Source organism: Loxodonta africana, chromosome 2, assembly GCF_030014295.1.
Source record: "Loxodonta africana isolate mLoxAfr1 chromosome 2, mLoxAfr1.hap2, whole genome shotgun sequence".
NCBI classification, from domain to species: Eukaryota; Metazoa; Chordata; class Mammalia; order Proboscidea; family Elephantidae; genus Loxodonta; species Loxodonta africana.
Window position 1 is genome coordinate 43,938,470 of NC_087343.1, and position 116,447 is coordinate 44,054,916.

Sequence of the window (116,447 nt, forward strand, 5' to 3'; positions counted from 1 at the left end):
CTTTTTTTGTTGGAGTGAGATGATATCTCATTGTAGTTTTGATTTTCATTTCTCTAAAGGCTAATAATGATCGTGAGCATTTCCTCATGTACCTGGTAGCCACCTGAGTCTTTTTAGGTGAAGTGCCTGTTCATATCCTTTGCCCATTTTTTAATTGGGTTATTTGTCTTTTTGTTGTTGAGATTTGCAGTATCTTGTAGATTTTAGAGATTAGATGCTGATTGAATTTGTCATAGCCAAAATTTTTTTCCCAGCCTGTAGGTTGTCTTTTTACTCTTTTGATGAAGTCTTTTGATGAGCATAAGTGTTTGATTTTTAGAAGCTCCCAGTTGTCTAGTTTCTCTTCTGGTATTTGTGCATTGTTAGTAAAATTTTGTAATTCTGTTTACATCACGTATTAGGGCTCCTAGCGTTATCCCTGTTATTTCTTCCATGATCTTTATCATTTTAGATTTTATATTTAGGGCTTTGATCCATTTTGAGTTTGTTGTTGTGCATGGTGTGAGGTATGGGTCTTGTTTCATTTTTTTGCAGATGGATATCCAGTTATGCCAGCACCATTTGTTAAAGAGACTGTCTTTTCCCCATTTAACTGACTTTGGGCCTTTGTCAAATATCAGCTGCTCATTGTTGTTGTTGTTAGGTGCCATTGAGTCAGTTCCGACTCATAGCAACCCTCTGCACAACAGAACTAAACACTGCCTGGTCCTGTGCCATCCTTACAATCGTTGTCATGCTTGAACTCACTGTTGCAGCCACTGTGTTGATCCACCTTGTTGAGGGTCTTCCTCTTTTCCACTGACCCTGTACTCTGCCAAGCATGATGTCCTTCTCCAGGGACTGATCTCTCCTGATAACATGTCCAAAGTATGTAAGACACAGTCTCGCCATCCTTGCCTCTAAGGAGCATTCTGGCTGCACTTCGTCCAAGACAGATTTGTTTGTTCTTTTGGCAGTCCGTGGTATAGTCAATATTCTTCACCAACACCACAATTCAAAGGCGTCAACACTTCTTTGGTCTTCCTTATTCATTGTCCAGCTTTCACATGCATATGACGTGATTGAAAATACCATGGTTTGGGTCAGGGGCATCTGACCCAAGCCAGTTGCTCATAGGTGGATGAATTTATGTCTGGATTCTCAATTCTGTTCCATTGGTCTATGTATCTGTTTTTGTACCAGTACCAGGCTGTCATGACTACTATGGCAGTATAATAGGTTCTAAAATCAGGTAGAGTGAGGCCTCCCACTTTGTTCTTCTTCTTTAGTAATGCTTTACTTTTCCGGGGCCTCTTCCCTTCTCATATGAAATTGGTCATTTGTTTCTCCATCCCATTAAAAAATGCCATTGGAATTTGGATTGAGATTGCATTGTATCTGTATATCTCTTTGGGTAGAATCGACATTTTCACAATGTTGAGCCTTCCTATCCATGAGCAAGGTATGTTTTTCCACTTACGTAGGTCTCTTTTGGTTTCTTGCAGTAGTGTCTTGTAGTTTTCTTTGTATAGGTCTTTTACATCTTTGGTTAGATTTATTCATAAGCCTTTTATCTTCTTGCAGGCTATTGTAAATGGTATTGGTTTGTGATTTCCTCTTTGAAGTTCTCTTTGTTGGCATAGAGGAATCCAGCTGATTTTTGTATTTTTATCTTTTATCCTGATACTTTGCTGAACTCTTCTATTAGTTCCAGTACTTCTCTTGTGGATTCTTTTGAGTTTTCTGTGTGTAAGATCATACCATCTGCAAATAGAGATACTTTTACTTCTCCCTTACCAATTTGGATGCCTTTTATTTCTTTTTCTAGCCTGATTTTGCTCTGGTTAGGACCTCCAGCACAGTGTTGAATAAGAGTGGTGATAAAGGGCGTACTTGTCTGGTTCCTTTTCTCGAGGGAAATGCTTTCAGACACTCTTCGTTTAGGATGATGTTCGCTGTTAGTTTTGTGTAAATGCCCTTTATTATGTTGAGGAATTTCCCTTCTATTCCTTTTTTCCTGAGAGTTTTTATCATGAATCGGTGTTGAACTTTGTCAAATGCCTTTTCTGCATCAATTGATAAGAGCATATGGTTCTTGTCTTTTGTTTTATTTATGTGACGGATTACATTGATGGTTTTTCTAATGTTGAACCATCCCTGCATACCTGGTATGAATCTCACTTGGTCATGGTGAGTTATTTTTTTGATGTGTTGTTGAATTCTATTGGCTAGAATATTGTTGAGGATTTTTGCATCGAAGTTCATGAGGGATATTGGTCTGTAATTTTATTTTTTTATGGTGTTTTTACTGGTTTTGGTATCAGGATTATGCTGGCTTCATCAAATGAGTTTCAGAGTATTCCATCATTTTCTATGCTCTGAAATACCTTTAGTAGTAGTGGTGTTAACTCTTCTTTGAAAGTTTGGTAGAATTCTCCAGTGAAACCATCAGCCCCTGGGCTTTCTTGTGTTGGGAGTTTTTTAATTACCTTTTCAATCTCTTTGTTTGTTGTAGGTTTATTTAGTTGTCCTACTTCTGTTTATGTTAGTTTAGGTAGGTAGTGTGTTTCTAGAAATTTGTCCATTTCCTCTAGGTTTTCAAATTTGTCAGAGTACAATTTTTCATAGTATTCTGTTATGATTCTTTTAATTTCAGTTGGGTCTGTTTTGATATCGCCCATCTCACTTCTTATTTGGGTTATTTGCTTCTTCTGTTTTTCTTTTGTCAGTTTGGCTAATGATTTATCAATTTGGTTTATCTTTTCAAAGAACCAGCTTTTTGTCTTATTGATTCTTTCAGTTGTTTTTCTGTTTTCTATTTCATTTACTTCTGCTCTAATTTTTGTTATTTGCTTTCTTCTGGTGCCTGAGGGCTTCTTTTGCTGTTCTCTTTCTATTTGTTTGAGTTGTACTGTTAATGTTTTGATTTTGGCCTTTTCTTCTTTTTGTATGTGTGCATTTATTCCTATAAATTGGCCTCTGAGCACTGCTTTTGCTGTGTCCCAAATGTTCTGGCAGGATGTGTTTTCATTCTCCTTTGATTCTGTGGATTTCTTTATTCCATCCTTAATTTCTTCTATAACTCAGTAGTTTTTGAGCAAGGTGTTGTTCAGTCCCCCCACCCCCTTTTTCTGTTATTGATTTCTACTTTTATGGCTTTATGGTCAGAAAAAATGCTTTATAATATTTCAATGCTTTGGATCCTGTTAATGCTTGCTTTATGGCCTAATATGTGATCTATTCTGGAGAATGTTCCATGTGCATTGGAAAAGAAGGTATACTTGGTTGCTGCTGGGTGGAATGTTCTGTTTATGTCTATGAGGTCAAGTTGGTTGATTGTAGCATTTAGATCTTCTGTGTCTTTATTGAGCTTTCTGAATGGTCTGTCCTTCGCTGAAAGTGGTGTGTTGAAGCCCCCTACTATTATCGTGGAGCTATCTATCTCACTTTTCAATGCTGTTAGAGTTTGTTTATTTTGGAGCCCTGTCATTGGGTACATAAATATTTATTATAATTATGTCCTCCTGGTGTAACCGACCCTTTAATCATTATATAGTGTCCTTCCTTATCCTTTGCGGTAGATTTTACCTTAGTCTATTTTCAGTTTGTTTGTGTCTTTAAGTCTAAGGTATGTCTCTTGTAGGCAGCATATAGAAGGATCTTTTTTTTTTTTTTTTAATCTGTTCTGCCACTCTCTGTCTCTTTTTTCGTTCATTTAGCCAATTTACATTCAGTGTAATTATGGATAGGTATGAGTTTAGTGCTGTCATTTTGTGTGTGTGTTGTTGATGGTTTCTTTGTTCCACTTAATTTTCTGGGCTGAGTCATTTTTCTTCATGTATTTTCTTTTTATCTTTTTCATTGTTGCTGATTTTGTATTTGCTGAGTCTTTATGTTTTTCTTGTTTTTATTTTGATGTGTAGGATTGTTAGTTTCCTTTGTGTTTACCTTAATATTTACCCCTATTTTTCTAAGTTTAAAACAATCTTTTGTTTCTTTATATTACGTTGACTTCCTCTACATATGAAAGATCTGTGATTACATTTTTTAGTCCCTGTTTTTTGTCTTAATGTTGTTATCTATTACTTATTGACTTGTCTGTTTCCCTATTTTCAGCTTTTTGGCTTTGATGTATTTTTGTGACTTCCCTATCTGAATTTATATCTGGTTGCTGTGTCCTGTGTTCTAGTCTTGGATTATCTGATATTATTGATTTTTCTAACCGGAGGACTTCCTTAACTTTTCTTGTAATTTTGGTTTGGCTTTTGCAAATTCCCTAAATTTCTGTTTATCTGGAAATGCCCTAATTTCACCTTCATATTTGAGAGACATATGCTGGATATATGATTCTTGCCTGACAATTTTTTTCCTTCAAGGCTTTATATATGTCATCCATGGCCTTCTTGCCTGCATGGTTTCTGCTGAGTAGTCTGAGCTTACTCGTATTGACTGTCCTTTGTAGGTGACTTTTCATTTATCCCTAGCTGCTCTTAAAATTCTCTCTTTATCTTTGGTTTTAGCAAGTTTGATTATAATATATCTGGTGGTTTTCTTTTGGGATCTACCTTATGAGGGGTTCAACAAGCATCTTAGATAGATATCTTCTCATCTTTCACAATATTAGGGAAGTTTTCTGCCAACAAAACTTGAACAATTCTCTTTGTATTTTCTGTTCTTCCTCCTGTTTCTGGTACTCCAATCACTCATAAGTTATTTCTCTTGATAGAGTCCCATGTGGTTCTTAGGGTTTCTTCATTTTTTTAAGTTCGTTTATCTGATTTTCCTTTGAATATGTTGGTGCCAAGTGTTTTATCTTCAGTCTCACTAATTCTGACTTCCATTGGCTCAACTCTGCTCATATGACTTTCTACTGAGTTGTCTAATTCTGAAATTTTATTATTAATCTTCTGGATTTCTGTTTGCTGTCTCTCTAGGATTCTTGTAGCCTGTTAAATTTCTCATTTTGCTCTTCTATAATCTTCTTAAGTTCCTCTATTGCATTGTCTTTGTGTTCCTTGGCTTGTTCTGCATTTTGCCTAATCTCCTTCCTGATTTCTCAAAGAGTTCTGTATATTAATCTTTTGTATTCTACCCTGGTAATTCCAGGAAGTTCTCTTCCTCTAGAATATTTCTTGATTCTTTGTTTTGGGAGCTTGCTGAAGCCATCATGGCCTGCCTCTTTATGTGATTTGATATTGACTGTTGTCTCCGAGCCATCAATAAATTATCATATTTATTTATTTTATGTTTGCTTACTGTGTCCTAGCTTCTTGTTTTGATATGCCCAAATAGGCTGCTTGTGTGGGCTACTTTGATTATTGGCACCTTTGAAGCTCTAGTGTCCTGTTACCAGATGGTTAGATTTGTTACTAGGTATGTGAGCCCAGGAGTCCATTCACTTTTCTTGTATGGATTCAGCTCAGGTGTCCAGATAGTCAGTCACCGAGTGTGTGGTGCAGGCTCTTACCTACAGTCCTAGACAGACAGGGGTGATTGGAGTAGCCACAGATATCTGGCTGCAGTAGGGTTTCATGCACTGAGCAAGACAGGGGGCTGATGCTTGTCCCTGAGTATCTGGGGGGAAGTGTACACCTGTTCCCTAGAGTGTGTAGGAGGGTAGGTTTTGCGGCCAGACTATGGGCACCCAACTCTGTTGGCTATAAGGACTGGGAGGCACCACTTATTCTTGGACCTTTGTTGCAGGTGGCTAGGTGGCATGGGTGGAGCCACCAGTCCTCAGGTCCCTGATGTGGGTAGTTGAGGACCCTGCTTAATGGGCCGAGTGGTGTCAAATGTCACAAACCTGCCACTCCACCATATAACTGATATAGTGAAGTTAGGCTTCAGGTATATATCCTGTTGTACTGTGCAGATGAGGGCCTACATTGTTGAAATGAGTCCACACAGGTCTATGCATAAAATAGGTGAAAGGTATTCAACCTCTGTGGACCCCTTATGCCTGTTCCTAGGCAAAGGAGCTGTACCTGCCCTGAGTTCCCAGCTTAGGGGAGCTGGCAGATTATTTTTTCCTGTTTGTTAATTTGTTCCCTCTCCAAGGCTGGGAGAATGGCTCAGAGTGCATGAGGGGCCCTACTTCCAGGCCAGGGAAAGTGAGAATCAACAACCCGTGAAGCCAGCCTAGGTCCTGGAGCAGAGTGGGGAGGGAACAGGGAGGGAGAGAGGTTCTTCTCAAATGGGGTGTTTTTTTGATTCGTGTGGTAGGTTAGACATATGTACTTATCTTTTGTCAATTGAGGAATTATTCTCATTGGTTCTGGAGGATTGAGCAGACTGTCTTTAGGGATTACATAGGGAGGTTTGAGAGGTGTTTGGTTTGGGTTTTTACCAAGCTCTTCACCCCACAATCCCTTTTCTTCAACAGCTTCAGAGACTTCCTTTGCCAGTGAGTTGAGACATACCCACCTTGGCTCAAATTAATCAAATGTCTACAATAAACCTGATTTTATGCTGCCCTCCCTCCTGCACTTTTCTTCTCTCCTCCTTCTTGTTTTCTGAGACATTACTCTGCACAGCTGCTGTTGGTTGGACCCTTGGTTACTCAAGTATCTGTGTGTGAATCTCACTTTTACCCAGTGTTGCTCTGCAGTTTGGGGCCTTATTTTTAATTGCCTGATTGTCTCCCCAGAGACCAGACACATATTTAGCCACAATATAGGCTTTCTTAATCCCCAGTTGCTGGTAAGGGCTCCTATTTGGTAGCCAGACCTGAACCCACTATCGTCAAGTCAATTCTGACTCATAGTGACCCTGTGTGACAGAGTAGAGCTGCCCCATGGGGTTTCCAAGAAGTGACTGGTGGATTCAAACTGTTGACCTTTTGGTTAACAGATATAGCACTTAACCACTGTGCCACCAGGAGGGTAGGCCTATAGATGAGCAAGCTGCACAGATTTGTGAATCTTTAGAATGTAAGAAGGGAAAGGAAACAGGAGGAAGAACAAATCATTTCTTTCACTCTCAGCCTAGACAAGCCTACATTTTAAGTGTACAGTTTGTGCATAAACATAACTTCAAATGCGATTTTACATTCAGGGTGCCCTCTGCGTGTAATCGCTCTATTGATTTGCTAATGCCAGGATGCATGTAAATCTAAGCAACGCTCCTTTGCACAACTTTATCAGCTCTAAAGGGGATGACTCACTTTGCTGTTTAAATACCTGCTACCTATTAATTGCTCTTCTGAGGCCTTGGTACATTCTCTATTACCATACATTTACTTATAATCAGTACACCAGTATTTCCACCCCCTCTGGCTAGATAGAGAAGAAAGACTAAGGCAAATGATGAGAAAATATGATTTTCCAAAGAAAAGGAACTTGGAGTGCTCTATTTTCACTCATAGCATCTGTTCAGTCAGTCAGCTGGTATTTGGAGTACAGCGTGTGAACCAGCAACCAGATACTATTTGATCCACTCTGCGCAATGAGTTGTTAAACATTAAAATATTGAGGTAATATTAGAATATTCTTAAATATTTTCCCTTTTGTTTTTTTCTATTTACCTTAGTATCCATTTTGGTCTATTTTCTTTATACTCATTGTTTCAGGATTAATCTTTCCCTCTCATCCCTTTGGAGCACTGCTTGCTTTTACACAATTCTCTATTTGGAGCCCTGGTAGCGCAGTGGTTAAGAGCTGTGCTGCCAACTGTATGGTCAGCAGTTCAGTTCCACCAGCCGCTCTTTGAAAACCCTATGGAGCAGTTCTACTCTGTCCTATAGGGTCACTATGAGTTGGAATTGACTCAAAGGCAATGGGTCTTTTGGGATTGTTTCTTAGCATCTAAATTCCTGAATCACTTAGGTTCTTTGATGAGAGAGAAGGGCCCCAATCATGGCTTAGCACAAAGAGAGCAGGTATCTGAAATCAGTTTAACACAGTGACGGACACATAGAAGGAGCAGTGCTTGCTAGCAGAGTGTGATGGACTCCATCACATCATAGAGCCAAGCAGGAAGCAAAGATGCACAGACCATACCAAATGAGAAGCACGTGCAGGAGAAAAGCTGAATTTCCTAATGATCTCGGGTGTGCTCAGGCTCTCAGCAGGAAACACAGGCACATGCATTGGGTAATTTGAAGCAACTTTAATGAAGGGACTTTTTGCAAAAGTTAGGGTAGGTGTAAGGACACCATCTATCTCCTGTCTGTCAGTTTGTCATACTATGGGAGTTTGTGTGTTGCTGTAATGCTGGAAGCTATACCACTGGTATTTCAAATACCAGCAGGACCACCTATGATGGGTGGGTCTCAGCAGACCTTCCAGACTAGGGCAGACTAGGAAGAAAGTCCTGGCAATCTACTTCCAAAAAATCAACCAACGAAAACCCCATGGATCACAACAGATCACAACAGAACGTCATCCAATATAGTACTAGAAATGAACCCTCTAAGAGGGAAGGCACTTCACTATAGCCAAAAAACTGAACCCAAACTACAATCCTGAAGATGGCACAGGGCTGGTCGTGGTTGTGTTTTGTTGTACGTGGGGTCTCTGTGAGTCCTAGCCAACTCCACAGCAACTAACGACAACAAGGAAACTGTGAGGGAGCAGTGACCAGCATCTGGAGACAGAGAAGGCTGTCTGTGGGCCTTCAGGACATGAGTCCCATGACAACCTCGTAGGGTGGAATCTGGGGGAATAAATACCCTGACTCCTTTCCTTCCTTCCTTCCACTCTCCTGCTGGTGCTTCCCAATGGGCAGAACACAACTAGAACGAAACCGGTTAGCACAGAGAGAGTGGACAAGGGTGAAGGGTGAAGTGGAGGGACCGAAAGAGGGAATCCACCGCAATAGGAAATAGTAAAATAAAGAAAGAATTGTGCCTTTACGTGGTCTCCTAAAGTGTGGAGGATTTTTGGTCTTTTGCTCTTTATAGATTTAGGGCACAAACCTTATCTTATTCATCTTTGTGTCTCCTACATAGTATTTAGCATATTTCCTTGAACACTGGAGGTAATCAAGTACATGTTTCTTGACTAAGGACCTAAGGGGAAAAAAAAAAAAAAAACCGCTGCCATTAAGTCAATTCCAACTCATCACAGTGACCATATAGGACAGAGTAGAACTGCCCTGTAGAATTTCCGAGGAACAGCTGTGGATTTGAACTGCCAACCTTTTGGTTAGCAGCAGAGCTCTTAACCACTGTGCTACCAGGGCTGGCTCCTAGGAAAGAACCCACTCCGTCCTTGTGCACATGAGGAAACTGAGGCCCAGAATAACTCAGTAACTTCTCAAGGCCACTTAGTGGAGATCCTGGACAAGAACCTAGTTTAGTGATTACTCTCCTTACACGTGATTCCTAAAGTGAGTGAGATTCTGTTTTTCTAAAGAATCCGTTCCCTAAGTTATTTTACGATATATCTTTATTCATTCAAAGAAATATTTAGTGCCCACTGTGTCACAGGAGGAAACCCTGGTGGCTTAGTGGTTAAGAGCTACGGCTACCAAAAGGTTGGCAGTTTGAGTCCACCAGGTACTCCTTGGAAACCCTGTAAGACAGTTCTACTCTGTCCTATAGGGTCGCTGTCAGTTGGAATCGACTCGACGACAACTGTTTTTTTTTTGTTTATGTCACAGGAGGAGCCCTGGTGATGCAGTGGTTAACTGTTTGGCTGCTAACCCAAAGGTCAGCAGTTTGAATCCTAGTAGAGCCCTCATGGCACAGAGGTTAAGAGCTCTGGTGCTAACCAAAAGGTCAGCAGTTTGAATCCACAGCTGCTCCTTGAAAACCCTATGGAGCAGTTCTACTCTGTAGTAGAGGGTCACTATGAGTCAAAATGGATGCCTGGCAATTTTTTTTTTTTTTTTTTAATGCCACAGGCACTGTTCTAGATGGTGGGAATTCAGCAGTGAACAAAACAGACAGACAACAAACAAATAAATAACAGAGATAGCATGTCAGATGAGGATAGATGCTGTGGAGGAAAATAGAACAGGGAAGCAATGGGCAGCCAGGGGAAGCCTCCTGAGGTGACACTTGAGTAAGAAGGGGGTGAGCTCTGTGGATGTCTACTAGCTGGGGGAAGAGTGTTCCAGGCAAACGCTAAGGCTTCAATGCAGAATCATGCCTGGGGCATTCAGGAAGAGCAAGGCCAGCGTGGCTGGAGCAGAGGGGCCTGGGGGCTGGGGAGGGGAGAAGAGGGAGAGGAAATGCAGTCTGAGAGAGAGAGAAGGCACAGATGATGGAGGCTGATTAGGGCCTTGGAGGCCATTGGAGGTCACTGGACTTTGCTTTGACTCAGAAAGAGATGGGAAAACTGACTGAGTGGAGGGTAGGAAGTTACCCAGAGGAGTGACAAAGCCTCACTTAGGTTTTAACAAGATCACTGGCTGTGATGTGAAGGAAAGACTAGGTCAGGGAGTCCAGTTAAGGAAACTGTTGCAATGATCCCAGAACAGAAATAGCTTTTCTGTTGTATATAAATATAAAAAGTAATTCATATTTATTAGAAAAAAAAATCAGAAAATATACAAAATCAAAATGAAAATTATCACTAATCTCAGCATCCTGACATAACCACTATTAACATTTTGGTATATAATCTTCCAGAATTTTTTGTTTTTTCCCAGTGATGAGATCACAGTAAATATACCTTTTCTGTACAACAAAATACTGTAGACATCTTTAAATGTAAATGGATATAGAACCACATCGTTAATTTTAATAACCACAGTGTATTCCACTGTAAAACTCTACCATATTTATTTAACGAATTCCTGACTGATGGACATTTAGGTAGTTTCACTATTATATCCTCTTCATAGTGCCCTTGTTCATCTTTTGTCTTGTCCAAGTTCATGTTTACCTTCTGACAGCTCTGTGAAGCAGGTTGGGCCAGGGCCATTATCTCTACTTTATGTTTACAGGTGGACAGACAAATGGGCACAGTTGGTCAGTAATATGGATGGTGTTTGGAATCCATTTCTCTTGCCTGTTAGTTCACTATTCTACACATTAACACACAATGTGATAGATAATCTCCATATTAAAGCATAATGTTCATATAAGCCTTTTGAGACAAAAATTTTAGTTTCAAAAGAAAAAAGTTGCCTGCTGTAAGGATGAAACCTTTTACCTTTTAAACTCACATTGAGACTTTTTGTTGTCCCAGCTTCCCGTTATCACTGGTACGGAGAGCCAGAGGCTGTCATAGAACATGATTAGTGCTGCTGTTGAACTCCAGGAAACCCTGGTGGCCTAGTGGTTAAGTGCTACAGCTGCCAACCAAGAGGTTGGTAGTTCAAATCTGCCAGATGCTCCTTGGAAACTCTATGGGGCAGTTCTATTCTGTCCTATAGGGTCGCTATGAGTCGGAATCAACTCGACGGCAGTGGGTTTTGGGTGGGTAGTGAACTTCAACCCTAGCACCTACCATCTTTAAAAAATGTAACTTGTGTTTGCATTCTGACCCAGTGGAAAATTGCTCATATCGCTGGTTTTGATCACATGATCACATGGGAATTCCAGAGGCCAACAGAGATTTCAAGGTTCAAAAACATAATCAGCTCTTGATTAGAGTCTCTTGGTGGTGTAAATGGTTAAGTGCTCAACTACTAGCCAAAAGGTTGGTAGTTCGAACCCACCCATATGCACTTCGGAAGACAGGCCTGGAGATCTGCTTCGAAAAGGTCACAGCCTTGAAAACCCTATGGGACAGTTCTACTCTGCATGCATGGGGCTGCTGTGAGTTGGAATCGACTTAACAATCAACAACAAAACAAAGTGGTGGACGTGGGAATGTAAAATTATACACCCTCTGTGGAAAACAACATGGTGCCTCTTTAAAAAGCTAGAAGTAGAAATACCATATGATCCAGCAATCCCATTCCTAGGAATATATCCTAGAGAGGTAAGAGCCATCTCACAGGTAGACATATGCTCACCCATGTTCACTGCAGCACAATTCGCAATTGCAAAAAGTTGGAAACAACCTAAGTGCCCATCAACAGATGAGTGGATAAATTATGGTACATTCACACAATGGAATAGTACACAATGATAAAGATCAGTGATGAATCTGTGAAACATCTTACAACATGGATGAATCTGGAGGGCATTATGTTGAGTGAAATAAGTCCATCACAAAAGGACAAATATCGTATGAGATCTCTATTACAAGAACTCAAGAAAAGGTTTACACACAAAAAAAACATTCTTTGATGGTTATGAGGGTGGGGAGGGATGGGAAGGGGAAATCACTACCTAGATGGTAGACAACTGTCAACTTTGGTGAAGGGAAAGACAACACACGATATAGGGGAAGTCAGCACAACTTGACCAAGGCAAAGTTGTAAAAGTTTCCTAGACACATCCAAACTCCTTGTGGGACTGAGTTTCTGGGGCTGAGGGCTGGGGACCCTAGTCTCGGGGAAATTCAGATCAATTGGCATAACATAGTTCATAAAGAAGATGTTCTACATACTACTCTGGTGAGTAGCATCTGGGGTCCCGAAAGCTTACAAGCAGCCATCTAAGATACATCTATTGGTCCCATCATATCCAGAGCAAAGGACAACAAAGACAGCCAAAGACACAAGGAAAATATTAGCCCAAAGGACTAAAGGACCACATGAACCAGAGCCTCCATCAGCCCGAGCCCAGAACTAGATGGTACCCATCTACCACAGAGAGTCCAGGACAGAGCAGGAGAAACATGTAGAACAAAATTCAAATTCGTGAAAAAAGACCAGACTTACTGGTCTGACAGAGACTGGAGGAACCCCCAAGACTACGGCCCCTGGACACTCTGCTAACTCAGAACTAACACCACTCCCAAAGCTCACTTTTCAAAGATGAGACAGGCCTATAAAACAAACAGTAACACACGTGAGGAACGTGCTTCTTAGTTCAATCAAATGTACGAGACCAAATGGGCAACTCTTGCCCAAGAGCAAGACGAGAAGGCACGAAGGGACAGGACCTGGGTGAATGGGCACAGGGAGCCTAGGGTGGAAAAGGAGAGAGTGCTGTCACATTGTGGGGATTGCAACCAATGTGACAAAACAATATGTGTATAATTTTTTTAACGAGAAAATAGCTTGAGCTATAAACTTTCACCTAAAGCACAATTAAAAAAAAAGTGGCGCAAACAGTTAACATGCTCTGCTGCTAACTGAAAAGATGTTTGTTAAGAGTCCATCTAGAGGTACCTCAGAAGAAAGGCCTGGAGATCTACTTCTGAAAGACCAGTCATTAAAAACCCTATGGAGTGCAGTTCTACTCTGACACACATGGAGCCACCATGAGTCCAAATCAGTTCAACTCCATGGTAACTGGTTTTCTAAGAGGAAGAGGTAGAAGGAGCCCTGGTGGTACAGAGGTTAGGTGCTTGACTGCTAACTGAAAGGTCAGCCTTCTGTGGGAGAAAGATGTGGCAGTCTGCTTCTGTAAAGATTACAGCCTTGAAAACCCTATGGGGCAGCTCTACTCTGTCATATAGGGGTCACAATCGACTCCATGGCAACTGGCTTGGATTGGATGACGAGCCATGCAGCAGATGGCGATAGTTCATAAGTCAACCAGCAGATGGCGATAGTTCACAGACTTTCAGAGCCAGAAACCTAATAGACTGACCCAGTGTTGGAGTCCGTTGTAGTGGTAGAGACAAGGGCAAAATAAAGAAACTGCGTGTTATCTCAGATGTTTGACTTCTTTCACGGTTAACTAAGGCCAACCAAAACGGGAAAGGGCAACTTATTGTAGTTTTTAGGCTTTTCGTTACAAAGAAAAATTTTCAAACATTTCTTAAGTGATCTGGGATCTTTATAACATCTTATTTGTAATCAATACTGCGTCTTAATGATACAAAGAGCTGACACAATACAGTTTGTTCTAAGAGAAAATGAAAGAAAGGGTCGTCAAATTCAGTAAGAATTAGCACAACGAGTATTAGAAGAGTAAGATATGAAAGCTACAGCAACTTTGAAGTTAGATCAGACTTTTTGCTTTGCTTTTCTTTTTTTTGCTTCACATGTCACCACTGATAATTATTTAAATTAATCTGAAGAATGTCTTGGTGATACTCAAGAAGGTAAAGAATCTAGGTTCTGAGTCTACAGTGTTTATTTCACTTGTTTAAACATTCATTCACCAATTCACTTAAAATATGTGTGTTTAATGCCAGGCAGCTTCTTGGTGCTGGGGTTTCTTCTTGGTGCTGGGGTTTTAGTAGTAAACAGGGTAAACGATGTCCCTGCCCCATGGAGTTTACATATGGGAGAGTCACTCTCAATCAGTAAGTAAATAATAAATCGACATTTTATTGTTGTTAGATGCCCTTGAGTCGGCTCCAACTCATAGCGACCCTGTGTACAACAGAACGAAACACTACCTGGTCCTGCACCGTCCTCGTGATCGTTGCTATGCTTGAGCCCATTGTTGCAGCCACTGCGTCAATCCATCTTGTTATCTTCCTCTTTTTTGCTGACCCTCTATTTTTCCAAGCATGATGTCCTTCTCCAGGGACTGATCCCTCCTGATAACATGTCCAAAGTATGTGAGGCGAAGTCTTGCCATCCTTGCTTCTAAAGAGCATTCTGGCTGTATTTCTTCCAAGACAGATTTGTTCGTTCTTCTGGCAGTCCATGGTGTATTCAGTAGTCTTCCCCAACAGCATAATTCAAAGGCATCAATTCTTCTTCTGTCTTCCTCATTCATTGTCCCGCTTTCGCATGCATATGACGTGATTGAAAACACATGGTGTAGGTCAGGGGCACCTTAGCCCTTAAAGAGACGTCTTTGCTTTCTAGCACTTTGAAGAGGTCTTTTGCAGCAGATTTGCCCAGTTTAAATAACGTTGCTTGATTCTTTGACTGCTGCTTCCATGGGTGTTGATTGTGGATCCAAATAAATGAAATCATTCTCAACTTCAATCTTTTCTCCATTTATCATGATGTTGATTATTGGCCTAGTTGTAAGGACTTTTGTTTTCTTTATGTTGAGGTGTAATCCATACTGAAGGCTGCGGTCTTCGATCTTCATCAGGAAGTGTTCAAGTCTTCATCACTTTGAGCAAGCAAGGTTGTGTCAAGTGCATAGTGAAGGTTGTTAATGAGTTTTCCTCCGATCCTGAAGCTGTGTTCTTCTTTATATAGTCCAGCTTCTTGGATTATTTTCTCAGCATACAGATTATTTATGGTGAAAGGATACAAGCCTGATGCACACTTTTTTTCTTAATTTTTATTGTGCTTTAAGTGAAAGTTTACAAATCAAGTCAAAATCTCATACAAAAATTTTATAAACACCTTGCTATATACTCCTAATTGCTCTCCCCCTAATAAGAGAGCACGCTCATTCCCCCTACTCTCTCTTTTTGTGTCCACTCAGCCAGCTTCTGACCCTCTGTACCCTCTCATCTCCCCTTCAGACAGGAGATGCCAGCATAGTTTCATGTGTCTACACGATCCAAGAAGCTCATTCTTCACCAGTGTCATTATCTATCCCATAGTCCATTCCAACCCCTGTCTGAAGAGTTGGCTTTGAAAATGGTTCCTGTCTTGGGCTAACAGAAGGTCTGGGGACCATGACCTCCGGGTCCTTCTAGTCTCAGTCAGACCCTTAAGCCTGGTCTGTTTATGAGAATTTGAAGTCTGCATCCCACTGGTCTCCTGCTCCCTCAGGAGTCCTTTGTTCTGTTCCCTGTCGGGACAGTCATCGGTTGTAGCTGAGCACCATCTAGTTCTTCTGGACTCAAGCTGATGTAGTCTCTGGTTTATGGGGCCCTTTCTGTCTCTTGGGCTTATAATTATCCTGTGTCTTTTGTGTTCTTCATTCTCCTTTGCTCCAGGTGGGTTGAGACCAATTGATGCATCTTAGATGGCCTCTTGCTAGCATTTAAGACCTCAGACACCACACTCCAAAGTGGGATGCAGAATGTTTTCTTAATAGATTTTATTATGCCAGTTGACTTAGATGTCTCATGAAACTATGGTTCCCAAACCCCTACCGCTGCTACGCTGGCCTTTGAAGCATTCAGTTTATTCAGGAAACTTCTTTGCTTTTGGTTTAGTCCAATTGTGCTGAACTCCCCTGTACTGTGTATTGTCTTTCCCTTCACCTAAAATATATCTTATCTACTATCTAATTAGTGAAAACCCCTCTGCTTTCCTCCCTCCGTCCCTCCCCCTTCTCGTAACCATAAAAGAATATTCTCTTCTCTGTTTAAACTATTTCTCAAGTTCTTATAATAGTGGTCTTATACAATATTTATCCTTTTGCAGGTGACTAATTTCACTCACCATAATGCCTTCCAGATTCCTCCATGATATAAAATGTTTCATGGATTCAACATTGTTCTTTATTGATGCGTAGTATTCCTTTGTGTGAATATACCATTGTTTATCCATTCATCCATTGATGGGTACCTTGGTTGCTTCCAACTTTTTGCTATTGTAAACAGTGCTGCCATGAACATGGGTGTACATATATCTGCTGGTGTAAAGTCTCTTATTTCTCTAGGATATATTCCAAGGAGTGGGCTTGCTGGATCCTATGGTAGTTCTAGTTCTAGTTTTTAAAGGAAGTGGCAAATCGATTTCCAAAGCGGTTGTACCATTTTACATTCCCATCAGCAGTGTAGAAGTGTTCCAATCTCTCCACAACCTCTCCAACATTTATTATTTTGTGTTTTTTGGATTAATGCCAGCCTGGTTGGAGTGAGATGGAATCTCATTGATTTGCATTTCTCTAATGGCTAGTGATCGAGAGCATTTCCTCACGTATCTGTTAGCCATCTGAATGTCTTCTTTACTGAACTGTCTGTTCATTTCCTTTGCCTCTTTTTTAATTGGGTTATTTGTCTTTTTGTAGTTGAGTTTTTGCAGTATCATGTAGATTTTAGAGAGTAGGTGCTGATCGGAAATGTCATAGCTGAAAACTTTTTCCCAGTCTGTAGGTAGTCTTTTTACTCTTTTGGTGAAGTCTTTGGATGAGCACAGGTGTTTGATTTTTAGGAGCTCCCAGTTATCTAGTTTTTCTTCTGCATTATTAGTAATGTTTTATATACTGTTCATGCCATGTATTAGGGCTCCTAGCATTGTCCCTATTTTTTTTCCATGATCTTTAACGTTTTAGATTTTATGTTTAAGTCTTTGATCCATTTTGAGTTCATTGTTGTGCATGGTGTGAGGTATGGGTCTTGTTTCATTTTTTTGCAGATGGATATCCAGTTATGCCAGCACCATCTGTTAAAAAGACTGTCTTTCCCCCATTTATCTGACTTTGGGCCTTTGTCAAATATCAACTGCTCATATGTGGATGGATTTATGTCTGGATTCTCAATTCTGTTCCATTGGTCTATGTATCTGTTTTTGTACCAGTGCCAGACTGTTTTGACTACTATGGCAGCATAATAGGTTCTAAAATCAGGTAGAGTGAGGCCTCCCACTTTGTTCTTCTTTTTCATTAATGCATTTCTTAACTAACCGGGAATTCTTTCCCTTCCAGATGTAGTTGGTGATTTGTTTCTCCATCTCATTAAAGAATGTTGTTGGAATTTGAATCGGGATTGTATTTTATCTATAGATCGCTTTTGGTAGAATAGATATTTTTACAATGTTAAGTCTTCCTATCTGTGAGCAAGGTGTCTTTTGACTTATGTAGGTCTCTTTTGGTTTCTTGCAGTAGTGTCCTGTAGTTTTCTGTGCATAGGTCTTTTACATCTCTGGTAAGATTTATTCCTAAGTATTTTATCTTCTTCGGGGCTACTGTAAATGGTATTGATTTGGTGATTTCCTCTTCGATTTTGTTTTTGTTGGTGTAGAGGAATCCAACTGATTTTTGTATGTTTGTCTTGTATCCTGATACTCTGCTGAACTCTTCTATTAGTATCTCTATTTGCAGATGACATTATCTTATACACAAGAAACCCTAAAGAATCCAGTAGTTTTCTTGAGGATTCTTTAGGGTTTCTTGTGTATGAGATAATGTCATTTACACATAGAGATGCTTCTACTTCTTCCTTACCAATCTTGATGCCCTTTATTTCTTTATCTAGACTAATTGCTCTGGCTAGGACCTCCAGCACAATGTTGAATAAGAGTGGTGATAAAGGGCATCCTTGTCTGGTTTCCGTTCTCAAGGAGAATGCTTTCAGAATCTCTCCATTTAGGATGATGTTGGCTGTTGGCTTTGTATAAATGCCCTTTATTATGTTGAGGAATTTTCCTTCTATTTGTATTTCCCCGAGAGTTTTTATCATAAATGGGTGTCAAACTTTGTCAAATGCCTTTTCTGCATCGATTGATAAAATCATGTGGTTCTTGTCTTTTATTTATATGATGGATTACATGATTGTTTTTCAAATGTCGAACCATACCTGGTGTGAATCCCACTTGATCATGGTGAATTATTTTTTTGATATGTTATTGAATTCTATTGGCCAGAATTTTGTTGAGGATTGTTGCATCTAAGGTCATAAGGGATATAGGTCTGTAATTTTCTTTTTTTTTATGGTGTCTTTACTTGGTTTTGGTATCAGGGATATGCTGGATTCATAAAATGAGTTTGGGAGTATTCTATCCCTTTCTACGCTCTGAAATTCCTTTAGTAGCAGTGGTGTTAATTCTTCCCTGAACGTTTGGTAGAACTCTGCAGTGAAGCCGTCTGGGCCAGGGCTTTTTATTGTTGGGAGTTTTTCGTTTACCTTTTCAATCTCTTCTTTTGTTAAGGGTCTATTTAGTTGTTCTGCCTCTGTTTGTGTTAGTTTAAGTAGGTAGTGTGTTTCTTGGAATTCATGCATTTCTTCTAGGTTTTCAAATTTGTTAGTGTACAACTTTTCGTAGTCATCTGATATGATTCTTTTAATTTCAGTTGGGTCTGTTGTAGTATCACCCATCTCATTTCTTATTCAGGTTATTTGCTTCCTCTCCTGTTTTTCTTTTGTGAGTTTGGCCAGTGGTTTATCAATTTTGGAAATTTTTTCAAAGAACCAGCTTTTGGTCTTGTTTACTTTCAATTGTTTTTCTATTTCATTTAGTTCCACTCTAATTTTTATTATTTGCTTTCTTCTGGTGACTGAAGGTTTCTTTTCTTGCTCTCTTTCTATTTGTTCAAGTTGTAAGGATAATTCTTTGATTTTGGCCCTTTCTTCTTTTTGTATGTATGCATTTATTGATATAAATTAACTTCTAAGCACTGCTTTCATTGTGTCCCAAAGGTTATGATAGGAAGTGTTTTCATTCTCATTGGATTCTATGAATGTCTTTATTCCATCCTTAATGTCTTCTATAACCCAGGCTTTTTTGAGCAGGGTATTGTTCAGTTTCCAAGTGTTTGATTTCATTTCCTTGCTTTTTCTGTTATTGATTTCTACTTCCATGGCCTTAGGGTCAGAGAAGATGCTTTGTAAGATTTCGATGTTTTGGATTCTGCTAAGGGTTGCTTTATGGCCTAATATGTGGTCTATTCTAGAGAATATTCCATGTGCACTAGAAAAGAAAGTATACTTGGCTGCTGTTGGGTGGAGTGTTCTATATATGTCTATAAGGTCAAGTTGATTGATTGTGGCATTTAGATCTTCTGTGTCTTTATCGAGCTTCTTTCTGGATGTCCTGTCCTTCAGCAAAAGTGGTGTGTTGAAGTCTCCTACTATTATTATGGAGCTGTCTATCTCACGTTTCAGTGCTGATAGAATTTGTTTTATGTATCTTGCGGCCCTGTCATTGGGTGCATAAATATTTAATATGGTTATATCTTCTTGGTATATTGTCCCTTTCATCATTGTATAGTGTCCTTCCTTATCCTTCATGATGGATTTAACTTTAAAGTCTATTTTGTCAGAAATTAATATTGCCACTTCTGCTCTTTTTTGATTGTTGTTTGCTTGATGTATCTTTTGCCATCCTTTGAGTTTTAGTTTGTTTGTGTTTTTGAGTCTAAGGTATGTCTCTTGTAGGCAGCATATAGATGGATCATGTTTTTTTATGCATTCTTCCACTCTGTTTCTCTTTATCTGTGCATTTAGTCAGTTAACATTCACTGTAATTATGGGTAAGTATCTGTCATTTTGATGTTGTTTTTGTATGTGTTGTTGACAGTTTCTTTTTCCCACTTAATTTTTTGTGCTGAGTAGTTTATCTTTATATATTGTCTTTTCCTCTTATTCATTATTGTTGATTTTGTTTCTGCTGAGTCTCTATTTTTTTCTTGCATTTTATTTTGATGAGTAAGATAGTTAGTCTCCTTTGTGGTTACCTTAATATTTACCCCTATTTTTCTAAGTTTAAACCTAACTTCTTTTTCTTTTTAACACCTTGTCTTCTTCTCCATATGAAAGATCTATGACTACATTTCTTAGTCCCTCTTTATTATTTTAATGTGGCCTTCTTTTACGTAATCACGTTGCTGTTTCCCTGTTTTGAGCGTTTTTTTTATCTTGATTTATTTTTGTGATTTCCCTGACGTCTGATTGCCCTATCCAGTGTTCTAATCTTAAGTTGATACCTGATATTACTGATTTTCTAACCAAAGAACTCCCTTTAGTATTTCTTCTAATTTTGGTTTGGTTTTTACGAAATTCCTAAACTTCTGTTTATCTGGAAATGTCTTAATTTCACCTTCATATTTGAGAGACAGTTTTGCTGGATATATGATTCTTGCCTGGCAATTTTTTTGTTTCAATGCTTTATATAAGTCATCCCATTGCCTTCTTGCCTGCATGGTTTCTGCTGAATAGTCCAAGTTTATTCTTATTGACTGTCCTTTGTGGGTGACTTTTTGTTTATCCCTAGCTACTCTTAAAATTCTATCTTTATCTTTGGTTTTAGCAAGTTTGATTATAATATGCCTTGGTGACTTTCTCTTAAAATCTATGTTATGTGGAGTTTGATGAGCATCTTGGATTGATATCTTCTCATCTTTCACTATATCAGGGAAGTTTTCTGCCAGCAGATCTTCAACAATTCTCTCTGTATTTTCTGTTATCCCTCCCCGCTCTGGTACTCCAGTCACTTATAGGTTATTTCTCTTGATAGAGTCTCACATGATTCCTAAGTTTTCTTAATTTCTTTTAATTCTTTTATCTGATTTTTCTTCAAATATATTGGTACCAAGTGCTTTATCTTCAAGGTCACCAATTCTGCCTTCCACTTGCTTGATTTTGCTCCTCTAACTTCCTATTCAGTTGTCTAATTCTGTAATTTTATTGTTAATCTGAATTTCTGATTGCCTTCTCTTAATGGATTATTGCAGCTTATTAAATTTTTCATTATGTTCTTGAAGAACCTTTTTAATTTCTTCAACTGTTTTATCTGTATGTCCTTGGCTAGTTCTGCGTATTGCCTGATCTCTTTCCTTATGTCTTGAAGAGTGCTGTATATTAATCTTTTGAATTCTGCATCCGGTAATTCCAGGAAGGCATTTTCATCCAGAAGGTCCTTTGATTCTCTGTTTTGAGAGCTTGGTGAAGTGATCATGGTCTGTTTCTTTATGTGGTTTGATATTGACTGTTGTTTCCGAGCCATCTATATGTTACTGTATTAGTTTATTTTATGTTTGCTTATTGTATCCTAGTTGCTTGCATTGTTTTGTTTTGATATGCCCAGATGTGTTGCTTGAGTGAGCTAGCTTGATTATTTTCACCTTTGGGGCTCTGACGTCCTGTCACCAGATGGCCAGAGCTGTTATCATGTACACGAGCTTATGAGTCCATTCACTTTGCTTGTGTGGATTCAGCTCATGTGTCCAGGTAGCCGGTCATCAAGCATGTGGTACAGGCTCTGTCCTACAGTCTTAGAGGGGCAGGGGTGATTGGTGTAGTTACCAATATCTGGTTGCAGCAGGGGGTCATGCTCTGAACAAAGCAGGGGGCTGAGAACTGTCCCCTGAGTGACTCTGAGGAAAGCACATCCCTGTTCCCTAGACTGTATAGATGGGTGGGTTCTGCAGCCAGACCATGGGCACCCAATGCTTTTGGTTGTAAGGACTGGGAGGTGTCACTTATCCTTAGACCCCTGTTGTGGGTGGCTGGGTGACCTGGGTGGAGCCAACAGTCCTTAAGCCCCTGATGTGGGTAGATGAGGACCCTGTTTAGTAGGCAAAGCTGTGTCAAGTGTCAAACACCCATCTCTCCACCACACAGCTTACACAGTTGCAGTCTGCCAGCAAGGGCCTATTCTACTAGAATAGGCCCACACAGGTCCATGCAGGGGAGAAAGGTATTCGAAGTGCACGGACCGTTTATGTCTGGACAGGATCCGCTTCTGCCCCGAGCTCCCCAGGTTAGTGGAGCTGGCAAATTATCTTTTCCCCCTCTTGTAATTTTATTCCTTCTCCAAGTCCAGGAGCATGGCTCAGGGCACTCAAATAGGCCTATCTCAGGCCCAGGGAAATTAACAGCCACTGAAGCTGGCTTGGGGGCAGGGGGCATGGTAAAATATATGCAAGTACTTAGCTTTTGCCAAGAGTGCCTTTCTTCTCTGGTTCCGGAGGTGTGAGAAGGCTATGCAGTTGGTTGCTTCTCCCTGAGAAAACTGCCGCTGAACGCTACCACCAGCCCACCACAGCTGCTTTAGGGAATGGTGCCTGAGGGATCCCAGTGATTCAGGTCCAGTAACTCGTCTCCACTTCTGAATGGCCTCTCTCTCCCCCTACCACTCGGTCCATTTTCTAACTTTGCCTTTGATGTTCAGGGCTCTTAGCTTGTCATACATATAATCGTTTCACTTGATTTTGGGGGTCTTTGATGCCAGAAGCATCTGGCTATTCCACCAACTTGCCCCTGCTCGACCCACATACTTTTCTTGACTTTAAACCACACAGTATTCTCTTGTTCTGTTCGAATGACTGCCTCTTGATCTATGTACAGGTTCCCAATGAGCACAATTAAGTGTTCTGGAATTCCCATTCTTCACAATGTTAACCATAATTTGTTATAATCCACACAGTTGAAAGCTTTTGCAAAGTCAATAAAATACAGGTAAACATCTTTCTGGTATTCTCTGCTTTCAGCCAAGATCCATCTGGCATTAGCAATGATATCCCTAGTCCCACATCCTCTTCTGAATCCAGCTTGAATTTCTAGCAGTTCCCTGTTGATGTACTGTTGCAACCATTTTTGAATGATCTTCTACATTTTATTAGTTATTATTTATTTATAAAATAGTGTATATTACATTATTTTACATAAATACTATGATATCTGTAAGTATAAGTGCTAGAAGGAAAAGCAAAGGTGTAAGAGGGCAGAGAGGATGGTGGAAGCTGCTGTTTGGATAGGCTGTCAAGGAAGGCTTCTCTTCAAAAGAGAGACTTGAGCAGAGTCCCTCTTCATGGAGGGAGCAGCAAGTGCAAAGATCCTGGGGCGAGAGCAGGCTTGGGTGTTCTAGGAACTTCAGGGAGGCTTATGTGGCAGAGACATAGTAAATGAAAAGAAGAATGGTAGGAAATGAAGTTGGAAAAGTAGCCAAGGGCCAGATCATGTCGAATCTTGCAGGTCATTATGAAGACTTTGGATTTTAGCGTAAGTTAGATGCAAAGACTTTGAAGGGTTTTCACAGCAGAATGACGTGATCTGAGCTAATAGTTTAAATAGTATTATTGTGGCTATGGTGTGAAATTTCTTTTGCTTTTCTGGTGCCTCCAAAAGTACCTCCTGATCCTGAACGCCTAATGTGTCTCCCTCACACCTCCTAACCACATCAGTGGAAATCCTGTGGTTAGACAAGAGATCTTCTGTGCAATTGGACAGTGGCCCATAGGTGCCTGGTTGTTAACCACAGACCTTAAAAAACTTTGGGGATCAGTATGCCCAGCTATTCTGTTGCAGTAGGTTCCCTTGGGGTCTTAGCTTTAGATCTGTCTTATGCATTTTCTCGAGGTTTGGGCACCGTAGGGCAATGGTTCACAACCAGCGATCTTGCCCTCTGGGAATACTTGACAACATCTGGAGATATTTTTGGTCATCACATCTGGGAGGGGCAGTGCTATTGGCATCTAGTGGGTAGAGACCAGGGATGCTGCTAAACATCCTACAATGCACAGGACAGCCGCTCACAACAAAGAATTATCAGCCCAAAATGTCAATAGTGCTGAGGTTGGAAACACTAAATAAAAAACACTACTATAAGACAAAGATTAAATTCGAAAATCTGACCCCTACTCAAAATAACATGACAGTCAGGATGGAAAAATAACAGACATCCAAGAAACAACTAGAATGAAGTTTTTCCCCAATGTTTTTGAACTGCAACCACAGTGAGAAAATACAATTTATACTGCAACCAAGAACACACAAATGTATAGAAAAATACGCAAGTGTATGCAAATGTTTCACAGAACGGTACCTTCTATAAGTGCAGTGCTCTATAATATTTTTATATCATTTGGTTCCATTTTTTTTAAATGTGGTCATGGCTCACTGAATTATTATTACCAACCACTAATGGGTTTGAAATCTACAATTTGAATAATACTGAATTGAGTGCATATAGACATTAAATATTATTGTTATTGTTAGGTGCCCTCCAGTTGGTTCTAACTCATAGCAATCCTATGTACAACAAAATGAAACACTGCCTGGTCCTGTGCCATCCTCACAATCATTGCTATAGTTTCAGCCCATTGTTATAGCCACTGTGTCAATCCATTTCACCAAGGGCCTTCCTCTTTTTTGCTGACCCTCTGCTATACCAAGCGTGATGTCTTTCTCCAGGGACTGATTCCTCCTGATCACATGTCCAGAGTACTTGAGAAAAAGTCTTGCCATCCTCGATTCCAAGGAGCACCATGGCTGTGCTTCTTGCAAGACAGACTTATTCATTCTTCTGGCAGTCCATGGTAGAATCAATATTCTTCACCAGCGCCATAGCTCAAAGGCATCACTTCTTTTTCTGTCTTCCTTATTCATTGTCCAGCTTTTCGCATGCATATGAGGTGATTGAAAACACCATGGCTTGGATCAGGCATACCTTAGTCCTCAGAGTGACATCTTTGCCTTTCAACACTTTAAAGAGGTCTTTGGCAGCACAAGAAATTGTATATAGTTTCGTATAAATTATATATAGGCATTAAAGGGCATAAAGTAAGGATGTTTTAAGTATCCCACTAGAGTCACTAAAAGGATCAGCCATTAATTTCAGGAATATTTATTTTGCCAATCACTTTTCAAGGAGAACTGAAACAGACCTTGACCTCCCAGGCTTCACAATCCAGTCCAGTGAGAAGACGCGGGGACAACTGACCATACAGTGATGTACAGGATGGAGAATGTGCTCTGTAGCACGGAGCAGAAGGGTGATGGATGGTGTGTTGGGGGGAGCTGGGAGGTGGGTTGGCAAAGGTTTCATGGCAGAGGTGACCCTGGGGATGGCTGTTAAAAGTTGAGTGGGGTTTCCCCAAAGGGGTAGGGGAAAGGAGAACAGAAGAATCCAGGCAGAAGATTGTCCAGGCTGAGCATTAAGGGAGTTTTTCGAGCATGTACAGAAGTGTTGTTCAGAGGCCAAAGGGTATAGGAGCACAGAGTCAGAAAGTAGAAACCCACTTACACCCATTGTGGGACTAATGTAAAACCACTCCTTTAGTAAGTTGCTTTCTTCTCCCTGCTCACAGGAGGAAGGCCACACTCCTTAGCCTGACATTCAAAATCTTACACATTCTAGCCCCAGCCAACCTCTGTTGCCTTATTGCTCCTGGCTTCAGAGTATGAACCCTCCACCCCAGCAGATGATATACCAGATGTTCCAACTGTCCCCAGAAGTCTTTGTGTATATTTGTATCTCCTTACCTTTCCCTACTTAGCAAATTCCAGCTGATGGTATTTTCTTAAGTCGTAGGTTTCAAACCACTGCAGAAATTCTTCTGTTAGAAAGCAACCCATAGTGAGCCCACAGAATGAACAATCCCACTAGTTATTCAGACAACAGAGTTTCAGAATTAGCATTTCATGGTTTTCTCTCCAACGGAGAATGGTTTTGAGATGCTTGGATGCTTGGAAACTCTCGGCTGTACCCCTGGCTCCTCCTCTATCTCTGTCTTGGTTTAATCAATATGCCAATACTTATTTGAAAATGAGAACAGACTGCTCTTGTTCCTATTTATCTGAAAAGATTTCTTGCCCACAACTTAGTCTCATGACCCAAAGAGAAGCTGGCTTGCACCTGCCAGGGATTCTCAATGGGACTTCAATTAAGTATTGGGCAGGATTGTGGGTCAGAGTGAGGGCTTAAGCCAGACTTCCTTCTTTTGACCGAAGTCGGGCTCTTTTCCCATAATGATCTATACCAAGGAAGAGTTGTGTTCATCGCTGTGGAGCTCTGAGAGACCCTTCCTAGCTTAGTTATCACTGATCTCACCTACAGTATGGCTGCTGTCTCCCAGAACCTTGCAGGTTTTTTAAATATAAGCTTGCCCAAGATATTTTAATGTATTTTAAAATTATTTATATTTCAAATGTGTGCAAAAATTATTTGAGGCCGTTTACACAAACATTTAAGGAGTCCCTGGGTGGTACAAACAGTTAAGTGGTTGACTAGTAGCTCAAGAGTTGGCAGTTGGAATCCATCCAGAGGCACCTTGGAAGACAGGCCTGGCAATCTGTTTCCGAAGGTCACAGCCTTGAAAACCTCATGGAGCAGTTTTACTCTGAAACACAGAGTCGCCATGAGTCGTAATCGACTTGACAGCCACTAACAACAACACTCAAACACCTTAATTGATAAGAAGTATGATAAGATGACCAGAAACCAAATAGAGGTAAGGGATACAACTGTATCAAAACTAGAGATGGGAAAATCACTTAAGTCCTGGTTATCACTGAATGCTGAGCTTCCTATTAGCAAAGACAAGAAAGAAATCAACGTGTTATAAAGCTCTCAATGGTTGACCGAAGGATGCAAACCAATTTTTCAGTGGAAAATTTTTTTCTGGATACATTTATAGGAAGAAATTACCAAAGGAATCATTATATAATGAACAATGTGGCATAGTGGTTAAGAGCTACGGCTGCTAACTAAAAGGTCATCATTTCAAATCCACTCCTTGGAAACCCTATGGGGCAGTTCTACTCTGTCCTCTAGGGTCACTATGATTCGGAATCGACTAGACAGCAACTAGTTTGGTTTTGGGTTTGTTTTGTTTCATTTTCAGTATATAATGAACAATGGGCATTATAAGGCATAGTGACTTTAATAGTGAGTTTTTCAGTGAGGAAAAAATGTTTGTGTGTGCCTGTATTTTTCATGATCTCCATTAAAATTAAGGGTGTCAATATGAATTGTAGTTGAGTAATGGCATTTCTGCAGAGATGATCAGATCTGACAAAAGGAACAACAGTAGCACTGAAGCCTAATATCCCCTTCGAATTACCCAACAAACTCATTGTGTGTATTTTTAGAGACCAATGCCTAATACACATGCTACTATTGACTATCAGAGGTTTTCTTTCAAATTGCATTGCAAAGTGTTGTTTCAAAGGTATTCTAATTCTTTTTGGTTCAGACACATTTTCTGAAGGTAGTTGAACTTCCCATGTCTTTCTAATTTGTCCTTACTAAGTCAGGTACAAGCTAGATAAAATATCTCCTGGACTTTATATTTCAACAGCAAGTATTGTTTGACTTGACCAACCCCTAGGTTACACAGAAATCACAATGTTGACTCCCAAACTTTTTCTTCGTATTGCAAAAATTTTGCAACTGTCTCTTTGGGTGTAGGTCTCTTCATTTTAGCTAACACATTAGCCTGTTCAAACTGTTTTCTCAGGCTGGTTCTTTTTTTTTTTCTCCCCCTAGTTCCGGCAAGTTTTATTTCTATGCTTTTGATAAATGGTTCTGATTTCCATTATTGTGATAAACATGCAGGGCTGCCATAGCAAATTACTATAAAGTGAATGGCTTAAAACAACAGGAATTTATTTTCTTACAGTTCTGGAGGACAGAATTTCAGAAGTCAAGGTGTCAGCAGGGCCATATTCTCTTTCTGAAGACTCTAGGGGAAGATCCTGCGTTGTCTCTGCCAGCTTCTAGTAACACCAGGCATTCCTTGGCTTGTGACAGCGTACCTCCAATCTCTGCCTTTATTGTCACATGGCAGTATTCCCTGCGTGTCTCTTTGTCTTTCTTTTCTTCTTATAAGGACAACAGTCATATCAGATTAGGGCCCACCTCACTCCAGTATGATGTGATGTTAATTCGTTATATCTGCAAAGACCGTGTTTCCAAATAAAGCCACATTCACAGGTACCAAGAGTAAGGACTTCAACACATATTCTGGGGGGACTCAGTACAACCTCTATCAGTCTGTTAGTGACAGACTCTGTGGTTTTGTGATCATGTCTTTGTTTCAATCATTTAATGTTAAACAATCATTTGATGAACATAGAATTTTGTGTTGACGTGTATTTTCTCATGGTGTTTTGTCTTAAAGGGGTGAGGAAGGATGAGCAGGGATTGGTGTCTCTGGTTTGAACCATTTGTGGGTTTGAAAACCTAAAAACATACCCAAACCACTGTTGGTGCCCAAATGTGAAGCCATTTTAAGGACACGGAAAATCTACAGGGGCCCTGTGCTCACCGGCGTCACGACTGCGATCTCCCCACCCTGTCGGTGTAGGTGTACATGTCTCCCTCCCCACTGAACTAGGAGCCGTTGATAAGCTGCATTTCCCCTCTTTCTCATCTCCATCTCCTTGTTCAAGATCCTGGTTCCCAAATGTAAGATGTGAACTGAGCCTTCTTTTGTACCAGGCCAATTGGAGACCAGTACGGTCTATTGTCTATGTCTACTAATTTTGTATTAGTTACCTTCTCTCTCTCCCACACCATCCAACTTTCACTCTCTGCCTTTCTACTAGATTGTTCCCATCAGCATGCAAACATGCATTCCCCGCACACAGAAAACCCCCTTGCCCCCCAACCCCTCCATCTACCACCCTATCCCGAGGCTTTCCTTTAAGCTCAAGTCACTTTGCTATCTATATTCATCGTACCCACCTTTTATTTATTAACCGTGGTGGAGTAATGGTTAAGTGCTGTGACTGCTAACCAAAAGTTCAGCAGTTCGAATCCACCAGGCTCTCCTTGGAAACTCTGTGGGGCAGTTCTACTCTGTCCTATAGGGTTGCCAAGAGTCGGAATCCACTTGACGGATTTTTTAATTTACTTTTCAACCAACTCCAGTGTCCTTTATTCCACTAGTCTTGTGAAAATCACCAGTGCCCTCAATTTTCTAAACACAAAATCACACCATGAACATAGCCCATCTCATTAAACGTCTTAAAAAATGTTAAATGCTTATGAACGTTTTTATACACTTCAATATCTTCTTAGGATTAATTCCTAATAGTAGAGCCGCACAATCAAATAACTCAAACATTTAAAATGTACTGGCAAATTGTCTTACAGAAAGACTGTGTGAGTGTGTGTATACACATGTGTATGTGTGTGTGTGGAGAGAGAGAGAAAGTTCATTTTTCTAGGCCACATCCTCCCAACACTATCAGCAACTGACAATCGCTACCACGCTCCCAGTGAAAATGACTGATCTGCTAAGCACTTAGAGCATCTCCTGTGTTAAAGACTGTATGTCTTTCAATGAGTATTTATTTTGCATTGACCATACGCAGAGCACCCTGGGAGAAGATCTGGCTCATTTACTCACTTACCTAACACATACATATTGAGTGCCTGCTGTATACATAATGCTGACTTCCTAATGTCAGCCACTATTTTGGTGGTTTAGAAATGTTTTAATTGTCTGTTCAAATCATGCCTCCAGTCCTGAGGTTTTAGTGCTGCAAAATGTTGTAAGTAAATTATTATTCATTATTCTCCAAAGCTACAAGGATTCTAAGCCTGAAATTCCCACACACCATGATAAAAATAGAGCCTTAAGTTGTCCTGCTATGTTCACAGTCACATCTCTCATTAGGCTTTACCTGTGTATCTCCTCAATCTGCAGGTAGCAGAGAAGCAGGTGCATCACACCTTGGTTTCTGGCCATCTGCTTTACTTCCAACATCCCCATTATCTTTAGAAAGGGAGGCTCTGAGGGAGAAACACACAATGGCTTGTGTGCTGTTGGGGCTGGTTTATGTTCTTCAATTTTCTATAGGGGTTATGGAGAGTTAGTGCTTCCTTTGTGTATCTGTGCATACAGATAAAGGAGTCAGAAAGGCTTTGAGATGAAGTCCCTAGAAATCACTTGTTGCCTGGGGTGCCGTTCTTGGGCTCTGGTGAAATAAGAGATTCACGAAGTATTATGAGCAGACAAGAACAAAAATATCTGACCATGGCCAGGGAGCCCTTCTCCCCCAGCAACCCTACCTCTAAAAAAAAAAAACGTACCTCTGGATTAGTTAGGTTCATTCAGGTGGAAAGAAAAAGGCACAGGCAGATTCTTTGGTGGAAAGGGTTGAGCAAAGGAACCCACCCAGCATCCTTGCTAGTCCTCTGAGTCCCCGTGCTGGAAAGGCTGATGCTGAGCAGGTCTCATGCAGAACCAGAAGCCTCGCCTAGTGGTCTTCAGGATTGCAGCATGCACCCAGTTAGTGTATTTCCCGAGAGAGAGTCTGATCGAGTTGTTCAATCCCGTCTGTTTCAATTAGGAATGCATTCAGCTGCTGCAGATGCAGCCATCACAATCACCTTCACTGTCAAAGATAATATAGTAGGAAGGTGTTACGGATTGAATTGTGTCCTCTCCCCCCAAAAAATAGGTGTTGAAATCCTAAACCTTGTATCTGTAAATATGACCCTTTTTGGAAATAGTTTTTTTTTTTTTTTCTGTTAATGAGGTCATACCAGTGTAGGGTGGATCCTAAATCTAATCACTTCTGAGTTATAAAAAGTACAGAAGAGACACAGAGACATACACAGGAGAAGAGGAAGACAGACAACAGAGACAGATGCATCTACAAGCCCAGGAAAGCCAAGAATTGCTGGCAATTGCTAGAAGCTGAAATAGACAAGGAAGGACCTCCCCCTAGAGCCACACTCTGGATTTGGACTTCTAGCCTCCTGAACTGTGAAACAATACATTTCTGTTCTTTAAAATAACACTTGTGGTATTTTTGTTACAGCAGCAGTAGGTAACTAAGACATAAGTGATGTTCCAACAGACTTCCGCTTGTATCTTATTAACCCAAACTATCATATGGCCATCCGTAGATGAAATGAAGCCTGAGAAATCCAGTATTTAGCTTCTATAATATCTACAGCAGAAGCAGGTAAGGGAGGAGGGGTTGGGGCTGGAATATCTGAATTCCCTCTAGTATGAAGCATCTCTTTTGGTAGACTTTCACACCAGCATTGGTTGGTCTAGGTGTGATTATCATAAGCCTGGGCTTGGATCCTGGTTCAGTCAACTTTGACCAGGGTGCCAGGGCTGACTTCGCTTAAAGCATATAGCCCAAGTCAAAGTGATGCAATGCAGAGAGAGTCACTTGGAACCTCAACTCCATCAGGGCTCTGAATAGGGATTCTTTTCCAGGAAAACTATGCAAAATAATTCTTTTAAGATCCTGGAAGTGATTATTAATAGCTTTCAAACTCTTTGTGCAGCTCTTCTTTTGCTGTTAAGAACTCAGATGAGGAGGGCACTGTCATGTATTTTTATTATGCCTAAACTATTTGAAAAGTTCACTCTTTATTTCCCATATATTCTGTAAGTTCCTACAATGTGCCAGTGAGTGAGGTGTGTTCCACTGTGGCATGATAGAAACCAAAATAGACAGTGTTGCCATTGTTAAGGAGCTGAGAATCTGGTGGGTAAGTCACATTTATGAAACCATTCCGCTGACATAAATTTCCTTAAACTAAGAAAGGATATAAGAGAGGAGAGAACTATGAGAACATACAAGGGAACCTGACCTCATCTTGGGTACAAATCACTAAGAAAGTGATTTTGATTGGAAATAGAAAAGAACTAAAAAGGCAAAGGCATGAGGAGTGAAAGATAAGATTTTAAAGCATAAGGAATGGCATGTGAAAAGGCCCTAAGGCAGGAGAAAACATGGCATGTGTAGGAAATTGAAAGATGAACCAACATGCCTGAAGTAGGATGAGAAGGAATAAATTCATGTGAGAAAAGGCTGGAGTTGGGCCAACTCACACAAGGTCTTGGGAAGACTTTAAAGGGACTCAGGTCACAGGTATAATGTGTCATTATTCCATCCAATTTGCCAAGACTCAGTTTCAGACCTTGACCCATCTACTTCCTCATGGGCAACCCTTGCTCTGTAGCCATTCTTGTTCTGATGAGTGTTGAGGTTTTGAGGAGATCCAGTTAACAGCACCTTTCCTCTTTGCCTGTTTCTTGAATTAATGAGATGTAAGATAATGTTCAACAGATGAAGAACCAAGTGTCATCTTTATTGCTGATAAAGGCTGGGTCAGAAAATATACTATGGGACAGCCCACTTGAGGGAAACTTTGGGTTTGTAGAACAGTCATACCATCCCAGGTCACTGCCTCTCACTGATCTGGGAGGGAAGGAGAAAGGGGAAAGGACCAGATTTCCCCAATTTCCGCCTCTATCCCCCAGGTCTTTTGATAGATACCAACAAAAACAAACTAGTTGCAGTGGAATCAGTTCTGACTCATGGCAACCCCATGTGTATCAGAGCAGAACTGCGCTTCATAGGGTTTCCAATGACTGATATTTTGGAAGTAGATCACTAGGCCTTTCTTCCAAGGTGCCTCTGAGTGGACTCAAACAGCCAACCTTTTGGTTAGCAGCCACGTGCTTAACTGTGCTACCTAGGGACTCCTTTCATGGATTAGCTTCACTCAGCTCGGAAATGTGGGCCAAGGGCTTTCACTCAGTAACTGAGTTGCTGTCTTCACTTCTGTGCGGAGAAAAGATAGGGCTAGAATCCCACAGCATTTCGGGAAAATCTCTTCCCATGCATATTACCTCAGGAGGGGGAATAAGCATTCCTTCCTCTATCATGAGCTACTAAGAGAAAGGAACTCAAAATAAAACATAGGCTTTTGAATGGAGATGGTTCCTGATAAATAGTGATAGATCACATCTTCTAAAAAAAGAAACCCATTGCGGTCAAGTAGATTCCAACTCATAGCAACCCTATAGGAGTGTTTATAATATGGAACACACAGCTACAATCCCCAAAGCACCGAATTCCCATGCTGAACTACTTCATTTTTCTTTTTCATTCACGTAAGGAAAAAAAGTAGAATTTCCTGGTTGTTTCTTTTTCAAACCATATTTGATTTGTAATAGGCAGCTGTAATACATCTAAGTCATAAGTGTGGATTCAGGTCACAGAATGTTAGTATTGGAAAGGACCTCACAGGTCATCATCAAATCTAGTCCCACTCATTATTTTATTGGAAAATACCAAACCCGGAGAGGTCAAGTGACTTGCCTAAGGTCACACAGCTATTTGTGTTCCTCTTCCCATCATTTGGGTTCCATGACTAGAGATATTTCCAACTATACCATGTCAGTATGGTAGAGAAACTCATTACTGATAGAAAACCAGTGACACCTTTACAAAAACAGACAAGGCTCTTATAAAATGAAAGTCACCCCTTAATTTATTAATAGAAATTTTATTTTGTGTATTAATTTTTCTTGTTGTAGAATTACCCCTGAACCTGTTTTGCATTCAGTCAATGGATTGACTGTTCTGGGTATAATTAATGTCTCCTTTTTAATGTTCCCTTTTTCTAATTAACAAAGTGCCAAGTAAAAAGAGATAAGTTATACACTTTAATTACAATAACCCCAGGCTCCCGGGATAATTCTTATCAGTGGCTTGGACTGTACCTTCTGTGCTGACTTAGAAAGCACATTGGTGACAATGTCTTGTAAGCTGTGGACTCGAGATCTGAGGTGCTGGGGCTGTCAGGAAACAAGGGACATGAGCTTTAATTCCAGGTTTCTTTGGGTCATGCTGTGCCTGGACCTCCCTGTGCTCACTGTTTCCTATGAAAAATGAGAAATGACTATTAGCCTGGTTATTATGACAGATAAGGAGACGGTTAGGGTTGGCCAGTTGCATGCTTTTCAATTTTAGGTAAATCACTTAACCTCCCTTAGCTTCAGTTTACCGATCTGTACAATGGAATTAATCATACTTACCTTACAGGATTATTGTAAGGCTTAGAAATACGTTCAGCAGCCAACAGTACCTATTAGGTAGGGAGGCAGCAGTAAGCTTCAATAAATATGGTGATGGGGGAAAGAAGGAGGAAAAAGAGGAGTTGCTGTCATTGAGATCCTTGAATTCTGGACCAAGGACCCTAGAATTTATATTCTAGGCAGTGGGGGGACAGTGAAAGTTTTTTTTTTTTTTCCATTAAAGATAACAAAAGATGAAAACATATTTTTGGAAGAGAATCTTGACTTTGGTGACAGTATGTGTAAGAATGGCAAGAATGTGCACAGGGCAAGGGAGAACATGGAGGTAGAGAGACCAGCCTACTGAAGATGGAAACCATCTTTCTTCGTGTATGTTATAGCATCCTTTCATTGCCATATGGATTCTTTCCTCTGAAATCCAACACTCTGATTATACGAGACAGAGAGATAAATGAAGAGACATACAGAGACAGAGAGAAGAAAGAAACCTAGAGACAGTGAGAGAAAAAATTTTTTTTCGAGAGAGAGGCAGGGAGAAAGACAGAGATGAAGAGAGACAAGAGAGGAGGAAGCTATTTTCAAAGGGCTGTCTGGCTTTTGCGTGAAAACATCTGGCATACAGCTGTGCTGGCTAGATGCAGGTGGCTTAAAAGAATACCCATACAGATGTAATTCTGGTATCAACAGCCTTTAATTTTGAAGACAGGTGGACTATTTTAAATCAAATTGTGAAGAATTGGTACGGAGGTGGTGAGAATGCCAGCTTCCCTGTGTTATCTCACCTCCACCTCTCTAGATGTGCCTGAACACCTGAGAACAGCTCCCTGCGCCCTGTCTCCCCCTCACCTGCCAGCCATTTCTCTCTTACTGCTTTAGGAGGAGATTTCTGGTCGGCAAGGCAAGGAGCAGCCCCCTGCCTCTGAGACTACTTCCCACAACTGCCTTTCTGTCATTTTCTTCAGCTCCATTATTCAATCAGCTTGCTATTTGGCTTAGAGAAAGGAGAGAGTGCATTTGTGAGAGAACTGTTTGGCTTAGCTTACTCTGAAAGCAGGATACCTTTAAGTTCAGTTTATATTTTAACGTCATTTTCCTTTTCTTTTCACCAATGATCCAAACACAGGCTGCTTCATAAGTAGTGGGCATCAGTAACCTACAAAAGTCGGTTTCCTTTGCCAGAGTTGATACTGCCCTAAAGGCTGGTGCCTGGTGTGCCCCATTTAGAGGAGGCAGCTAGTATCTGTGCCTGCCCAAACCCCCTAAGAGGAAATGGGGGCGCTACAGAGCAGCACTTTGAAAGGCTGCCACCTCCTGTGGAGTACTTCCTGTGCCAAGCCTAAATCAGAGCTGTTGTGGATCAGTGGCTTTTGTGGATGACAACTGAATAAAAATGCCAACCTGACTGTCTCCCAAAGGCAAATGTCCTGTGTTTTTCTTTGAAAAGAAGTGTTTCTCAGTCCACCTTCCGGTTCTGAAAGATTCCATTGTCCAGCTGAGATGGGTGGAAATGGTTCTCTATAAGATAAGATTTCATATAGGGCCCCTTTTTTTCTGGAGGAGTCCCTAGGTGGTACAAAGAGTTATTGTGCTTGGCTGCTAACCGAAAGGTTGGAGGTTCGAGTCCACCCATAAAAAAAAACCACCCATAGTCACCTTAAAAGAAAGGCCTGGCCATCTACTTCCAAAAAATCAGCCATTGAAAACCTATGGAGCACAGTTCTACTCTGACACACATGGGGTCACCATGAGTTGGAATCGACTAGATGGCAACTGGTTTAGTATTTTTTTCTGCACACGGGAGTATTTGCTGTATTATAATGTCCTTTCTTTGTTTTTTTTAAAAAACCCTTTAATGAAATATTTCATGCATCTAAAGTATATACATATACATATATATGTATACCTCTGCCGTTGAGTCGATTCCGACTGATAGCAACCCTATAAGACAAAGTAGAACTGCCCCATAGAGTTTCCAAGGAGCGCCTGGTGGATTTGAACTGCTGACCTCTTGGTTAGCAGCCGTAGCACTTAACCACTACGTCACTAGGGTTTCCATATATATATATGACATGGATGAACCTAGAAAACATTATGCTTTGTGAAGCAAATCAGTTACAAAAGGACAGATACTATATGACCTCAAGCAAATAATAGAAAGCAAAAGTTACTAGTGATTACCAGGGGTAGGAAGAGGGGAGGGGGAAAGAAGGAGTTTTTGCTTAGGGTATATTGAATGTATGTTCTTGGTGGCAGGATAATTTGGAAAAAGATACTGAGGATGGTTGCACAACTTAAAGAATGTAATCGGTGTCACTGAATTGTACATGTGGAAATTGTTGAATAGCTGTATGTTTTGTTGTGTATATTTCTACCACACACACAAAAATAAAAAAGTATATATATAAAATATATTTTAAAAATAATATGAACACTCACATGTACGCTTGAAGGCCCCTGTGTATCACATCCCATTCACATTCTTCCCCCAGATATTTTTCTGATTGCCTTTTCCTACTTTCCTTAATAGTTTAAGTTTTATATATATATATATATATATATATATATATATATATCCCTAAGGAGTAGGATAGAGATTGGCTGGTGACAAAAAAGTCAGCAATTTGAATCTACCAGCCACTCCTTGGAAACCCTATGGGGCAGTTCTACTCTGTCTTATAGGGTCACTATGAGTCGGAATTGACTTGATGACAACAGGTTTGGTTTTTTGGTTTATATATTCCTAAATAATATAGTTTTCCTTGCTGTTGTTTTTATATACATGATATCAAACTAGATGTGTTCTTTTGCAACTTGCATTTTTTGCATATCATATGCATTAATCCATGTTGATGCGTTAAAATCTCGTTCATTGACTTCCCATGCTGTATGGTACTATGTAGATACACTATAATTCACTTCTCCATTCTGTTGTTGACGGGCATTCAGGATGTTATTTGCTACTACAGATAGCAAATTTGAGATGTTTTTCCTATTACAAATGCTGAAGCCGTGAACGTGTTTTGCACAGGTTCCTGCTACATGTGTGCTAGGGTTTCTCCAGGTTTTTTAAGTTGGGGTGGGATTGCTGGGTCAAAAGATAGAAACGTTTTTCTACTTTATTAAACATTTCCAAGTATTTTGCTAGGTATCAGCTTTCATATTTAATAGTGGTACATAAGGGTTTCCATTGATCCCATCCTTGGTAATCTTTTTTATTGCTTAACTTCACATTTTTGCCAGTCTTGTCAGTCTAAAATGGCAGCTCCTTATGGTTTTCATTGGCATTTCCTCCATTACTTATGAGATTAAACATTTTTTCATATTTTGTGGCCGTTTATGCTTCCTCTCCTGTGTTGCATTCCTAGTGTATTCCCAATACATTTGGACCCAATCAGCACAGCTCTGTATATGGCTGAGTTAGGGTAGAAAATGGAGAGAAGGCAGACATTGACAGATGTGTGCTGGTTTTCTTTGTGAAGGCACCGAGGAAGCAGGAAGTGGCCACTATGGACCCCGTTATATCACTGACATGGGCATTGGTGATGATGATGAAGGATTTGAAGATGACTTAGATCTGGATATTTCCTTTGAGGAGGTAACAAAAATCTTTGCTCTTAACCCCAGGTGTTCTTGTTTTGTTGCCGAACAAGGCAGTTTAGTCAATGGACCATGAACATTTTACTTAAAATGTAAATTGGCCAATTTGCTTTTAACACCTATTTATTTCCTCTGAATATTAGGCTCCAGGTGATCATAAATTAACAATAACTAAGTACTGACCATGCTGATATTGTATAGACAGCCTCTGCCTGCTGGCTTTACAATCTGGCAGAAGCGTATTTTGATTGCCCACCAAGTGAAGTTTTATCAAATCAGGTATTATAAGAAATTGAATAATTCCTTGACAAAGTAATGCACCTTTGTAAATTTTATTAATAGTAAATCATATAATATCAGCTTTACCACTGATTTTCTGAGTAATATGGAACAAGGTACTTATTTCCTGAGCCTCAAGTTCTTCATTCGTAAATTGAGGTCAGTAATATTATCCCCATCAAAAGTGACCATATTTTCAAGGATTGGGCATCATTCACAAATAAGGCAGTCTAATTACTGTGTTCTGTGTTAATCTAGAACCCTTTTTCCTTTCTGACTTTAGGTTAAACCACTTCCTGCTACCAAAGGAGGGAATAAGAAAATTTTGGTGGAAACCAAGATGACCTCTATATCTAACCCAAAGGCCATTTCCATGCTTGCAGCCCCTACCTCAGCATCTCTCCCTAAGACTACAGTGGCTCCCCACGCCACTCCCATAGAGAGGAAGGGAAAAAGTGGTGTGGCTGTGATGCCAAGGCTCTTTGACATGTCTTGTGATGAAACCATCTGCGCTGCTGACAGCTTTTGTGTCAATGACTACACCTGGGGGGGCTCACGATGCCACTGCAACCTGGGCAAAGGTGGTAAAAGCTGCTCAGAAGGTAGGTTCCCTGGGGAGAAGAAGAACATGGTGCTGGACTAGCCTCACTGAGAGGCCGAGGGCAGTTTTATGGTCCAAACATGCCTCCTTCTAGGAGCCCTGGTGGCACAACAGTTAAGCACTTGGTTTCCAACTGAAAGGTTAGTGGTTTGAACCTACCTAGTGACTCCGAGGGAGAGAAAGACCTGATGATCTGTTCCTGTAAAAGATTATAGCCTAGAAAACCCTATGGGGCAGCTCTACTCCATCACATGGGTTACTCTGAGTCAAAATTGACTCAGGCGCACCCAACAACAACAAAATCCCTCTTCTTTTTTTTAATCTTCTTAATTTAATGTAAAAAAAAAAAAAAAAAAAGAATCCATTGCCGTTGAGTCAATTCTGACTCCTAGCAACCCTAGAGGACAGAGCAGAACTGCCCTGTAGGGTTTCCAAGGAGCATCAGGTGGATTTGAACTGCTAGCCTTTTGGTTAGCAGTCGTAGCTTTTAACCACTATGCCACCAGGGTTTCCTAATTTAATGTACCACTCATTAAATTGGCTACACATGGAAAATCATGAGGCCGTGTCTGTTGCTTCTAATTAGGTAGCACCCCTATTTATGAGTGTGCCAAACTTGTAATACTTTTGAAACAATCATTAAGTCATCCCGACAGCACCCTGGAGAAGTGGGCTTTACCATTACTATATCTCTACAGAAAAAAATCAACTGAAAGATGTGCATGAGGGGTTAAAAGTCATAATAATCGGACCAAAGTATATTACACAGAAGTATGGCTGGAAGAGGGTCGTGAAGTCATTGATTTCTTTTTAGAGAAGCAAGTACTGATCTCCAAAAATCCAGTTCCTTCCTAATAATTTCAGAACCTCAAAGTCTCAAAGAATGAGAAGCATGGGTGTAAAAAGTAGAGGAGATAGCAAACTTGGTTTAACAGGCTATCAAGGGCTTTCACTTGATGATATCCAGGCAACATGTATATTGATTTTTGCTTTTGAAGATGTGAAGAAACGGTATTCTTTTGTGTTGTCTTTTTTTCTCTTTTCAGATATTGTTATACAGTATCCTCAGTTCTTTGGCCATTCCTTTGTAACCTTTGAACCTCTGAAGAACTCTTATCAGGCATTTCAAATTACTCTTGAATTTAGGGTAAGAGGATTAGTTGTTTAATGAGTGAATATTAGACACCTACTAAGAGGGATGGAGAAAGGAAGCAGGCAGGGTACTCAAGGGTCAATATGACACAGAGCCTGCCCTTAAACCAGTTCACAAGATAGCAAGAGTGAGGGGAGACATTCACACATTCAAGGAGCCAGTGAGGGGAGGGTGGGTTTGGATATTACTGAGCTATGGAAGTGGCTGGCCGGAAGGTTCTAGTGGGGATGGGACCCTAGCAGTGTTGTTCATGATGACTCTTCCCAGGCCAGAGTGTCAGAAGAAATAATGGATTCTCCATTCCAGAACCCTGTAGTTGAACAAAGAGAAAAACTACTATACACAACCGTGGTATATAGTGAGGACTTAATAGATGTTCTCTGACCTGAATCAGCTGCAGATCAGGAATCAGTCAATCCTTTTAGGTTAAAATGATTCTGTTCGGCATCTCAGACAACTCAAAAACATCTAGAAATCTGGAAACAAGTTCATCTTGTGGTCACGCCCACAGTGTTGAGTGTCCAAAAGATGACCTGTCCCAGCATAGGACAGCTGGCATGGGTGAGAACCATGCTGGTCTGCCTGATAGAAGGAAAGAAGCAAATTCTCATGACTTCCCAGAGAGAGAGAAGTAAAAAAGAATAAAGAGGGAAAAAAGGGATGCTCTTGGATGAGAAGAGAATTGGATGAGCGTAACTACCGTCCTCTCTGTGGCCATGGTCTTTGTACATATGGTTTTCCAGAAGCTCTGCAGATGGATCCACAAAGCCAAGTAAAGAGCAGGGCAAATACAGGGCCATCTTCCTCTCACCTCACTGCCACACCTCACACACTGTTTAGATTGCTGCCATCTGTTTATTGAAAATGAACTGGATCTGGGTACCTGGGAATTACTTGGCATCCATGCTCTTGCCCCTTTGTGAATGTGACTGCAGAGGGGGAATACTCAAGTTTCGTATTTATGAGCATTTCCAGATGGCTCTTTATGGACAGGGAAGTGCTCATTGTTCACGTGGCTTTTGTTTGTGTAACAACAGGCAGAGGCGGAGGATGGCTTACTGCTCTACTGCGGAGAGAATGAACATGGGCGGGGGGATTTCATGTCCCTGGCCATCATCCAGCGTGAACTCCAATTCAGGTAACGCCTGCCAAAGCTCACGGGTCTTTCATACTATTCTACATTATATTTTATTTTTATAGTGTGAATAAAACATATACAGATGCAGGTGGGAGTATGGAGTAAGGTGTATATAAGCTTATATGTGACAGACTGACTTGATTTGTAAACGTTCACTTAAAGCTCAATAAAAATTATTAAAAAAAATAACAAGAAAAACATAATAAAATACCAAAGTACATAAAAAGATAACCTCAAAGAAGCATTAACACAGAAAGATATAATAATAAGCATGCATGGGTTGAAACTATTAAAAAGTAAAGACTATCGAATTAATCAAACTCCCACCTCTTTACAAATACGGATTTAAAAGTGTAACTTAGAAAGATTTCAGTAAAAAAGACATTTTAAGTAAGTATAAACAAACAAAAAACAAGACTGACTATTTTACTCTTAGAAACAATGTAGAATCCAAGCTATAAACTATTGCATTAAGTGGAGAAAAATCACCAATTTATACCAGACCAAGGTATAATCCCAGATAAAATATCACAGTCATGAAATTATGTAACGGATAGCATGGCATTGAGTATACAAGTGCCAAAAACTAGTACAGATGGTCCCCAGAGTACAAATGACTTCCATTCCTAAATCTGTCTTTATGTCAATTTTGTACATAAATTGGAACAGTTAGATATGGTTCATATCCAAAGTCAGTTAATCAAATGTTTGTCTCAGTATGTAGTGTAACTTTCTATGCTTAAAAAAATTAAAGAAACACTTCCAGATACATTAAAACGTCTTTCACAAAATAATACAGTAATAATAATAATGTTTCAATGCACATTGCAAAGTAACGCCCATTTGTTGTTATGAGACACTGTATGTACCTAGAATTTTTAATATAATAGGCTTTACAGGGAGTTTGGTTCATAGCTGCATGTATGTAAATTGGATGTTCATAACCTGGGGACTGCCTGTATTTGAAAAACACAATTTTGATGGGAAGCTGTCACATGAACTCTAAAATAGGCAAAATAAACAAGGACATAATCAAAAAAAAAAAAAAGTATGCAGATGGATTTCTGTAGATAAAGGAAAAATGCATATAAGGGAACCATGGACCCATTTACTAAATACTAGAGTAACAGTATTTAGTAAATACTTGACCTGTGGAACTTTGTGGAAACCCTGGTGGTGTAGTGGTTAAGAGCTGTGGCTACTAACCAAAAGGCTGGCAGTTCGAATTCCCCAAGCACTCCTTGGAAACCCTATGGGGCAGCTCTACTCTGTCCTTTAGAGTCACTATGAGTTGGAATCAACTCGACAGCAGTGGGTTTGGTTTTGGTGGAACTTCGTAATTATACATTAAGCAGTCTTTGGGTGGCACGGACGGTTAAGTGCTGGGCTACTAACCAAAAGGTTGGCAGTCTGAATGCATTCAGAGGCACCTCAGGAGAAAGGCCTGGCGACCTGCTTCTGAAAGGTCACAGCCGTGAAAACTCTACAGAGCAGTTCTGCTCACCAACACATGGGGCCACCATGAGTAGGGATTGAGTCAACTCAACGACAATTAGTACAAAACCATTCATCCATTCAACAGCAAAATTTCTAGAGTGCCCCCAGTATACTAGACACTGTTCTAGGTGCCGGAGATGCAGCATTGAGCCAAAGAGACAAAGTCTCTTGTCTCCTGGAGTTTTAGTAGATGTAAAGAGAATAGAGCTAGAATAGTCTCCTCATCCCCTTGTGGCAAATATGGCTGAAAGCCATGGAGGGCAGCAAGGAAGAGTTTACAGAAGCTGAAGCCCCATCCTCATCTCCTCTTGGGAGTGTGGTAAGTGGTTTGGCTCATCTCCTCTGCTTTGATCATTTCTCTCCCAACACAATTTTGGACACCACCATTGGCTTATGTGTGGTTCTTTGGGAGCAGAGTATCGTGGAGGTGTGAGTATTTTAATTATCTTCATAGAGGGGTGTTGTTGTTGGGTACTGTTGAGTTGCTTCTGACACATAGCGACCCCATGTGACAGAGTAAACCTGACCTGTAGCGTTTTCTAAACTAATCTTTATGGGAGCAGGTCACCAGTTCTTTCTCTCACAGAGCCGCTGGGTGGGTTCGAACCACCAACCTTTTGGTTAGCAGCCATGCACTTAACCATTATGCCACCAGGGCTGGAGGTGTAGGTGGTACCTATTTGAGAACAACCAATCGAAATCATCCTTGTCATTCTCCATAGTGCACTAATGGCATCATTCACCCTCTGCCTGACTTTCCCCAAATCACTTCACCTCCTCAAGCCTGCCTTGGCGCTAACGTGAGGATTAAATGGGTTAAAAACCCCTCGCTGTCGAGTTGATTCTGATGACCCCATAGGACCGAGTAGAACTGCCCCATAGGGTTTCCAAGGCTGTAATCTTTACAGAAGCGAACTGCCACATCTTCCTCTCATGGAGCAGCTGCTGGGTTTGAACCAATGACCTTTCGATTAGCAGCTAAGCGCTTAACCACTGCGCCACCCCAGGGCTCCTTTATGAGTTAACGCATAAAAATACTTAGAGCACTTCTTGGCTCATAGCAAGCACTCAGTATGCATCAATATCTATTTTTTTTTTAATTGTTTTGGCACAAAAAGTACTTTTGGTTAAGTTGGAGAACACTATTGACCATCCACTTGGACTAGAAAATAGGTCCCCAATCTTTGCTAAATCCTTCGATTCATGGAAATTTAATGCTAGCCAGCAGGCTTTGAGGCAGTGGTTCTAACCATTGTGGGTTTCTAACCCTTGGATGATCCTGTAGACTCCCTACAGAACTAGCAGTTAGTGGCTGGTTGTTGTTCTTGTCAGATGCCCTCAATTTCCAATTCACAGTGACCCCATGTGACAGAGTAGAACTGCCCCAAAGGGTTTTCTAGGCTGTAATCTTTATGGCAGCAGACCATCAGGTCTTTCCCCAGAGAGACGCTGGGTGGTTTTGAACTCTCAGCCTTTTGGTTAGCAGCTGAACACTTAACCCTTGAGTCGCCAGGGCTCCTTTAGTGGCCAATAGCATGTCTCCAACTCTACAGCTCCCATGAGTGACTCTGACAGCCCCGTGTAGGTGAGCCTGACTTGTAGTGCCTTTCTACCACACCCATCTCCTTGCCTCTCTCAAGGCAAAGAAAGGAAGGCCATGGGAAGTGGGCAGCAGATAATGCAGGACCTAATAAGGATAATTCTGACCATGAGTCCTTCCCCACGGGCAACCTCAGGCTCCATGGGGAAGTGGTGTGGAGGCTGTTTGGTAGTTGACTAGAAAGGGTGGCAATTCTCCATGTCAAGCATAGTGAGCAGTGGGTGCCTCCAGGCTGTCTGGAGGTTGGAAAACACAAGGGTAATGCCACCATCTGAGACTGCTTCTCCCTGGCTCCTCACCTCACCCGAGTGGAGCCTCCTATGGAAACCACATGCTGCATCTGGGTCCAGCTGAGCACAGATGGCGGCGCCCGCCAGCCTGCCAAACGAGTGCAAAGACTTGGTTTTTCACATTTTATTAATATCACTGAGCCTGCCGCTTGGGAGTTGCAGAAAGTCCCCAGAGAAATCCTTGGAAGCAGAGTGACTTACGGTCTAATTTGCTGCAACTTGAATCCACTTCAAGCATCTGGCAATCTCTGACAAGGAGAGGGAGGGCCTGAATTGCCCATCATTTTCTAAGCTTGCAGAGAAAATTAGGTTAAAGGAGGCCCTACATTTGAAGATTCTATGGGCAGATTAAATATAACTAGATCGAGATCATCTCAGGGAAGAAAAGTCCAGTTATATCACGTGTAGACTCAGATGGCTTTTTCTACTAATTCATGTAATTCTGAACAGATCGGCTCTGAAAGAAGCCATTACTCCAAAAGCGATGTTCGTGGGGTCTGGAAATATAATGAGCTAGTTGGTCAAAGAGCCTTCCTTTTCTTTTCCTCCCCCACAGGTTTAATTGTGGAACTGGGATGGCCATTCTCACAAGTGACACCAAAATCAAAATGGGGGGCTGGCACACGGTTACACTCTACAGAGATGGGCTGAATGGACTGCTGCAGCTGAACAATGGCACCCCAGTGACAGGCCAGTCCCAGGTGAGTGCCAGAGCCTCGCTCCCAGCCCACACCACCTAGCACCCACCATAAGCATCCTGAGAGGGCCCCACCGCAGAAAGCTGAGGCAGTCGTAGGGCTCAAGCCCTGGATGAGCTTAGCGGAGGCCCCTTTGTCATGGAAAACCCATGAAACTGAGCTTAGATCTGCTCCTGCTAGGCCGTGGCACTCTAGGTGGGTTTTCAAGACACACATCCATGCTGTATCTACCCAGGAGAATCATTGAATTTGTAAGCATCATCGTTGGGGGTACACAGGCATATGCAGTAGGCTTTGTACCTAAGACGTTCTTGCTCCACAAGAACATCAAAGGTGAGGGAAGTCAGTTCCGACTCATGGCAACTTCACGTGTTATAGAGTAGAACTGAGCTCCATAGAGTTTTCTTGGCTATAATCTTTACGAAAGCAGATCGCCAGGCCTTTCTTCTGTGGCACTGCTTCGTGGGTTTGAACTGTCAACATTTCAGGTAGTTGTTGTTGTTAGGTACCGTCAAGTCAGTTCCAACTCATAGCAAATCCTAGGTACAACAGAGCGAAACACAGCCCGGTCCTGCGCCATCCTCACAATCATTGTTATGCTTGAGCCTATTGAGCCTATTGTTGCAGCTCAGATAGGAGCTGAGCTCAAACTGTTCGCACTACCTGTTATTACTGTCAGACACAAAGCTTACTTTTAATGTCGGGGTGTTGCAATCCTGTGGCTTTAGAAAATCATCCCAAAAGGTTCACTTGGTTCAATATTCAGGAATAATCCATTCAACTACTTTTTTTGATTATAGGAAGTGGTAAAATAATTTAACTGTTGGGCTACTCAGCAAATCACCCAGGTATTCACATATTTGTCATGCTCTAGGCAATTTTAGGACTGTGTTTAGAATAAACAGTTTGAATTAGCAAGATGCCAAGGAACCAAGCCTATAATTATAACCAGGCAGGTGTCTGTATTCTCTGAGGAAAAGTGTAGCACGAAGGCCTTTGTGTCTATGTGTATAGCTTCCTCCCTGCCTGTGTCCTTCAGCACTCTTTGCTGGCAGCACGTATTATATAAAGAGCCATGCCATGCTGATCAAAAAAAAAAAAGAATAAAATCTCATTAGTTTGGATCCCAGTGGTTCAAAAGGAACATGAAACCAAATATAGTGAATGTGATCCAGGGAGATTACTTAGGTACATATTGCTAGGGAAGGAAAAGGCAGGAAAAGGAACTACAGAGTCATATACACGCCAGAACAATGGGTCTAATATAATAACATGGAGTTTAATAGGAATAAAGAAGCCCTGAAGTTGGGCCCAAAATACTAACATGAAGATGGAATGGAGAAGTTATAATAGCAGTAATATGTGTGAATGTGGCATATGGTTTAAAGCAAGAAAGCTTAATAAAGGTTAGCAGACAGAGCTATGTGGTAACAACAGGCTACAGAAATTATTGATGGCATTAATAGAGGCATGCTGTGGTGGTGGTTGTCATTAGTTGCCCTTGAGTTGATTCCAACTCATGGCAACCCCATGTGTGTTAAAGTATAACTGTGCTCCATAGGGTTTTCATGTGGCCTTTTGGAAGCAGATCTCCAGCCCTGTCTTCTGAGGTGCCTCTGGGTGGGCTCAGACTGCTAACCTTTCAGCTAGTAGATGTGCATTTAACCATTTGCGCCACCCAGGGGCTCCTGGTAGAGGCATAGTATCCTGGTACAGACGTAAACCCATTGCTGTCGAGATGATTCCGACTCATAGTGACCCTATAGGATGGAGTAGAGCTGCCCCATAGAGTTTACAAGGAGCACCTGGTGGATTCAAACTGCTCACCTTTTGGTTAGCAGCAGTAGCTCTTAACCACTATGCCACCAGGGTTTCCAGTAGAGACATAGTATCTAGAAAAAGGGAGGTGACAATCCTATTCTATTCTATGGTGACTCAGCCTCCAACAGGAGTGAATTCAGATGTAGGATCACACTCTAAGAGGCCCAAGGGCAAACTGGAGCACGTTCAAAGGGCAGCCACCCAAATAGAAAGAGGATTTGAAGTCCCTGGCATGATTGATTGAAGGAGAGTTGAGTTTGGAGAAGAGGAGATGAAAGATGGACGGTGGCTTTTTATCACAGAATCAAAGGGAGAGTCTTAGGGAAGAAGGACTTACTCTGTGGACCCCCAAGGCTGAAGCTGAATGGAGAAAGCCTCGATTTTACCTCCATCTAATTGTGCAAAAGTGTCAGAGGTACAGCAGACTATCTCAGGAGATGGTTCCCTGTCCTTGGGGGTGTTCAAAAGTAACATAACTGAACCTTTTGGTAGGGATATAGAAGGGACCCAACAGCTAATGGAAGCTTGCATTATATTTTTTTCCAATCTCAAGGGTCTATGATTTTAATGAATATAGGAATTAATTGCACAAAGCATTTAATTTTATATATACTCAAGGTGAAGTTTGCCTCTATACTACTGGGACTTGCTAAGCAAGTTGTAGAAGCAGGACCACAGATGTGGAATGTGTAATAAACTGGCTTGGGAGATAGTGACTCTGTCTAAAATTGGGTTCCCCAGACACAGTGCAAGAGATGAGGATCCCCATGCAAGTGATGTATTAAGAAAGTACTCCCAGGGGAACCTGGTAAGAGAGATGGAGGATGGGCAGGGAAGGGGGGAAGCCAGCAAGAGTCTGGCAAAGTTCTATAGAGTATGGCTTCAGCCTGATCCCATGGGGAAGCTCTGGAGTGGAAGTTATACCTACTTCAAGTTACGCCAACCCAAAACAAGAAATGGGACTTTCATACTTCTGCACCCATCGCTAACTAGTTGAAGGTGCCCTGGGGGAATGCAAACTCCCAGGCACTTTTAGTTCTCTACACAGGTAGGCAAAGCAGGCACCGGGGACCCAAAGGTAACCTTAAAAGAAAAAAGCCAGGGTGCTGGCTGTTGAAAGCAAAAGCACACTAGCATTGTCACACACCTCCTCATCAGAGGTAGGTAAAGCCCAGTCTGGGATATTGTGAAGAGCACCTCAAAGAAGCCATCCAGCCCTAAGGTCCGCTTAATGCCCTAGATAAGGATTGAGCTGTCAGACCCTTGCTGTGGTCCTAGATCTGAGAACAGGGTCAGAAGCAAGGGTGGATCCAGAAGGGAATTCTGAGAATCTTGATGAAATAAGCCAACCCAAACCTGTTGCCATCAAGTCAATTCCGACTCATGGCAACCCATGTGTTGTAGAGTAGAACTATGATCCATAGGGTTTCTTGGCTGTAATCTTTATAGAAGCAGCTCTCTAGACCTTTCTTCCGTGGTGCTGCTGGATGGATTTGAACCGCTAACCTATTGGTTAGCAGCAGAACACAAACCATTTTCGCCACCCAGAGACCTTAAACCAGCCAAAAAACCAAAAACCAAACCTATTGCCATCAAGTCAATTCCAACTCACAGCGACCCTACAACAGAGTAGAACTGCCCATAGGATTTCCAAGGAGTGGCTGGTGTATCCCAGCTGCTGACCTTTCGGTTAGCAGCTGAGCTCTTAACCACTGTGCCACCGGGGCTCCAATAAGCCAACAGGGCACCTAAATTAATAAGAGCGTGTTCAGTAGTGGCAAACAATCTAATTGATCCTTAAAACCCACTGCAAGTACTGTAAAGTTGCCAAGCTTCTACCCAACCTCTTATTTACAAATGATTCTTATTTGGTGTATTTTGGCTTTTGCTTGTGTATCTATTCATTAGAAAAGATAAAACAATGATTAGGTTTTCTACTCATGGGTAATAAAAAGTTTAAAGAATAAAAGATTACATCTCCGTGGCTTGCATTCTGGGCATTTTATAAATTCTGGCAGAATGCCTTTCTCCAACCTTTCTTTAACCTTTAATCTAAATGAATGAGATATATCTGTAATAAAGAAAGAATAACCAAGGTGTCTTAATTTTATCCCACCTACTAGTTCATCCTGTATTTTGCAATCTGAAAACCTGCAATCCAGATTATGGCTTGGTCTAAGATTGGAAATTTCCCTACCCAACTATAATAACACTTTTTTAAAAAGTTGCATACATGAGCAGATGTCTAAATATTTTGCCACACAACCTGTTTGGCAATCTCCCCTACTCTCATAATGTTCCTTGCAGAGCATGGTATAAAGGTGGCCAGGATAGTAAAAGGGTAAACGTTAGTCCACATATACACAAAATTAGTATGATCACTTTTTAAGGCACAAAATCGTCCCGTGACCCATCCAAGGTACACAATAAATTCGTCAGAGCTGGAAAGAGAAAGTTTTTGTTGGATGCCCAGCATGGTACACTGCATGTTGGGTTGGTCTTGGCTCTGACAAACCTTCTTTTCCCTTCTAGGCATTCCAAAATAATCCCTTCGGAAAACATAGCCCTCTGAGGAGTTCACTGAGTTACCCATGGTAACCGTGCGTTTTAATTTCCAGCAAGGCAATGTCTTAAAGAAAAATATGGACGAACTAACACTAGAAGACACTAGCGCTAGAAAACAATAGCACTATAGCCTACATCTTAACCATGTCTCTTATCAAAATTTGGTGTATTTTGGCTTTTGATTGTGTTTAGTTAGATACAGTTTTCATCTTTTTTAAAGGGCCAGTACAGTAAAATTACCTTCCGGACACCTCTCTATCTTGGTGGGGCTCCCAGTGCTTACTGGTTGGTCAGAGCAACAGGAACAAACCGAGGCTTTCAAGGCTGTGTACAATCACTCACAGTTAATGGAAAGAGAATCGACATGAGGCCCTGGCCCTTGGGAAAAGCGCTTAATGGGGCCGATGTTGGTAAGTCACTCCCAGTGGGTTGGGGGTGCTGTTTCTGGCTTGGGCCAGGGTGGTGAGTATCTCTTTGGGTTGCAATCCTGAGTGGCTGGTTAATGCAGAACTTCAGGTGGGAGGTGGGCCCAAGGGGTAAGGTTGGTACTCTGCAAACATGATGACCCTGAGTCTGAATACCAAGGTATGATAAACCAAAGAGTGCACCAAACCCTTGGCTGTACCCTGCTGCTGCCTTGAATCTTCCTGAAAAGTGGCGTGGTCTCATTGGACAAAGCAACAAGTAATTCAACCCCTTCTCCCTACCTTACCCCCTTCCGTGAAAAAGTCAACACAGTAATGAAAGAAGAGCTTTCATATGTGCCCTGCTTCTGAAAAAAAATGGTCAAATTCAAAATTTTGACCACTGTACCAAATGCTTTCTCACTGAACCATCACACTAATTCTAGGAGGTAGAAAGTTTTATTATGCTCATTTTACAGATGAGGAAATGAGGCTTGTTGAAGTTAAATAACTTATCCAAAATAGTAGGCAGAGCTAAGATTGTTTCTAAATCCATAAGGACGTTTATTTTATCACTTAAGGCAGCAGGTAGATAATTCCAAGGTTGGTTAATTTAGTGACTCAGTGACAGCAGAACTCTTGGTTGATGTCTCTGTGATCCCCTTGCCTTTCACTTATAATCACAAAATGGAGCTGCAACTCTAAACGTTACATCCTCACATGACATTGCTTTTGGCAAAGCAAGGCCCTTTCTTGGGCCCCTTTTCCCTCCATCTCCAAGGTGTTAGTTTGAAAGAATGGCACGGTAAACACCCGTATACCCACTACCTAAATTCTACTATTAACATTCTTATATTTGCTTTATCACCTATCGATCCATTCTTCTTTCCATCCTTTGGTCAGAGCTAGGACTTGATCCTCATGATTCCAGGTGCATTTTGTTTTTGTTCATTTTATAGCTAATATTTTTTATTAGTTGAACACCTACCATATGTGCACACCATTCTAAGCACTTACTACTTTTATCATCCCAAGAATTCTATGAAATAGGTATTCCGGCTAGCCTTATTTTACAGATGAGAATCTGCAGCACAGAATAGTTGAGGAATTTGCCCAAGATCACTCTGCTTGTAAATGGTAGAGCCCAACTATGACCTCAGTCATCCTGGCTCCACAGCCTGCCCTTGAATCCATTGCATCTACCACATCAAAGTCTCCCCAGTGGGTCTCTAATTGCCTCCCTACACCTTTCCTGCTCCTACAGGTGATGGTATTGTTGGAACTACAAAAGATGAAGTCCACTTAAAAGGAAGACTACTATCTGTTTGTTATTCCCTGTGCTGTTTTTTCCCCAGTTTATCACTTAGTCAAAACAACTAGTAGACAGCAATGACCAAAATAATTATTAAGCACCCACTGCGGTAGGACAATGTCTCCAAAACCCCCCTTCTGGAATATCTGTGATGAATCAGAACATAAGAACCAGCAGTTTCGTCAGGAGTCTCATGTGGTTGTTAAGAACGTGAACTCTAAAGGCAGATTGCCTGAATGGGGCAAATCAGTTAACTGCTCTATGACTCAGTTTCCCTGTTTATAAATAGTACCTACCTCATAGGATTATTTCGTTTAAATGAGTCGTGGTGTATATAAAGTACTTAGACTAGGGTCTTGCACATAGTAAACATGATGTAAATATTTGATATTAATATTGTCATGATTATATTCTGGACTCCACCCGTCAGGCAATATATAAATTGTTACTTCTCTACTCATTGACCTCACAGGAAAACAGCCCTGCACGACACATCTGGCAGTTTCAAGGCGGCCAGCTTTTTTAATTCTAGCACAACGGGATGCCAACCTCTCCATTGAGCATATGGCACCAGGAGGGCCCACCTGGCTGGCTCCAGGCTCCCTAGGGGCAGTTATTGGGCTATTAGATTTCTCTCTATGAGCCTTAATGGTGGATGTTGATCACATTGCCTTTTTTCATTTGTTTCCATTTATTCCCTCCGGGGTACAAGACCAGGGCTGGTTATCCTTCCTCAACCTTTTATTTATTTCCCTTTGTGTTGTTGCTAGCTGCCATTGAATAAGCCCCCAGTTCAAGGCAATGCCATCACAAGAGAACAACACACTGCTGCTTTGTCCTGCACTATCCCCATGGGTTACAGATCAGACCCTTGTGCTCCCTGGGGTTTTCATTGGCTGATTTTTAGAAGTAGATTGCCAGGCCTTTCTTCCTGGTCAGCCATAGCAACATGCAACCCACCACTGACAAATGGGTGGTGGTTGTGCTTGAGGTACATTGGCTGGGAATTGAACCCCCATATAGAAGGTAAGAATTCTACCACTGAACCACCACTGCCCCGTCCTTTGTATTAGTCCTCCTGAAATGTAAGTTCTTGAAAGTTAAATGCAGTCTCACCATGGAAGACACTGGGCTCATGCAAACACCAGTAAGTTTCCAGAGAAGCAACAGGCTTCCAGGAGAGAGTGAAAGAGTTTCAGAGTCGTGGTTCCTCCATCTGACACCTGTAAGGTGGTACTGCCATCTTCTACCACAACTTTCTCTCTCCCCTACCTCACCATCCCCACCAAACCTGTTTTTACTTCTCAGAAGGGCCTTTTGTTATTCAAATCCTCCCACTCCCAACTCTATCATTAGGCTGTTTCCAGCTTCTGGACTCTCTCCTCATCTCACATTCTAGAATATTCAGCAACTGTAGCAAAATTTTGGATTTTCTAACCCAGAGAGTTCTTGTATTGTTTCCATCTAAATTTTCATCACCACTCATTTTTTCCAGCCCTGTCTTGGGTCTCTGCATCTTGCTGGAGTAATGTTACCAGTCAAGCATCCCAAATTACTTGAGATTCAGGAGTTCTGCAGTAGCCATTGGCCTTGCCATGGCTCGTCAATCTCTTTACTCATTCTTTCATTCAATAAATACTTATTTTCATGCCTACTTATTACTAGTCATAATGCTGGGTCTGCGGGTAAAGTAATGGACAAGACAGACAGGATCCCAGCTCAGTCCTAATGTGTCTGAGGACAGACCAAATTAATCAAATCATCACACAAATAAAAGTAAAATTCTAATTGGTGGTAAGTGTTACAAAGGAGAAGTGATGGTGCAACAAGAGTGTGTAATAGAGGCCTGGGGATCAGGGAAGGCATTTCTGAGCAAGTGATGTGAAGCTGATGTCTGAAGCAAGAATAAGACAAGGCAGAGGAGAGATAGTAGAACATTCCAGGTAGAGGGTTTGGCTTGTTCCAATGGGTGTATAAGGGGGAAATGGATAACATGACCCGGTTGGTGTCTCTAAAATCAAATCGGCCTCTCCATGGAGACTGTGAATGTTGGTGATATTCTCAGGGGCTATGGCTGAACAAAGCTCACTAGTCACTTCTGCTTGAGCTTCCAGTGGCCACTAGCTGGAATTCACAGACACCATCCCACAACAGTTATTGTGGCCAGCCATGTGGAGGAGATTGAATCAAATCGTTATCAGCCTTGAAGTCAGTCTCCTCTCCTGGGTACACGTTGTATGCTTAGTGTGTCCTCTCCTCCAGTGAGAGAGAAAGAAGATGGATCGAGTGAGCAGAGAGAGGACAGGATAAGACACTAGCCCTGCCGGGATGACACAATTGGGCCAAGGAGGGCTCATCATCTTAGAGGTGGACAGGCTACCAGCTCTGCAGGTGGAGCATTGGAGACTGAGGGGCAGAGCTGGCCCTTCCCGCCCCAATCAGAAACACACCCCCTTAGCCTTCATGCCCAGAAAAAGGGTTTTGTACTCATTTAGGTGGAAACCCTGGTGGCGTAGACTGTGCGGGCCAGACTGTGTCTAATTTGTTTCTTATACACAGGGAGAAAAGGAAGTCCAAAGGAACAGATGAAAAACAACCCAGGAAAACCTTTTTTTCACTTCATCTTGTGTAGTATGCTTGAAAATTACCGAGTGTATCCCTCGTGGGTCCTCTGTAATATGTTTGGTAAAGAAAGCTAACCAATCAGATGTGGAAGCTTCACCACATTTACCCCAGGGCACCTTCTGGCCCTCATAAAACTGTAACGTTAGAGGTAAAAAGAGGGGTTATAAAACCCACATGCTAAGGTACTATGGAGCCCTCTTCCATCCTCTCCCATACCAGACGGAGTCAACTACTCAGGCCAGTTAATAAGCTTAGACATGGCTGCTTAACTCCTTCAGGGCTTATCTTGTTTGCCTCAACTTTGAACCAACAAGGCAAGGCGGCTGCACTTAAGCTAATTGGGCTTGCACAAATCAGAACACTTTCAACATAAACACTCTGGTGACATTGGAGCAATTGAAATACATTCTTGTGGGAACAATAGATTAATTAAAGCAGAGTCATCCGCATCTGTGGTCATAAAGTTGCCCAGCTATGTGTGATTTAATTTATTGTGTCCACCATGTTTTAAAGAGTCTCTGTGACTCTTCATAAAAGAAACCAAAATCCAGTTAAAATGAAAGAGGATTCACTTATCCTGAAAGCTGGTTTGCAGTTGTGCAGGTGGAAGTCAACAGGAGGGGGAGCCAAATTCTGTCTGTTGAGAGCCGTGAGCTGTTGGAGCCTCAGCCCCATCGTCTTGGGTGGCGCGCATAGGAAATCTCTTTGTAATCCCTGCTGTGTCTTTAGGGGAATGCAGCAGCGGCATCTGTGATGAGGCCTTGTGCATCAATGGCGGCACCTGCACGGCAATCAAAGCTGACTCGTACATTTGCCTCTGTCCCCTGGGATTTAAAGGTCGACACTGTGAAGACGGTGAGAAAGAAGCAAGTCGATGGTGGTTTCTTTTATCTGCGTGTTAATTCACAGTTCGTGTAATTTTTCATCTGTGAGCTTTTAGTAAAGCACCATACATTTTGATGGGCTCAATGTCGCTTTGTCAGGAGGGATGGGGGAATCTTTTTTAGCAGGCTGGAGGGGCTCCAAATGCCAAAATATCAAACCAAAGAGTTGTTCGTTTTAAGATTCACTTGAGCTAAGCCGAAAAGCCTGCTACAGCTGCTAACCAAAAGGTTAGCGGTTCATATCCACCAGGCACTCCTTGGAAACTCTATGGGGCAGCTCTACTCTGTCCTACAGGGTTGCTATGAGTCGGAATCGACTCGATGGCAACAGGTTGGTTTGGGCTAAGCAAGCATAGGGTCCTCTTGGGCCTCAAATAACTTTTAAAGTAACTTGTGTCACATCTGCCACCTAACTACAGTGGTTATTGGGTGCTGTCCAGTCAATTCCAACTCATAGCCACCCAGTGTGACAGAGTAGAACTGCCTGTTAGGGTTTTCTTAGCAGTAATCTTTACAAAAGCAGATCACCAGGCCTTTCTTTCACTGAGCTGCTAGGTGGGTTCAAACTTCCAACCTTTTGGTTAGTAGCCAAGTGCTTAACCGTTGTGCCATGGGGCAGCTGGGAAATGTAGTTTAGCTCTGTGCCCAAGAGGAAAACCACATGGTTCTGGGTTTGCAACTAGCCAGTGTCTGCCACAGAGGGATGTCTAATGACATGCTTGTTTCCTCAGCTTTTACCCTGGCTGTTCCTCAATTCAGAGAGTCCCTGAGATCCTATGCGGCGACACCCTGGCCACTGGAGCCCCAGCATTACCTCTCCTTCACAGAGTTTGAGATCACCTTTCGGCCAGACTCGGGAGATGGTGTCCTCCTGTACAGCTATGACACCGGCAGCAAAGACTTCCTGTCCATCAACATGGCGGGGAGCCATGTGGAGTTCCGTTTTGACTGTGGCTCTGGAACCGGAGTCCTCAGGTAAGGCTGACACCTTCTAGAAACTTCTTCCCTCCAAAACCAAACAGTGGGCACTTGGAAAAAGACCAGATCGCCATCCAACAGCTCTCACTCTTCCTGTTTCCCCTCCACATTTCTCTTTTCTGAAACCTGTCCTGATTCATACAAATGAGGTGGTACTCTCCCTGCCTGAAAAGTTTTCTTTTTTTCAGATAACTATCCAGCAGGTAATATTCTCTGCTTTAAATTGTGGAAAATGGGCTTGCTTCAGAAACCCTGGTGGCGTAGTGGTTGAGAGGTACAGGTACTTACCAAAAGGTCGACAGTTCAAATCCACAGGTGCTCCTTGGAAACCCTATGGGGCAGTTCTACTCTGTCCTATGGGGTCGCTATGAGTCAGAATCAACTCGACGGCAACGGGTTTGGGTTTTTTTTTTGTGGGGGGGGGGTTGCTTCAGGTGGGGTGGGGGTGGGGAAGCCAACTGCTTTCATTTCCACCTGAGGCTGTGCAGTGTTGCAATGTGGAGAAACTCGATCAGGCACAATTAATTAGCACCTTGCACAGAGCTTTACATGTGCATGCTCAACAGATGTACAACTAGTGTAAAAGTATTAATTAGTTAAAAACATTAATGGATAGCTAATGACCAGAAATGCCCTTGATGACCTCACTGTAAATTTAAACTTTCTGCTTGCACTATTTTCTTCGATAAACCAAAACCAGACCTGCTGCCATTGAGTCTATTCTGACTCATGATGACCCCATGTGATTCTTCTGAGGCCCCCCGGGTGGAGTCCAAGCATTTAACTGTTTGTGTCACCCAGGAACTCTATTTCTTTGATACTCATTGCCATCAGTCGATTCTGACTCATAGTGACCCTAAAGGACAGAGTAAAACTGCCCCATAGGGTTTCCAAGGAGCAGATGGTAGATAGGAACTGCCGACCCTTTGGTTACCAGCCAATCTTTTAACCACTGCACCACCAGGGCTCCATTTCTTTGATAAACCAAAACCAAACCCATTGCAGTTGAGTCGATTCTGACTCATAGCGACCCTATAAGACAGATTAGAACTGCCCCATAGAGTTTCCAAGGAGCGCCTTGTGGATTCGAACTGCCGACCTTCTGTTTAGCCACTGTAGCACTTAACCACTCTGCCACCAGGGTTTCCATTTCTTTGACAGTAACGAGTTATTTAGCAACAGTATAGGCAAAAGCACCAAGGTCTCTTACTATTTTCTGTATGAAGGAACCTGACAATGAATCATCAGGAATGCAGACACTCAGTCCCTGACCAGTCTGCTCCAGGCAACAGATAGGAAGACTGTGGATGCATGTTTTTCAATAGGACAGTGGTTAGCAGGTGCTTTTAATGTAACCCAGTTGCAGACAAACAGACTTATGGTGACTCCCTGTGTGTTAGAGTAGAGCTGAGCTCTACAGCATTCACGATGGCTGATTTTTCAGAAGTAGGGCACCAGGCCTTTCTTCTGAGGTGCCTCTGGGTAGATTAGAGCTTCCAACCTTTGGTTAGCAGCGAGCATGTTAACCATTTCGCCACCCGGGGAGCTAATTTTAAAGTATTTGCTGGGTTTTTGCAGAGCTGGTTCTGACTAGTCAAAAAGTTTCCTCCTGTTGTCTAGTTTGTGCTATTAATTTACTCAGCAGATTCGATTGTTCCCAGCCAGTGACTCAGTATCTTTTTGAATCCCCTGGAGCCTGTAGTTGGTAGGTACAGACGTTTTTCTTATTTTTTTTGTGTCTCCTGTTTCTCATTGTGTTTCCCCATGGTGGTTTTAACCTTCCAGCCAGGGACCCACTGATCTATTGCAGACATGCTTCTTGTTCTCTTTTGAAACTCATGAGTGTGTTTTTCTCAATGGTGCCCTGCAGCAGGAAATTAGTTTTTGTTTGGGTTTTTTTTTTTTTATTATTTTGAAGAAAACTGTGGGCTCTATCCAATCATTATTTCTACTGCTAGACTCATTTTTAGAAAGAGAATGTGGGTGAAATGTTACAATCATACGTTGCCCTTAACTGCTGATCATTTCTCATGGCTGATGGGAAATGCTTGCTGTTACAGGTGTCAGCAATTCTTAAAAAGGAGTATTTGTTTTTGTCCCGTGGCTGCTTTCTTACACATCAGTGACAACTCCCACCTTGGGGAAGGGACAAACATTTTTGTATCTCTGGTTATGCAAACACATGACCTATAGATAACTTTGGTGGGTATTTAATTGATTCAATTTACATATGATTATGCAAAACAGCCTCAGCAATTCACTTAGAACTAAGCAATTCCCTTAGAAAAAGGAAGACACCTTGATTCTCACCTTGAGCTTTCAAAGGGCTTCTGCCCGGATAGCCATGACCAGAAGGAGCCAGGGGAGGGTTAGGGCTAAACAGCCCTCCTCCCTGACAGCTTGTCTGCACCACCCTGCCTCTCTGTAGTGGCAGCTCCATCTGTGCAGTCACGGGCTCATGGGACCATTGGAAGTCCAACATTTCTCTCTTTCATAACTTAGTACCTGTTTTTGACGAGAAGCATTTTTCATTTTTTTTTTTTAATACATAAATATTGTTTTCCTGCCTGTCAGGAAAGGTGACTGAAAGGATAATTTTTGAGTGTTCTTTTTCCAGTTGCCTTGAGTGGATTACAACTCATGGTGACTGCACATGTGTCAGAGTAAAACTGTGCTCCGTAGAGTTTTTCAAGGCTGATTTTCTAGACCTTTCTTCCAAGGTGTCTCTGGGTAGACTTGAACCTCCAACCTCTCAGTCAGCATCCAAGCAATGATGCAAGAAGATGCAAGGTAATGGTTTGCATCATCCAAGGACTCTTGAATTGTTCAAAATAAATAAATAAATAAAAGAACCATTGCTGTTGAGTCAATTCTGACTGATGGCAACCTCGTGCATTATAGAGTAGAATTGCTGTGTAGGATTTTCTTGGCTATAATCTTATAAAAGCAGATCTCCAGGCCTTTTGAGGCACAGCTGGCTGAATTTGAACTTAAACCTTTTGGTTAGTATACAAGAGCAAACCATTTGTGCCACCCAGGGACCAGTCTTAAGTGTTAGGTGTGATTCAAAGAAGGCAAGTTCTCTGAGTTTCCAAGAAGCAAACAGCCATTCATTCCCTTATCCCATCCCTCTCAAGTTTAAGGCTGACAACAGTGATCATTGCTGGTGTTTCAGACGCCCTTTGGAAGCTATTTGTTTTGAGAACCATTTCAAAGACTTCCTGCTTACTTAAGAAAGTTCAGTGAAAGGCTGAACTACAGGGAGTTGTGGAAATGGAGAAATCATTTTAACTTTAGGAAAAGGATAAAGTGGTCAAATTCATTATGAACCTGATTCAAAAAATCGAGACCATCGAAATGAGCTCTTGATGGCTGTGATCAATATTATTTCACTAAGGAAGGCAGTGTATTGACCAGGAATGACCTCTGCAGGACCAGAATATGGCTACAATGCCTTCCCTTATTATGGAGACAGACCACTTAAAACACGAAGCTTGCTTCTTTATTGCATATTGATTTAGCCGAGGTGATTAAATTCTAATTGCTAAGGACAAATTACAAAAGCATTTGCCAGAGCCAAAAATCAAGTGAGGGGATGATGACCTTTCAATAATTGTTTCCAGTGGTATTCCTGAGGGTTTTCTAAAGATGATTCAGGACCAAAACACATTGGAAATTTTAGTATGGGCCAGAAACTAGACATTCTTAGACATATAAATGCATAATTACACTCTTTATGCACAGGACATGATAAACGGTAACAGGCAAAACTCCCACAAATGTCATTTGAACTTACATGCTTCCACCATGAATTAGAAATTGAATTTTTAAAGTGGTTTTAATCCTTATCACAATGCCAGAAAATGTGGAATCTGCTTTCCCCCAACATTTTATTATGAGAAATTTCAGACATGTAGAAATGTTAACTGTACAGTAAATACCCTTATACTTACCACCTACTTTCTACCATTAGCATCTTGTTATATTTGCTTTCCCCCATGCATCTGTCAGTTTGTCCTACTATGGGGGCTTTCGTATTGCTGTGATACTGGAAGCTATGTCACCAGTATTCAAATACCGGCAGGGTCACCCATGGTGGACAGGCTTCAGCTGAGCTTCCAAACTAAGACAGACTAGGAAGAAGGACCCGGTGGTCTATTTCTGAAGAGAATTACCAAGTGAAAACCTTATGAATAGCAGAGGAACATTGTCTGATATAGTGCTGGAAGATGAGCCCCTCAGGTTGGAAGGCACTGAAAAGATAACTGGGTAAGAGCTGCCTCCTCAAAGTAGAGTCGAATGGAGTCAAGCTTTTGGGAAGTTCATCTGCTGATGTGGCACGACTCAAAATGAGAAGAAATAGCTGCAAACATCCATTAATAATCAGAATGTGGAATGTACGAAATATGAATCTAGGAAAATTGGAAATTGTCAAAAATGAAATGGAATCCATGAAGATCATTATCCTAGGCACTAGTGAGCTGAAGTGAACTGGTATTAGTCATTTGGAATCCGACAATCATGGTCTACTATGCCGGGAACAACAACTTGAAGAGGAATTGCGTTGCATTCGTCTTCAAGAACATTTTAAGATCTATCCTGAAGTACAATACTGTCAGTGATAGAATAATATACATACACCTACAAGGAAGACCAGTTAATACGACTATTATTCAAATTTACCCACCAACCATTAAGGCCAAAGATGAAGAAATTAAAGATTTTTACCAACTTCTGCAGTCTGAAATTGATGGTACATGCAATCAGGAGGCACTGATAATTATTGGTGATTGGAATGCAAAAGTTAGAAACAAAGAAGAAGGATTGGTAGTTGGAAAATACGGCCTTGGTAATAGAAACAATGCCGGAGATCGCATGATCAAATTTTGCAAGACCAACGACTTCTTCATTGCAAATACCTTTTTTACCAACATAAACAGTGACTATACACATGGACCTCACCAGATGGGATACACAGGAATCAAATCAACTATATCTGTGGAAAGAGATGATGGAAAAGCTCAATATCCTCAGCCAGAACAAGGCGGGAGCCGACTGTGGATCAGGCCATCAATTACTCATATAAGTTCAAGTTGAAACTGAAGAAAATTAGAACAAGTCCATGAGAGCTAAGGTACGACCTTGAGTATATACCACCTGAATTTAGAGACCATCTCAAGAATAGATCTGATGCGATGAACACTAATGACTGAAGACCACTTGAGTTGTGGAGTGATGTCAAGGACATCATATATGAAGAAAACAAGAGGTCATTAAAAAGACATGAAAGAAATAAAAGACCAAGATGGATGTCAGAAGAGACTCTGAAATTTACTCTTGAATGTCAAGTAGCTAAAGCAAAAGGAAAAAATGATGAAGTAAAAGAGCTGAACAGAAGATTTCAAAGGGTGGCTTGAGAAGACAAAGTATTATAATGACATGTTGAAAGACCTGGAGAAAGAAAACCAAAAGGGAAATGCTCAGCATTTCCCAAGCTGAAAGAACTGTAGAAAAAATTCAAGCCTCAAGTTGCAATACTGAAGGATTCTATGGGGAAAATATTAAACAATGCAAGAAGCATCAAAAGAAGATGAAAGGAATACACAGTCATTATACCAGAAAGAATTAGCCGCCATTCAACCATTTCAAGAGGTAACCAATGGTACTGAAGGAAGAAGTCCAAGCTGCAGTAAAGGCATTGGCGAAAAACAAGGATCCAGGAATTGAAGGAATACCAGTTGAGATGTTTCAACAAAAGAATGCAGCGCTGGAAGTGCTCACTCATATATGCCAAGAAATTTGGAAGACAGCTACCTAGCCAAATGACTGGAAGAGATCCATATTTATGCCTATTCCTTAGAAAAGTGATCCAATGGAATGCAGAAATTATCGAACAATATCATTGATAGTGCATGCAAGCAAAATTTTGCTGAAGATCTTTCAAAAGCAGCTGCACCAGTATATTGACAGAGAACTGCCAGAAATTCAAGCCAGATTTAGAAGAGGATGTGGAACCTGGGATATCATTGCTGATGTCAGAGGGACCCTGGCTGAAAGGAGAGCATACCAAAAAGATGTTTACCTGTGTTTTATTGACTATGCAGAGGCATTCGACTGTATGGATCATAACAAATTATGGATAACATTGCAGAGAATGGGAATTCCAGAACACTTAATTATGCTCATGTAGAATCTGTGCATGGATCAAGAGGCAAACAACAAAAGGATACTGCATGGCTTAAAGTCAGGAAAGGTGTGCATCAGGGTTGTATCCTTTCACCATACTATACAATCCAGGCGCTCCTTGGAAACGCTACAGGGCAGTTCTACTCTGTCCTATAGGGTCACTATGAGTCGGAATCGACTTGACAGCAGTAGGTTTTAGTGGGATACAATCTGTATGCTGAGAAAATAATCCGAGAAGCTGGACTATATGAAGAAGAACCGGGCATCAGGATTGAAGAAAGACTCATTAACAACCTGCGTTATGCAGATGACACAGCCTTGCTTGCTGAAAGTGAAGAGGACTTGAAGCACTTACTGCTGAAGATCAAAGACCACAGCCTTCAGTATGGATTACACCTCAGCATAAAGAAAACAAAAACCCTTACAACTGGACCAGTAAGCAACATCATGATAAATGGAGAAAAGTTTGAGGTTGTCAAGGATTTCATTTTACTTGGATCCACAGTCAACACCCATGGAAGCAGCAGTCAAGAAAGCAAAAGATGCACTGCATTGGGCAAATCTGCTGCAAAAGACCTCTTCAAAGTGTTGAAGAGTAAAGACGTCACCCTGAAGACTAAGGTGTGCCTGACCCAAGCCTTGGTGTTTTCAGTCGCCTCATATGCATGCGAAAGCTGGACAATGAGTAAGAAAGACTAAAAAATAATTGACGCTTTTGAATTGTGGTGTTGGCAAAGAATATTGAATATACCATGGACTGCCAAAAGAATGAACAAGCCTATCTTGGAAGAAGTACAGCCAGAACGCTCCTTAGAAGTAAGGATGGCAAGACTACGTCTCACATACTTCGGACGTGTTATCAGGAGGGATCAGTCCCCAGAGAAGGACATCATGCTTAGTAAAGGAGAGGGTCAGTGAAAAACAGGAAGACCCACAATGAGAGAGATTGACATAGTCGCTGCAACAGTGGGCTCAAGCATAGTAACAATTGTGAGGATGGCACAGTATTTCGTTCTGGTGTGCATAGGTAGGGTTGCTATGAGTCGGAGCCGACTCTAAGGTACCTGACAACAACAGGATATTTGCTTGGTTATATATCTATCCATCCTTATATCCCTATCTCCGTTTACCCTTTTTTTTTTTTTTAAGCATTTCAAAGGAGGTTGCAGACATCAGGCATCAGTACACAAGGAATCTGTTTTTTTTACGTCATCACCCATATAATGTTTTTCTCTTTTTCAAACCTTTTACACAATTAACATCACATTTTACCTTCCTGTTACCCTCATGGTATCTAGAAACCTGGGCTCATCCTATCCACATTTCAGGCTTGCTGTTAGGAATAAATAAAATAATAAATGCAATCTTCCTAGCATGAAAGGAGCCCTGGTGGCACAGTGGTTAAAGTACTCAGCTGCTAACCAAAAGGTTGGCAGTTTGAACCCACTAGCTGCTCCTGAGAAGCAATCTGCTTCCACAAAGATTTACAGCCTTGGAAATCCTAAGGAGCAGTTCTACTCTGACCTATAGCGTCATTGAGTTGGAATCGACTTGACAAAGTGGTTTGCGACTCCTGCCATTTTTACTAAGCAGGAATTACTGTTTTCTGTTTACTGAATAGATTATGTGAGGTCCCTAAGGTCAGTATTGGTATGATCAGAGCTAGACTGATGCACGTTATGCATACGACCAGTGATTCTTGGTTTCCATCTTCCAACAGGAGTGAAGATCCCCTCACCCTAGGCCATTGGCACGAGCTTCGAGTATCTCGCACAGCGAAAAATGGAATCTTGCAGGTGGATAAACAGAAGGTAGTGGAGGGAATGGCAGAGGTAAGAACATAGCCTTTACCCTTGCTGGTTAATGTGAACTGGGTTACTGTTTTCTGCCTGTCGTGCATGAGTATGAACTTGGACTCCAGTGCTTGGGTGGAAATCCCAGCTAACCACTGAGCAAGTTACTTAACTTTCTGTTCCTCAACTGGGAGTGGAGAGAATAATAATACTGGCCTTATGGGGTCGTTGTAAGGATTAAGTGAGTAAATATAAATAACTTGCTTAAAAATTAGGTGCCGTTCACCCAACCCTACCATCACCCCTGCCTTTGTTTCTGTAGGCAGTATAATGTAGGTGGAGCCCTAGTGGCACAGGATTAAGTGCTGGCTGCTAACCAAAATTTCGGCAGTTAGAATTCACCAGCCAGCCTTTGGAAACCCTATGGGGCAGTTCTACTCTGTCCTGTAGGATCTCTATGAGTTGGAATGGACTCAAAGGCAACTGGTATGGGTTTTGGGGGGTTTCACAGTGTAGTGCACAGTCTCCATGGAGACCAAGGGTACAGGGGTGATGAGCCTGACAAGAACACCCAGCTCTACCACTTAGCAAGAGTGTGAACAGGGTATCTAAGGTATGGCAGATGCCCTGGGTGCCACTTGAAGGGGGTACCAGTGAGCAGTTTCTACTAACCATTGCAGTTTCCACTGCCAGCTGTGAGAGATCATTTAGCAAGTTAAAACTAATACTTTCCTTCATATTTTAGCACCCTTTCCTGAACTTAGTACATTCCTTCCTACCCCTTTCTTTCCTACCCCTTCCTTCCTTACCCACCCAACTTTTCTGCCTGGTCAGGTCCCAGCCAGCCCTCAGGCTCAAGGCCTCAATCCATCTCCTGCTGCCCAGGCCTTGACCCGGGTCCCCATCCACCCACCTGCACACCAAATCCCCTCTTTCCCTCTGAAAAGTTTCTAGACTTTAGGGACTATTTTCTCCTGATGTAACCTTCCACCAAACTGGAGGGAAAAGTTAATCGAGGCCAGAGAAGAGCCAGGGTGGTAGGAGGGACCCACAAGAGCCAGTTAAAAAAAAAAAAAAAAAAGGTTTCTCTTCCATGATGACTAACTGGGCCTCCAACGCAGAGTTTTGGTTGTTGGGTTAATGGTCCAAGGTACCCGTTAGTGCTAAATATTTAAGATGAGTGCCAGATATTTGGACGAGTCAAGATTTCAGCGCTTGCCATAGGCAGTATTTTAGTAGATATGTCTCTGCACTGGTTACTTGACCTCTCCAAGTCTGTTTTCTCATCATAAGATGAAGATAGTGGTGACAATAGTAATACCTACTTCATAAACTTGTGAGAAGTAAATGAATTATAGATGTAAAACACAACAGTACTTGGCACATGTTTGTCACTATGTAGTTTTGCTTATTGTCACTATCATTAGTTAATAGAGTACTATCACGAATTTAAGGACAAAATTTCCAGTCAATTTATAACTTTCATCTATTCGTTTACGTCTAAGGCCATATCCAAAGGAAACCCAAATTTTTATGAAGAGTTAAGGGATATTTGCTTTAGAAGACATAATCCACTAGGATTCTGCAGAGGAAACAAAACACAGTGTCCTAAAAACAACGGGGACAGATTTGCCAACATCTTAATTCACAACAGTTTTTATTCTGTGTGACACAAACTTTGAAGTGGGCATTGACAAATTTGGGTGTTCTGATAAGCAAATGTATTGGTAGAAAAAAAAAAAGAAAGGAAGGAAAAGAGAACTTTGGTGGGGAAAGAGATGTTTGCCTGAGAAGAAAAGAAAGAACACACTGCCCAGAAGCCAGCCTCAGGGACTGCAGTGGTAGAAGCTCCTGTGGGAACCAAGGACCTCTTTGGAAATGAGAAGAATCCTAAACTGCGTTCTATTTCAGGAGTTAAGAGCCCTTCATACCTAGAAAAAGTTCTCCATAAATATTCGTGGAAGAAAGAAAGGAAATGAGGCACAAAGGAAGAATAGAATGGAAAGAGGAAGGAAGGAAGGGAGGGAGGGAGGGCAGAAGGGAGAGAGGAAGGAAGATGGATGAAAGGACATGGATTTTAAAGGGAAAACAGCAGTCACTTCTGGTACAATCCAGAAAACACTAACAGGTGACTTTAGCCCAAGACAGTATTGGAAGCTCTCAAGGATAGACATGAGGGGTATGTGGGTTTAATCATGTAAATTCAAAAAGCCATTGTATCTCTCCAGGCCTTAATTACAACCATCTGTGAAACAGGAACAAAAGCTTAGGATGGGAGTGTTTGTAAATAAATAGTACCTTTAAGGCCTTTGATTGTAAAGCCAAGGAACTCTTCAGGACACAGCACTTACCCCTAGGATCCTACAGAGAAGCCACAACACAGGTGAAAGCCATACCTCAGAGTTTCTGTTATTGCCGTATCAGAGAATGAAACTGAAACTGTTCCAGTAAAGCTGATGCCCTTTCTCTTGGGGTTTATTTCCAAACAGGTTTGGGTGGATGGCGCAGGCTGGAGTTCTGCCCAGCGGGAAAGCCACACAAACACACGGAAGGTGTGACCATTATGTGTGGCTGCAAGGGTGGTTCTGCTGAGGCTGCTCTGAGCCAGGAGTGGGAAAGCCCGATGCTTGACCTCAGTGGGTTGAGCCTTAATCACGTCTCCTCCCAGGCGGTTCTCTCCCCAGCTGCCCTCCCACCCTGTTCAAAAGCTTGGCTGACAGTGGAAGCTGCCATCATAGAGCTTAGTGACTGGCAGAGGCAGGGGCCAGAGCACACTTCTGGGGACTAAATCAGGAGCTAGGCACAGTCTGTGTCCAGACTGACCCCTGGAATGCTCACCTGAGAAATACCCACCAAAACTAAAACACCGAACCAGTTGCCATCTAGTCAATTTGGCTTCATGGCATTCCCATGTGGACGCGGTTTCAGAGTAGAACTGTGCTCCATAGGGTTTTCAAGGCTGATTTTTTGGAAGTAGATTGCCAGGCTTTTCTACTGAGGAGCCTCTGAGTGGACTCAAACCTCCAGCCTTTCAGTTACCAGACAAGCTTATTAACCTTTCGTACCCCCCAGGGCTCTTCCAACACCTCAGCATGGCTTATAAGGCTCTGCCTGATCTGACCACTCCCTCACTCTGCCCTGACACCTGTACTCCCTCCAAGCCCTGGCTTCTTCCTGTTTCTACAGTTCTACCTCTTCCTTGGCTGTGCCCCTATTCCCTATGTCTAGCGTATGGGACACACACTGCCACTAGGTGCACCCACAGCCACTTGTACAGTCCCCGTAAGAGTACTGATCCCAACTGCCTGCCACTAGTTTGTATTCCCCACCATCGTCAACCCACTAAGGGCGGGGACTGGTCTTTCTTATTTACTGTTGTTTGCCCAACATTTGACAAAATGCCTCGGACATAGCAGGTGTCCAATAATATGTGTCAAATAAATGATTAGATTCCGCTACTACTTTTTTTATTTCTTTTACCATAAACCAAAGCAAACGATAACTTAAGTTACTCGAAGTGTGTTTATCGCCAGAGATCTCAGTTTTTTTTAATTTATCTTCTGTATGCTGTCTTATGATATTTCAACTTGTTGCTTAAGGCTCAAGTTTGAATGAGTTTAGACATTACATATTACACCGCTTGTTATCTAGCCCACCCACTGGAGTTTAGGCTATTAAAATGACCAGAAGTAGGGAAAGTCTTTGTGGTAACTGACATTGGGGAGTTCCTTGCAATTTCAATAGATGGAAGAATGTCTCATCCTTTGTATTTGATAATAAGGAGTGCCCCCCACCCATGTGCCTCTCCCTTTCTCTTGGCCCCCCAGGGGCTCCACCTTTATCATTACGGAATATAACTATAACTGGCCATACTGGAACGCTGATTAGGCATCCAGCTCTGTGCAAAGTGCTACCTAAGTAGTAGCCCATTCCTTCCTTGCAGCAGCCAGGAGGAGCTAGTCTGTTCCAGTCAGTCACAAATAACCCCAAAACATCAGCAGCCAGTAATAAGGGTTTGGGGGCAATGGTGGTTCAGTGATAGAATTCTCACCTTTCGTGCGGCAGACCCAGGTTTGATTCCCGGACGATGCACCTCATGCATGGCCACCACCTGTCTGTCAGTGGTGGCTTGCGTGTTGCTGTGATGCTGAACAGGTTTCAGCAGTGTTTCCAGACTAAGGTGGACTAGCAAGAAAGGCCTGGCAATCTACTTCTGAAAATCAGCCAGTGAAAACCCTATAGACCACAACAGTCTGATCTGCAGCTGATCATGGGGAAGACACAAGACCAGGCAGCATTTTGTTCTGTTACGCATGGGATCGCCATGAGTTGGGGCTGACTAGGTGACAGGTAACAGCAACATAAACGTGTTTATTTCTCACTCATGCCACATGTCCATTAATGGTTAGCTGCAGCTTTATTTGGAGACTGAAAGAACAGCCACTGACCCTTCATCATGGCAGAAGGAGAAAAGGACCTGGCTCTGAAAGCTTCTGCCCAGAAGTGATTCATGTCTTTTCTGCGCATGTTTTGTTGGACAGAGCAAATCACGTGACTGCACCTGAGATGGACAGGTTGAGGATAATCTTCCTGCAGGGAGGGGCACTACAGGAAGAGGCACTAAATACTGGCAAATGATAATTCAGTCTACCACACTCACCATGACACAGCAATGAGGTAGAGTCTGTGATTCCCATTTTACAGATGTTGAAACTGAGTCTCAGAGAGGTTAAGAAATTTACGACCATCCGAACAAGTGGTAAGTAGCAATGCAAAGCAATGTGAAAGTTAAGCAAATATGTAGACAGATGGTTGTGATAGGGTCTTGAGGCTGTCTCTACCTGAACAGGCACAAGGCATAGTTGATCGTCTTGATAATATATTCTAAAGTTATAACATGTATTGTTTTTACTCTGTTGGCAGGGAGGCTTCACACAGATTAAGTGCAACACAGACATATTTATCGGTGGTGTCCCCAATTACGATGACGTGAAGAAGAATTCGGGCATCCTCAAGCCATTTAGTGGGAGCATCCAGAAGGTACAACCTTAATTTTCTTGTATTTATGGTGTGACCCGGACTGTGATTTTCACATAGGGTGTTGGAATCAAGGTTTATGAACAGAGCAATCTGCTGAACCCAAATAGAATCTTTGAGAAATTTTTTGAAGTTTTAAGTTTCATTTCTTAATGCACACAGCCTAGCTTCCCATTTCCACTGTCTTAAACACCTGCTCCTGGGTCCATACCCAGCAGGCATCCCACGAGTGCCACTCAGAGAAGACAAATTCCTACAGCAAATCTACCAAAATATTGTGGGACAGGTGAGTGAGGCAAATGGCACCAGGTCACCAGTATTCTTCTCCAACAGGGAAGGAGACCAGTGGGGTCTAATAGCAGTACTAGCAGTCCCCAGATTATGAATGAGTTCCATTCCTAAGTCTGTCTTTAAAGTCGAATTTGTACATAAGTTGGAACAGTTAGGTACAGTTCATATCTAATGTCGGCCAAATGTTTGTCATAGTATATAATATATAGCATACCTTTCTATGCATAAAAAACCCTAAAGAAATACTTCCAGATATGCTAAAACATCTTTAACATAATAACACAGTAACAATAATAATAATGTTTTGATATGCCCTGCAAAGTAGTGCCCATTTGTTATTACGAACCATTGTATGTGCCTCGAATTTTTTTTTAATAATTTTTATTGTGCTTTAAGTGAAAGTTTACAAATCAAGTCAGTCTCTCACACAAAAACCCATATACACCTTGCTAAAAAAAAAAAAAAAAAAATTTTTTTTTTTTTTTTTAGCATACTCCCAATTACTCTCCCCCTAATGAAACAGCCCGCTCTCTCCCTCCACTCTCTCTTTTTGTGTCCATTTCACCAGCTTCTAACCCCCTCCACCCTCTCATCTCCCCTCCAGGCAGGAGATGCCAACATAGTCTCAAGTGTCCACCTGATCCAAGAAGCTCACTCCTCACCAGCATCCCTCTCCAACCCATTGTCCAGTCCAATCCATGTCTGAAGAGTTGGCTTCGGGAATGGTTCCTGTCCTGGGCCAACAGAAGGTCTGGGGCCATGACCACCGGGGTCCTTCTAGTCTCAGTCAGACCATTAAGTCTGGTCTTATGAGAATTTGGGGTCTGCATCCCACTGCTGTCCTGCTCCCTCAGGGCTTCTCTGTTGTGTTCCCTGTCAGGGCAGTCATCCGTTGTAGCTGGGCACCATCTAATTCTTCTGGTTTCAGGATGACGTAGTCGCTGGTTCATGTGGCCCTTTCTGTCTCTTGGGCTTGTAATCGCCTTGTGTGCTTGGTGCTCTTCATTCTCCTTTGATCCAGGTGGGTTGAGACCAGTTGATGCATCTTAGATGGCTGCTTGCTAACGTTTAAGACCCCAGACACCACTCTTCAAACTGGGATGCAGAATGTTTTCTTAACAGATTTTATTATGCCAATTGACTTAGATGTCCTTTGAAACCATGGTCCCCAGACCCCTGCCCTGCTACGCTGGCCTTCAAAGCATTCGGTTCATTCAGGAAACTTCTTTGCTTTTGGTTTAGTCCAATCGTGCTGACCTCCCCTATATTGTGTGCTGTCTTTCCCTTCACCTAAAGTACTTCTTATCTACTATTTAATTTGTGAATGCCCCCTCCCACTCTCCCTCCCTCTCCCACTCTCCCTCCCTCCCCACCTCATAACCACGAAAGAATGTTTTCTTCTCAGTTTAAACTATTTCTTAAGTTCTTATAATAGAGTTCTTATACAATATTTGTCCTTTTGCAGCTGACTAATTTCACTCAGCATAACGCCTTCCAGATTCCTCCATGTTATAAAATGTTTCACAGATTCATCACTGTTCTTTATTGATGTGTAGTATTCCATTGTGTGAATATACCGTAATTTATTTATCCATTCATCTGTTGATGGGCACCTTGGTTGCTTCCGTCTTTTTGCTATAGTAAACAGTGCTGCAGTAAACATGGGTGTGCATATATCTGTTCGTGTAAAGTCTCTTATTTCTCTAGGATGTATTCCAAGGAGTGGGATTGCTGGATCATATGGCAGTTCTATTTCTAGCTTTTTAAGGAAGCGCCAAATTGATTTCCAAAGTGATTGTACCATTTGACATTCCCACCAGCAGTGTAGAAGTGTTCCAGTCTCTCCACAGCCTCTCCAACATTTATTATTTTGTGTTTTTTGGATTAATGCCAGCCTTGTTGGAGTGAGATGGAATCTCATTGTAGTTTTGATCTGCATTTCTCTAATGGCTAATGATCGTGAACATTTCCTCATGTATCTGTTAGCTACCTGAATGTCTTCTTTAGTGAAGTGTCTATTCATATCTTTTCCCATTTTTTAATTGGGTTATTTGTTTTTTTGCAGTTGAGTTTTTGCAGTATCATGTCGATTTTAGAGATCAGGCACTGTTCAGAATGTCATAGCTAAAAACTTTTTCCCAGTCTGTAGGTAGTCTTTTTACTCTTTTGGTGAAGTCTTTGGATAAGGGTGTTTGATTTTTAGGAGCTCCCGGTTATCTAGTTTTTCTTCTACATTCTTTATAAAGTTTTGCATACTGTTTATGCCGTGTATTAGGGCTCCTAATGTTGTCCCTATTTTTCTTCCATGATCTTTATTGTTTTAGTTTTTATATTTAGGTCTTTGATCCATTTTGAGTTAGTTTTTGTGTATGGAGTGAGGTATGGGTCTTGTTTCATTTCTTTGTAGGTAGATATCCAGTTATGCCAGCACCATTTGTTAAAAAGACTGTCTTTTCCCCAATTAACTGTTTTGGGGCCTTTGTCAAATATCAACTGCTCATATGTGGATAGATTTATGTCTGGATTCTCAATTCTGTTCCACTGGTCCATGTATCTGTTGTTGTACCAGTACCAGGCTGTTTTGACTACTGTGGTGGTATAATAGGTTCTAAAATCAGGTAAAGTAAGGCCTCCCATTTTGTTCTTCTTTTTCAGCAATGCCTTATTTATCCAGGGCCTCTTTCCCTTCTTTATGAAATTGGTGATTGTTTCTCCATCTCATTAAAGAATGTCCTTGGGATTTGGATCGGAATTGCATTAAATGTATAGATCGCTTTTGGTAGAATAGACATTTTTATAATGTCAAGTCTTCTTATCCACGAGCAAGGTATGTTCTTCCACTTATGTAAGTCTCTTTTGGTTTCTTGCAGGAGAGTACTGTAGTTTTCTTTGTTTGAATTTTTAATATAATAGGCTTTACAGTCCGTTTTAACTATGGGTTGTATGTAAATCAGATGTTCATAACACAGGACCGCCTGTAGTCTTGGCTGTTTGTCTCACCTTGGAATTAGTTTCATGTTTGCTCGAAACAAGTTTTCTTGGGCAAGAGTCAACCCTCATGCGCACTCTACCTCATGTTTCAGCAGTTTTTGTCTATCGGTCATTAACCAAGCTCTTAAGAGCATAGATTAAAGCATCCTTCCATAGAAGACTCAGAAAAAAACACTCAGCTAGTGAAAAGATACAGGGCCTGACCCCACTCACGCATGTCTCTTATTTTTCTCTTGGGGCTGCCATGGTTCTTTCTGGTTATGAGAATATGCTCTGTCTGCAATAGATGCGCAGGGTGGACTCACCAGCCCAGATTGCCAGGAACACCAAACACTGGGAGAGAATGCATCTGAGGAAAAGCATATTCAGTTCCCTGCTACTACCTCATCCTGTTTTCCTTCAGTGGCCAGTGGTAGCGTGGGGGCCATCGATCTTCTTCAGAGCAGAGGCAAAGCACAAGAGAGGCTAAGATGCAGGAGGGACAGTGAAAGGACATCCTGTCGTGATTTGCTCCTGGCGCAGTGGGACGGCCTGCTGAGGCTGTGTCCCTCTGTCCCAGTGCCAAGCCCATCAATATTGACTGACTCTACTGTGTTTCCTTTTGTTGCTGAACTGTGATGTCAGTGACAACTCCATTTAGACCATTGTCCCTCATGAGTGGGACTGGCCATGTTTAATCCTGTCTCTGAAATTCTTGAAGTTTCTGGGTGTCTTAGTCATCTAGTGCTGCTATAACAGATGGCTTTAACAAACAGAAATTTATTCTCTCACAGTCTAGGAGGCTAGAAGTCCAAATTCAGGGTGCCAGCTCTAGGGGAAGGCTTTCTCTCTCTGTTGGTTCTGGGGGAAGGTGCTTGTCATCAATCATCCCCTGGACCAGGAGCTTCTCAGCACAGGGACCTTGGTCCAAAGGATGAGCTATGCCCCTGGTGCTTCTTTCTTGGTGGTATGAGGTCCCATGTCTCTCTGCTCCCTTTGCTCTTTTATATCTCGAAAGAGATTGACTTAAAACACAACCTAATCTTATAGATTGAGTCCTGCCTCATTAACATAACTGCTTCTAATCCCACTTCATTGACATCACAGAAGGTAGGATTTACAACACCTATCACATCAGATGATGAAACGATGGGCAATCACACAGTAAGTGGGAATCATGGCCCAGCCAAGTTGATACATATTTTGGGGGGACACAACTGAATCTGTGACACTGGGTGATACAGTTAAGGAGTTTGGCCGCTAACCAATTTTGGAGATTCGAGTCCACCCAGAGGCACTTTGAAAGAAAGACCTGGCGATCTACTTCTGAAAAAAACCCAGCCATTGAGAACCCTACTTTGACACATGCGGGGTCATCACCAGTTGGAATCAACTCAAGGACAATTGTTGGTGGTTGGAATTCCCACATACGAAGCAGTTAGAGATGCTAGGAGATGTACTCCCTTCTCCCCACCCTTTCTGTCTCGCCCTCTCTTCACCCATCACACACATCCTTTTCTTACTCGCTTCCTTAAGGCCTCCCTCCCCTCCTGGTGACAGGGTCACAGCTGTGCCATATCCCACACTAAGTGATGCCTCTCTTGGCTTGTCTCAGGAACAGTCTTTCACTGGCGGCACGGAAAAGGGAAATTGTGGAAAGATTCCGGCTACTCTCCAGCAGCTTCTGGGATGCAGGGCTGGAGAACAGTTTTTTCCCATGGTTCATGGATTTGTGGCAGGAGGTGCCAGTGGGGCTCCCTGGGAGGTGTTCACGCTCTCACCAAGTGCTGCAAGGCCTGTGTGACACTGAAACACCCACAGCTCCAAACCAAAGACTGGAAAATTCAGGTCCATTAATTTGGGACTGTGTAGTTAACCTCTCTCTGGAGGGCAATGGTGGTTCAGGAGTAGAATTCTTTCCTTCTGTGGGGAAAACTCGGGTTCGATTCTTGGCCAGTGGACCTCAGACACAGCCACCACCCATCTGTCAGTGGAGGCTTGCATGTTGCTATGATGTTGAACAGGTTTGAGCAGAGCTTTCAGAATAAGACACTAGGAAGAAAGGCCTGGTGATCTACTTCCAAAAATCCGGCAATGAAAATCCTATGAATCGCAACAGTTCAAGCCCATTGTGCATGGGGTCTTCGTGAATCAGGGGCCAGCTTGATGGCAGCTAGGAGCAACAACAAACCCTCTGGATAATTCATCAGTTTTGCCAGCGCCACATTGCAGGGAAAAGGGGATGCGAGCAAAGGAGTCCTCCTGCCCTGTGAATATGCACAGGGGGCTAAGGATGTGATCTGAGTTTTATTTTATTTTTTTTAATGGTGCGGAAGGGGATGTGGTGAGGAAGGGTATTCAGGGGTGCTGTGGAAGGAGGACAGCAAACGTGGGGGCGGAACAGTCTTCTAGGCCCAGCTGGTGAGCGTTAGAAGACTACACCGGAACATTGACCGTAGTGACACAGTATCACACCGCGGAACCTCGGAAAAGCAGTCGCTTCCGCTTTGGTTCCTGCAGTCGCTTCCGCTTTGCTTCCTGCCTGCCTAACACCGTCTTGTACTCACCCTAGTCTGCTCTGTACAGCGTTTCTCAGCCTTGGCTGCATCTTAGAATTGCCTGGGAAGCTTTTGAAAATTTCTGATGACTGGGGCCCACCCTCAGACTCTGACTCAGTTGGTCTGGATGGGGCCTGGGCACTAGTATTTCTTAAAAGCTCCTCAGGCCATTCTAATGTGCTTTCTAGTCACTGCGACTTCTTTAGGGCCTCCACCAGTGGCCTGGTCTTCTAGAAACCAGAGGAGCACTTTATTGTCCTCGGGTTCTCCTGAAGTGCCAGATGTACCCCTTCAGCTCCTTAAGAGCTTACCAGTTGCCATCTCGTTGATTCTACTCATGGCGACCCCATAAGTTAACTGCAGAGTAGAACTACCTCCATAGGGTTCATCATGGCTATGACCTTTCAGAAGCAGATTGCCAGGCCTTTCTTCCAAGGGAATCTCTGAGTGGGCTCCAACCGCCAGCCTTTGGATTAGTAGCCTTGCACTTAACCATCTGCCGCTACCCGGGGACTCCTTTTCATCACTCTCAAGGCTGCAAAAGTAGGAACTGGATTTTTGGGTTCTTCCCCTCAGTATGTGGAGTAGCTCAGGTTAGAAATCTGAGGGAAGCTCAAGAAGACTGAAAAGATGTATTCTGAATCCCTGAATGTCTTTACATTTTCTGTCCCCAAGATCATCCTGAACGACCGGACCATCCACGTGAAGCATGACTTCAGATCTGGTGTGAATGTGGAGAATGCGGCCCACCCCTGCGTAGGCGCCCCCTGTGTCCATGGGGGCAGCTGCCGGCCCAGGAAGGAGGGCTATGAGTGTGACTGCCCCTTGGGCTTCGAGGGGCTGCACTGCCAGAAGGGTAAGCACTGCTTCTAGCAGGGAGGGGTGGGGCAGTCTGCTGGGGGACCACTACCCTAAAGGAAGATTTAGTACAGCCAGACTGATTATTAATGATTTTAATAAATTATTAGATGACTAATTATATATAAATTGAAGTATGAGCAACTTTTTGAAGAGTGCTCTTGTCCATGCTACCTGACTTCTCTGTGCCTCAATTTTCTCACCTGTAAAATGGGAATAATGATAACAACAGTCTCTAACTCTGAAGGCTGTGATGTAGATTAAATAAGGTAATGCTTATAAAAGGAACCCTGGTGGCACAATGGTTGTGTGCTCTGCTGCTAACCTAAAGGTTAGCATCTAGTCTACTGGATGGCAGTGGGTTTGGTTTTTGGTTAGTATTATTGAGCATTTACCAGGCACTCCTCTAAATGCTTTATGAGCATTGTTGTTCGGTGCCGTTGAGTCGATTCCAACTCATAGCAACTCCATATGACAGAGTAGAACTGCCCCATAGGGTTTCCAAGGAGTGACTGGTAGATTCAAACTGCCAACATTTTGGTTAACATCTGTAGATTATTATTACTGGTGACAAAAATCAGATCCATTACCAGGCGCTGTGAGCTCCTCAGCTTCCAGCTTGCCCTTGTTTGAAAGCTTGGGCGGCCATAGACCATGAGTCCCTGCTGGACCAAGCTTTGCTCACCTGCTCAAGGAAAGCAGAGGCCATGGCCCTGCTGTTAGAATAGACCTGCCCACAAACAGCCACGATCACTGGACCTTCTTGTCTCTAAATGTCAGTAAGAGCACACCTGCTTAAGAACTAATAAAAAACAAAAACAGACAAGCCTGAAGGAGATAAAGCAGCAGGCACAAGTGACGGGACATGCAAGCTCACTCCTTTTTGTTTCATGGTTCCTGATCTTTATCAGAGTTAGGACTGAAAGGACGACTGTCTGTCAAGTACAGGCAGGTATTTTGGTGCATGGAATGGTAGGAAAAGGTGTTTTACAGAAAAACCCACTGCCGCCGAGTCGATTCCGATCCATAGTGACCCTATAGGACAGAGTAGAACTGCCCCGTAGAGTTTCCAAGGAGTGCCTAGTGGATTTGAACTGCCGACCTCGGTTAGCAGCCGTAGCACTTAACCACTACACCACCAGGGTTTTACAGAAGCCTTGGAAGATCTGAAAGATGCCAAGTTTCCACTTTGAAGGCTGAGCGGTATTTCTTTCACTTAACCTTGAAACCGGCGTGGCAAATCATACAAAATGTATTTTTAACATAGCTCACCCTAGTGATGAACTTTCAACCCTCAAAGAAGAGTAATTGATCCATTTGTGAATTATCCTGATTGTAGCTCTAAAAAACAAACAGTTTGGCTAATAGGTTGTACTTCCAGAGATTTAGTTCAGATTTGGCTCGTTAACTCAGAACATTGGGTTTGGATTTTATACATCAGGGTTTGAATTTCCAAAGTCTCTGATTTTACCCCAGGCTGTTCAAGCTTGCTCCTGCCTTTAGACGCTAACATTAATGGTCAGTACACAAAGGCTTAAACGAGCATTTAGCTTCGGGAATTAAAGCAAGAAGGAAAGGATAATTGGTGAGCTTGTTAGCCCTTGTCTCCAGCTACGTTAGCCATAAGAGTTATAAAGGGCTCGCATTTATATCTTCATAACTATAGGTTCAAGTTCAGTGAGAAAAGCCAGAATGAAGATTCCCAGTGGCAAGATTTGAGGGAACGGACAGTGGTAGGGGGTGGGGGATGGCGAGAGGGCCTTGAGAGCATTAAGATCTCATTTCCTGCAATGTACTAGGCTAGAATCAGTTGCCATTGAGTCAGGTCTGTCTCATAGCAACCCCATGTGTGTCAGAATAGAACTGTGTTCCATAGAGTTTTCAATGGCTGATTTTTCAGAAGTAGGTTGCCAGGCCTTTCTTCGAAGGCACTTCTGTGTGGACTGAAACCTCCAACCTTTCAGTTAGCAGCTGAGTACATTAACCGTTTACACCATCCAGGAACTCCAAGATTAAAAACCAGGAGAACCATCAGCTGCACTCTGTGTTGTATCAATATCTCCTTGCTTTTTTTTAAAATAAAGATACCGCTTCTGGCAAAATGGCAGCCTTTGCCAGTCCTAGAAAGGTTGATACATAAGAGTTGTAATACAATATTATAATGAAATGTGCACAGATCTAGAGTTAAAAAACCAAAAGGGGAGAACACATTCGGCATTTCTCAAGCTGAAAGAACTGAAGAAAAAATTCAAGCCTTGGGCTGCAATAGTGAAGGATACTATGAGCAAAATGCTGAATGATGCAGGAAGCATCAAAAGAAGATGGAAGGAACACGCAGAGCCCCTGTACCAAAAAGAATTGGTTGGCATTAAACCATTTCAGGAGGTAGCATGCGATCAAGAACTGATGGTATTGAAGAAAGAAGTCCAAGCTGCACTGAAGGTATTGGCGCAAAACAGGGCTCCAGGAATTGACAGAATACCAATTGAGATGTTTCAACAAACGGATGCAGCACTGGAGGTGCTCGCTCGTCTGTGCCAAGAAATTTGAAACACAGCTACCTGGCTAACTGACTGGTAGTACCTATTCCAAAGAAGCGTGGTCTAACAGACTATGGGAATATAGAACAATATCATTAATATCACATGCACGTAAAATTTTGCTGATGATCATTCAAAAGCGGTTGCAGCAGTACATCCAACAGGGAACTGCCAGAAATTCAAGCCGGATTCACAAGAGGACTTGGAGCAAGGGGTATCATTGCTGATGTCAGATGGATCTTGGCTGAAAGCAGAGAATACCAGAAAGATACTGACCTGTGTTTTATTGACTATGCAAGGGCATATGACTATGTGGATCAGAACAAATTACGGATGACATTGTGAAGAATGGGAATTCCAGAACACTTAATTGTGTTTATGCAGAACCTACCTGTACCTAGACCAAGAGGCAGTAGCTCCAGCATAGCAAGGGGATACTGTAGGGTTTAAAATCAAGAAAGGAGTGAGTCAGGGTTGTATGTTTTCACCATACTTGTTCCATCTGTATGCTGAGCAAATAATCCCAGAAGCTAGACTATATGAAAAAGAATATGGCATCAGGATTGGTGGAAGACTCATTAACAACCTGTGAAATGCAGATGACACAACCTTGCTTGCTGAAAGCAAAGAGGACTTGAAGCACTTATTGATGAAGATCAAAGACTACAGTCTTCAGTACAGATTGCACCTCCACATACAGAGAACAAAAATCCTCACGACTGGACCAATAAGCAACATCATGATAAATGGAGAAAAGACTGACATTGTCAAAGATTTCATTTAACTTGGATCCATAATCAACTCCCATGAAAGCAGGAGTCAGGAAATCAAGCCACGGATTGCATTGGGCAAATCTGCTGCAGAAGACCTCTTTAAAGTGTTAAAAAGCAAAGATGTCACTCTGAGGACTAAGTTGCACCGGACCCAAGCCATGATATTTTTAATTGCCTCATATGCATTCAAAAGCTGGACAATGAATAAGGAAGACCGGAGAAGAATTGACGCCTTTGAATTATGGCGTTGGTGAAGAATACTGACTTTACTATGGACTTTTTTTTTTTTTTACCAGAAGAATGAACAAGTCTATCTTGGAGGAAATAACAGAGTGCTTCTTGGAAGTGAGGATGGTGAAACTTTATCTCATGTACTTTGGACATGATATCAGGAAGAATTAGTCCCTGGAGAAGGGCATCATGCTTGGTAGAGTAGAGGGTCAGTGAAGAAGAGGAAGACCCTCAACAAGATGGCTGCACACAGTGGCTGCAGCAGTGGGCTGACGCATAACAATGATTGTGAGAATGCTGCAGGACCAGGCAGTGTTTCGTTTTGAAACATTTTTGAAACTTGATGGCACCTAACAACAACATACGAGGTGTATGGCCTGTATCCCATAATTTCCTCTCCCGTTATAATGACTTGAGAGGATTAATGGGACTCTGAATACAGGCTGGGGCTGTTAAAGATGACTTTTTCTGGGCCCCTGCAGTTACCAGCTGTGGGCAGTTCCCATGTAGACTGCTGTAATACTGGGGAAAGCATCGAGTCCCATGTAAGGATTTGAAAGAAAGGGAAGAGGGATGGGCAATTGTATTGTTCCACAGACATGGAAGAGAAAATATTAAAAGTCTGGGTACCTTCTTAGCTTGAAAGACCAAGGACGGTTAGAAGCCATCCTTAGCTGTCAGATAGAATTCATTCATTCAGGAAGGTGTTTCTTAGGCTCCTATAATTAAAGAGCCTTTTCTCCCTGGGGATCAGATCATGATTCAAAAGCAAGAGCGTGCTCCTAGTATTTCCCACAGAAGTTAAACCGACCCATTTACATTGAGCAAGTACTGCAGAAGTCATCAGCACTAGGCCTCATTCGTGTATACCTGGGGTCACCTTCTGCTCAGGGACTTAGTTTTTTCTAGATCCTCAAAAGTCTGCTTTTCTCTAGCTAGTCCTGTCTCACTATGTGGCTGTTACTAGGTGCCATTGAGTGGATTTTGACTCATAGTGACCCCCTTAAAAAAAAAAATACTCCCCATCCTTTCCTCTTTCTCTTTACTCTCACCAAAATTTATCTATCTTGTGTCTCAGTCCTTCAGAACTCTTTTCTCTGCTAAGTAAGTTACTAGTAAGTTAAGGCAGAGTTCCACAGAGTGCGTGTAAAAAACTAAGTCCTGAGGACTGTTAACAGCAGTTTACACACACGTATAGACAAACACACATACATTCAGACACAGAATGAGAGGGGTGTTCCATGGACAAATAAATTTGGATAACACTGGTTTATCCAAACAGAGTTAAGTAGTTCTCTTCTGTAGGACTTGTCAGAGCCTTTGCTATGCTCTGTGTGTTCAGATGGGGAAGTACATAACACAGCTGTTTTCTCCTGAGGTTCTTCCTACCAGTAATGGACAGGTCACTTGGGAAAGAACTTCTGAGCCCCCGTTGTTTCTCCCTTCCCTGCATTGCAGAGAACAGCTTGGACTCAGAGTGTGCAGGCACCTTCCGGCCACTAGATGGGGCTATTTCACTGTAGCCGGTGGGCTACTCAGCCTAGACCGCAGTCACAGCTATTGAGGCGTAACAGTCTTAAAGATCAGATTTTATCTGCTCAGTATTGACCCACCATACACTCAGTGTTTAGAACATTTTAAGTTGTACTCAGTACAGTCATATCTACTAAGTACGTGGGATTGACTTGAGTAATTTTTTTTCCTTTGGTCCCAATGTATTTTTTTAAAAATCCTCCGCCCTGCTGTCAATTCCGATTCATAGCAACCCTAGAGGTAGCCTCGGTAAATTTGTTGCTGTTAGTTGCCTTTGAGTCAATTCCAACTCATGGCAGCCCCATGTGTACAGAGTAGAACTGCTCCACAGGGTTTTCAAAGCTGTGACCTTTTGGAAGCAGATCACCAGACCTGTCTTCTGAGGTGTCTGTGGGTGGGTTCGAACCACCAACCTTTTGTCTAGTAGTGAAGCGCTTAACCCTTTGTGCCACCCAGGGACTCCTTCAGTAAATAGAGATCCTACTTTAAAAAAAAAAAACTCAGTATGTAAAAACACAAATTAATAAAACAAAAATTACGCATACTACAAAGGATTTCTTTTCTTAGAACGGTGTATCATGAAATAGTTGAATATTTGGGGCTATTTAACCGAGATGTTGGTTTCTAGGTACTTGAAGGGCTGGTAGTATAGAACAAGTTATTATATTTTTACTTTGTGGCTACAGATTCAGCTTAATGTAATAAAGAATTCTGTATCAAGTAGAATCCCCCAATGGTGGAGCATGCTGCTCTGTGAATTAGTAAAAGTCCCATCGTGGAAAGTGTTTACTTAGGGGCAGGGTGGCCAGCCATCAAGACTGTAGTTGGGAGGAATCCAGATGGCAGGGAAAGCTAGCCTGCAGCACCCCCGGCTTTTCTTTCTCTAGGGTCCTGTGATCCTAGTAAAGAGCCAGCCCTCCCTTCCACTCTTTATGGCCTGTTGGGAATTTCAAGTCCCTCAAGTGGAAAATTTGCGTTGCCTGGGCTGCTGTGCTTGGAGGCTGCTACTCATTGGGGTATTGTTTTGTATGTCATCAGATGACACGAGCTCTTAGATATAAATGGGAGGGAGCGATAAAAACACGTTTCAGTGAAACTATCAGTAAGGATGCTGCTATCACAGAGAAAAGACAGTGTAGAAAAAAATAGGTGTAACGGGCTAGGTTAACATGTCATCATGTTTACAATATTTAAGCAAACCACAGTGCCACCAGAAAGTGCTAGATGGTTATTTCCAGTGTTTTAGGATGGAATTTATTTTATCTATATATACTAACGAAACTGAGTATTTTTTCACCATTTTGTATTCGAATGGTGACATTTCTGGAGAAGATCCTTGCCCTATGTTAATCATAAAATAAGCAGGTCTGTGGAATTTGCAAAGGGAGGGGGAAATAGAGTGATATTTTCCAAGATAGAGAGGAAAGAGGCAGCTGGCTGGCTTATTTCCTTTTTCATGGGCAGCCTAGAATCAGGAAAGTAATCATCTTTGGTAAGGTAAGTAACTCATTAGCAAAGAACTGTTTCTCCAGGTTTGGAGTTAAGGTTTAGAATAAATATGGATTGTAAGTTCAAGGTTAGGGGAGCTTCAGAAGTGTCAGACAACTTATCATAAGCATGGTGCCCCCACCACCTACTCCTTCACTCTAGCACCATTAAGCTGAGATGGGAGAGGGGAGGCAGGGTTACTGGGAAAGATTTCCAGTGGCCCCTGTTGGGATTCAAATTCACATTCCCTGGGAGGACACGCTGGGCTGGGCAGAGCTTTGTGAGGGAAACAAGGCCGGTTTCAAGGCAGCTGCTTGAACCAAAGCAGTTGAGGTTTGACAATGCCTGTGAATTCTGACTCTCCCTGTTTTGTTTCATGCTGGCACCGGGCAGAGTGTGGGAACTACTGCCTCAATAGTAAGTACAGTAAGTTCTCTGAGAGCTGATGAAAGCGGTCTGGACTCATGCCAGGGCCTGCCAGGGCAGGCCGCGCAGCCAGCCGTATGCAGAGGGGAGCCAGGGTAAATGGTGGGGGAGTGGGGACATACCTACCCAGGGGGTAAAAATTCTCTCTCCAAGGCGCTGGCCTGAGAACACGCTTGTTTCCCAGTTGGACCACCGGTAGCGCCTGAGCTCAGGGCTTAGCAGGCAGCTGGACAGGCTCAGACAGACCCCTCTGGAGGCTCCGTGTGCAGAGCTGACGCGTGACAAGCACGTCCTGACCATTTCAATGAGTCCAGGGGAACTATGGCTGTTGGCCACAGGCCCACGTCCATAGCCAACAGCAGTGGAGGTGGACCCTGGCTGTACCTCTCACCTTGGGAGTGAGCCAAACCTGGTAAGGGCTCCTTGGTTATGTTTGGCTCTGGAGAGGAGGCCTAGTCAACTCGGATATTCTGTCTCTTCCTTCTCTCGGCTCTCGTGTCCTGAAACCAGGGCTGGCCATCCCAACCAAGAGCTCCCTTTTACCTCCTCATTTTTCCTACCTTTTATTGTCTTATTTTTATTTTCTATTTTCATTCATTTGTGCATTATCTCTTTATTCTTTTTAGCCTTCTCCATTTTTGCCCTCTCATTTCCCTTCGCGTTCTTCATTTTTGCTCTCATTTCTAGTAACATTCCTCTCCTCTCCCTTCTCTCCTTGGCATTTCTCTCTCTCTTTTCCTTGCTGGTGGGCAGCTGCTTCTCCACCTGACTCTCCTTTATATTCACAGCTTTTCCTCCTTGGCATTTTCTTTTCTGGTTTGAGCTTTCCCCCCTCTTTTTCACTCAGCTTCCTTTCTCCTCTTCTCTTGTCATTTTTCTTCCCACACTTTTTTCTTCTCTCTACTTCCCTCCCCCCTTTCTCCTCCTACCCACTTAACCAGAAGCGGGGGTGGCTGGTGGTGTAATCCAGAATTTAAGATAGATGAACCTTCCTTCTCTGTCCTTAATGGATCCTGATAGAATGGCCTTGGTCCAGGGCTGTGCTGCTCCAGAGAGCAATAAAGCAATTTCTTGGAGTGTTACCCCAGAAATTATCTTTTAAAATTTTATTTCTCTTCTTTTGCTTTTCTTTAAAGCTTTTGGGAGCATGTTGTGGGTGACCTGCCAATATAGGAACTTATGCTTGGGGACCCATGCCCACAGGTTTGCTGTCATCTCTTTAGTAGAAACCCTCTAACCTTACCTCCAATTGGTGACACAGCCACTTAACCTATTCCTTTGCTAACTGTGTGTAAAAAGGTATCTCCTTGGAAAAGAAAAGGAAAAATCAGGAAGAAGGAAGTATCTTTGTAAAATACTGAAATGTAAAGAATAGGTCAGGAGCCAGAATGAAGGAAATCTAGTCTGGTTCATGGTCTATGGCTATCTTAGCTGTATGATCTTGGGTGAATCTCTGATGTTTCCTGTGTCATTTTCCTCGTCTGTAAGATGGCAATAACCGTCTCTCCCCCATCCCATACTCCCTATGTTATGACTTCATGAGATTGTGGTGAAGATCTTGTGAAATGTCACACTGGATGGTGATTTATAAAAGGAAGAGCCAAAGTGTCATCCCTCACACTTAAAGGATCTCTTGAGATCCTGGTTGAAGGGGCTCTGGGATAGATTAGCTTCAGATGAAGAAGCCCTGGTGGGCTTGGCTGGGGTTGCTTTCTCTGCCTTTCTTGGAGCACATGTAGGGTTGTCCCCAGATGTTCCCACATGGCCCAAGACCTGCTCTTTGGCTTCCAAGAATAATTGGGAACAGTTCAAGTTTCAATATATTGCAAGGCCTTCTCAGTAGTGCTGAGGCCATTGAAGTGGACCATCAGCCCCCAGGGAGGGGACAGCAGGGAGCGCCAACACCAATCTGTGGGGCTGGGCAGCTCTGAACCTGGCCAAGTGCGTGCGGCTGACAAGTTGTGAAATGTCCTATTCCCAGGACCTGGCTTTCTCTATATTTTCCTGCCACATTGTTAAGTCCTGGGGTCAAGAGAACCACAAACCATGTAACCTCCCTTTTCTGTTCTGTCGCAGCGATCACAGAAGCCATTGAGATCCCGCAGTTTATGGGCCGAAGTTACCTGATTTATGACAATCCAGATATCCTCAAAAGGTAATGAGCTACAACAGGCAACTTCCTTATCTTCCTGGGGGTAAATTTCTCAATATCTTTCCGAGGCCTTTTTCTTGTTTTACATGCCAGAAGATCACTCTAAAAGAAGGCAGTTCAGGTATCCTCCCACTATTTGAAGGTTCACTTTATACCACTTCGTTTTTATGAAAGACTTCCATTTGTACCTGTTCTCCCTAACTGAAAAAATCTGAAGAGAATTTTCACTATTACAAAAAAAAAAAAAGCGAAAAGGGGCAATAGCCTGGAGTTTAGTGTTTGTTTTGCAGCAAGCCTCTTTAAGGCAGCACACACCCCAAGCATCGAGAGTGGTGTCACCAGGCTCCTTTCCCAGAAACTACGCTGAGCATCTCAGCATCAAGTCACTGTACGTACATTATTCTACTTGATATAGGCTGTGTATTTATCTTATCATTCCTGCTTTTACTGTGTGTTAGTGTTATTTTAGGTTTTATGTGTTCTTTAGTATGATTTGGTAGGTTATTTTTGGGGTCTGGGGAAGCTCAAAAATTTTTCCTATATAAACTATTGGTAACTGCTTCTTCACTTTATGCCATTTCAGCTTAAGTGAAAGTTTTCAAAGGAACACTCTACTTTCAGATAGTGGGGGAAACCTGTTTAGCCATGGCCTCAGGGAGAAAAAAAAAATACAAAATAAATATAGAAACTAGAACAAAACAAAAATAAACTCAGCTTTAAAAATGCAGCCTTTCAAACAAACAAGCCTGTTACAAACCGTCAGAAGATTTTCTGGTCAAAGGGCCTGGGGAGAATGGCGTGAGGACACTGGGGTTTCTAAGGTTCTGGCTTTGGGAAGCGATGAGAACTTGACACTCATAAAACCAAGGTTATGAGTGGGATTCTCCAAGCAGGGCGGTTAGTTTCACGCTGTTCTGCAATCCGAGTCTGCAGCTCTGCCTGGGACCAACACCACAAGGGTTCAGCGTGGTTCATTCCCAGCTAGGTCATTACTTTGCATCTTCATCAAAAACAGTTCAGTTGTCCTCTTCCAGCTCTGGTCATTTCTCTTGCCATTTTATGTCCTACTCTTTTTTCCTCTCTCTACTTTTTTTTTCCCTTCCTCCCCCTACCCACTTTAACCAGGAGGAAGAGTAGTTGGTGGTACAGTCCAGAATTTTAAGATATAAGAACCTTCCCTTTTCATCCCTCTCTCCATCTCAGCTCCTTTCATCTGGATACAAGAGTTTAGCACAGGCTGATTCTTAAGTCACAGCCGTACATTTAACCCCTGGTGGCAGAAGTTCCAACTCTGGCTAGAGTCATAGCCCCTGGTTTTGAGTAGACTGTTGACATAGCAAGGGGAAGGCTGGGAGGCAAAATCCTGAACCCAGTGAAGCTTGTCTTTGGCACCTTCAGCTTGCCCCTTCTCCCTTCTTTTTTTCCCTCCTCTAGACCTGAGTAGTTGATAGTGTACCATCACCCTTCCTGCTCCCAACACAATCATGTCCAGAATCTTTCTTACTTTTTAGGTTGACTGCATCTAAACAGACTAAGGCAAAGCTTTAAGTTAAAGGCATCTGGCTCTTAGGGCAGAGTTTGGTTGCTTTTCAAAGAACAAAAGTAGTTGTGAGAAATTGTCATGAGGCATTCTATGTCCTTGGTAACTCTGAAAGCACACCAGGCAGACAGTTGCTTAATTTCTCTAATTCCAGGTTGTATTTATCTGTGTTATTTTGGCACGGGGCCTAAGCCAAAATGGATTCCCATCCATGAGAAGTTCTTTTCCTCCTTCAACCTTGCTCCCCTCCCCAAAGATAGCTATAAGTGCATTTAGTTCCCAAAAGGCAGTGACAATGTGAAAGAGGACCAAGTCTTCAGGCCCTGGTGTTTAGTGAGAGTTCACTAGGTGGTTTGGGGAGCGTAGAGGAGCACGGTGAGAGTAGGGGTATGTGGCTTTAAACAAACCCACTCCATGTCTGGGATCCTAAACACTTGCAAGTGGCCATCTAAGATGTATCAATTGGACTCAATCCACCTGGAGCAAAGAAGAATGAAGAACACCAAAGACACAAGGTAATTATGAGCCCAAGAGACAGAAAGGGCCACATAAACCAGAGACCACATCATCCTGAGACCAGAAGAACTAGATGGTACCTGGCTACTACCGATGACTGCCCTGACAGGGAACACAACAGAGAATCCCTGATGGAGCAGGAGGACAGTGGGATGCAAACCTCAAATTCTCATAAAAACACCAGACTTAATGGTCTGACAGAAACTAGAGGGACCCTGGAGGACATGGTCCCTGGACCCTCTGTTAGCCCAAGGCTGGAACCATTCCTGAAGTCAACTCTTCAGACAGGGATTGGACTGAACTATAAAACAGAAAATGATATTGGTGAGGAGTGATCTTCTTGGCTCAAGTAGACACATGATACAATGTGGGCAACTCCTATCTGGAAGTGAGATGAGAAGGCAGAGGTGGACAAGAGCTGGTTGAATGGACATGGGGAATACAGGGTAGAGAGGAGGAGTGTAGCTGCCTCATTAAGGGGAGAGCAGGTAAGAGTACATAGCAAGGTGTGTATAAATTTTTGTATGAGAGACAGACTTGATTTGTAAACTTTTACTTAAAGCACAATAAATGAAAAAATATATATATATAAAAGACCCACTTCAATGGCGCTTTTATGTATGCACGTGTATGCATGTGTGTGTGTGTGTGTGTGAAGCAGCAGGTAAAAGTCAAGTTCAAGGTCTGTCTCAATTAGATGCTTTTGGCTGCAAGTAACAGAAAACTCAGCTCAAAATGTGTTAAACATGAAGGTTGTTTATTATTTTATGTAACAAAGAGTCTGGAGTTAGGCTGGATCCAGGGCTGATTAACTCAGACAACTAACTACATCATCAGAGACCCAGGTCTCTCCCATATTTCTGCCTTATTATCCTCAGCATATTCTCCAGAGGTCACACCCCTCATTGTTATAAGGCAGCTCCCCATAAGATGTTCATAAGATGGCAATTAAAAAAAAAAAAGTAGTAAACCATTGAGTCAATTCCAACTCATAGCAACCCCATGTATTTCAGAGTAGAACTCTGCTCCATAGGCTTTTTTTTTTTTTTTTGATTAATTTTTATTAAGCTTCAAGTGAACATTTACAAATCCAATGAGTCTGTCACACGTAAGTTTACATACATCTTACTCCCTTCTCCCACTTGCTCTCCCCCTATTGAGTCAGCCCTTTCAGTCTCTCCTTTCGTGACAATTTTGACAGCTTCCCTCTCTCTCTATCTTCCCATCCCCCCTCCAGACAAGAGTTGCCAACACAATTTCAAGTGTCCACCTGGTATAATTAGCTCACTCTTCATCAGCATCTCTCTCCCCGCCGCTGACCAGTCCCTTTCATGTCTGATGAGTTGTCTTCGGGGATGGTTCCTGTCCTGTGCCAACAGAAGGTCTGGGGAGCATGGCCGCCGGGATTCCTCTAGTCTCAGTCAGACCCTTAAGTATGGTCTTTTTATGAGAATTTGGGGTCTGCATCCCACTGATCTCCTGCTCTCTCAGGAGTTCTCTGTTGTGCTCCCTGACAGGGCAGTCATCGATTGTGGCCGGGCACCAACTAGTTCTTCTGGTCTCAGGATGATGTAGGTCTCTGGTTCATGTGGCTCTTTCCGTCTCTTGGGCTCTTAGTTGTCGTGTGACCTTGGTGTTCTTCATTCTCCTTTGCTCCAGGTGGGTTGAGACCAATTGATGCATCTTAGATGGCCGCTTGTTAGCATTTAAGACCCCAGACGCCACATTTCAAAGTGGGATGCCGAATGTTTTCATAATAGAATTATTTTGCCAATTGACTTAGAAGTCCCCTCAAACTATGTTCCCCAGACCCCTGCCCCTGCTCCGCTGACCTTTGAAGTATTTATTTTATCCCGGAAACTTCTTTGCTTTTGGTCCAGTCCAATTGAGCTGACCTTCCATGTATTGAGTGTTGTCTTTCCCTTCACCCAAAGCAGTTCTTATCTACTGATTAATCAATAAAAAACCCTCTCCCTCCCTCCCTCCCTCCCCCCTTCTAACCACAAAAGTATGTGTTCTTCTCAGTTTTTACTATTTCTCAAGATCTTATAATAGTGGTCTTATACAATATTTGTCCTTTTGCCTCTGACTAATTTCACTCAGCATAATGCCTTCCAGGTTCCTCCATGTTATGAAATGTTTCACAGATTCGTCACTGTTCTTTATCGATGCGTAGTATTCCATTGTGTGAATATACCACAATTTATTTACCCATTCATCCGTTGATGGACACCTTGGTTGCTTCCAGCTTTTTGCTATTGTAAACAGAGCTGCAATAAACATGGGTGTGCATATATCTGTTTGTGTGAAGGCTCTTGTATCTCTAGGGTATATTCCGAGGAGTGGGATTTCTGGGTTGTATGGTAGTTCTATTTCTAACTGTTTAAGATAACGCCAGATAGATTTCCAAAGTGGTTGTACCATTTTACATTCCCACCAGCAGTGTATAAGAGTTCCAATCTCTCCGCAGCCTCTCCAACATTTATTATTTTGTGTTTTTTGGATTAATGCCAGTCTAGTTGGTGTGAGATGGAATCTCATCGTAGTTTTAATTTGCATTTCTCTAATGGCTAATGATCGGGGGCATTTTCTCATGTATCTGTTGGCTGCCTGAATATCTTCTTTAGTGAAATGTGTGTTCATATCCTTTGCCCACTTCTTGATTGGGTTGTTTGTCTTTTTGTGGTTGAGTTTTGACAGAATCATGTAGATTTTAGAGATCAGGCGCTGGTCTGAGATGTCATAGCTGAATATTCTTTCCCAGTCTGTAGGTGGTCTTTTTACTCTTTTGGTGAAGTCTTTAGATGAGCATAGGTGTTTGATTTTTAGGAGCTCCCAGTTATCTGGTTTGTCTTCATCATTTTTAGTAATGTTTTGTATTCTGTTTATGCCTTGTATTAGGGCTCCTAGGGTTGTCCCTATTTTTTCTTCCATGATCTTTATCGTTTTAGTCTTTATTTTTAGGTCTTTGATCCACTTGGAGTTAGTTTTTGTGCATGGTGTGAGGTATGGGTCCTGTTTCATTTTTTTGCAAATGGATATCCAGTTATGCCAGCACCATTTGTTAAAAAGACTATCTTTTCCCCAATTAACTGACACTGGTCCTTTGTCAAATATCAGCTGCTCATACATGGATGGATTTATATCTGGGTTCTCAATTCTGTTCCATTGGTCTATGTGCCTGTTATTGTACCAGTACCAGGCTGTTTGACTACTGTGGCTGTACAATAGGTTCTGAAATCAGGTAGAGTGAGGCCTCCCACTTTCTTCTTCTTTTTCAGTAATGCTTTGCTTATCCGGGGCTTCTTTCCCTTCCATATGAAATTGGTGATTTGTTTCTCTATCTCCTTAAAATGTGACATTGGAATTTGGATTGGAAGTGCGTTATATGTATAGATGGCTTTTGGTAGAATAGACATTTTTACTATGTTAAGTCTTTCCTATCCATGAGCAAGGCATGTTTTTCCACTTAAGTATGTCCTTTTGAATTTCTTGTAGTAGAGCTTTGTAGTTTTCTTTGTATAGGTCTTTTACATCCTTGGTAAGATTTATTCCTAAGTATTTTATCTTCTTGGGGGCTACTGTGAATGGTATTGATTTGGGTATTTCCTCTTCGGTGTTCTTTTTGTTGATGTAGAGGAATCCAAGTGATTTTTGTATGTTTATTTTATAACCTGAGACTCTGCCAAACTCTTCTATTAGTTTCAGTAGTTTTCTGGAGGATTCCTTAGGGTTTTCTGTGTATAAGATCATGTCATCTGCAAATAGTGATAACTTTACTTCTTCCTTGCCAATCCGGATACCCTTTATTTCTTTGTCTAGCCTAATTGCCCTGGCTAGGACTTCAAGTATGATGTTGAATAAGAGTGGTGATAAAGGGCATCCTTGTCTGGTTCCCGTTCTCAAGGGAAATGCTTTCAGGTTCTCTCCATTTAGAGTGATATTGGCTGTTGGCTTTGCATAGATGCCCTTTATTACGTTGAGGAATTTTCCTTCAATTCCTATTTTGGTAAGAGTTTTTATCATAAATGGGTGTTGAACTTTGTCAAATGCCTTTTCTGCATCAATTGATAAGATCATGTGGTTTTTGTCTTTTGTTTTATTTATGTGATGGATTACATTAATGGTTTTTCTGATATTAAACCAGCCTTGCATACCTGGTATAAATCGCACTTGAACAGGGTGAATTTTTTTTTTGATGTGTTGTTGGATTCTATTGGCTAGAATTTTGTTGAGGATTTTTGCATCTATGTTCATGAGGGATATAGGTCTATAATTTTCTTTTTTTGTAATGTCTTTACCTGGTTTTGGTATCAGGGAGATGGTGGCTTCATAGAATGAGTTGGGTAGTATTCCGTCCTTTTCTATGCTTTGAAATACCTTCAGTAGTAGTGGTGTTAGGTCTTCTCTGAAAGTTTGGTAGAACTCTGCAGTGAAGCCGTCCGGGCCAGGGCTTTTTTTTTGTTGGCAGTTTTTTGATTACCGTTTCAATCTCTTTTTTTGTTATGGGTCTATTTAGTTGTTCTACTTCTGAATGTGTTAGTTTAGGTAGGTAGTGTTTTTCCAAGAATTCATCCATTTCTTCTAGGTTTTCAAATTTGTTAGAGTACAATTTTTCATAGTAATCTGAAATGATTCTTTTAATTTCATTTGGTTCTGTTGTGATGTGGTCCTTCTCGTTCCTTATTCGGGTTATTTGTTTCCTGTATTTCTTTAGTCAGTCTAGCCAATGGTTTATCAATTTTGTTAATTTTTTCAAAGAACCAGCTTTTGGCTTTGTTAATTCTTTCAATTGTTTTTCTGTTCTCTAATTCATTTAGTTCAGCTCTAATTTTTATTATTTGTTTTCTTCTGGTGCCTGATGGGTTCTTTTGTTGCTCACTTTCTATTTGTGCAAGTTGTTGGGACAGTTCTCTGATTTTGGCTCTTTCTTCTTTTGTATGTGTGCGTTTATCGATATAAATTGGCCTCTGAGCACTGCTTTTGCTGTGTCCCAGAGGTTTTGATAGGAAGTATTTTCATTCTCGTTGCATTCTATGAATTTCCTTATTCCCTCCTTGATGTCTTCTATAACCCAGTCTTTTTTCAGGAGGGTATTGTTCATTTTCCAAGTATTTGATTTCTTTTCCCTAGTTTTTCTGTTATTGATTTCTAGTTTCATTGCCTTGTGGTCTGAGAAGATGCTTTGTAATATTTCGATGTTTTGGACTCTGCAAAGGTTTGTTTTATGACCTCATATGTGGTCTATTCTAGAGAATGTTCCATGTGCACTAGAAAAAAAAGTATACTTTGCAGTAGTTGGGTGGAGAGTTCTGTATAAGTCAATGAGGTCAAGTTGGTTGATTGTTGTAAGTAGGTCTTCCGTGTCTCTATTGAGCTTCTTACTGGATGTCCTGTCCTTCTCCGAAAGTGGTGTGTTGAAGTCTCCTACTATAATTGTGGAGGTGTCTATCTCACTTTTCAATTCTGTTAAAATTTGATTTATGTATCTTGCAGCCCTGTCATTGGGTGCATAAATATTTAATATGGTTATGTCTTCCTGATCAATTGTCCCTTTTATCATTATATAGTGTCCTTCTTTATCCTTTGTGGTGGATTTAAGTCTAAAGTCTATTTTGTCAGAAATTAATATTGCTACTCCTCTTTTTTGCTTATTATTTGCTTGATATATTTTTTTCCATCCTTTGAGTTTTAGTTTGTTTGTGTCTCTAAGTCTAAGGTGTGTCTCTTGTAGGCAGCATATAGATGGATCGTGTTTCTTTATCCAGTCTGTGACTCTCTGTCTCTTTATTGGTGCATTTAGTCCATTTACATTCAGCGTAATTATAGATAAGTAAGTTTTTAGTGCTGTCATTTTGATGCCTTTTCATGTGTGTTGTTGGCCATTTCATTTTTCCACATACTTTTTTGTGCTGAGACGTTTTTCTTATTAAATTGTGAGATCCTCATTTTCATAGTGTTTGACTTTATGTTTGTTGAGTCGTTACGTTTTTCTTGGCTTTTATCCTCAGTTATGGAGTCGATATTCCTTTTTGTGGTTACCTTGTTATTTACCCCTATTTTTCTAAGTAAAAACCTAACTTGTATCATTCTATATCGCCTTGTATCACTCTCCATCTGGCAGTTCAATGCCTCCTGTATTTAGTGCCTCTTTTTGATTATTGTGATCTTTTACCTATTGACTTCCATGATTCCCTGTTGTGTGTATTATTTTATTTATTTATTTAAATTAATCTTAATTTGTTTGTTTTTGTGATTCCCCTATTTGAGTTGATATCAGGACGTTCTGTTTTGTGACCTTGTCTTGTGCTGATATCTGATATTATTGGTTCTCTGACCAAACAATCTCCTTTAGCATTTCTTGTAGCTTTGGTTTGGTTTTTGCAAATTCTCTAAACTTGTGTTTATCTGTAAATATCTTAATTTCGCCTTCATATTTCAGAGAGAGTTTTGCTGGATATATGATCCTTGGCTGGCAGTTTTTCTCCTTTAGTGCTCTGTATATGTCGTCCCATTCCCTTCTTGCCTGCATAGTTTCTGCTGAGTAATCTGAACTTATTCTTATTGATTCTCCCTTGAAGGAAACCTTTCTTTTCTCCCTGGCTGCTTTTAAAATTTTCTGTTTATCTTTGTTTTTGGCAAGTTTGATGATAATATGTCTTGGTGTTTTTCTTTTTGGATCAGTCTTAAATGGGGTTCGATGAGCATCCTGGATAGATAGCCTTTCGTCTTTCATGATGTCAGGGAAGTTTTGTGTCAGGAGTTCTTCAACTATTTTCTCTGTGTTTTCTGTCCCCCCTCCCTGTTCTGGGACTCCAATCACTCGCAAGTTATCCTTCTTGATAGAGTCCCACATGATTCTTAGGGTTTCTTCATTTTTTTTTAATTCTTTTATCTGATTTTTTTTCAGCTATGTTGATGTTGATTCCCTGGTCCTCCAGATGTCCCAGTCTGCATTCTAATTTCTCGAGTCTGCTCCTCTGACTTCCTGTTGCGTTGTCTAGTTCTGTAATTTTATTGTTAATCTTTTGGATTTCTACATGCTGTCTCTCTATGGATTCTTGCAACTTATTAATTTTTCCACTATGTTCTTGAATAATCTTTTTGAGTTCTTCAACAGTTTTATCAGTGTGTTCCTTGGCTTTTTCTGCAGTCTGCCTTATTTCATTTGTGATGTCTTTAAGCATTCTGTAAATTAGTTTTTTATATTCTGTATCTGATAATTCCAGGATTGTATCTTCGTTTGGGAAAGATTTTGATTCTTTTGTTTGGGGGGTTGGAGAAGCTGTCATGGTCTGTTTCTTTATGTGGTTTGATATGGACTGCTGTCTCCGAGCCATCACTGGGAAACTAGTTTTTCCAGAAAATCCACTGACTGGTACGCTGGCTCCAGGCTCTGAAAACAATCGCTGCCTCCCCGTATTTGTTCGTTCTCCGTCTCTAAATCTGTGTTTGTTGTTCAGAGTTCGTAGATTGTTATGTATGTGATCGATTCACTTGTTTTTCCGAGTCTTTGTTACAAGAGGGATCCGCGGTAGCGTCCACCTAGTCCACCATCTTGGCCCCGCCCTCTCCATAGGCTTTTTAATGGTTCTAATCTTTCAGAAGTAGATCACCAAGCCTTTCTGTCGACATGCCTTGGGTAGATTTGAACCACCAATCTTTCAGTTAATAGCTGAATACTTGACTATTTGCACTATTTAGGGACTAACATGTCTATAAGTCAGGGCAATATCCAGTGGAAGTAAAAGGGACTTTTGCTTTCATGTGACTCTTTTTAAAAGGGAAAGAGCCTTTCTGAGAATCCTCTTAGTAAAATTCCCCTTCTCATTGGACAATGGTGAATCACATGTCCACAAATCACTGGCAAGAGAAATGGAACCATCATGACTGGCTTGTACCAATCAATATACCCAAGGCAAGTGGGCAAGGAAAGAGACTTGGAACAAAAGATTAGAAAAAGCTGGTGTCCGGGGAATGGATCTGAGCTGGTTCGCTGTACACCTGGCCTTGTAAAGCTGGTGAAGAAAAGTCACCATTGTGGACCCTGCTCCTCCCTCACCACTCTGAAGCCCTGCGAGGGGAAGGCAAGCTCGGTCTCTTCCTGTCTAGATCAGACTCTGGGAAGACTAGACAAAGTCCCCTCCGCTGTTCACTACTGAGCACACTGTACAGCCCCAGGCCCAGGTATGTGGGGAAGACAGAAGGATGGTATAAGTGATAAAACCAAAACCAAACCCAGTGCCATTAAGTCGATTCAGACTCATAGCAACCCTATAGGACCAAGTAGAACTGCCCCATAGAGTTTCCAAGGAGCACCTGGTGGATTCAAACGCCGTAGCACTTAACCACTATGCCACCAGGGTTTCTAACATAAGTGATAGGAGAATGGAAAAAGAAACTTCCCCAATAGTGTCATATCCATAGAAATGTTAAATTATGTTTATTCCTTCCTCAACTTTGATTAAAGGACCTTACACTTGCTCTTCTTCCTATGTCAATCCAACACTTACCCTTTAGTGAGAATTAATTTCTAAATAAAACTGGTAAGTGCACATATGCGTGTGTTCCCATTACCAGCCTTGGCTGCAGAACCGGGGGCATGACCTGATGAGCAGCTCTCCTTTCCTCCCAGTTTCCCATTCCTCTTCACCCTTACCTTTGCCCCAACACTCCTCAAGACCACTATCCCATCAAGCCATCTTCTTTTTCTGAGACCCTGTCCCTGTCTAGTCACTGGCCCCAAGGACAGTCACCTTCAGAGCTGGCCATCCACAACCACGATCATAGCTCAGAGCAGCTTTTGTCTTGAAACTTTTGGCAATTAGGAAACCTACTTTCTGTTGGGTCACAGGATAGGACAGGAAAGGGAAAAGACTGGGGCATGTATGGGGGCTGAACCTGGGACCATGATATTGGCCATAGTCTCTGACACAGCAAGTGCTCTCTCGTGAGGTCTCACCATACTCAGGGAGGACAACGCGGCTGCAGAGTGAGGCAAAGCCAGACTTTTAGACCCGTGATGGGATTCATGGTGGTGATGCACTTTCTAATCTCTTAACAGTAAGTGTCAAAAATGCCAGATTATCCTTACACTTGGTTGCTCCTGGCTGGCAGACAAAATTAAGACTACAGATGTTGTTGGGGACTGGTTAATTCAGTGGAATTCTTTGTATATTTTCTCCAGGGTGTCTGGATCAAGATCAAATGCATTCATGAGGTTTAAGACGACTGCTAAGGATGGCCTATTGATGTGGAGGGGAGACAGCCCCATGAGACCCAGCAGTGACTTCATTTCCCTGGGGCTTCGGGATGGAGCCCTGGTGTTCAGGTAATTCCATTGCCAGATGCGTTCAGCATCACCTGTGATTTTTCTCAGATAGTGCAGATCATACCAAACAGTGGCTGCAATCTAGTGTCTGAACTCACCTAGGTTCCCGAGGAATAAGAACCAGAATCAGCACAAAGCTGGTTCCTGTGAGGTGGAAATCTCCAACTTTTCCACTCCAACTTTGTCAACTTTTTCTGACACCAGCCATCCCCTCCCAACTCCTTATCCCCACCATGGCATTCTCTCATTCTCTGCTGGGTTCGAAAATTTGTTGGAATAGCCACACCGAACTCAATGGACCATACTCACAGTTATATGATTTATTACAGAAGTAACAGGCTACAACTCAGGATCGGGATCAACTTGGAAGTAACAGGGTACAACTCAGGAGACAGGATACAGTTTGTAAATCAGGACAGCTTCCAACCAAGACAACTCTCAGCTCCTTCTCAACCATGCCAGCCCATCCCCTCTAGGCCTCTGCCACTGAACCCTTCTAGGCCTCTGCCCTGCGCAGCAAGTGTTACAGCTCTTTTGGCTCTGCCAACAAGTGCTCAGAGGCACCCCACTCTACCAGCAAGCCTTCTGCCTGAAGGTGTTCATCTCTCTGTCTCCGGTGGCCAGCAAGCCCACTGCACCATCTTGCACTGGCCTCCTGGTTCCTGCTGCTCATATGGCTACCACAGTTTTTCTGCCATTGAGCTCTGCTATGCTTGCCACCGTTGCTTACAATATATCATCTTCTCATGCAGTCTTCAGTGTTTCAGCTGTCTCTTCTGGGTCTAGGAGGTTCTCAGAGCAGGAACCCTGGGTTCAAAGGATGTACTGCATTTCAGACTATTCTTGATGGTAGTGAAGTCCTCCCTCAACCTCTGGGGACTGGCCCTTATATAAGCTTAGCAGTATGGCAAAACCAACCAATCCCCGAGGTGAGCTATAAGTCAGTCAAACCTATTGGGTAGATTTACGTACCACTCTGGTGGCACAGTGTTTAAAGCAATAGGCTGCTAACCAAAAGGTCGATGATTCGAAACCACCAGTGGCTCTGTGGGAGAAAGATGTGGCAGTCTGCTTCCATAGACATTATAGCCTTGGAAACCCTATGGGGTCGCTGTGAGTTGGAACCCACTCGACAGCAGTGAGTTTTTTTTTTGTTTTTTGGGGTTATTAGCATAGTAAATTGACTAATTCCTGCAAGGTGCATAATATAGACCAATGACAAGGCAGGTTGCAGCCCAACCAACCATTTTTGGCAAAATTATAAACCCAAGGCCAGAAATAAGAGAAACCCATTGCACTGTAGTGGCTTAAAAGTGATCTAGAACACAGTCTGCTGGAATTGACTGTTGCGTGAAGCTTGGTGTTCATTTGGGGCTTCTAGTCTTTCTTTCAAGTGAAAACCTTATGAATAGCAGCAGAACATTGTTTGATACAGTGCCAGAAGATGAGCCCCTCAGATTGGAAGGCACTCAAAATACAACTGCGGAAGAGCTGCCTGCTCAAAGTAGAGTCAACCTCAATAAAGTGGATGGAGTCAAGCTTTCAGGACCTTCATTTGCAGATATGGCATGACTCAAAATGAGAAGAAACAGCTGCAAACATCCATTAATAATCAGAACCTGGAAAGTATGAAATATGAATGTAGGAAAACTGGAAGTCATCCAAAATGAAAGGGGATGCATAAAGATTGACATCCTGGCTGTTAGTGAGCTTAAATGGACTGATATTGGCCATTTCGAATAGGGCAATCATATGGTCTACTATACCAGAAATGACAAATTGAAGAGGAATTGTGTTGCATTCATCATCAAAAAGAACATTTCAAGATTTATCCTGAAGTACAATGCTGTCAATGGTAGTATAATATCCATACACCTACAAGGAAAACCAGTTAATGCAACTATTATTCAAATTTACACACCAACTACTAAGGCCAAAGATGAAGAAATTGAAGATTTTTACCAACTTCTGCAGTCTGAAATTGATCAAACATGTAATCAAGATGCACTGATAATTACTGATGATTGGAATGCCAAAGTTGGAGACAAAGAAGAAGGGCTGGTAGTTGGAAAATATGGCCTTGGTGATAGAAACAAAACCAGAGATCACATGATAGAATTTTGCAAGACCAACAACTTCCTCATTGCAAATACCTTTTTTCACCAATGTAAATGGTGACTACGCATGTAGACCTCGCTAGATGGAATACACACGAATCAAATCGACTACATCTGTGGAAAGAGACGATGGGAAAGCGCAATATCATCAGTCAGGACAAGGCCAGGGACTGACTGTGGAACTGACCATCAATTACTCATATGCAAGTTCAAGTTGAAACTGAAGAAAATTAGAACAAGTCCACGAGAGCCAAAGTATGACCTTGAGCATATCCCACCTGAATTTAGAGACCATCTCAAGATTTGACGCATTGAACACTAATGACCAAAGACCAGACCGGTTGTGCAAGGACATCATACATGAAGAAAGCAAGAGGTCATTAAAAAGACAGGAAAGAAAGAAAAGACCAGAATGGATGTTAGAAGAGACTCTGAAAGTTGTTCTTGAATGTATAGTAGCTAAGCGAAAGGAAGAAATGATGAAGTATAAAAGCTGAACACAAGATTACAAAGGGCAGCTTGAGAAGACAAAGTAAAGTATTATAATGACACCTGCAAAGACCTGGAGGTAGAGAACCTCTGCATTTTTCAAGCTGAAAGAACTGGAGAAAAAATTGAAGCCTCGAGTTGCAATATTGAAGTCTTCTTTGGGGAAAATATTAAATGACTCAGGAAGTATCAAAAAAAGATGCAAGGAATACACAGAGTCATTTACCCATTTCAGGAGGTAGCATATGACCAGGAACCGATGGCACTGAAGGAAGAAGTCCAAGCAGCACTGAAGGCGTTGGCAAAAAACAAGGCTCCAGAAATTGACGATGTTTCAACAAACAGATGCAGCGCTGGAGGTGCTCATTCATCTATGCCGAGAAATTTGGAAGAGCACTACCTGGCCAAACGACTGGAAGAGATCCATATTCATGCCTATTTGTAAGAAAGGTGATCCAACCAAATGCAGAAATTATCGAACAATATCATTAATATCACATGCAAGTAAAATTTTGCGACGATCATTCAAAAGAGACTGAAGCGGTATATAGACAGGAAACTGCCAGAAATTCAAGCCAGATTCAGAAGAGGACGCAGAACCAGGGATATCATTGCTGATGTCAGATGGATCCTGGCTGAAAGCAGAGAACACCAGAAATATGTTTACCTGTGTTTTATTGACTATGCAAAGGCCTTTGACTGTGTGTATCATAACAAATTATGGATAACATTGTGAAGAATTAGAATTCCAGAACATTTCATTGTGTTCATGAGAAACCTGTACATAGATCAAGAGGCAGTCGTTTGAACAGTACACGGGGATACTGCGTTGTTTAAAGTCAGGAAAGGTGTGTGTCAGGGTTGTATCCTTTCACCATACCTATTCAATCTGTATGCTAAGCAAATAGTCTGAGCAACTGGACTATATGAAGAAGAAGGAGGCATCAGGATTAGAGGAAGACTCATTAACAACCTACGTTATGCAGATGACACAACCTTGCTTGCTGGAAGTGAAGAGGACTTGAAGCACTTACTAATGAAGATCAAAGACCACAGCCTTCAGTGTGGATTACACCTCCACATAAAGAAAACAAAAATCCTCACAACTGGACCAATGAGTGACATCATGAGAAACAGAGAAAAGATTGAAGTTGTCAAAGACTTCATTTTACTTGGATCCACAATCAACACCTAATGAAGGATCAGTCAAGAAATCAAAAAATGCATTGCACTGGAAAAATCTGTTCCAAAAGACCTCTTTGAAGTGTTGAAAAACAAAGATGTCACCTTGAAGAGTAAGGTGTGCCTGGTCCAAGCCAGCCGTGGTGCTTTCAGTTGCCTCGTATGCATGTGAAAGCTGGATGATAAATAAGGGAGACTGAAGAAGAATCGATGCCTTTGAATTGTGGTGTTGGCAAAGACTATTGAATATGCCATGGAGTGCCAAGAGAAGAAACAAATTCATCTTGGAAGAAGTATAGCAAGAATGCTCCTTAGGAGTGAGGATGGTGAGACTACATCTCACATACTTTGGACATGTTATCAGGAGGGATCAGTTGCTGCAGGAGGACATCATGCTTGGTAAAGTAGAGGGCCAGTGAAAAATAGGAAAACCCTCAACAAGATGAATTGACACAGGGGCTGTAACAATGGGTTCAAGCAGAAGGATGAATCTGAGGATAGTAAAGGACCAGGCAGAACTGACTCGATGGTACCTAACAACAACAGTCTTTCTTTCCAGCATTCACCTTCTAGTGCAAGGGTCAGCAAACTAAATCTGGCCCACTGCCTATTTTTGTAAATAAAGTTTTTTTGGAATACAGGTAAGCTCACTCATTTATGTATTGTCTATGGCTGCTTTCATGCTAGGGTGGCACAGCAGGGACCGTCTGGCCTGCAAAGCTTAAAATATATATCATCTGGCCCTTTACATAAAATGTCTGTGACCCCTGTTCTAGTGTGTTATTGCTGAATGCTCCTGACTTGCAAATCAGAAAGTGGTAAAGAGAAGACCTTGATACTGACAAGCATGGTAACCGTTGACCCCAAACCAAACCAGTTGCCACTGAGCCATTTCCAACTCATGGCAACCCATGTGTCACAGGGTAGAACTGTACTCTGTAGGGTTTTCAAAGGTGTGACCTTTGGGAAGCAGATAGCCAGGCTTTTCTTCTGAGGTGCCTCTGAGTGGGTTTGAACCACCAACGTTTTGGTTAGTAGTCTAGTTCTTAAACATTTGCAGCACCCACAGACTCCCCATTGGCTCCACTCAGCTCAGTAGTCACCAGCCCAGGAAGCTTTTCCTCAAGATCTACTAAAGTCCAGGAGACCCAGCTTTAAATTCTGACTTTGCTCCTTATTAGCTGTGTAGCCTTGGGAAGGAGAATCCCTGCTTTCTAGTCTCCTGCTGCAAAGAAGAACAAAGCACAAATTCGTATCTCAATAGATCAACCCTAAAAACATTAGGATTTTTGTAATAAATGCTTCTTTGTTGTCTTAGTTATCTAGTGCTGCTATAACAGAAATACCACAAGTGGATGGCTTCAACAAACAGAAATCCATTCTCCCACTGTCCAGGAGGCCAGAAGTCTGAATTCAGGACATCAGCTCCAGGGGAAGGCCCTCTCTGTTGTCAGTTTTGGGTGAAGGCCCCTTTTATCAATCTTCCCCTGGTCTAGGAGCTTCCCAGCACAGGGACCCCAGGTCCAAAGGACATGCTTTGCTCCTGCTCATTTTGCTTGGCAGTAATGAGGTCCCTCTCTTCTCTGCTCCATTTCCTCCTCAATATCTCAAAAGAGATTGACTGAAGATACAACATAACCTGTAGATTGAATCCACCTCATTAACATAACTGCCTCTACACCTACCTCATTAACATCATGTTGTTGCTGTTAGGCGCCCTCAAGTCGGCTCCGACTCATAGCAACCCTGTATATGCACAACAGAACGAAACACTGTCCGGTCCTGTGCCATCCTTACAATCGCTTTTATGCTTCAGCTCATTGTTGCAGCCACTGTGTCAATCCACCTCATTGAGGGTCTTCCTCTTTTCCTCTGACCCTGTACTTTGCCAAGCATGATGTCCTTCTCCAGGGACTGATCCTTCCTGACAATATGTCCAAAGTATTTAAGACACAGTCTTGCCATCCTTGCTTCTAAGGAGCATTCTGGTTGTACTTCTTCCGGGACAGATTTGTTCATTCTTCTGGCAGTCCATGGTATATTCAATATTCTTCACCAACACCACAGTTCAAAGGGGTCATTTCTTCTTCCGTCTTCCTTATTCATTGTTTTCACATGCATATGATGCTATGGAAAATACCATGGCTTGGGTAAGGCGCACCTTAGTCTTCAAGGTGACATCTTTGTTTTTCAACACTTTGAAGAGGCCCTTTGCAACAGATTTACCCAATGCAGTGTGTTGTTTGATTTCTTGACTGCTGCTTCCATGGATGTTGATTGTGGATCCAAGTAAAATGAAATCCTTGACAACTTCAAGCTTTTCTCCATTTATCATGATGTTACTCATTGGTCCAGTTGTGAGGATTTTTGTTTTCTTTATGTTGAGGTGTAATCCACACTGAAGGCTGTGGTCTTTGATCTTCATTAGTAAATGCTTCAAGTCCTCTTCACTTTCAGCAAGCAAGGTTGTGTCATCCACATAATGCAGGTTGTTAATGAGTCTTTCTCCAATCCTGATGTCCCTTTCTTCTTCTTATAGTCCAGCTTCTCGGATTATTTGCTCAGCATACAGATTGAATAGGTATGGTGAAAGGATACAACCCTGACATTAAACTCATCAGTATCCCCTTGTTCTGTCTGAACAACTGCCTCTTGATCTGTGTACGGGTTCTTCATGAGCACAATTAAGGGTTCCGGAATTCCCATTCTTCCCAATGTTACCCATAATTTGGGTCAAATGCCTTTGCGTAGTCAATAAAACACAGGTGAATATCCTTTTGGTGTTCTCTGCTTTCAGCCAGGATCCATCTGACATCAGCAATGATATACCTGGTTCCACGTCCTCTTCTGAACCCAGCCTGAATTTCTGGCAGTTCCCTGTCGATAATACTGCTGCAGCCATTTTTGAATGATCTTCAGCAAAATTTTGCTTGTGCATGATATTAATGATATTGTTCTGTAATTTCCACATTCGGTTGGATCACCTTTTCTTGGGAATAGGCACAAATATGGATCTCTTCCAGTCAGCTGGCCAGGAAGCTGTCTTCCATAGTTCTTGGCATAGACAAATGAGCACTTCCAGCACTGCATCCGTTTGTTTAAACATCTCAATTGATATTCCTTCAATTCCTCATTATCATCATAAACGTTAGGATTTACAGTGCATACGATAATCACATCATATCACAAAATGGTGGACGACCATACAGTACCATAGCCTAGCCAAGTTGATTTTAGGGGATACAATTCAATCCATAGCCTTGGGTGATACGCGATAAGACAGACCCGTCAGTTTTTACTCCTTGTAAGTGTTCTTGATTTTCTCAAATGGGTGGGGATGAATTAGTCAAAAGAATTACTGGGACAGTTTCTTCCCATCCCTATCCCCACTAGAGTGGGTTGGAGCTGGGCTCACAAGGAGTGGTAACGGGCTTGTCCCTTGGGGCTGTGATGACACATACTCAGTTCTGATGTGATGACACATAAAAAACACTCATCTGCACCACTGGTTTTCAAAATGTGGCCTCCAAATTAGCAGCATCAGCACCACCTGGGAACTTGTTAGAAATGCAGATTCTCTGGTCTGTCCTCTGACCTACTAAATCAGAAAAACTCTAGGGGTGGGGCCCAGCAATCTGTGTTTTAAGAATTTCTTCAGGTAATTCTGATACCTGCTCAAGTTTGCGAACTTCTGCTCAGTCTCTAGACTGTTAGCTTTGTGGGTATAGGGGTTGCTCTGGCTTTTACTTCTTTCATCTCCCCTATGGTGACTAGCAGTTGCCACTGAGTTTATTCTGATTGGTGGCACAGTGGTTATGCACTTGGCTGATAATCAAAAGGTTGATGGTTTGAACCCTCTACCCGCTCTGTGGAAGAAAGATGTGGCAGTCTGCTTCTGTAAAGATTTACAACCTCGGAAACTCTACTGTGTCCTATACGGTCATTGTAAGTTGAAATGGCCTTGATGGCAGTGGGTTTGGTTTCTTTTTGGTATGGTGACTAGCAAAGTCTCTGGGCAGCGCAGACAGTTTGAATGCACCCAAAGACAGTAGTGGAGGTTTGTTTCCAAATGGTCACAGCCACTGAAAACCTTACGGAGCACAGTTCTACTTTGCGCAAACATGGGGTTGCCATGAGTCAGAATTGACTCAAGGGCAAACATTTTTTTCTTTTTTTTTGTGATGACTACTAGCACAAGTGTTCACTAAGTGATAGGAATTTTTTTTTATATACCTTTTTTTGTGCTTTAGATGACAATTTACAGAGCACGTATTGTTTTGTGACATTGGTTGACAGCGTCACGAAGTGTATGCATTCTCTCCTTCTAAACCTTGCGTTCCCCATCACCAGCTTTCCTGTCCCCTCCTGCCTTCTCGTCCTAGCCCCTGGGTTAGCGTGCCCATTTAGTCTTGTTTGTTTCATGGGCCTGTCTAATCTTTGGCTGAAGGGCGACCCTCAGGAGCAACTTCATTACTGAGCTCAAAATGTTTCTGGGGGCCATACTTGTGGTGTTTTTCTAGTCTCTGTTAGACCACTAAGTCTGGTCTTTTTTTTTGTAAGTTAGAATTTTGTTCTACATTTTTCTCCAGCTTTGTCCAGGACCCTTTATTGTGATCCCTGTCGGAGCAGTCAGTGGTGGTAGCAGGCACCATCTAGTTTTGCTAGATTCAGTCTGGTGGAGGCTGTGGTAGTTGTGGTACAGTAGTCCTTTGGACTAATCTTTCCCTTGTATCTTTGGTTTTCTTCATTCTCCCTTGTTCTAGACGACTTGGGACCAGTGGTGGCTCACAAGCTTTTAAGACCCCAGGCACTACTCACCAAAGTAGGTTGTAGAACACTTTCTTTATAAACTTTGTTATGCCAGTTGACCTAAATGTCCTCCGAGATCATGGTCCCCATCCCTCAGCCCAGTAATTTGGTCCCTTCGGGAATTTGGATGTGTCTATGGAGGTTCCATGACCTTGCCTTGGTCAAGTTGTGCTGACTTCCCAGTATTGTGTACAGTTTTACCTTCACTAAAGTTAAAAACCCTTCACTAAAGTTACCACTTATCTATTGTCTAGTTAGTGTTTTCCCCTCCCCACTCGTCCCTTTGTTTGTAACCAGCAAAGACTGTTTCTTTCTGTATGTAAATCTCTTCATGAGTTTTTATAATAGTGGTCTCATACAGTATTTGTCCTTTTGTGATTGACTTATTCCACTCAGCGTAATGCCCTCCAGATTCATCCATGTTGTGGGATGTTTCACAGATTCATCATTGTTCTTTATTGTTGGTAGATTCCGTTGTGTGTATGTACCATAGTTTATTTAATTTGAATTTAAATAGACAAAGGAGAAAGAGAACAGGTCTCTGGAAAAGGATGAAGACTTAATTCTGGAGCATCTGACAGTCATGCACGGGGGATTACTGACAGCCAGGCTTATTGTTGTTTTACTGTTAGTTTCTGTCAAGGCAATTCCAACTCATGGCGACCCCTTGTGTTCGGAATATAAGTGTTCCTGTAGGGTTTTCAAGTTTATGACCTTTCAGAAGCAGATCTTGAGGGCTATCTTCTAAGGCGCCTCTGGGTAGGTTTGAACCACCAATCTTTCAGTTAGTAGTTGAGCACTTAACTGCTTGTGCCACCCAGAGACTCTCACAGGCAGGGCTGTTGTGGTTAGGTGCTGTCAAGTTGGTTCCGGTTCATAGCGACCCTATGCACAACAGAAAGAAACACTACCCAGTCCTGCGCCATCCTCACAATCGTTGTTACGCTTGAGCCCATTGCTGCAGACACTGTGTCAATCCATCTCATTGAGGGTCTTCCTCTCTTTCAGTGACCCTCTACTTTACCAAGCATGGTGTCTTTCTCCAGGGACTGGTTCTTCCTGATAACATGTCCAAAGTATGTGAGATGTAGTCTCACCATCCCTCCTTCTAAGGAGCATTCTGGCCATACTTCTTCCAAAACAGATTTGTTGATTTTTCTGGCACTCCATGGCATGTTTATTCAATATTCTTCGCTCACACCATAATTCAAAGGCGTGGATTCTTCTCTGGTCTTCTTTATTCATTGTTCAGCTTTTGCATGCATATGAGCCAGTTGAAAACATCATGGCTTGGGTCAGGTGCACCTTAGTCTTCAAGGTGACATGTTTGCTTTTTAACACTTTGAAGAGGTCTTTCGTAGCATATTTTCTCATTGCAATGCATTGATTTCTTGACTGCTGCTTCCATCAGCCAGAATAGGGTAAACTAAATCTTGAAACAAAGGCTTTTTGAGAGGAATCATCATTTATCTGAACTTATCTAAAAAAAAAAAAAAAAAAGTGCCATTGAGTAGATTCCGACTTACAGCAACTCTGTAGGACAGAGTAAAACTGCCTCATAGGGTTTCCAAGAAGTGGCTGGTGCATTTCAACTGCCGACCTTTTGGTTAACAGCCGAGCTCTTAACCACGACCTCGTGCTTGCCTCTAAATGGCAGAGCATGCTAAGTGATGGTACTCCTTTAACTTTGGAGACTTTTGAGAGAAGTATGTGGTTGAAAGCCAGAGACTGGCAGGTGAAAGGCAACTTCTCACCGTCTTTATCCTCTTTCCCTATTGGCCCATACATCCAACACGGAGCTCTTCACACCCCGCTTTTCAGGCTTGCTGCCGAAGCCATTTTCTTGTGGTTTTCCTGTGGTTAACCTCACAAAGGCCTCAAGTGTGCCCAGAAAAGGGAACTGAAACTGTAGTTCAGCCGTGGTGGGAGTCCCAGCATCTCCCCCCTCACACTCCCAACACCGCCAGCTAAAACCTAATCACCATCCATTCCAGCCAGCCAGGGAAATTCGATCTGCTCAGGGCCACCCTGCGGCTCTCACGCTGCCACCCGTGGACCCAGCGAGGCCCCCACCTTCACCCACCCCTTAGTGCCTTTCTAACAGCTCTGCTGCATCCAGAAATTTTTCTTATGGTACCATTTCTTTCTCAGGTTTCTGAAATTGGCCCCATGTTTTTCTTTTTAGGCTGGTGTTCTGTGTAAAAAATTTGCTGCTCAGCTCGGGCCAAGCTACATCTGCTCTGTTCCTGGGCCTGCAGCTCCAGTGTTTCTGCTTCACTGTATTTCCTTCATCTGGCTTGTTACTTCCCCACATCCATCCACCAAAGACAGATGATGGAAGGTTGCAGTAGGCTGGTGATAGAGAGGGTGGTGGTGTGGGCCAGTGGCCGAAAATGTCAGCAGACAGCCAGGTCACCTGAAGAGCTCGGAAAAATGTAGATTTTTCTTTCTTCGGAGGTCTGGAGGGAGGCCAGACTCTGACTGAAAACAAGCGCCACAGCTGCTTCCAAGGCTGTAATTCCGGGAACCACTCCTTGAGAAACAGGGTCTGAAGTGGTAAAAAGTGTGGGCTTTGGAGTCAGACATATCTGATCCCTGTGGCTGTGTGATCTCCTGAAAGTTACAGACCATCTCTGAGCCGCCTTTGCCTCATTTGTAGAAGGAAAAGTTGATTGTGAGGATTAAATGAGTAAATACTTGTAAAGGGCTTGGAATAGTGCCTGGCAGAGCTAGTTATTAGTGGTAATGATAATAAAAGCAATTATCCTTGATTGAGAATTTCCTATGTTCTAGAAGCCCTACCTTAGAGAGAGAACACACATTGAGGAAGATACCACAATTACAACTGCTTAATAAGTCTTAGTTATTATTATTATTGGACCCCAGTGGCGCAGTGGTTAAGTATTCAACTGGTAACCAAAAGGTCGGCAGTTGGGATCCACCAGCAGCTCCTTGGAAACTGTATGGGGAAGTTCTACCATATCCTATAGGGTTGCTATGAGTTAGAATTGACTCGACGGTAACAGGTTTTTTGGTTTTATTATTATGATTATCTTAATAAAACATGGACCATGCCCTCAAGGAGCTTATATCAGTGGAGTCTAGAGAGCAAATCTGTCTATGGGATAAACGATACTTGAGATTTTGGTGTTTGATATAGGTCCAAAGCAAACATAATAGAAAATCAAATGTAGCCTGCATTTTTCTCGACTTTTTTCCTTCACCTAAATTCTGGCCCTTTTGTTACGTTAGTGCTCAAAGCTCTTTTGCCAGAGAATACAGAAGAGCAATGGAACCCTAAGAAACATTATTCATGGTTTTGGGGACGGAAGAGCAATGGAACCCTAAGAAACATTATTCATGGTTTTGGGGATTGTATAGAGAAGGAATATCCAAGTGCTCAGCTAAAATGAGCTTGCCTCTGTCTTTGTTTTTTTTTATGATTATATATGGGGCATAAAACCCAGTGAAAAGGTTTGTGAAAATCATTTGACTGGCAGTCTTTTCCACTAATTGTCCTTGAGACCTAGATAACATTTTCATGTAACAGAGAAAGAGAAGGGATTTGACAGTAAAGTGCCCAGTGCTGCAGTTCAAAGGGCACAGTAAGTAAACCAAAACCTATTACTGTTGAGTCGATTCCAATGTCATAGTGACCCTATAGGACAGAGCAGAACTGCCCCATGAGGTTTCCAAGGAGCAGCTGGTTTCCAAGGATCGAACTGCTGACCGTTTGGTTAGCAGCTGAGCTCTTAACCACTGAGCCAGCAGTGGCACCAAATGAAGGTGGTTGGGTGGTCTCGAAAGGGCCTCCCCAATGGCATTTCCTGGGCGACCCATCTTGGATCTCAGACTCATGGGTCTAGTGCACACCATGCTGAGTAACTCAGGATAACCGATTCATTCAAACCAGACTGACAAGACATTGATAAAGCAATCAGTCATGCCTTCATTTGTTCATTCATTCTTTTTCACTTTTTTTTTTTAATTGAGGTGTAACTTCCATAAGGAGTCCGTGGGAGGTGCAGTTAACGTGCTTACTGCTAACAGAAAGGTTGGCAGTTCAAGTACACCCAGAGGTGCCTCGGAAGAGAGACTGCGATCTACTTCCAAAAAATCAGCTATTGAAAACCCCTGGAGCACAGTTCTGCTTTGACACACATAGGGTCACTATGAGTCAGAGGTGACTTGATGGCAACTGGTTTGGTGTTTGGAATTTCCGTAAAATGCCCAGGTGTTCAGTGTGGACTCCCTTTAATAAATGCACGAATACTTGCATGAACAGGAGAGTTACCAGGCTGGAGAGCAGAACAGGAACACCTGTCCTTTGTGCATCCAGGATCTGGAACAATTAAAAAGGTCTCCATTCACTGGATTACAATCATGCTCCATCAGCCTCCCAGAGATCACAGTCAGGTCACCTTAATCCTGGACCTGGGTGTTCCTGGCATCTGTGGTTACATAGTTACAACCGGTTAGCTTACTCTCACACACTCCTCTTCCAGGAGAGGCTTGAAGAGTTTAACTGTTGGTGGCAAACTTTCTCCTTCCTGCTCATTCCTCCAGGCACATTGTCAACCCTGTATACCCTCTGGACTATGTGCTGCGTATGTTTGGGTGGATGGCATTAGTTGTTTGGCTCCTACTACGTGCCGTGGAGCCTGAGTGGTGCAAGTGATTTGTGATCGGCTGCTAACCAAGATTGGCAGTTCAAACACACTCAGCGGCTCTGTGGAAGAGAGGCCTGGTGATCTGCTTCTGTAAAGATGACAGCCAAGAGAACTGAGTGGAGCAGTTCTACTCTGTAACACGCAGGGTTGCCATGAGTCAGAACGGACTCCAGGGCAATGAGTATGGTTTTATTTGCCAGACTCTGAGTATGTATTACCTTAGTTAACATTTCCTATGATCCCTTAATTCTTCTTCTTTGGCCTTAGTGGTTGGTGCGTGAATTTTATTCAAATAGTCCTATTAATTGGGCTTCCTTGTAGGTGTATGGATATTATACTATCACTGACAGTGTTGTACTTCAGGATAGATCTCGAAATGTTCGTTTTGACAATGAATGTTATGTCATTCCTCTTCAACTTGTCATTTCTGGTGTAGTAGACCATACAATTATCTGATTCAAAATGGCCAATACCAGTCCATTTCAGCTCACTAATGCCTAGGATATCAATGTTTATGTGTTCCATAAGGCCAGAGAGGAAGAAATTGAAGTTTTCTACCAACTTCTGCAGTCTGAAATGGATCAAACATGCAATCAAGATGCGTTGATAATTACTGGCAATCGAAATGCAAAAATTAGAAACAAAGAAGAAGGATCGGTAGTTGGAAAATATAATCTTGGTGATAGAAACAATGCTGAAGATTGCATGATAGAATTTTGCAAGATCAACAACTTCTTCATTGCGAATACCTTTTTCAACAACATAAATGGCAACTATACATGTGGACCTTGCCAGATGGAATACACAGGAATTAAATCAACTATATTTGTGGAAAAAGACAATGGAAAAGCACAATATCATCAGTCAGGACAAGGCCAGGGGCTGACGGTGAAACAGACCATCAGTTGTCATATTCAAGTTGAAACTGAAGAAAATAGAACAAGTCCACGAGAGCCAAAGCACAACCTTGAGTATATCCCACCTGAATTTAGAGACCATCTCAGTAATAGATTTGAAACATTGAACACTAATGACCGAAGACCAGACTAGTTGTGGAATGACATCATATATGAAGAAAGCAAGAGGTCATTAAAAGAACATGAAAGAAAGAAAAGATCAAAATGGATGTCAGAAGAGACCCTGAAACTTGCTCTTGAATGTCAAAGGGTGGCTTAAGAAGACAAAATAAAGTATTATAATGACATCTGCAAAGACCTGGTGGTAGAAAACCAAAAGGGAAGAATACATTCAGCATTTCTCAAGCTGAAAGAACTGAAGAAAAAATTCAAGCCTCAGGTTGCACTATTGAAAGATTCTATAGGGAAAATACTAAACAATGCAGGAAGCATCAAAAGAGGATGGAAGGAATACACAGAGTCACTATACCAAAAAGAGTTGGTAGACATTCAACCATTTCAGGAGGTAGAATATGACCAAGAACTGATGGTACTGAAGGAAGTGGTCCAAGCTGCACTGAAGGCACTGGCAAAAACAAGGCTCCAGGAATTGACAGAATACCAATTGAGGTTTTTCAACAAACGAACGCAGCGCTGGAAGTGCTCACTCTTCTATGCCAGGAAATTTGGAAGAGAGGTACTTGACCAACTGACTGGAAGAGATCCAAATTTGTACCCATTCCAAAGGAAGGTCATCCAACAGAACGCGACCGTTACCGAACAATATCATTAATATCACACACAGGTGAAATTTCGCTGAAGATCACTCAAAAGCAGCTGCAGCAGTACATAAACAGGGAAGGGCCAGCAATTCAAGCCAGATTCAGAAGAGGGTGTGAAAGCAGGGCTACCATCGCTGAAGTCAGATGGATCATGGCTGAGAGCAGAGAATACAAGATGTTGACCTGTGTCTTATTGACTATGCAAAATCGTAACAAATTATGGATAACATTGGGAAGAATGGGAGTTCCAGAACACTTAATTGTGCTCATGAATAATTTGTACTTAGACCAAGAGGCAGTCATTCGAACAGAACAAGGGGATACTGCATGGTTTTAAGTTAGGAAAGGTACGCATCAGGGTTGTGTCCTTTCACCATAGCTATTTAATCCCTATGCTGAGCAAATAATCTGAAAAGCTGGATTCTGTGAAGAAGAGTGCAGCATCAGGATTGGAAGAAGACTCATTAACAACCTGCGATATGTAGATGATACAACCTTTCTTGCTGAAAGTGAAGAGGACTTGAAGCACTTACTGATGAAGATCAAAGACCACAGCCTTCCATATGGATTACACCTCAGCATAAAAAAAACAAAAGTCCTCACAACTGGACCAATGAGCAACATCATGATAAACGGAGAAAAGATTGAAGTTGTCAAGGATTTCATTTTACTTGGATCTAAAATCAACACCCACGGAAGCAGCGGTCAAGAAAGCAAATAACACATTGTGCTGGGCAAATCTCCTGCAAAAAATCTTCTAAAGTTTTAAAAAGCAAAGATGTCACTTAAGGACTAAGGTGTGCCTGACCCAAACTGGCGTTTTCGATAGCCTCATATGCATGTGAAAGCTAGACAATGAGTAAGGGAAACTGAAGAAGAATTGATGCCTTTGAATTATGGTGTTGGCAAAGAATATTGAATATACCATGGACTGCCAGAAGAACAACTCTTTTGGAAGAAGTACAGCCAGAGTGCTCATTGGAAGCAAGGATGGTAAGACTTCATTTCACATACTTCGGACATGTTGTTAGGAGAGACCAGTCCCTGGAGAAGGACATTATGCTTGGTGGAGTAGAGGGCCAGTGAAAAAGAGGAAGACCCTCAATGAGATGAATTGACACAGTGGCTGCAACAGTGGGCTCAAGCATAACAATGATTGTGAGGATGGCACAGGACCAGGCAGTGTTTAATTCTGTTGTACACAGTGTCTCTGTGAGTGGGAACCGACTCGATGGCACCTAACAACAACAACATGATCCTTCAGGGAAGGTATTATTAACCTCCTTTTGCATATGAGAAAACTTAGGCTCAGAGAGCTAGAGCAAATTTCCCAAGGTCACAGAGCTAGTAAGTTGACAAGCGTAGGAATCAAGTCAGGTCAGGCTAATCCGAATGCCCATGCTCTTTCTCCCTCCCCATGCTGCCTCTCATAAAAGCCACAGATTAGTAATTCAGGGCAGCTTTTATGAACTGGCTTCTCAGCCCTGACTCATCTTCATTCATTTCTTCAACAAGCATTTGGCCACCAAATATTGAAAGCTGAAAATTCCACCTCCCGGCGGCCCCGCACAAGGAGACAATTGATGTGGAAAAATTCCCACATTATTAGAAAACAGTGGATTTTTCAGGGTCAGAGTGGCAGCTTTGTCCCATGGTTTGTCAAGTCACTCAAATTCTATTCTTGGCTTAAATATTAATGAGCTGTGTGACTTTTTTGAGCCTCCATTATTAAAGAAGCAACCCAAGCTGCTTTCCCTGGGGAAAGCCAAGGGCTTTCTATTCTTGCTCTTTTCTCAGAATGAACACATGCAAATGCTCAGCAACTGGTCTAGCTTTCCTCTGGACATTCCTGTTTCTTGGGCAATGAGGTAAAAGAGAGACACCTCCTCTTATAAGATAGGAGAGTTGTTCCCAGTTGGAACACCTTTTCCTTCAAAAGCATGATTACACAGCCTTTATCATATTATCAAGAGAAGTTTAGGCAGCTGGCTCAGTGCCCAGTACAGAGCAGTCACTCAATAAGTATTTGTTGAATTGAATTAGAGTAATCGAATGAACGCTGGATTAGAGGGCTATTTCTCTCTGGTAACCAAGATGTTCATGTCCTCTGATACTTTCTGGGTATCAGGGTATCTGGGACCTGAAACAGAAGGTAGAAAGCTACTGGATGGACCTAGTATCAGAATAAAATGAAGAGCAGATGATATACCAAGTTCAAGGTCTTGTTTTACACATTAGCTTGAGATTTTAGGCAAAGTCCCTTAATCTCTGTAGTGTAATATGAAAACAAACACGAAAACACATTACAAATGATATAGCCCTTTCTGTTTCTCATACTATTGTACTGATACTTTACTACATGGGGCTTAAAAAAGTCCTTATGGGCTAGCCTGGGAATCTGTCACCTTTCATAATCTTTTCTTGTTTTGTCTTAATAAAACTGTGTTCTAAATTCCAAAGAACTTTTGCAATGAGAATTATTTGTGAATGAGTGTCTGCCTGTACTTCAGTGTTTTATTTTCTTCTCTGTCTTGTTATTCTCTGATGCCTTTAGCTATAACCTGGGCAGTGGTGCAGCATCCATCATGGTGAACGGCTCCTTCCACGATGGTCGGTGGCACCGAGTCAAGGCTGTTAGGTGAGTGCCTACCATAGCATGAGACAGAGGGGTATCTAAACAAAGGTGGGGTGTGGTGTCCAATTCCCTTTTAGTCCAACTTCCCACACCAACCTTGTCTGGCATCCTAGGACCCTGTTCCAGGCCAGTCAGGGCATTTTGCTACCAAGTCCCACCTGTGCCATCCACAGACACTGACAGGCCACTCCCTCGCACTCTGCCTTATCACCTTCCCAGATGATGTGACTGTCATCAGGTCTTCCACCCTCCCATCTGTCTTCCATAATCCACTCTCCCTGAACTTCAGTCTCAGCCCAAAGGCACTCAGCTTTCTTGCTTCATGGGTCAGGAAGCCCACCACGCCATCTCCTGCAGGTCTCTCCTGCTAGTCTCTCCTTCCGTGGTGGTGGTAGGGTCTTCTCTTTCCCACTTCTGGGATGGTTTACCTCAAGCCCAGCGTGATGGCAAAAACCAACCAGTCCCCTTGGTGGTCTGCAATTACCATGTCTGCACAGTCCCACCTAATCACTTGGGTGAGAGTTACAAGACCATGGCTAGAAAGGCCACACAGAAGTGATCTATCACACTGCAGTTTAGCTTAACTAGTAAAGAATGTCTGTCTTGAGCATGTACTCCTTTAAGTTCCATCTATATGAGATCAAATTTACAACAGCAACTTGAAAGGTTAGATAGGAAGCTTAGGGGGCAATGAGTATATGGTAATGGGGGAGGAACAACTTGGAAAAGGAGGGTGAGAATGGTTGTACAACTGGAAAAATGAAGTCAGTGTCACTGAATTGTACCTGTAGAAGTTGTTGAATTGGTGTATGCTCTGCTGTGTATATTCTCAATGAGGACAACAAAAAAAAAAAACAAATTATATATTTAAAAAAAAAAGTATCACCATGTCAGCCCCACTTCTCCTATTGGGTTTGCCTTAGAACTCTTCACTAACTCCCTCTTACTTTCAGGGTAAATTCTAAACTCCTTATGGTGTCCTTCCCTGTCTGCTTCTCGCTTGATTTTTACCCACCATTATTTGCTATGCTCCATCTATACTGACCCATTTGTCTTTTCTCTCTTTGTTCATACTGCTGCTGCTTCTTGCATTAGCTTACCCTTTTCCTTCACCTGATTTACCTAGTCTTCAAAGCTCATCTCAGAGGAGTTCCTCTGAGAATCTGTCGTTCACCCTCACTGTTGTAACCACCCTCTCCCCAGTCAAGGTTACATGCCCCTTCTGGGTAAACTTCACAGCACCTTGGGCATTCTTCTACCATAGAATGGTGACATTATGTTAGTAGCAATTTGATTTTCTGTCCTCCTCAGTAGACTAAAAACTCCTTTAAGCCTAGGATCATTTTTTTGGTCTTCGTAGCCCCATCATTTAGCACAGTACCTGGTACACAGGAGGTACTTTAATACATTTTTATTGAAATGAATGAAGGATTGAAAAAAATGGTGATGGTTTTTACAGGGATGGCCAATCAGGAAAAATAACTGTGGATGACTATGGGGCCAGAACAGGCAAGTCACCTGGCATAATGAGGCAGCTCAACATCAATGGAGCTCTGTACGTGGGTGAGTCACCTTTGACCAAATCTAAATCACACCCTGTTCATTTGTCATTCTGGGGCTCTCCATCACTGGGCACTTCGCTGGATCAGGCAAATGCCTGGAAATCAGGAAGCTCTCAAGCTATCCCATTCTTCCACCTTCTGAACTTCTGACTCATGGCTGGAGGCAGGAAGGGAATCACTTACACGCTTTTGTGCTTTGGACCAATTCACCAGGAAAACCGTGCTTTACTTGTTTATAGAGCAGGAACCTTCTAAATATAGCTCCATGAATTCTGTCTAACTGAGGAAGGAGGATCTGCCTGTCTCAGACATAAGTGAGTAGTATTTCTATAAATGGCATATAACCCACTAGTATGGACACATAGAAATGAACAGTTATTTCTATCAAAAGGCCATATGATATTTTCTGAATTTGATCGAGAGTATTCAGCATCCTTTGAGACATCACTGTGTTTCCTTTGGTTTAAGATGATATCACCTCTACTTACGTACTACCTTTTGTTGACATTATACAATACTTCAGAATTTACTAACTACCGTTTGGTTTCAAGATGGCAAATTGGGCCAAAGATCACATATGATGTGCGTACTTATATCCTCTGGTTGTCTATCAAACTGATCTAAGGCAACCTGTTCCTTCAAGGATAATTATAAAATAAACACATGTGATATACTGAGCAATTCAAGGGGCCCACAGCCATCACCTGCCCTGTCAGCCAAGGGATGCCTCACTGGTCAGCACTCAAGTGCCATGAAGAGAGCCCCTACCCTTTGCTGAGGGGAGGCTCACCCTTTGGCTCACCCTGTTGCCCTCTTGCTTCCCGGCAGGTGGAATGAAGGAAATTGCTCTGCACACTAACAGGCAATACATGAGAGGCCTTGTGGGCTGTGTCTCTCATTTCACCCTGTCCACCGATTACCACATTTCCCTTGTGGAAGATGCCATTGATGGGAAAAACATCAACACGTGTGGATCCAAGTAACACCAGCTGGCCTTGCCCAAGGGACAGAGCCTTCTATCCTGAGAGTCCCTGGGGCCTGGAGACCCTGCCTGATGCCACACACAGAGGCCCTGGGGCCAGGTGTGTTTCCCCTTATCAAGGAGCAAGCACACTTTGATGAGAAATAGAGAATGAAGACAGGAATCCCCGGGTGGCCTTCTCTGCTGATACTCTGTGGACCAAACCAAATGGGGCACTCTGTGTAGGAAGCATCGGACTTTGTCCATTGAATGTGTAGTGGCTGCCAGAGATCACACACCAATGCAAATTCCAGCGCCTGTCTGCTGTAGCTCAATGACTGCGTGGTGACTCATAGTACATAAAAAAAGAAAAGAGAGAGAGAAAGAAACCCGAAGGGCAGTATTAAAATACTTCTCTCCTTCCCTGACTAGTGACACCCTTATTGACAGCAGAATGAGTGTGTGATCTTGACCCTTGCATTTCCCACCTTGGCCCGTGAATTGTTCAGATTAAGCCTTTTAGCACCTCACTCTCTGATCCAGTGTGCTCTATTCATGAAACTATGAGTGGGGGGAGACTAGACATAGGATCATAAGCGTAATGCTGCTCCCCCCACAAAGTTCACTTTTATTCCTTTGG

General features: G+C 42.2%; 1 protein-coding gene across 1 annotated transcript; it reads left to right on the plus strand.

Moving 5' to 3' along the window:
* The first annotated feature begins 37,341 nt into the window (after window positions 1–37,341).
* On the plus strand, window positions 37,342–115,904 carry EGFLAM (EGF like, fibronectin type III and laminin G domains). The gene is made up of 16 exons (XM_003408003.3): window positions 37,342–37,634; window positions 38,199–38,517; window positions 39,563–39,663; window positions 40,707–40,807; window positions 44,751–44,895; window positions 49,499–49,688; window positions 54,349–54,474; window positions 55,235–55,478; window positions 63,388–63,499; window positions 68,384–68,500; window positions 74,992–75,172; window positions 84,242–84,320; window positions 95,561–95,704; window positions 113,204–113,287; window positions 114,744–114,847; window positions 115,675–115,904. The coding sequence occupies exons 1-16, from the start codon at window positions 37,494–37,496 to the stop codon at window positions 115,827–115,829; spliced, it is 2,343 nt and encodes a 780-aa protein (XP_003408051.2). The 5' UTR covers window positions 37,342–37,493; the 3' UTR covers window positions 115,830–115,904.
* The last annotated feature ends 543 nt before the right edge of the window (window positions 115,905–116,447 follow it).

What these genes read in the sequence shown, in the direction of transcription:
- EGFLAM (XM_003408003.3), top strand. Translation starts at nt 37,494, where the DNA reads ATGTGTGCTGGTTTTCTTTGTGAAGGCACCGAGGAAGCAGGAAGTGGC. An exon ending in AAATTACTCTTGAATTTAGG is followed by an intron (nt 39,664 to 40,706) that starts GTAAGAGGATTA and finishes GTGTAACAACAG; the next exon opens with GCAGAGGCGGAGGATGGCTT. An exon ending in CACCGAGTCAAGGCTGTTAG is followed by an intron (nt 113,288 to 114,743) that starts GTGAGTGCCTAC and finishes TGGTTTTTACAG; the next exon opens with GGATGGCCAATCAGGAAAAA.